The sequence below is a fragment of the Camelina sativa genome, chromosome 15 (genome assembly GCF_030686135.1).
Source record: "Camelina sativa cultivar CO46 ecotype springtype chromosome 15, ASM3068613v1".
Classification (NCBI taxonomy): Eukaryota; Viridiplantae; Streptophyta; class Magnoliopsida; order Brassicales; family Brassicaceae; genus Camelina; species Camelina sativa.
The window spans coordinates 18,946,974-19,074,262 of NC_141894.1; the positions used below are offsets into that span (position 1 = coordinate 18,946,974).

The 127,289-nt window shown below is 37.3% G+C and overlaps 8 protein-coding genes, 4 long non-coding RNA genes, 4 other non-coding genes and 1 pseudogene across 17 annotated transcripts; 10 read left to right on the forward strand and 7 right to left on the reverse strand.

Annotated features, from left to right (window-relative positions):
• The first annotated feature begins 13,471 nt into the window (after positions 1-13,471).
• On the forward strand, positions 13,472-21,767 carry LOC147926846 (uncharacterized). The gene is made up of 5 exons (XM_087486976.1): positions 13,472-13,653; positions 13,757-13,888; positions 13,989-14,062; positions 14,296-14,359; positions 19,255-21,767. Exon 5 carries the CDS (start codon positions 19,510-19,512, stop codon positions 20,887-20,889), a length of 1,380 nt encoding a protein of 459 aa, XP_087343102.1. The 5' UTR covers positions 13,472-13,653; positions 13,757-13,888; positions 13,989-14,062; positions 14,296-14,359; positions 19,255-19,509; the 3' UTR covers positions 20,890-21,767.
• Positions 21,768-26,129: 4,362 nt separating this feature from the next.
• On the forward strand, positions 26,130-26,236 carry LOC147926847 (small nucleolar RNA R71). The gene has a single exon (XR_015583150.1). It is a non-coding gene; the product is annotated as a small nucleolar RNA R71 (small nucleolar RNA).
• Positions 26,237-40,165: 13,929 nt separating this feature from the next.
• LOC147926848 (small nucleolar RNA R71) lies at positions 40,166-40,272 on the forward strand. The gene has a single exon (XR_015583166.1). It is a non-coding gene; the product is annotated as a small nucleolar RNA R71 (small nucleolar RNA).
• A 783-nt stretch (positions 40,273-41,055) lies between these two features.
• LOC104699368 (phospholipase A2-alpha) lies at positions 41,056-42,298 on the reverse strand. Its single transcript, XM_010468827.3, has 4 exons — positions 41,906-42,298; positions 41,741-41,783; positions 41,529-41,654; positions 41,056-41,408 (listed from the first exon to the last, which is right to left on the reverse strand). Exons 1-4 carry the CDS (start codon positions 42,137-42,139, stop codon positions 41,233-41,235), a joined length of 579 nt encoding a protein of 192 aa, XP_010467129.1. The 5' UTR covers positions 42,140-42,298; the 3' UTR covers positions 41,056-41,232.
• Positions 42,299-46,227: 3,929 nt separating this feature from the next.
• On the reverse strand, positions 46,228-48,359 carry LOC104747228 (xyloglucan endotransglucosylase/hydrolase protein 4-like). Its single transcript, XM_010468826.3, has 4 exons — positions 47,971-48,359; positions 47,572-47,672; positions 47,297-47,490; positions 46,228-46,861 (listed from the first exon to the last, which is right to left on the reverse strand). Exons 1-4 carry the CDS (start codon positions 48,164-48,166, stop codon positions 46,462-46,464), a joined length of 891 nt encoding a protein of 296 aa, XP_010467128.1. The 5' UTR covers positions 48,167-48,359; the 3' UTR covers positions 46,228-46,461.
• Positions 48,360-59,509: 11,150 nt separating this feature from the next.
• On the forward strand, positions 59,510-59,616 carry LOC147926849 (small nucleolar RNA R71). Its single transcript, XR_015583059.1, has one exon. It is a non-coding gene; the product is annotated as a small nucleolar RNA R71 (small nucleolar RNA).
• Positions 59,617-61,049: 1,433 nt separating this feature from the next.
• Positions 61,050-61,156, reverse strand: LOC147926850 (small nucleolar RNA R71). The gene has a single exon (XR_015583057.1). It is a non-coding gene; the product is annotated as a small nucleolar RNA R71 (small nucleolar RNA).
• A 7,156-nt stretch (positions 61,157-68,312) lies between these two features.
• Positions 68,313-71,653, reverse strand: LOC147926851 (uncharacterized). Its single transcript, XR_015582717.1, has 6 exons — positions 69,555-71,653; positions 69,390-69,477; positions 69,124-69,229; positions 68,831-68,975; positions 68,586-68,754; positions 68,313-68,487 (listed from the first exon to the last, which is right to left on the reverse strand). It is a non-coding gene; the product is annotated as an uncharacterized LOC147926851 (long non-coding RNA).
• A 4,547-nt stretch (positions 71,654-76,200) lies between these two features.
• LOC147926852 (uncharacterized) lies at positions 76,201-77,608 on the forward strand. The gene is made up of 3 exons (XR_015582664.1): positions 76,201-76,387; positions 76,841-77,187; positions 77,283-77,608. It is a non-coding gene; the product is annotated as an uncharacterized LOC147926852 (long non-coding RNA).
• A 915-nt stretch (positions 77,609-78,523) lies between these two features.
• On the forward strand, positions 78,524-80,707 carry LOC104747227 (vacuolar protein sorting-associated protein 2 homolog 1). Its single transcript, XM_087489315.1, has 5 exons — positions 78,524-78,968; positions 79,413-79,543; positions 79,680-79,784; positions 79,921-80,181; positions 80,390-80,707. Exons 1-5 carry the CDS (start codon positions 78,929-78,931, stop codon positions 80,528-80,530), a joined length of 678 nt encoding a protein of 225 aa, XP_087345441.1. The 5' UTR covers positions 78,524-78,928; the 3' UTR covers positions 80,531-80,707.
• A 350-nt stretch (positions 80,708-81,057) lies between these two features.
• LOC104747225 (uncharacterized) lies at positions 81,058-81,591 on the forward strand. The gene has a single exon (XM_010468824.3). The coding sequence runs from the start codon at positions 81,144-81,146 to the stop codon at positions 81,492-81,494; it is 351 nt and encodes a 116-aa protein (XP_010467126.1). The 5' UTR covers positions 81,058-81,143; the 3' UTR covers positions 81,495-81,591.
• Positions 81,077-84,771, reverse strand: LOC104747224 (replication protein A 70 kDa DNA-binding subunit A). Its single transcript, XM_010468823.3, has 3 exons — positions 84,577-84,771; positions 84,167-84,474; positions 81,077-83,413 (listed from the first exon to the last, which is right to left on the reverse strand). The coding sequence occupies exons 2-3, from the start codon at positions 84,436-84,438 to the stop codon at positions 81,763-81,765; spliced, it is 1,923 nt and encodes a 640-aa protein (XP_010467125.2). The 5' UTR covers positions 84,439-84,474; positions 84,577-84,771; the 3' UTR covers positions 81,077-81,762.
• Positions 84,772-88,599: 3,828 nt separating this feature from the next.
• LOC104747223 (protein ELF4-LIKE 3 pseudogene) lies at positions 88,600-90,971 on the reverse strand (annotated as a pseudogene). The gene is made up of 2 exons (XR_015582665.1): positions 90,835-90,971; positions 88,600-89,139 (listed from the first exon to the last, which is right to left on the reverse strand). The product of XR_015582665.1 is annotated as a protein ELF4-LIKE 3 pseudogene (transcript).
• Positions 90,972-103,131: 12,160 nt separating this feature from the next.
• On the forward strand, positions 103,132-111,848 carry LOC104747220 (protein CTR9 homolog). The gene is made up of 24 exons (XM_010468819.3): positions 103,132-103,732; positions 103,873-103,939; positions 104,017-104,211; positions 104,439-104,539; positions 104,933-104,986; positions 105,139-105,255; positions 105,354-105,417; positions 105,523-105,737; positions 106,018-106,105; positions 106,279-106,379; positions 106,489-106,581; positions 106,940-107,008; positions 107,133-107,225; positions 107,299-107,559; positions 108,070-108,150; positions 108,240-108,398; positions 108,845-108,940; positions 109,462-109,563; positions 109,642-109,749; positions 109,846-110,070; positions 110,419-110,685; positions 110,805-110,876; positions 111,074-111,397; positions 111,478-111,848. The coding sequence occupies exons 1-24, from the start codon at positions 103,592-103,594 to the stop codon at positions 111,634-111,636; spliced, it is 3,252 nt and encodes a 1,083-aa protein (XP_010467121.1). The 5' UTR covers positions 103,132-103,591; the 3' UTR covers positions 111,637-111,848.
• Positions 111,849-112,963: 1,115 nt separating this feature from the next.
• Positions 112,964-114,400, forward strand: LOC147926853 (uncharacterized). Its single transcript, XR_015581899.1, has 2 exons — positions 112,964-113,324; positions 113,406-114,400. It is a non-coding gene; the product is annotated as an uncharacterized LOC147926853 (long non-coding RNA).
• LOC104747219 (growth-regulating factor 6) lies at positions 112,997-114,037 on the reverse strand. The gene is made up of 3 exons (XM_010468817.3): positions 113,818-114,037; positions 113,471-113,699; positions 112,997-113,377 (listed from the first exon to the last, which is right to left on the reverse strand). Exons 1-3 carry the CDS (start codon positions 114,035-114,037, stop codon positions 113,065-113,067), a joined length of 762 nt encoding a protein of 253 aa, XP_010467119.1. The 3' UTR covers positions 112,997-113,064.
• Positions 114,401-121,918: 7,518 nt separating the features above from the next.
• Positions 121,919-122,436, forward strand: LOC147926854 (uncharacterized). Its single transcript, XR_015581961.1, has 3 exons — positions 121,919-122,081; positions 122,165-122,305; positions 122,388-122,436. It is a non-coding gene; the product is annotated as an uncharacterized LOC147926854 (long non-coding RNA).
• Positions 122,437-127,289: the final 4,853 nt, after the last annotated feature.

Here is a 127,289-nt window from a genome sequence, read left to right on the forward strand (position 1 = left end):
GAAGTAAGTACAAAGGGTTTGATTCGAGATTTCATAAGAATTGGCTTAGTGAAATCCCATATTTCATATATAAGAAAAAGGAATAATTCGCCAGATTCGGGATTGATCTCTGCAGATCAGATGAATCCGTTTTATCCGATTTCTCCCAAGGCTGGCATTCTTCAACAATCACTTAGACAAAATCACGGAACTATTCATATGTTCTTAAATCGAAATAAGGAATCCCAATCTTTGTTAATTTTATCATCATCTAATTGTTTTAGAATGGGTCCATTTAATCATGTAAAATATCACAATGTGATAAACCAATCAATAAAAAAAAATACGCTAATTACAATTAAAAATTCGTCAGGCCCCTTAGAAACAGCCACCCAAATTTCAAATTTTTATTTGTTTTTGCCTTTACTCACGTATAATCAGATTTCTTTAATTAAATATTTGCAACTTGATAACTTAAAACATATTTTTCAAGTAATTAACTCGTATTTAATCGATGAAAACGGAATAATTTTTAATCTCGACCCAAACAGTAACGTTGTTTTGAATCCATTCAAATTGAATTGGTATTTTCTTCATCAAAATTATCATCATAATTATTATGAGGAAACGTCCACAATAATTAGTCTTGGACAATTTTTTTGTGAAAATGTATGTATAGCCAAAAAAGAACCGCACCTAAAATCGGGTCAAGTTTTAATTGTTCAAAGGGATTCTGTAGTAATAAGATCCGCTAAGCCCTATTTGGCTACTCCGGGAGCAAAAGTTCATGGGCATTACAGAGAAATTCTTTCCGAAGGGGATACATTAGTTACATTTATATATGAAAAATCGAGATCCGGTGATATAACACAAGGTCTTCCAAAAGTAGAACAAGTGTTAGAAGTCCGCTCGATTGATTCAATATCGCTGAACTTAGAAAAGCGGATTAAGGGTTGGAACAAGTGTATAACAAGAATTCTTGGAATTCCTTGGGGATTCTTGATTGGTGCTGAGCTAACTATAGTGCAAAGTCGTATTTCTTTGGTTAATAAGATTCAAAAGGTTTATCGATCCCAGGGGGTGCAGATTCATAATAGGCATATCGAAATTATTGTACGTCAAATAACATCAAAAGTTTTGGTTTCCGAAGAGGGAATGTCTAATGTTTTTTTACCTGGAGAACTTATTGGATTGTTACGAGCAGAACGAACGGGGCGTGCTTTAGAAGAAGCAATCTGTTATCGAGCCGTTTTATTAGGAATAACTCGAGCATCTTTGAATACTCAAAGTTTTATATCCGAAGCAAGTTTTCAAGAAACTGCTCGGGTTTTAGCAAAAGCAGCTCTTCGGGGTCGTATCGATTGGTTAAAAGGCCTGAAAGAAAATGTTGTTCTAGGGGGGGTGATCCCTGCCGGGACCGGATTCAACAAAGGATTGGTGCATTGTTCACGGCAACACACCACCATTCTTTTGGAAAAAAAAAACAAAGAATTTAGCTTTATTCGAGGGAGATATGAGGGATATTTTATTCTACCATAGGGAATTTTGTCACTCTTCTATTTCAAAATCTGACTTTTCTAGGATTTAATGATTTCTAATAGCGGACTATTTTGAATTTTATTTTTTGTTGTTTGCTGTAGTCATTTGCTTTGGTAATTTGTTAACACTAATAAAGATAATAATGAATACAAAATAATGGCTTGGTTCATGCATAAATGGCCATCCCCGGTACAAGAGAAGGTTCCATCGGAACAAAAATTTATTTTAGTTTGGGGTGCCCCCCTTTTTAAGTGTGAAAAGAAATGACAAAAAGATATTGGAACATCGATTTGGAAGAGATGATGAGAGCAGGAGTTCATTTTGGACATGGTACGAGGAAATGGAATCCTAGAATGGCACCTTATATTTCTGCAAAGCGTAAAGGTATTCATATTATAAATCTGACTAGAACTGCTCGTTTTTTATCAGAAGCTTGTGATTTAGTTTTTGATGCAGCAAGTAGGGGAAAACAATTCTTAATTGTTGGGACAAAAAATAAAGCAGCTGATTTAGTGTCGCGGGCTGCAATACGGGCTCGGTGTCATTATGTTAATAAAAAGTGGCTCGGCGGCATGTTAACAAATTGGTCCACTACAGAAAAAAGACTTCATAAGTTTAGGGACTTGAGAACTGAACAAAAGACAGAGGGATTCAACCGTCTTCCGAAAAGGGATGCAGCTGTGTTGAAGAGACAATTATCTCGCTTGGAAACATATCTAGGCGGGATTAAATATATGACGGGATTGCCTGATATTGTAATCATCCTCGATCAGCAAGAAGAATATACGGCTCTTAGAGAATGTATCACTTTGGGAATTCCAACCATTTCTTTAATCGATACAAATTGTAATCCCGATCTCGCGGATATTTCGATTCCAGCAAATGATGACGCTATAGCTTCAATTCGATTCATTCTTAACAAATTAGTATTCGCAATTTGTGAGGGTCGTTCTAGCTATATACAAAATTCTTGATTAATAATAAGATAAATAAATCAATTTTTTTTGAGGGAGGGGCTCCCTGTATTTCGATTAAAAAAATCGGTTACTACTCCTTAATTGTACAAAAGAAAAAGAGAGAAAAACTAGGGATATTGTGTGATTTGTTTAGTTGGGATCCAAAACTAAAATATAAAATTAACGTAAATAAGTAAAAAAAGGGGGGGATCTTGAATCAAAATAATTTAAAGTTCTTATTTCTGTCAGAGGGCAATATGAATGTTTTATCATGTTCCATCAACACACTAATAAAAGAAGGGTTATATGAGATATCTGGTGTAGAAGTAGGCCAACATTTCTATTGGCAAATAGGGGGTTTCCAGATCCATGCCCAAGTCCTTATTACTTCTTGGGTTGTAATTGCTATCTTATTAGGTTCTGCAGTTCTAGCGATTCGCAATCCACAAACCATTCCAACTGACGGCCAAAATTTCTTTGAATTTGTCCTTGAATTCATTCGAGACGTGAGTAAAACCCAGATTGGAGAAGAATATGGTCCATGGGTTCCCTTTATTGGAACCCTGTTTTTATTTATTTTTGTTTCTAACTGGTCAGGAGCCCTTTTACCGTGGAAAATTATCCAGTTACCTCAAGGGGAATTAGCAGCACCAACGAATGATATAAATACGACGGTTGCTTTAGCTTTACTCACATCAGTAGCCTATTTTTATGCGAGGCTTAGCAAAAAAGGATTAGGGTATTTCAGTAAATACATTCAACCAACCCCAATTCTTTTACCCATTAACATCTTAGAAGATTTTACAAAACCCCTATCACTTAGTTTTCGACTTTTCGGAAATATATTAGCCGATGAATTAGTCGTTGTTGTTCTTGTTTCTTTAGTACCTTTAGTGGTTCCTATACCTGTCATGTTCCTTGGATTATTTACAAGCGGGATTCAAGCTCTCATTTTTGCCACTTTAGCTGCGGCTTATATAGGTGAATCTATGGAAGGTCATCATTAACGATTTTTTTTTCAAATATTCTTTTTTAGGTTAGCCCAATTAATTATAGAATAGTTGGTTTACGTTATGTAAGAAACACCTGTATATGTGATATTTGATATTGCCTAGGTATATATGAGTTAAAGATCTATATAATTTGAATCTGCTCTACATGCTTTTGTGAATTTCTATTTAGATAGGGATTCGATTATAAATTCTTCCTTTTTATCTGTGAATTGGCTGAAAAAACGATAAAAAAAGAATGAAGAATTCAAAGAATGGTTCACAAAAAATAAATGGCATAAAAAAGTCGTATATCTATATTATGGATTTTTAAAAATCCCGTGAATAGGAACTACTATTAAAGTAATTCTTATGATTCACTCATTTTATTATATTATTTCAATTCTAGTTTTTGGTTATTTTGGCTTGATGAATCTTAGCGATTACTTAATTAGAATTACGTCCTAAGTCATTTGATGATTGTATCATTAACTATTTCTTTATTTTGGTGTGAGGAACTTATCATGAATCCACTGGTTTCTGCTGCTTCGGTTATTGCTGCTGGGTTGGCTGTTGGGCTTGCTTCTATTGGACCTGGAGTTGGTCAAGGTACAGCTGCGGGTCAAGCTGTCGAAGGTATCGCGAGACAACCTGAGGCAGAAGGAAAAATCCGAGGTACTTTATTGCTTAGTTTGGCTTTTATGGAAGCTTTAACAATTTATGGCCTGGTTGTAGCATTAGCGCTTTTATTTGCGAATCCTTTTGTTTAATCCCAGAAATCATAAAATTCGGGATTTTTTTTTGTAGTTTTTTAATTCTATCAAGATTTAACTCCTACAATTATTCATTGAGACAACAATCCTTGGGAAGGACTAATTTGAGGATGGGGAATTAGCACATCGATTCGCTTTCTTCCTTCCCCTTATTCTTTTAGTTTAATAGAAACTTTTTTTAAGGAGTGTTGCGAAAAAAAGGAAGTTTAGGTTTTTTGAACTTGACATAAAACTTGGTCTCAAATTCTAGCTTAATTCTAATAAGTCTCATTATTATTATTGAAAATTAAAAATTTTGGAAAATACGTTTGTAAATAGAATAGGTTTTTGATTCTGTTTACAAATATCCAAAGAGGTAAATTAAATTATTAAATTAAAATTTCTTTTTACTGAAAATAAAAAGAATAAAAAAAAAGGACAGAGTTCTTTTTTTTATAGTTTAGCTAGAAGAGGAGATTATATGAAAAATTTAACCGATTCTTTCGTTTACTTGGGTCACTGGCCATCCGCCGGGAGTTTCGGATTTAATACCGATATTTTAGCAACAAATCCAATAAATCTAAGTGTAGTTTTCGGTGTATTGATCTTTTTTGGAAAGGGAGTGTGTGTGAGTTGTTCATTTCAAGAATAGGCTGGATTCACCCAGTGGCACTATAACTAGGAAAAAGTGCATAATCCCGCGAATTACTTCTGAATAAAAAAAATCATATTTTAGAACCATAGCATTTCGTTATTCTTTGGTAAGTCCGCTTTACTTTGATTCTCTATCAACCAAAAATTGGGACAATTAATTAACATGGTTAAAGCTAAACTGTTTGAAGTTCAGATGCAACATGGTACTCTTTCTACTATTAAAAAATTAAAAAATGTAGTCTAATAAAAAACTGAATAAAAATTTCAAAAAGAATTGGTAGACTTTTTTCGATATAAAACACTCATGTCGATAAAATTTTTTGAGTCTTTTTTTATAATGCAGAATTGATAACCTACGTATAAAGTAATAAGAATTCTTTGGATTTCAAGAAAAAAAAAAACAACTTTGCTGACAATTATTGATTTTTCATTGGTCAGAAGAATCCTCCGAATATTTTTATCTTGGATTGGTGATCTTTTTCGATATAAATATATATTGAATATGAATTGAATAAAAAAACTCGGGAGAGGGTAGGCTCATTGCATGAAAAAGATGGGAATGGAAGTCTCATAAATAATTGATAAATGATTGGAATAAATGAGCATGAGAGCCAAATGAATCGAAAGATTCATATTTGGTTCGGGAAGGGATCATAGAACTTTTTTTTTTTTTTTAATGAATGGAAAGATAATCTACTTTCATTAAATGATTTATTAGATAATCGAAAGCAGAGGATATTAAATACTATTAGAAATTCAGAAGAACTGCGTGAAGGAGCTATTCAACAATTAGAAAATGCCCGGGCTCGCTTGCGTAAAGTAGAAACGGAAGCGGATCAGTTTCGCGTGAATGGATACTCTGAAATCGAACGAGAAAAATTAAATTTGATTAATTCAACTTATAAGACTTTGAAACAATTAGAAAATTACAAAAATGAAACCATTCTTTTTGAGCAACAAAGAACAATTAATCAAGTCCGCGAACGGGTTTTCCAACAAGCTTTACAAGGAGCTATAGGAACCCTTAATAGTTGTTTGAGTAACGAGTTACATTTACGTACTATTAATGCAAATATTGGGATGTTTGGTACGATGAAAGAAATAACTGATTAGTCCTTTCCTTACGATTATGATAGGCATTATTTTTTTTCTTTCAAAAAAGAATCAGGACAATACTCATGGTAACCATTAGAGCCGACGAAATTAGTAATATTATCCGTGAACGTATTGAGCAATATAATAGAGAAGTAACGATTGTAAATACCGGTACCGTACTTCAAGTGGGCGATGGCATCGCTCGTGTTTATGGTCTTGATGAAGTAATGGCAGGTGAATTAGTAGAATTCGATGAGGGTACTACAAAGTTGCAGCTCAATTGGTGACAACTTGTCCTGTGGGAAGGTTGTTAAAGGGTGGGGACCAGGGTTCGAGGAACGCCTGGCGCACCAATAACCTACTGGTGGATGTGGATTTCCACAGTGAATTGGTTAGGATCGATGCCCTGCAGGGCCAGCTTGGGGTCTGTTGGGCCGGCTAGCAGTGGGCTAGCAGGGTCCACAGACAGTCCGTTGGGGCAGCTAGCGGTGGGCTAGTGGGGTCCGCGGGACGGGTTGTCACATAAAAATACTCAGTGGGCAGCTAGCTGCAGCTCAATTGGTGGCAACTTGTCTGTGGGAAGGTTGTTAAAGGGTGAGGGACCAGGGTTCGAGGAACGCCTGATGCACCAATAACCTACTGGTGGATTATGTGAGTTAATCCACAGTGATGGGTTAGGATCGATGCCCTGCAGGGCCAGCCTATGGGGGCAACTAGCAGTGAGGCTAGTGGGGCCTACGGACGGGTTGTCACAAATCCTGAGAGGCAAATTTTCCAGGATACCAATCGGATGTCTGATTGTTCTATCAGCTAGAACCAAATACAGACTACTCGGTTTAAAACTGCTGAAACCCATCTTGTTGGCAACTGACAGTGGCATGATGCTGACTGAAACTCCCAGATCGCACAGCAATTGTTGAAAATCCTAAGACCTATTGAACACGGCAGAGTAAAAGAGCCGGGATCCTCCAATTTCTCCTCGATTCGCAGCTCCCAGGACCTAAGCACACTCCACTCCTCAATATTGCATTCCCAATTTCTTTGACAGCTTCCTTAACCTCAATCTCCAGCTGGGCTGCCTCCTTGGTGATTTCCTCTTTAAGTTCGTGTGGTGGCAAGAGCTTAGGAGGTGGAGCTTTACGCTTGGACATACGCTCTGCAAGCGCCTCTAATTGGATGTCAAGAGCAGCATTAAACCTTTCCTCTAGTTCCCCTTCTGCTGCTACAGGCAGGTGAGGGTCATCTGTCATCTGAACATCTACTCGATGTATCATCCGATCACCATCATCGGGTGATTCATCGGATTCTGCCTCGGGTGGTTCTCCGATTTGTGATTCTCGAACCAGTGCTCGATTATCAACTCAATCAGTCTCCTCGGGTGAAGACTCGGGTTAATACTCGGATATGTAGTACTGAGACTCATTCATCCCATAATGATCCATATCCTCCCCATCTTGAACATCACTGTCCTCGGTGAGGTAGTCCTCATAATCATCATCAAGGAAAATGGCTTGGGCAGTGGCATAATCCTTTGGGTTCTGAATAGATTTTCCTGGAAGATGGTTGATCTATAGAGGTGGTTGGTTGTTGTGGTGGCCCTATAGATACCTCAGCTTAGTGTTGAGGGAATCATACTTGGCAGTAAAGTCATTGTATCCAGAATCGATCTTGTTGCTTATCTCTGCAAACCGTTTTGCGTTGTCCATAGTAGTCGATGCCTGATTTTGAATCATCTGCTGAATTAAGCCGCGTAGGTCAGCGTCTTGGGATTGGTTCTGATGGCCTTGTTGTTGTTGGAATCCAGGTGGTGCAATGGGTTGGTGGTAATTGCCAGAGTACTGTTGCTTAGGAGCATAGGCTTGATTGTATTAGACAAAAGACTTTTGCTGGACCTGGTTCCCTGGAACTGCTGATGGGTAGAGTTAGTCTTGAGGATTGGCAACATTTGGGTTACGGTAAGACAGATTCGGATTTGGCTTGTAGTTGTTGTACCCTTTGTTGTAACCTCCTTGGTTGTTGATGTATTTAACATCCTCTATCTGAACATTCTCCCCATCTTGTTGTACCCTTTGTTGTAACCTCCTTGGTTGTTGATGTAGTTTGAATCGCTCAGTCTCTCGCTCAGAAGCTCTCGCTCTCTGTTCTGAGTGTCTGCGGCGTGCTAGGGCGAGAGGAAAAAGAGGGGGGGTTATATATGGAAACCCTGTTAACCTAGCTTCCCAGTCCTGCCCGAGGGTCTGCTCGATGCGGTGCACGAGGATAAGGTCGGGTTGTTCCTTGGGTAGGTCTTCGGGTTGTTCTTCCTGCTCTTGTATCTCCTTCATTAGGTTGAGGTTCAGACTGTTCTTCCTGCTCAATAGCTCCTCCGGGTACATGCTCGGATTTGACCTTGTTTTTCCCTATTTTAGGCTCTAAAGTACCCGTTTTCATCCAAAATACACAAATGCAAGAATGCAACACCCTAAATGGCCTAAATACGAATTCCTGCAGTTAATGACCTAAAAATGCTAAGGTTAGAGTATAAATAATGCAAAATATGGACAAAAAGGGTGTCTAAAATATGTAAATTAGAGAGTTATTACACCCCAAACTTAAATCTTGCTAGTCCTCTAGCAAGGAAGTAGGAGGATGAGGGTTAAAAATGGGGACTCATAACCCTTTTGTGCTAAGCGAAGGATTCAAGCTATAATCCTTAAAGATAGTTTAATGGTGCTAAGATCAATCATTTTACTTACAAATATTTTTATATCCTTATCACTATGCATCGATCTAGTTCAACCTCCAACTAAAAGTAAAAACTTGCAATTTCAAAGAACATCTCTTTCACATTCATTAAAGTGTTTGGCGAAATCTTGCAAATGGGAGGTGAATCAAGCTCAATCGGTTTCAAGGGTAAGGCTTTTTTAATAGGGTGGTTTCAAACAATATCTTTGGATGGTTTTCTCTCAAAAGATGGAATGCTAGACAGTTGTGAAAACTATCTAAGATTGAGAACATTTAGGGCATACAAAGCTTAACTCTTGATATTTTACCCTTTTGTCATTCACTCTCTTTATTTATATAAAACCTCCTAGAGTAGAACTACCCATAACCTTGATTTTAACTCTTTTTTTTTTAACAATCCCTAAGGTTTACACTTTATACCTCTAGCTCTTTGTTTTTCTTTTCTTTTTTTGCTAAACTCCTAATAATATTCCTATATTATTTTTTTTTTCTTTTTCTTTTTCTAGGAGACTATAGCAAGATCTTTTTTTTTTTTTACTTGGAGACTTAGAGCTAATTGAACCAAACCTTAGGACTTTCTTCTTTAATTACTCTTTTATTCCTCAACCCAACCCCAAATAATCATGCTAACCACCTATCTTTCAAAACCGATTCTATTAGCTAGTCCAAATTATTCTAAACTTAGCTAAAACAAGAGCCAGTTATTTGTTGTTCTCAATACTCTCAAGGTTTCACAACCTATAGCACAATGAAAAGGCTTCACTCAACAATTCACAACAAGGTTTGAAAGAAAGGTTTGGGTTCAAGGGTAGGGAAAAACAAATCGGATTTAACAAAAAGATTGACAAAAATAGAGTGTTAACCCGAGTTTAGAGTTACCATGAGCAAGAATTCAAATTCCATAAGCAAGATAATTTAAGTTCAGGTTAAGTCCAATAATATAGAGATGATGCAATGTTCAAGCAAGTGGAGAAAGCTTTCAAAAGACACAAGGTCTTAAACAAAGATTTTTCATTTTTTTCAAAAGATTGATCTAACAACAATGAACTGTGATTAAGGGCTATAACTTCAATCCTAAGGTTTGACTTTAAACAAGGTGGTTTTAATCATTGTCCCCTAAAATGCATATGCAACAATCCTATATGAAGCAAACTAGACTCAATCCTAATAATGTAAATGCAACTACATGAACACTCTTTTTTATTTTTATTTTTTAAATTTTTCAAATTTTTTTCTGGGTTTTTAATGTAAATAGATGCAGACTCAAATGAATAAAACTAGCATGCAAAAATATGAAATAAGAAAATAATAAAATAAAACACAATGTTATATACATTCTCAGACCTTCCCCCAAACTTAAATTACACAATCCTCTGTGTAAATAAAAGTCTGAAAAAGAAGGCTGAGAATCACACAAAATGAAACAAAATAAAATGCAATGGTATAGACAATGGTTTGGATGAAAGTGGTACCTCATGGGTTGGTGAAGAAGGAGGTTGTGGCAGCCTCCATGCTCGCTAACGTGTACCCAGGATCGTCACCGGCTTCAGCAGGCGCCAGGATTCGCTCATCAGAGAGCTCGGTTATGTGCACGGACGACTTGCTCAGACCAGCATCCGAGGGGTTGATCGGGTAAGACATCGCGTAGCTCATCGGATAGGGCATCGGGTAGTACAACGAGTATAGTGGGAGATGTCCGGAATGGTCACCGTATAGTTGCTCACAGGGTGCTTCGAGTACGGCATCGGATATTGCATCTGATAGGTCGGAGGGAAAGTACCCGAGTGGTCACCCGAATGTGTGCTCGATGGAGGCATCGGGTAAGACATCGTGTACCCCGTCGGGTTAGGCGTCGGATAGGCATCTAAGTGGATTCTCCGTGATCTGTCGGATCTCGTGACACCCTCCTCTGCTTGGGGCTTGTAGGATGACGCTCTGTGAGGCTCTAGAGGTGCCAATCCTCGGATTCCTCCTAGTGGTCCGCTCCTCCCCATCCATGTGGGTGCATAAGCTGAAGTGGGAGCTGAGGCACAGCTTGCCTTTTCTTGCAACTACCTGATCTGACCTCCCATTACCTTTACTGTGCCGGTAAGGTCCCTCACTTTCCTAGCTAGGAACTTGTTCATCTTCTTCAACCATCTGATTCTCTTGTGAGCTTCTCTCACCCCAACTGGTTGCTTTTGAGAGCAAACATACTCCTCAAGATCATAGTCCTCTGAGTTGTCGCCCTGTTCTTGCTCTGTTGGCTCTCTCTCTTCACCATCGGACTCCCCCTTAGGGTTATACAGCTCCTCCAAAGGTGGCATGAAGTCTATGTTCTCCCCTAACCGGATTTTGGTGCACACGATGTTGGGTAGAATCATTTGAGTAGCTCCGACTGCTGGATGAACAAACTTGAAGAGAAACCTATCATTCGGCCTCTCATAGGCCAAGAATCTCGCCAATGTGAGGTAGTCGATGTCTAGCCATCTTGGCTCATGTACCACTCCCTTCAGAGGCACATCGCAAGCCACCAAAATCGGTGTGACCAATCCTCCTATGGAGATCTATCCAGCTCCCTCTCTCCTCTCGGTTTTCATTGCCCAAGATTTCAGATACAAGAACTGATCAAGCAAGACAAAGACCAAACTTGTATCCGCAACATCTCCTACTAGCGGTCTACCATCCCTAGCATTATCTAATACTCCACACAAGGCAATATCTAGCAGTTGGAGCTCAAATCATTCACATTCCCAGTTTCCTTCCTAGCAAATAAAGTGCATGCTAGGGACTTGTGAAAATACCTCAAAACAGGGCTTCTTATTTGAGCAGATTTGGAGCTTGTAGACTTGTAGGGGAGCTTATCTCCTATTGTCAGCCATAGGGACTTCATCTCCTCCTTGCTTACTTCCATGTTCTCTCCACTACCAGCCTTAAAACCATTCAGCTCCTCCATCTCCTTGAAGGTAAGTCGGTATTCCTTGTTGTGCACAGAGAAGGTGATGAACCCGATCCCCCATTGGGTAGTAGGGTTGGGTGGTCTTCAAATTAGTGTAACCGCAGCGTGGAAATGAAGTGAACCGTCTCCTCCTCATAGGCTTCGAGGTTAGCTCGCATCATCTGGCCCAGGTGGCATATATCAAAGAGAAACTCGACATCTCTTGCGATTCCCAACTGCTTCATCGTTTTGTGGTGGGGGTAGCAGGTCCCAACGAAGCTCATCTTGCGGAGGACCTTGAAAAGCTTGTCCGGAGTCTCCACCTCTTGTTTCTTCAGCCTCCTCGATGCCAAACGGTTGCATTCTCTCTGCTCCTCTTCGTGGTCATTACTCTCACCTCCGTGTCGTGATCTTCTTCTTCCACCGCCCTCTCAGCCACTTCTTCAGCCTTTTCAGAGGCCGGTCTCTTCCCTCTTAAAACCGCGGCTCTGCTCCTCAACCGTGAGGTTTGGATCTCCTCCGGTTCTCCTCCATCGGCATCTGAATCAACCTCCATTGGGTCGGTGACGGTTCATTCGGACGTAGGCAGGTCCCTACGTCGAGTAGATATCTGCGGACAGCACTCGCCACCGGGCTTGGTGAGCAAACTCGGGGGTCTGCACGATCTGTTTTGCTCGAGCACCAGCTCGGGTGACGGATTGGGTTGAACATCGGGTTGGGGATGCGAAACGTCCAGCCAACGGTTGGGAATGCGGAACGTCTCCTCCTCCTCTGGAATCACGAGCATCGACGCCTTCATCTCTGGTTCTAGCAGCGGCGGCGGTTGATCTTGTCTCCTTCTTCTGGTAAGTATTCATCTTGGGAGCCATTGTTCAATAGCCGAGATTAATAGGGTTAGTCAACCAAGATTGAAAAACTCGATTTCTAGGGAGAGAGAAGAAGTTTGGAAGACAAAGAGTTTTAGGGTTTAGGGAAAACTTATTGAGTTGTGGAGTTGGGGGCTCCTTAAATAGAGAGGGTTGGTTACTTGGGCTTCACCGAGAGTGGGATAGGGTTGTAACATCCGTGTTCCAGGATTGCATTTTGGGCTGTGTTGATTAAACCAAATGAGTGAATTTTAATTAATTTTGGTTTAATTATTGGTTTAATTATCAGTTTAATTAAATCCTGATTTAACCTAATTAAACCAAAGACCCCTAATTTTCTCCTCTTATTGTCGACGCCTACTCTCCTTTTGTGCTACTGTCGGTATGTCTCAAAGGTGTTTACCTGAGAGTAGATGAGTTAGGAGCAAATGATGTCTACGGCGTGTGATTAAGTACAATGATTGAATGTGGATTTCAGGGTTGATGGTGGTTCAATCTCGGGTTTAGTGTTGACCAGTGGGGTCAAGAATTTGTTTGACCGGTGGGGTCAGAATTGTGTGGATCAGTGGGTTCCAGATTATGTAGACCAGCATGGTCGGGATGGTGTTGACCAGTGGGGTCGGGATGGTGTTGGCTGGTGGGGTCGGAATTGAATGACCAGTGGGTTCAGGGTGGTTTAGACCAGTGGTGTCTTTGTTACGGCAGAACAAATGGTTGGATGGTACGAACCGTTGCGATGGTGATTTGGTGAGTTTGCGGATGAGTGGCGATGTGTTCAGATTCGAGGACGAATCTTCTATTAGAGGGGGAGAATTGTAACATCCGTGTTCCGGGATTGCATTTTGGGCTGTGTTGATTAAACCAAATGAGCGAATTTTAATTAATTTTGGTTTAATTATTGGTTTAATTATCGGTTTAATTAAATCCTGGTTTAACCTAATTAAACCAAAGATCCCTAATTTTCTCCTCTTATTGTCGACGCCTACTCTCCTTTTGTGCTACTGTCGACATTGTAATCAGAAAAAGAGAGAGAGAGAGCCTTGGTAGAGTTGGTTTGAAAGAGAAAGAGAAAGAGATCAACAAAGCTTTGTCTTAGTAAGAAGGAGAAGGGAGCAAAATCGTTAGGGTTTGGGAGGAAACAGTTTCGATATATCAAATCATTCTCAAAGGTAATGAAATTTGGTAGGTTTATTCCCAAGTCTTTCATCGGCATTCGCCTTTTTACAGAAGTAGATTTGGATTTAAACTCGATGAGTTATTGGCAGTTTCGTGAGTGTTTTCTCAGATGCGAGTTGGAACCATCAGGGATTGTAAATAAGATCGTGGTCTCGTCTGGTTCCCGATCGGCACGAGATTTTGTGGGAAGCTTCGTGACGTCTAGGGCTAGCTGTTCACCGGAGGGATTTAATAGTTAACGGTTGGTTTTTATTTTAGGGTTTCGTCTTTGAGACTGTTATTTTCTGATGTTTCTGTCCAGTTTTGCTATAAGTCGTTTTTGGTTGTGTGGCTTGTTGTAGGGAATTGCTGGGCTGTTTCAGACGTTAGGAGAGTCTCAACTGGTTGTATTCATTGTTATAATCAGTTTGATAAGGTGAGTGCGTGACCATGAGCTTATCTAAGCGATTGGGTTGTATAACTTGTTTTGTGTGAAGTTGTGTAGGTGTGATGAATGTGTTATTGGATGTTCTGTTCAATGGCTGGTTTGTTATGTTTTATTTGTGGTTGTACTCTTGATTTTCTTGTGTGTATAGCTCGTAGATGGGAGGATCGTCTCACTGGGTATTTCTGGTAATACTCACGCATCTCATTGTGTTTGTGGTGCAGGTAATGTGTAGCGTGGAATCATGGCGATGAGGAGGAGGATGATCAAGGGTCTCGTTTGTGTGATGTTGGTTATATCTTCCTGTGCATGTTGATTTGTTATTGGTTTATTGTTTGAGTTGTATAATTAAGTAGTATGGGATGCTTAATTATGTATTGTACTTATTTTTTAAAAAAAAACGGGTCAGGTCGTTTCATTTTGGTATCAGAGCCTTTACGGTTCTAGGATGGTTTAGAGTGGTTTAGGGAAATTTGATTGGTTGAATCATTTTCCTATTGTTGGATGCATGATGTTGTGTGATCGAATTGATTATGAGTAGTTAGTCAATTTGCATGTGGTATGGAGTCCTAGTATCGTCCTCTTCGAGCCTTCAATGAGATTCCACGGTAAGTTGTGAGTTTGTGTGCGGTTTTGAATTGTTTGCTTAGTCTTTTGTTCATGGTATTGCAGATGGTTAGAGAGGGTGCTGTTGCTGGTCGTGGTCGTGGACGCGGACGTGGTCGTGGTCGCGGACGTGGTCGTGGTAGGGGCAGAGTCCCAGAGGTTAGTGAGACCGAGGACCAGAGTGTGACAGTTGAGGGTGCGGGCAAGTTGCAGGGTGTTCCGGGGGATTCTGTGAGTGTGGCCAGAGGGGGCGGTGTTGATGCTCCAGTTGCCGGTGGTGATAGGGTCCCGGGTGTGGGAGTCCCAGTGGGTGGAGTCCCTGGTGCAGACTTTGCGGCTATGCTAGCACAGTTGTTGGAGCAGTTGCCACCAGTGGTACCGGCTCAGGCTCAGGTAGTGCCACCAGCGGTGGCGGAGGAGCGGCAGCCAGTGGCTGCGGATGTGGGAGCACATGGACGTTATTTGTCTATGCTCAAGGAGATGAAGGATCTGTTCACTGAGAGGTTTTCGGGTGGTACAGATCCTACTGTAGCGGATGCGTGGAGGACGAGTGTGGAACGTAACTTCCATATTATGAGATCTCCTGAGGAGTTTTGGGTGGACATAGGGGTCTACTATTTGAGTGGGGATGCTGAGTTGTGGTGGAGATCAGTGGCTGCTGGGAGAGTGCAGCGGGAGATGACTTGGGCTGACTTCGTCTTGGAGTTCAACCGCAAGTATTTTCCTAGAGAGGCATTGGATCGGTTGGAGGTGCAGTTCCTCCAGTTGTCTCAGGAGACACGGTCAGTGCGGGAGCTGGATTTAGAGTTCAGTAGACTTCTTTGTTATGGGGGTCGGGATTTGGAGTCTGAGGAGGCTCAGATCATGAGGTTTTTGAGGGCTCTTCGTGATGATTTGAGGGTCCATTGTAGAGGACGTAGTTATGCTATGCGTGCAGAGCTGGTTGAGACTGCAGCAGAGATTGAGCAGGATATCCGGGCACAGGCAGTGGCGGTTAGCCCAGCAGTTCAGACGAGTGAGACTCAACCGAAGCAGGGACAAAAGAGGAAATTGGAGGGCACGTCAGGGGCGAGCCAGGGCGGTCGAGGATGCTTTGGATGTGGAAGTAGGGATCACAAACTGGCAACTTGTCCCAAGAGGTACGGTCCGCAGAGGGATCTTCGGGTGTGCTTTCACTGTGGGGAGGTGGGGCATGTAAAGCCTCGCTGTCCTAAGTTGCAGGCGTTGGCGGTGGCTGTAGCTCAACCAGGGGTACAGCCGGGAGCGCAGACGGGAGGAGCACCGTGAGTTTATACGACTAGGATGACTGGAAGACCGAGTAGCAGAACTGGAGCTTATTTTTTATTTTTGTTGGTTGTTTCATTTTTCATTATTTTGGATACCACGAACAATTGTTGCACTTTGAGGTTTTATTAAGATGAGTTTCTTTTATGGAATTTTTGACTCGTGTGTCGTGTGGTAAGGAAATAGCTCGGGAATTCTATAAATGGAAAGTTTCAATAAATAGATGATTGCTATAAATGGAAAGTTTTCATAAATAGAAGGTTACTATAAATGGAAGGTTTCTAAAAATGGAAAGTTTTTATGGGAGTTAGAACTTTGCTATTTTGGAAAAGTGTATGGGAACTACCTTGAGTGTAGGGTGTTCCAGTGTGACCGGATGGTGGTCATGGTGGTATTTGGAAAGAAGTAGATGAAGGTTAGTAAGACATTGCGTTGTTTTACGTGGACCGTGGAAGTGTCAGGAAGTGCTTAGAGACGTCAAGGCTTGTTTGCTCTAGGAACGGTGGGTTCTGAACAACTCATAAGGAGATGGTGGTTCTCCTGAAGGGATGGTGGTTCCCCTGTATATCGATAGCTTGAGGGGTGGTGGGCCCTGAGAGCGGCAGAGGAGATGGTGGTTCTCCTTGGAGATGGTGGTTCTCCTGAGGGGATGGTGGTTCCCCTGGTATCGAGATCTCGAGGGTGACGACCTAAGAGTGAGACGGTATGGCTCGAGGACGGTTGTCCGAGAGTGAGATTGGTATGGCTCAAAGGTGTTTACCTGAGAGTAGATGAGTTAGGAGCAAATGATGTCTACGGCGTGTGATTAAGTACAATGATTGAATGTGGATTTCAGGGTTGATGGTGGTTCAATCTCGGGTTTAGTGTTGACCAGTGGGGTCAGGAATTTGTTTGACCGGTGGTGATGTGATCACGGGTTCGACCCCCTGACCAAGACGCCCGAGACGTCCCGGACGGCTCCAAGACGCATGACCGAGAAGCATCGGACATGGACAGAACGCCTATCTCGAACGCGGCCAGGGCACCGGCAACCCTCCCAGGAGCCTCAACGCGACCAAGGGAGCTCCAACAAGGCGACCAAAGAAGAATCAACTTGGAGGAACAAGACAAAGTCACCTCTTGAGTATTTCAAGGCCGAGCTTCAACCTACGCACAAAGGACCCAAGTTTAGCATCACCACTTAGGCACTTTGAGCCGCGACCAGCTTTGGGAAGCTTGAATTGAGTGTCTTCACCATCACGCCAGTGTGAAGACATCCCTAAGCCATTAGAAGGAGCTGTACTCTTTTTCCTACTTTGGGTTTGTCCCAATGGGTTTACCAAAGAGGTTTTAACGAGGCAGCAAACTCTAGTGCATCTCCACTTTGATCCCACTTGGCTCATGACTTGGAAACACTTATTGACATGCTTAGGAGCCAAGGAAGTGAAGATCCTATCCACGTTCAGCCAATGACGTGGCCACCCTACCCCTTCCCTTCTTTTCTTTTGAATTTCTTCTTGAATCTTCTTTGACCGTTGGATTGGTCTTTGTTTTACTTTAATTTTGCTTTTGCTTTTGGGCCATGTGTATGGTTTAGATCATGGCCACGTCCCTAGGGTTTTTAGAGTCTCCTTATGTAAGCCTCACTATATAAAGGCATCAACCCTCATTGTAAAAATCAGACTTGAAAGAAATAGAAATTTTCACAAAGAGAGATTCTTTGTTCTTGTCTCACCTCTCTCCTTAGCCTAAGTCCGGGACTTGGCTCTTGAGAAACCCTAAGAGGTTCACAAACCGGGTTTGTAATCTCTTAGTTGACCGTATCAAGAGGAGAGCCAACCCTCTTGTGTCGTCGCATCAAACCACCTCTATTCCATCGCCCATCTCTTTCGTCCCACCGTCCCAACCTCGAGTTCTCTTCCGCCAGCTCTCGAGTCTATCATCGATTCCACTTCGTCAGCCTCGAGTTCTTTACCATCAGTCCTCGAGACTTCCCAGTACCATCTCGCATCGTTTCCACCTCCGTTTCCCACCGAGTCCTGCCATTAGCCGTATCCGTTCCGCCGCGTCCGTACGTCCGAGAAGGCTTCACGACCGTTTTCACGAACCGTTCGTTGGAACCTCCTCAACTCTCGTTTCTGTCGTTTGAATCCTCTCTGGATTCGAACCCTTGAAGCTTGGTCGAGGAAAGTCCCACCGATTCTGACTTGACCGAAGACACACTCCTCCATCGATCCATAGCCGCGTCCGCGGGTCACATCAGTTGGTATCAGAGCTCTAAAAGCTCCTGACTTCAAAGGTTGTGTCTTTCTGACCCACAAACTCATCTCTTTGGTCAAAGTTTGGATCTTGAGCTTTTGTGTTAGCCTTGTTAGCTTTTTATTGTCTCGCTTGTGTAGTTTGTTCTTTTGGTTTAAATTGGTGTTGAGTCGTGTTGTTAGTTTCGTTTTTGTCTTTGTTTTAGGTTGTTAGTTTTGTTTTGTGTTCTTGCTGTTCTTGTTTTTGTTCTTGAGTGCTCTTAGTTGTTTTGTCTAGATCTTTTAAAGGCTGTATTGCTTTTTTGTTTTGTTGTTATAGGCTGTTAGATTCGTGTGCTTTGTTTCTTTTGTTGCTTTTGGTGTTTTCCTTTGTCGTTTGGTAAATTTGAAGGGTGAAAGTCATTTGGTCCATGCCACTTGCTTTTTACTTTTTAAACCTCAACCAAGCGTTTTGAAATTCAAACTGGTCAAAGCCGTGTTGAATTTTTGTGTGGTCTAGGAATAGTTTTTGTTTGTGTGGTGAGAGCTTAGCCACCTCTAAAGTGCTTTTGGTCAAGGCCACAAAAATATGGACGTGGATAGCTCCCTATGCACCTTGTGGTCCATGGGTGAGTTGTCACCTTGGCTTTTAGTAACTTGCTTTTACTTTTGCTTTTGGCTTTAGTAGATAGAGTTGCATCATTTTGTTTAGTTGTTTCGTTGCATCATTTTGGTTTAATTTGTTGCATGTGTGGCATTGTTCATCTTTTATCTAGGTTGTTTAGTTTGCTTGTTCATCATTGTTTGCATCATTGTTCACCTTTGTTGCATCATTGTTCTTCTTGTTTGCATATAGAACAAAATTTGTTAGAGTTTGTTTAGGATTTGTGTTTTCCTTTAGTCTTAAAGCAGTTTTTGTCTTTTAGTGTTTTGCTTTTGCTTTTACTTTTTGCTTTTGTTTAGTCTTAGGTTTGAATTTTCGTGAGCTGTCCTCAATCATTGCTTGGTGAGATAAATATCTCCTTGTGGTCCATTTGAACTTAAAGATGCTCACGAATATTCTTTTGTTTTGACGAGGTACACCACTTGCTCAGCCAGCACATCAACATCGCGTACGGACCAAGACGCGTCAACAATCAAGGAACAACTTGGGCCGTGTAGCCGCTTCAGCGACTCAACCTCCAGCCACCGTGCCACCGTCAACCGTCCGACCAAGCCTACTGTACCGCCGACGACTTCCGGCAGCCGTCCGTACTATCAAACGCACTTCGTTCCAAAGCCGTTTCCAAAACCGCGAACAATATGCCACACTTGATCGTACACTGATCAAGCATGGAGTTTGATGGAGACGAATCCGATATGGAATCGTGGTGTGATGAAGAACTTGGCCTGGAACCGGAGCAAGAGGCCACCGGCGAAGAATATTGGTCCGAAGAGGACTATGGCGAGGAGTTAGATCAAGGAGAGCTCGAACATGGACCGCCAGCCTGTTATTGGCCGTCCTTATCACGAGCTACCCGTGTTGAAGAACCAAGGACGAGTCTATATGAAGACTCCGATAGTGATGACTGGGTCGCGTACACCAAGAAGCCAAGGCACCGATCCGTAAGAAGAAAGGAGCCTATTCCCAAGCCACCCAGCACAGCAGACGCACTGATCTCACTCCAACACACGCTTCGAGACCTCAACGATAGACTCGACCGGATTGAATCAACGACAATTGGTCAACGGGTCGAGAGAAGTTCGAGTGATCACCGAGGTCGTAACCGAGGCATCCCTACCTGGTCTCCAAGTGCTCCCCCGCGAAAACAGACTGCACGGCGCCAGCACTATGAACCACTTCCTACACCGGCTCCGCGATCAAGGCATCATTCGGCCCATGTTGAGCAGCCAAGCAGGACGTATGCGCGTTCCGCTCAATACCGTGCACCAGTTCCAATGCCGGCCCCGCGAACAAGCCGTAACTCGGCCCCTGCCGAGAGTGCAAGGACTTATGCGCTCCTAGTGCCGTTCCGCGAGCCGCTAGCACGATACAAGGAACCATTCCAGGAAGTAGTCGGTGCCGCAACAATACCAAGTCCAAGGAGCTATGTGCCGCCAGTTAAGCACAGTGAGCTGCCCACAATGTGCAAGGGACCGGCCAAAGGAGGAGTTCGGGCCGAGGATAAGCCAAAACCGGAAGCGCCAAGAACGAGCATCGAACATCACACAGACCAAGGCCGACTTGACGCTCAACCACCACCTTCGGAGCAAGGCGTGGAGCAAGAGTCCTCTTTCGGGAAGTCTGACAAGTCTCTGGGCGAGGCCAAAGAGGAGTCAGGCCGTGTGTGTAACGCCATAACCGACGGTTGCTTGATAATGGAGAGTTTCAAGCAAGCTGAGCCACCGAAGATGGCCACTGAAAGGTCTGTCCATCCAGTGATATTATTGACTACTACAAGTAGTACGCTCCAGCTGGGAGTCGCCAAGACCGAGCCATCTCTCTCCATTTTTAGCGCCAAGACCTTTACCGCACAAGGTCATATGGCGATGCATTTGATCAACTTTGGTGCGGACCAAAACTATGTGTGGCATCCTGGAGAGCGTCTACAACCTACCGCGGCCTACGAAGGGATCAAAACACCATTCACCGCTAGCCTTATTAGGGGAGTCCTATCCTTTACCCTTAAGGCTCTACTATTTCCTTTGATCCCGGTAATAAGCCGCGAATGAACTTGTGATGCTACTGATTTGGGTCTTCTTATGTTGAATCAGGTGAAAAGCAAAGTTTTGAGGTCAAAACTTCTAGAAGAGGGAGGGAATGATGTGATCACGGGTTCGACCCCCTGACCAAGACGCCCGAGACGTCCCGGACGGCTCCAAGACGCATGACCGAGAAGCATCGGACATGGACAGAACGCCTATCTCGAACGCGGCCAGGGCACCGGCAACCCTCCCAGGAGCCTCAACGCGACCAAGGGAGCTCCAACAAGGCGACCAAAGAAGAATCAACTTGGAGGAACAAGACAAAGTCACCTCTTGAGTATTTCAAGGCCGAGCTTCAACCTACGCACAAAGGACCCAAGTTTAGCATCACCACTTAGGCACTTTGAGCCGCGACCAGCTTTGGGAAGCTTGAATTGAGTGTCTTCACCATCACGCCAGTGTGAAGACATCCCTAAGCCATTAGAAGGAGCTGTACTCTTTTTCCTACTTTGGGTTTGTCCCAATGGGTTTACCAAAGAGGTTTTAACGAGGCAGCAAACTCTAGTGCATCTCCACTTTGATCCCACTTGGCTCATGACTTGGAAACACTTATTGACATGCTTAGGAGCCAAGGAAGTGAAGATCCTATCCACGTTCAGCCAATGACGTGGCCACCCTACCCCTTCCCTTCTTTTCTTTTGAATTTCTTCTTGAACCTTCTTTGACCGTTGGATTGGTCTTTGTTTTACTTTAATTTTGCTTTTGCTTTTGGGCCATGTGTATGGTTTAGATCATGGCCATGTCCCTAGGGTTTTTAGAGTCTCCTTATGTAAGCCTCACTATATAAAGGCATCAACCCTCATTGTAAAAATCAGACTTGAAAGAAATAGAAATTTTCACAAAGAGAGATTCTTTGTTCTTGTCTCACCTCTCTCCTTAGCCTAAGTCCGGGACTTGGCTCTTGAGAAACCCTAAGAGGTTCACAAACCGGGTTTGTAATCTCTTAGTTGACCGTATCAAGAGGAGAGCCAACCCTCTTGTGTCGTCGCATCAAACCACCTCTATTCCATCGCCCATCTCTTTCGTCCCACCGTCCCAACCTCGAGTTCTCTTCCGCCAGCTCTCGAGTCTATCATCGATTCCACTTCGTCAGCCTCGAGTTCTTTACCATCAGTCCTCGAGACTTCCCAGTACCATCTCGCATCGTTTCCACCTCCGTTTCCCACCGAGTCCTGCCATTAGCCGTATCCGTTCCGCCGCGTCCGTACGTCCGAGAAGGCTTCACGACCGTTTTCACGAACCGTTCGTTGGAACCTCCTCAACTCTCGTTTCTGTCGTTTGAATCCTCTCTGGATTCGAACCCTTGAAGCTTGGTCGAGGAAAGTCCCACCGATTCTGACTTGACCGAAGACACACTCCTCCATCGATCCATAGCCGCGTCCGTGGGTCACATCAGGTGGGGTCAGAATTGTGTGGATCAGTGGGTTCCAGATTATGTAGACCAGCATGGTCGGGATGGTGTTGACCAGTGGGGTCGGGATGGTGTTGGCTGGTGGGGTTGGAATTGAATGACCTGTGGGTTCAGGGTGGTTTAGACCAGTGGTGTCTTTGTTATGGCAGACCAAATGGTTGGATGGTACGAATCGTTGCGATGGTGATTTGGTGAGTTTGCGGATGAGTGGCGGTGTGTTCAGATTCGAGGACGAATCTTCTGTTAGAGGGGGAGAATTGTAACATCCGTGTTCCGGGATTGCATTTTGGGCTGTGTTGATTAAACCAAATGAGTGGATTTTAATTAATTTTGGTTTAATTATTGGTTTAATTATCGGTTTAATTAAATTCTGGTTTAACCTAATTAAACCAAAGACCCCTAATTTTCTCCTCTTATTGTCGACGCCTACTCTCCTTTTGTGCTACTGTCGACATTGTAATCAGAAAAAGAGAGAGAGAGAGCCTTGGTAGAGTTGGTTTGAAAGAGAAAGAGAAAGAGATCAACAAAGCTTTGTCTTAGTAAGAAGGAGAAGGGAGCAAAATCGTTAGGGTTTGGGAGGAAACAGTTTCTACATATCAAATCATTCTCAAAGGTAATGAAATTTGGTAGGTTTATTCCCAAGTCTTTCATCGGCATTCGCCTTTTTACAGAAGTAGATTTGGATTTAAACTCGATGAGTTATTGGCAGTTTCGTGAGTGTTTTCTCAGACGCGAGTTGGAACCATCGGGGATTGTAACTGAGATCGTGGTCTCGTCTGGTTCCCGATTGGCACGAAATTTTGTGGGAAGCTTCGTGACGTCTAGGGCTAGCTGTTCACCGGAGGGATTTAATAGTTAACGGTTGGTTTTTATTTTAGGGTTTCTTCTTTGAGACTGTTATTTTCTGATGTTTCTGTCCAGTTTTGCTATAAGTCGTTTTTGGTTGTGTGGTTTGTTGTAGGGAATTGCTGGGCTGTTTCAGACGTTAGGAGAGTCTCAACTGGTTGTATTCGTTGTTATAATCAGTTTGATAAGGTGAGTGCGTGACCATGAGCTTATCTAAGCGATTGGGTTGTATAACTTGTTTTGTGTGAAGTTGTGTAGGTGTGATGAATGTGTTATTGGCTGGTTTTTTATGTTTTTTATGTTTTATGTTTTATTTGTGGTTGTACTCTTGTGTGTATAGCTCGTAGATGGAAGGATCGTCTCACTGGGTATTTCTGGTAATACTCACGCATCTCATTGTGTTTGTGGTGCAGGTAATGTGTAGCGTGGAATCATGGCGATGAGGAGGAGGATGATCTAGGGTCTCGTTTGTGTGATGTTGGTTATATTATTTATGTTGGAACCTTGGTTAGAGTTATGTTAGGTTGCTGGTTTATATTGGTTATGATTGGTATTGTATTTAAACTGAATTGGAGTTGGGTTGGTTTGTCTTCCGTTGTGCATGTTGATTTGTTATTGGTTTATTGTTTGAGTTGTATAATTAAGTAGTATGGGATGCTTAATTATGTATTGTACTTATTTAAAAAAAAAAAACGGGTCAGGGCGTTTCAAGAGTTTTGTGGAATTCAGACTCTACTCGTCAACCGAGTAGAAACACGATCAGACGCGTCGGGTACAGAGTCGGGTAGAGCCTCGGGTTCCCAAAATTTCCTTTTTCCTTTTCTTCTCTTTATATATATATATATATATATATATTTATAAATATGTAAAACCCTAAAATAAGACAAAATAAATAAAATTAAATTAAAAGAAAATAAAGGATACCTTTGGGACTTCCTCATAAGTGAGCTTGTTTTAAGTCACTAAGCTTGACTCTTCATGCTCTTCAAGCATGGGTTTTAGGAGGGAGAAGTTTTTGAATCCTCTCCACTGTAGCACACTGATTTAATGGATATTCCATGTCTTGTCTAGGTTCTACAGCAAATGTAGTATGGACTTCTTTGTGATGCTTGACTCTTCTTTGTTTTGTCTGTGTGGAAAAAGCTTGACCATCTATGGTTGGCTCCTTAATTCCCTTCCTTATGCCAAATTCCATTTTGAAATGCTCTCCATGCTCAATTCTGATCTTCCCTTGCTTCACATCAATCACTGTTCCTACTGTTGCCAAGAATGGTCTTCCTAGGATCAGTGGATCGTCTGGTTCCTTATCTATATCAAGGATCATGAAGTCAGTAGGAATTTCCACTCTTCCAATCCTGAGAGGCAAGTTTTCCAGGATACCAATGGGGTGTCTAATTGTTCTATCAGCTAGAACCAAATACAGACTACTCGGTTTAAAACTGTTGAAACCCATCTTGTTGGCAACTGAAAGTGGCATGATGCTGACTGAAGCGCCCAGATCGCACAAGCAGTTGTTGAAAATCCTAAGGCCTATTGAACATGGCAAGGTGAAAGAGCCAGGATCCTCCAATTTCTCCTCAATTTGCAGTTCAGAATCTAGACACACTCCACTTCTCAGAATTGCATCTCCAATCTCCTTGACAGCTTCCTTCACCTCGATCTCCAGCTGAGCTGTCTCCTTGATGAGTTCCTCTCGAAGTTCGTGTGGTGGCAAGAGCTTAGGAGGTGGGGCTTTTTGTTTAGACATACGCTCTGCAAGCGCCTCTAATTGGATGTCAAGAGCAGCTCTGAACCTTTCCTCTAATTCCCCTTCCTCAGCTGCAGGCAGTTGAGGTTGATTTTTCATCTGAACGTCTACCTGATGTATCATCCGATCACCATCATCAGGTATGTCATCGGGTTCAGCCTCGGGTGGTGCATCGGTTTGTGATTCTCGAACCAGTGCTCGATTATCAACTCGATCAGTATCCTCGGGTGAAGACTCGGGTTCATACTAGAATATGTAGTATTGGTACTCATTCATCCCATAGTGATCCATATCCTCCCCATCTTGAACATCGCTGTCCTCAGTGAGGTAGTCCTCAAAATCATCATCAAGAAAGATGGCTTGGGCTGTGGCATAATCTTTTGGGTTCTGAACAGCTTTACCTGGAAGCTGATTGAGCTTTGGAGGTGGTTGGGTGTTGTGATGGCCTTCTAGGTATCTCAACTTAGTGTTGAGAGAATCATACTTGGCATTCAGGTCATTATACCCATAACCGATCTTGTTGCTCCTCTCCGCAAAATATTTTGCATTGTCCATTGCAGCCGATGCTTGACTTTGTATCATCTCCTGAATGAGGCTGCATAGGTCAGCTTCTTGAGATTGGTTATGCGGGCCTTGTTGTGGTAGGAATCCAGGTGGTGCAATGGGTTGGTGGTAATTGTTAGAATACTGCTGCTTAGGAGCATAGCCTTGATTGTATTGAATAAAGGGCTTTTGCTGGCTTTGGTTCCCTTGGACTGCCTATGGGTAGATTTGGTCTTGAGGATTTGCAACATTCTGATTACGGTATGACAGATTTGGGTTTTGTTGTACCCTTTATTGTAACCTCCTTGGTTGTTGATGTAGTTCACATCCTCTAGCTGAACATTCTCCCCATCTTGTTGCTGAAACTGGTCTTCTTCTGAGATGGCATGGACATGCTGCTGTTGGCTGAGGAGCTTATCCAATTTGTCATTGAGAGCTTTCATGTCCCGTTTGTACTTCGCATTATTGTCTCCAGAAGAGCGTATTGTGCGATCATACTCCTCATTGTAATGCCCATCAAATTGAGCTAAGTTCTCCACTAGATCCCAGCCCTCGTCGACATCCTTGTTGAGGAAGTTACCATTACTAGCGGTGTCCAGCAACATCCGTATCTTAGGGACCACTCCGCGGTATAGTGTACTTAGCAACAAAGCATTGCTGAATCCATGATGCGGGCATCTGCTTGTGTATCCCTTGAAACGTTCCCAAGCTTCACTGAACGTCTCATTGCTTTTCTGAACAAAGCTGGAGATGTCATTTCGCAGCCTTGCGGTTCTTGAGTTGGAGAAGAATTTGGCTAGAAACGCCTTTTTGCATGCTTCCCAAGTGGTGATAAACAAATCCTAACAAAATGAAAAAAAAAAGAGTTTGAATCGCTCAGTCTCTCGCTCAGAATCTCTCGCTTTCTGTTCTGAGTGTCTGTGGCATGCTAGGGCGAGAGGAAAAAGAGGGGGTTTTTATATGGAAACACTTTTAACCTAGCTGTCCAGTCCTGCCCGAGGGTCTGCTCGATGCGGTGCACGAGGATAAGGTCGGGTTGTTCCTCGTGTAGGTCTTTGGGTTGTTCTTCCTGCTCTTGGATCTCCTTCGATCCGGTTGAGGTTTGGACTGTTCTTTCTGCTCAATAGCTCCTTCAGGTACATGCTCGGATTTGACCTTGTTTCCCCCCATTTTAGACTCTAAAGTACATGTTTCATCCAAAATGCATAAGTGCAAGAATGCAACACCCTAAATGGCCTAAATGCGAATTCCTCCAGTTAATGACCTAAAAATGCTAAGGTTAGGGTATAAATAATGCATAATATGGACAAAAAAGGGTGTCTAAAACATGTAAATTAGAGTGTTATATTGCTTGCAGAGATGAAGTACGTTCATTTGACTACGATTTGTGGATGTCGAGTATGGGTTAGTTGGACCTGGCTTATATTTGTAGAAGTTTTTGTAAGGAGTGATTTTTACGCCGGTTTTCTCGTCGGAATTATGGGGTTCCAATGAGATCGTTTCCCGTGTGTCATGTGCGAGGGTTGGAAATCCTGGTGCAGTCGTTTCAGTTTGGCATTAGAGCATATATGGTTCTAGGATAGGTTGATGGATAGAAATAGACTTTGTCTAGGTTGTTTAGACGCGATAAGTTCTACGGAAAAGCACATAAGTGTTGAGATATTTGATCGAGAAGAGAACATGTTGGAAAAAATTGCTTGGATGCTGTGATCCTAGAATGGAGTTCCGAAAAGCTAAGTGATAACAAGATTTTCACCCAGGGTATCAATTCCCTATGCAGTTGTAGTACAAAGGGTTATCAATCCAAATGGTCGTTATGCTAGCAGATAAGATATGTTCAGAAGCAAGCAAGTCAAGCCAAGCAAAATTGGGGTTTGATCTAACAATCCTAAAATAAATAAAAGAAAATAAATAAACAAGAACCACACGACCTAAGCACTCGATGCAAGCATTCGAGTACATGATCGGGTGGAGAGATCGGGTCACGAAGCAAAGGATAAACAGCTCGAAGGTATACACAAAGCTGGTGATCGAGTACCAGTTCGGGTAAGGGATCGAGTTATCAAATAAAGTGAAACAATAAAGATAAGAAAGCTCCTAAGGATGGGGTAATTGACTCCTAAGTGTTCCTGACCAGTATGGGATGTCCTACATGCCTCAAGCAAATATTCCCTAGACAATGAATCTCTAAAATCTTGTTAAAACACTCTCGTGATAGAAACAATCAACCTTGATCACTCCCTTACCCAACTCTCATTGGAGAAACATGACCAAGCAGACAATACAAACCGATTCATTATTGTCAATAAACTCCTTACACATCTAATCTCTTAGGCTAAGTGAGTAAATCTCTAGCATTGATTGATTCAAGTATTTTAACTACATCTCTCGATGGCAAAACACCCTAGATCTAATCTCAACCTCTCGGTCTGAAAATAGCTTTAAGAACACCAATCTAGAAAAGAATTTATTTAACATAAACAATCAAGCTAAGACATCCTAACCGGTCAAGAAAACATATTTGTCTATCCCATCCCTAGAAACTTTGTTTCACTACTCAGATCTCATTGCAGAAAACATAAAAAACTCAAATAAACAAAAATTGCATTGTATTGAAAATAAGATAGAAGTAAAAGAGTTACAGAGTCGAAATCTTAAAGAATAGCAAAAGAAATGTAAAACAAATCCTAATAAAGTGGAAAAATCTTTGAGTCGCTCAAGATCTCTCTCAGAAGCTCTCGCTCTCTGTTCTGAGTGTCTGCGGCGTGCTAGGGCGAGAGGAAGAAGAGGGGGGTTTATATATAGAAACCCTTTTAACCTAGCTGCCCAGTCCTGCCCGAGGGCCTACTCGATGCGGTGCACGAGGATAAGGTCGGGTTATTCCTCAGGTAGATCTTTGGGTTGTTCTTCCTGCTCTTGGATCTCCTTCGATCGGGTTGAGGTTCAAACTGTTCTTCCTGCTCAATAGCTCTTTCGGGTACATGCTCGGATTTGACCTTGTTTTCCCCCATTTTAGGCTCTAAAGTACCTGTTTTCATCCAAAATGCACAAATGCAAGAATGCAACCCCCTAAGTGGCCTAAATGCGAATTTCTGCAGTTAATGACCTAAAAATGTTAAGGTTAGGGTATAAATAATGCAAAATATAGACAAAAAAAGGTGTCTAAAACATGTAAATTAGAGAGTTATCACACCCCCAAACTTAAATCTTCCTAGTCCTCTAGCAAGGAAGTAGGAGGATGAGTTTTAAAAATGGGGACTCATAACCTTTTTGTGCTAAGCAAATGATTCAAGCGATAGTCCTTAAAGATAGTTTAATAGTACTAAGATCAATCAACATACTTACAAATATTTTTCTATGCTTATCACAATGCATCGATCTAGTTCAACCTCCAACTAAAAGTAAAGACTTGCAATTCCAAAGAACATCTCTTTCACATTCATTAAAGTGTTTGGCGAATTCTTGCAAATGGGAAGTGAATCAAGCTCAATCGGATTCAAGGGTAAGGCTTTTTGGTAGGGTGTTTTCAAACAATATCTTTGGGTGGTTTTCTCTCAAAAGTTGGAATGTTAGACAGTTGTAAAAACTATCTAAGATTGAGAACAATTAGGGCATACAAAGCTTAACTCTTGATAATCTACTATTTTCTCATTCACTTTCTTTATGTCCAACACCCTAGAGTAAAACTACCCATAACCTTGATTTTAACTCTTTTTTTTTTTTTTTTTACAATCCCTAAGATTTAAGCTTTAAACATCTAGCTCTTTTTTTTTTCTTTGCTAAACTCCTAATAATATTCCTAAATTATATTTTTTTTTTCTAGGAGACTATAGCAAGATCTTTCTCTTTTTTTTTTTACTTAGACTCTTAGAGCTAATTAAACCGAAGCTTAGGGACTTTTCTTCTTTAATTTATTTTTATTTATTTCTCAACCCAACCCCAGATAATCATGCTAACCACCTATCTTTCAACGAATTCTATTAACTAGTCCAAATGATTCTAACTTAGCTAAAACAAGAGCCAGTTCTTTGTCGTTCTCAATACTCTCAAGGTTTCACAACCTATAGCACAATGAAAAGACCTCACTCAACAATTCACAACAAGGTTTGAAAGAAAGGTTTGGGTTCAAGGGTAGGGAAAAAAAATCGGGTTAAACGAAAAGATTGGAAAAAAATGGAGTGTTAACCCGAGTTTAGAGTTACCATGAGCAAGTATTCAAATTCCATAAGCAAGATAATTTAAGTTCAGGTTAATTCCAGTAATATAGAGATGAAGCAATGTTCAAGCAAGTGGAGGAAGCTTTCAAAAGACACAAGGTTTTAAACAAAGATTTTTCATTTTTTTCTAAAGATTGATCTAGCAACAATGAACTGTGATTAAGGGCTATAACTTCAATCCTAAGGTTTGACTTTAAACAAGGGGGTTTTAATCATTGTTCCCTAAAATGCATATGCAACAATCCTGTATGAAGCAATCTAGACTCAATCCTAATAATGTAAATGCAACTACATGAACACTCTCTCTTTTTAAACAAAAAAAATCAAATTTTTTTGGGTTTTTTATGCAAATAGATGTAGACTCAAATGAATAAAACTAGCATGCAAAAATTTGAAATAAGAAAATAAGAAAATAAAACACAATGTTATATACATTCTCAGACCCTCCCCCAAACTTAAATTACATAGTCCACTGTGTAAATAAAAGTATGAAAAAGAAGTCTGAGAATCACAAAAAAATGAAACAAAATATAATGCAATGGTATAGACAATGGTTTGGATGAAAGTGGTACCTCATGGGTTGGTGAAGAAGGAGGTTGTGGCAGCCTCCATGCTCGCAACCATGTACCCAGTATCGTCACCGGCTTCAGCAGGTGCCGAGATTCACTCATCAGAAAGCTCGATTATGTGCACGGACGACTTGCTCGAACCAGCATCCGAGGGGTTGATCGGGTAAGGCATCGCGTAGCTCATCGGGTAGGGCATCGGGTAATACGACGGGTATGGTGGGAGAGGTCCGGAATGGTCACCCGTGTAGCTGTTCGGAGGGTGCATTGAGTATGCAATCGCGTAGCTCGAAAACACTGAGGAGAGAAAAGACTTAAAAATGTAAGTTATATTTACAACTCTGCCGTTTGGATTCCCTCCCAAATGAGCTTGTTTATAGTCGCTAAGCTTGACTTTCGACTCTTGTCAGATTGGTGCGAGATCGGTGAGATACAGAGATGACCCCGCCTTTGTGCTCTCATTTTCCATGTATTTCTTCACTTTCTGCCCGTTTACAGTAAACTCAGTCCCATCCTTCCCGAGCAAAGTCACTGCTCCATAGGGCATAACTTCTTTAATTCGAAGGGTCCTGACCATCTCAACTTGAGCTTCCCGGGGAACAGTCGAAGCTTCGAGTTGCATAAAAGGACTTTGTCTCCAGCTCTTAAATCCTTGTGTTGGATCTTTTTGTCATGAAAGGCTTTGGTTCTTTCTTGTAGATCCTCGAATTATCATAAGCCTCTAACCATATTTCATCAAGCTCGTGGAGATCCATTGCTTTCCTTTCTTGAGCAGTTTTTATGTTCAAATTCAGGAGTTTGGTCACCCAGATCGCTTTATACTCTACTTCAACCAGAAGGTGACAGTTTTTCCATAAAGAAGCTGGAAAGGCGTTCGCCCAATCGGTGTTTTGTAATCTATCCTGTAAGCCCATAACGCATCATTTAGCTTGAATGCCTAATCCTTTTTCGTGATTCCCACGATTCTGGCTAATATCGCCTTAATCTGTTTATTACTTACTTCCACTTGTCCGCTGATTTGTGGGTGGTAAGATGTTGCGACTTTATGCTTGACTCCGTGCTTTCTTAACAAGCCATCGAAAACTTTGTTAATGAAGTGGGTTCCTCCATCACTGATCACTACTCTAGGGATTCCAAATCTTGGGAAAATGATGTTTTTGAACATCTTCATTACGACCTTGTGATCATTCGTTGGGCTGGCGATTGCTTCGACCCATTTTGAGACATAGTCGATGGCAACCAGGATGTACATGTTTCAATTCGAGGGTGGGTTGAAAGGTCCCATGAAATCTATTCCCCAAACATCGAAAACTTCGACTTCTAAGATCGGCTGTTGAGGCATTTTGTTTCTCCTACCGATGTTACCCATTTTCTGGCATGGGTCACATTTTGTTATGAAGAGTTGTGCGTCTTTGAACATGGTTGGCCACCAAAGACCAGCTTGAAGTATCTTTTGGACGGTTTTGAAAGTAGCAAAATGACCCCCATAGGCGGACCCATGACAGTGCTCGAGTACTCCTCGAACTTCTTCCTCTGCTATACATCGTCTGAACAAGCCATATGTCCCTTTTTGTATAAATAAGGTTCATCCCAGTAATAAATATTGACGTCCCTGAAGAACTTATTCTTTCTGTGGGCATCATAGTCCTTAGGAATTTCCCCGCACACCATGTCGTTCACGAAATCTGAGTACAAGGATAGCTTAGCCGACCCGATTGCCATGAACTCGATCGACCCGGTTGACTCGGGGATCGAGTGAGCTATTGTGTGTCCGATCGTGTTTAGGGTTGTAAATTGGTCTGACCATAACCAAATGGGCATGTCCATTTGGACACATACCATTTATGGTTATTTACGGTCAATGCCCAAATACACCCACACCCAAATCTGTCCAAACCAAATTGGACCATGACCAATTGGTTTGTCCATTGGTTAAAATACACCCATATTCATAATTTACTAAAGGTTCATAAACTCATAATTATAAAGGTTCATAAATTCATAATTATAAAGGTTCATAAACTCATAATTATAAAGGTTCATAATACACCCATATTCATAATTTACTAAAAGTTCATAAACTCATAATTATAAAGGTTCATAAATTCATAATTATAAAGGTTCATAAACTCATAATTATAAAGGTTCATAAACTCATAATTGGTCTGACCGATCAAGACTCATAATTTACTAAAAGTTCATAAAACAAAGAGATTCGCTGAAGCTCCATAGTTATAGTCTTATAGACTTATAGACTTATAGGCTGAGGAGCCAAAGAAGAGCAATCACTGGCTTTTTCTTCCCTCCATCTGATCTCCCCCTCATCTCCAATCACTAATACCAAGAGAGTCTACGAAAACAAACATAAGATCCTGATCAATGACATTAAGTACTAAGTACATATCTAGAGCCGATTTTCCTGTTCCAGCTTTTTGAGAAACAAATGCATAAAAGTCCTACATAATATGACAAAGAACAGAATAAGAATAAAGATAACTGATAACATAATATATTAATATGACAAAGAACTACACTTATAAATCGATATAACTACACTTACACCATATCCAGATGGTAGGCGATCCTCCATAACTTGTGAAGTTGCAGCGGTGTTCACAGGATTCTTCTTATAGACTCCATACAACTTTTCTATCTTCTTGCGGATGTGATCCAACTTAGACTTGCTAGTTGATGGATCTAAAGTGCTAAAGCAGTATTTTAAACAAGTGAACTTCAACCTTGGATCCAAAACAGCAGCAATCGCAAGTATATCACTGTAGTCTTTCCAATATTTGTCAAACTTCAGCTTCATAGTGTCCACCATTTCACAAATGGTCTCATCCTCAGAACTCGCATGAACTCTAAGCCAACATTCAATTTTCCAAACTTGCATAAAGTACAGATTCGCAGTAGGATATTTAGAGCCTGAAATAAGTTTAGTTATTTCATCAAATGGCCTCAATAACTCGCATATAAGCTCTGCTCTAGACCACTCTAATTCAGAAGGAAAACACTTATAACTCGGCTCCACTTCAGCAAGATTACGCAGCACATCTTTAAATTGGATCGCTCTAGACAACATTAGATGGGTTGAGTTCCAACGTGTTCTCACGTCCATAACAAGACCAGCTTTAGAATGAATCCCAACAGTTTCAAGACAGCCTTGGAACATCTGCTCTCTAGACTCTGAAATATTCACAAACTTAACACTTTCCCTAATTTTCTCTAAAGCTTCTTGTATCACCTCTAATCCATCTTGAACTATAAAATTCAGAATATGGGCTGCACACCTTACATGAAAAAACTCTCCACCACAGACCAAATCCTTTCTAAGTTGCCTTCTGATAACTCCTTGCATGTTATCATTCGATGATGCATTGTCGACAGTGATAGTAAATACTTTCTTCTCTAACCCCCATGCTCTCAATAACTCCATCAATTTCATAGCTATCGCAACACCAGAATGCGGTGGAGGAAATGCACAAAAAGATATTATTTTGGCTTGCAAGTTCCAATTTGCATCAATGTAATGTGCAGTTAAACACATATAACCTTCCACGGTTATTGCTCTCCACAAATCAGTTGTAAAACAAACTCTACCCAGAATTTCACTCAAAATCTGCTTAAGTTTGTTTTTCTCCTTCTCAAAAATTTTCAGAACATCAGCAACTGCAGTATTCCTACTCCAAAACTCAATACTCGGATTGACATATGCAAAAGCTTCCCTAATCCTTCTATATTCAACAAATGAGTAAGGAAGATCATGCTCTATAATCGCAACAGCAATCAACTCACGGAACACCATCATATCAATCTTTCGACTATGAGTACTAGGAGTACTACCAGGAGTTTTGGAACAAGTTTTCATATGCCTAAGCAGAGTAGTTGTTCCATTCTTATCTAGATTCAAGTGATAATTATACTTGCAGTGGTTGCATATAATATGATATTTATGATCTTTATCTTTCTCTCCAATAATAGTGAAATTTTTCCAACACCTTGAATGTCTACGTTTACCTCTTTTCACTTGAGCATGAGATGATTCACCCATGAGAGATTCATCGTCCACCGGAGTGTTTTCATCTTCCATAGGATTGGTTTCATCTTCCACCCGATTGTTTTCTTCTTGCATCATATGTCGCTCCCATTCATTATCACTCACGATGTAGTTATCATCACACAAGCTCAGTGTTTTGTCCATCTGTTCAAAAGTATACAAACAATGAACATAAAAAAACGTGAGACAATGAACAAAAACACATAACAAGCTCTCGCTTGGCTATTGAACTATACAAATACATGCGTGGAATTAACTATACAAATACAAGCTCATCAATCATCATTATCTACTACAACAATCAAAAACTTGTAAGTAAAAACAAAACAATCAAAAACCCAGAAACAAATCAAATCTGTACGTTTGTGTTAGAGTAAACCCAGAAACTGAAAAATCAAAATCAAACCCAGTATCAAAACCCAAAAACCCAAAAACCCACAAACCCACAAACCCACTCGAGGAATCAAAATCAAATCTGTACGTTTACAACCCTAGATGACGAGATCGAGATGACGATTTGTTTACCTTATACAAATCGAGATGAGGAGATCACGAGAAGCAGAGCCGCAGAGGAGAAAGTGAGATGGAGGAGTTGAAAAGCCAGAGATGGAATCGAGATGAACAAATCGAAATCGCCTGAGAGGCTGAGAAAGTGAGAGAGAAAGACGAGAAAGAGAGAAGCTGCGAAATGAAAAAAAAAAGTTTCCCCCAAATTGAAAAAACCTTAATTTTTTAGGGTTATTGGACAGCCCACGTCCGAATTAGTTTGGACCATATATCAATGGGCTAAATTGGTTTTAGGCCCATTTGACCGTTTTAAATTTGGTAATGACCAAAACCAGTCCAAATTAATTTGTTCTGGACAGCCCATGGTTTTAGAGACCAATTGACATCTCTAATCGTGTTGCTCATTTCTTCCAAGAAGTCGATGTGCATCAGTCTCTCTTCGGGCATTGAGTCATCTATTGGAAGTGGATCCTCAATTCTCATTCTAGACAAATGGTCTGCCACCCCGTTTTCAATTCCCTTCTTATCGAGAATCTCTATGTCGAACTCTTGCAGAAGGAGGATCCATCTGAGGAGCCTGGGTTTGGTGTCCTTTTTTGAGTGCATGTACCTTAGGGTGGCATGATACGTGTAAACAATCACTTTAGATCCGACCAAGTAACTCCGGAATTTCTCAAACGCAAAGACCACAGCAAGGAGCTCCTTTTCAGTTGTCGCATACCTCGTCTGGGCATCGTCCATGGTTCTGCTGGCGTGGTAGATCACATGGAGCTTTTTATCTATCCTTTGGGCTAGTACTGCCCCCACAGCGTAATCTGATGCGTCACACATAATCTCATAAGGATGATCCCAATTAGGTGCTTGAACTATCGGTGCACTCACCAAAGCTTCCTTTATTTTGTTGAAAGCAACTAAATAATCCTTGTCGACAATAAACTATGCTGCCTTGCAAAGGAGCCGCGTTAACGGTCGCGCAATCTTAGAGAAGTCTTTAATAAATCGCCCGTAGAACCCCGTGTGACCCAGGAAGCTTCTGACATCTTTAACGGATTTAGGAGGTTGCAGTTAAAACATCACTTCTATCTTAGCTTTGTTAACCTCTATCCCATTTTATGAGATCTTGTGGCCTAGGACTATTGTCACGTCCGCGTCCCGCGATCCTAAAGAGGGGCAACTTGTTTTGAGGGAATTGATAGCTAAATGAGCTTGAGTAGCTAAGCTACTAGCTCAACTAGCTGGAATATGAGCTTAAAGAGCTCCGCGAGCTCGATGAACAAGTTCAGTCAGCTGCGGACAGCTCTCGGACAGCTAGAGTCAGCTCGACCAGCTGCCAGGAAGCTCGACCGAGCTCGGCCAGCTGGACTGTAGTGGACAGTGAACGAGTCTGCTGGGAGCTCGGATCTCGGTCATGGGACACGGTGACGAACAGGCATGGACGAACAGTCGTGACCGAACAGGCACGACCAGACAGGGGTGACCGAACAGGCATCATGACCGAACAGGCATGACCGAACCGACACGAACGATCGGTCATGGCCGAACAGGCACAGCCGGACAGGCACGGCCGAACGTACACGATCGAAGAATCTCGTCGGACAGGTACCTTTTGGGACCTAGACTTCGGCCAGGGCCCTATAAATAGAGGGCGTTGCTTTCATTTCTAGAGGACCACCATCGTCCATTCATTCGTCCATCAACGCCTAAGAAGAAAAGGGGGTGCGGCTCGGCGAATACTACGGTACATCGTCCGAACTGATGCGCACGCTACCTCTCTATCGACGGTACGATGAGACGAGCGATGGTTCGACAATTGGGTCGAGCCGATCGAAGGATTAGCGGCAGTTCAGACATGGAGTCAGACTGATCGCAGGACAATCGACGGTTCGATCGTAGCATCGGACCGATCAAAAGGGGCATCGACGATCCGCGTCCAATGGACGGATCGATCGAGGATTGACGGGTGATTCGATCGCTAGTCGGATCGGGCGATCAAAAGATCAACAATACGAGCTGTAGGTTGGATCAATCGGTCGGGTGGTCGGCAAGTCCGTCGGAAGTATCGGCCTGGTCGGAGGTCTATCAACGATTCGATTATGGGTTCGGATCGTTCGATCGGACCTGGCTCTGATACCAAGACCGACGAGTTGACCGAGGAATCAAGGTATGACCGATAGGTCAACGAACGGTATGTCCGGTAACAAGCTTTGGACACGAGTGGAACGGGAAGCCGACAGCGCAACCGATTGCCGTGAACCGAAGGGACTATAAGTCCCTATCCCTAATCTGTGCAGGCCTGTGGGGTTGGTTGGTTGTATGGTTAAGCACAAAGGGATGGGTTAAGGTTAAAATGATATTCAGCTGCGTATAAAGGTCTACAAAGCAAGGCCGTGAGCCAAAGCTAAGTGGACGAGTTAGAGGATATTCGGCCAGGAATAGGGCCGAACGGAAGCCGTGACCGCAGACGCTGGGACGTCCGAGTCGGGGTCTTTCAACTATCTCCTCCTGAACCATAAAGTGGCACTTTTCCCAATTTAACACTAGGTTGGTCTCTTCACACCTTTTGAGTACCTTGCAGAGGATTGGAAGACAGGATGAGAAAGAGGCTCCATAAACCGAGAAGTCATCCATGAAAATCTCCACCATCTCTTCTATTAAATCCGAGAAGATAGACGTCATGCATCTTTGAAAAGTTGCGGGAGCGTTGCACAAACCAAAGGGCATCCTCTTATAGGCAAAAGTACCATAAGGGTAGGTGAATGTCGTTTTCTCCTGGTCGGCAGGGTGTATAGGGATTTAAAAAAATCCACTGTACCCGTCAAGGGAACAGTAGTAGGGATGGTAAGCGAGCCTTTCCAGCATCTGGTCGATGAAAGGCAGGGGAAAGTGATCTTTCCTAGAGGCCGCATTAAGCTTCCTATAGTCAATACACATTCGATGACCGGTTATTGTCCTTGTGAGAATTAGCTCATCTTTCTCGTTTTTGACAACGGTGATTCCACCTTTCTTCGGAACGCAGTGCACCAGGGATACCCAAGTACTATCAGAGATGGGGTAGATAACTCTAGCATCGAGCAACTTCAGGATTTCCTTTTTCACCACTTCTTTCAGGTTCGGATTCAGCCGACGCTGAGGTTCTACACTAGAATACGATTCGTCCTCTAGGTTTATCCTATGGGTGCAGAGATCAGGGGACATACCCTTGATGTCTTCTAGAGTGTAGCCTATTGCTCCTCTATAATTTCTTAACTGAGTGCAAAGCAATTTCAGCTCTTTTTCGGACAAGCTAGAATTGACGATAACTGGATAGGTTGAATTAGGTCCCAAGAAGGTGTACTTTATCCCGGACGGAAGAGGTTTGAGTTCTACTTTAGGTGCCTTTAACTGGGACCAATCATCAGTGGTTTGGAGTTGCGACTCGGAGTGGTGCTCAATCATCCTGCTCGGTGGGATGGTCGTGTTAGTTATCGGGCTGGTGATCGGGTGGTCTGGTGTTGAGCAGCTACATGACATGACGCAGGAGGTGACAATTGATTTGTTCAAGCTTCGGTTGTCGAGCATCATTGTCTCCTTCTCAGCCTCCCTCATGTCCTCACTTAACTCCGGCTTGATGATTGCTCGATAAGTGTCAAGCAATTCTTTATAGAGCTCTGTTTCTTGGTGTACGAATCCCTCCTCACCATCTTTTGTTAGAGCTGTCTGTAGGCTATCCCCGAGTGTTATCTCCTCAAACGCCTCCTCACGTAATTTTTCCAACTCCTCTATCCAGAAAGTTTGCCCCGCGATTTTGGGCTTTTTCATAGTTTCCCGAATGTCAAACTGCATGGTAAGGTCTTCCCCCAGCTTCAGATCGATCTTCCCGTTCCTCACATTTATCATTGCTCCTGCGGTGGCTAAAAATGGTCGTCCTAAGATTAGCGGATCCCTTGGTTCTACATCCATCTCCAAGACCATGAAGTCGGTTGGTACGTCTACTTACCCTACCTTGACCGGCAAGTCTTCCAATACTCCCCTCGGCAACCTTGTAGTTTGATCCGCCATAACTAGTTGGATGTCGGTGGGCTTGAATTTCTCAAATCCAAGACGTTTGGCTACAGTTATAGGCATTAAGATGATTGATGCCCCCAAGTCACAGAGACATCTTCCAAACGTCAAAGGTCCGATCGAGCAAGGTAACGTGAACAATCCCGGGTCGCTCAGTTTCTTAGATGCAATAGTTCTCTGGATGATAACACTACATTCGTGATTGAGTATGACCATTCCTTGAACTTGTTTGATCCGCTCTATCAGCGCATCTTTCAGGAATTTCTGGTAAGGGGGTATGAGGGTGAAGGCATCCATTAGAGGCATGCGAAGCTCGAGCACCTTCATCTGTTTTTCGAACAATGCCTTGTATTTCTCAAGAAGTTCTTTGCGAAACCGTCCAGGAAATGGCAACGGTGGCTTGTAAGGTGGAGGGATGAATCGCCTCTCTTTCCATTTCTCTCTTCCTGGTTTGTCTGTATGTAGTGGACTGACTGGAATGTCTACCCGATCATCTATCTGGGTGGTGTGATCGGGTACAGGGTCGGGTTGCTCTGTGGAATGGTTTGGTGGATGAGCAGGAGTGGGTGGCTCACGGAGATCCTCCCCATCTAAGTCATTGCTGTCCGCAGTGATGTTTGGTGGTGCCTCACAGGTGGTAAGTGGCGTCTACTCCGTAGGGCTATGGCGAGCGCAGACTCCTGACTTTTTAAAGTTGAAGCCAATTTATCTGTAAGCATCTGAATTCGAGAGCTCAAAGCATCAAACTTGATGTATAGTTTCTGATAATTGGCAGATAAGCGGTTGGCGAGATCATCGAATCTTGTATTTATCTGTACGGCATCGGTCTTCTGAGATGACAGGACTTGGTGCATCATTGAGAGCAAATCGAGGGATGAGGAAATGTGTGAGGTTATTGGGCGGTTACTCTGGTGATTTGGGATGTAGTTGTTGTACCCTTTATTGTAACCGCCTTGGTCGTTGATGTAGTTCACATCCTCTAGCTGAGCACTCTCCCCATCTTGTTGCTGAAACTGGTCTTCTTCTGAGATGGCATGGACATGCTGCTGCTGGCTGAGGAGCTTATCCAATTTGTCATTGAGGGCTTTCATGTCTCTCTTGTACTTGGCATCATCCTCTCCAGAAGAGCGTATTGTGCGATCATACTCTTCATTGTAATGCCCATCAGATTGGGCTAAGTTCTCCACTAGATCCCAACCTTCATCAACATCCTTTTTGTGGAAATTACCATTACTAGCGGTGTCCAGCAACATCCTTATCTTAGGGACTACTCCTCGGTAGAGTGTACTTAGCAATGATGCATTACTGAATCCATGGTGAGGGTATCTGCTTGTGTATCCCTTGAAACGTTCCCAAGCTTCACTGAACGTCTCATTGCTTTTCTGAACAAAGCTGGAGATGTCATTTCGCAGCCTTGCGGTTCTGGAGTTGGAGTAAAATTTGGCTAGAAATGCCTTTTGCATACTTCCCAAGTGGTGATGGACTCCTTGGGGAGTGATTTGTCCCAGATGTGTGCTTTGTCTCCCAAAGAAAATGGGAAAAGTCGGAGTTTGAATCCATCTTCACTAACTCCATTTATCTTTCTTAGGTTACAGAGCCTATCGAACTCATCCAGATGATCCAATGGGTCCTCCATTGGCAGACCATGAAATTTTTTGCTTTGTATCATCTGGATGAGACTACTCTTGATCTCAAAGTTGTTGTTTTCAACAGCAGGTGGCACAATGTCATGTCTTTGAGTGTGAGTAGATGGAGCATCTCCTGCTCCTATGTTGGTCCTCTCTTGAGGAGCTGGTGGACCATTCTGATTATCCATGACCTCCTCAATCGTAGTTTGTTGTGGTTGCTGGACTTGTTGTTGATGGAGTAACCTTGGTATGTCGATGTTGTCGATGAAAGGACTCAAGTGTTGGCTACCCTTGGATCGTGTTTGCATGCAAAATCAGTTAACCGAGTGAGTACACAAAGGTCTACCCGATCTAGGTGATCAAAGGCTTTGGCTCATAACACAATGGTTCGTATATAACCATTTTGCAATTGCGTAGATAGCTTTAATGTAACAATCCCACCATGCAAGTAATGTAAGTAAATCTGTTTGGAGACCCAAAAAACCATTTGTTCACCTTGCCCGCTTATTCCTCCCGACCCTACTTCTGATCACGGACAGCTACACTATTCTTCTAACAAGGCCTTAGCCGTTTTACAAAAAGCACTATAGTATATTTTATCAGACACAAGAAAGAAAGAAAAAGTACTACAGTATAGTATTATACTTGAGATTAGATTTTTTTTTCTTCGTAAAATGGATAAACTAGGACAAATATCTTGAGTGAAAGAAAACAAGAGAAACAATTAACTAGAAAAATATTATATAGTTAGGGTTTTTTGAAGACTCTGCCGGCGATAAGAGCAGCTTCCATGACAATGGAGATGACATCAATCACTTCATCAGCATCGCATTTGTTACCTTTGAACGTCGGTTGCTTCTTCTGGCTGAAATTGTTCATGCAGTTAATGAACTTCTGACTACACTCCTGGCTTAGATAGTCATCTACACATTAATAATAACATATTATATAAGTAAAAACAAATGTAACACTTTATAGTTATAACTTATAACTTATAAGTGGGAGTAGAATTAGAAATAGAGAGAGTCGTTGTGGTTCGTTACTATTCTTGGATTGGACACAAGCATCATGGTTCATGCAACAAGAATCAAGACCATCACAAGGTCTCTCACCAGGACATCCACTGTAAAGTAGTCCACAATACTTCCCATACCTCAGAAATGGAGGCACTGTCCAATTTTACAAATTATAATCATGTCTCATGCATACATAAGCGAATTTTTATTACAAAGAAGCAGCTTTGAGATTATGTTACCTGAACAGAACTCTGATTCACATTTCCGGCTACATTCTTTACTCTGCCAAAACAAATCAAGATCATTATAAACCGGACTAAACCAAAGGACATAGCAAGTACCAAAATTCCCGGTTTATACTAGAATATGAAAGCATCATATATGATCGGTTAAGTTTGACTGACCAAGGAAATGGAGGGATGTGTGAGCTGAACACCGACGTTAAGCGCAGAGACGGAGACAGCGAAGAAGAAAAGGAAAGAGAAAAGTATGATCGGAGCCGCCATAGTTGAACTGGAAAGCTCGGAAAGTGAGAAGAATATAACTTTGGTTTTGGTGAAAATGAAATGAGTAAGGAAGAAGGTAGAAGACGAAGAGCCTGTGACTCTGTCTTTGGCTTCTTCTATCTCGTGACTCATATGTTTGGTAATGGCACAATAATGAATGTGATTCTACATATTTTACCCCTATCTAATCTAGTGACCCTTTCGTCGTCACATTTATTTAGTTTTCCTCACACGTAAATTATTAAATCTTGACTCTCGAGCATTCTTAACTGGAGTATACAGCTCACCATTAAATATGATTATTGGTGGTATCATTGTACAAAATCGCTTAACTGGAGTAAAACCGGTTGGTGAAAGCTAATCATTATTGGTGGTTTTCTTCTATTCCAACTTTCTTTATTTCTTTCTATTATTTTTTTGTTTTATTTTTTCCTATTGGAAAATGAGATACGTATCCAGATTTTCTATGCATCCACATGTACGTATATCTATTTTACCTAACGTCCTTGTATAATCATGCCATAAATAAATAAACATCTATAATCTCGGTGTTGGTATGTAATCAAGTAAGTTTTTATATGCCACAAAAAAAGCAATAGAACCAAAAAATGTAATAGTCTAGCGTAGTTTGATTTCGTTTCTTTTTGCAGGTTTCTTTAAATTTGAACGGTTTATCCTGATTATATGAGTTTCACGTGTGTATTTGTCAATGAAACGATACCTTCTTTATCGTCTCATTGTGGTCTTTATAAAGAAGACTTAAGACAGAAAAAAATGAGAAGAAAAACTATATAATATCAGAACAGAGATCTCAAACAAAGAGACTTTCTCTCCTCTTATATATGTTGTTGATTGATTTGATGATATTATGTTCAAGTATGTTATATGTTGTTTAGTTAAAAAATGGAAGAATGTAAAATCATAGATGATATATCAAAACATTTGCAAACTGATGATTTATTTGATAATTTAAAGAAACAGAATTGTTTCTTTTGTAACCGAGGATTAATGGGTTGTTGTTCCAACACATCATCCTACATCCTACTATATTAATTGAGAAGTACAAATATGAAACTAACCTTAAAATGTGTAAAAAATTACATTAAATTGCCATTAGAAAAAATTAATTAAGATTAGTTAATTAAATAAATGAATATAATTAATTAAAATAAAAAACGCTAACAGAACAAATATAAAAAAATTTAGAAAATTAAAAAGAATCTATTCAAATCAAAACTAATTTGAACTTGAAAAACAAAATAATAAAAAAAAAATTAACAGCTAAAATTTTTTAAAATAAAGATAATTATTAATTAAAAAAATTTCTCTCTCTAATAAAATTATGGACGAAAATTACTAAATTTTTTTTTGAGAAATATAAACCAATCAGAATTTCAAAAACTAAGATTTAATATTCAAGTAGACAATAAAATTATTTTTAATAACTAGATTTCGAAGATTTTATTAAGATTTCAAATTGTTATTCTCCTATCATCTTTATTTTATTTTATTTACAAATTGTTTGAAATTTTCATATAATACTTATGATTAATAAATATGCAAAAAATTTCTGCATATGTTGTGATTTGAATTTTTTAAAATGAAGATATATTACTCTTTTTTATTGTAAAAGATATATTACTCAATCTATGAAAAAAAAATGTTTATTATTAATTTTCACATTGGCGGGTTGATAAAACTAAATTTATATAGTTGATAAATTAATAAATTTTATTTTCTCACAATTATAATATTAAAATTACTACTTCATATTTCATAATTTATTTGATAAAATTTGTGGTTATATAGATTTTATTCGATTAGATTTTAAAAATCTTAGATGTTAACTTTTTAAGTACGAATTAGTTCTGATTCTAATAGATTTTTTTTCCTTTTCTACAATTTATTTTATTTTATGTGTCCTCTATTTTCGTTTTTAATTAAAATCTATTTAATTAATCTTAATTAAGTTTTTATAATGGCAATTGAATGTAATTTTTTACACATTTTAAGGTTAGTTTCATATTTGTACTTCCCAATTAATATAATACTAGGTACAATCCCGCGGAAAACCGCGGGCTGAACTTTTTTTAGATGAAAATTTGTAATGATTTATTTTGTTATTATGTTATTTATAATGATATTTGATTAAAAATTTGTTTCTTATATTATAATTTTTGTATTTTAAAAATGTTTATTGATAACCTGTCAATAAAACATTTACATTTAATGAATAAAATTTTTTAAACTTTTGTCAATTAAATGAATACCTTATTATAGTTGTGAAGTAACTAAAAATAACTAACATGTAAAAAAGAGCAACTAAATCTTATATGTTAATTTTTTTTTAGTACGATTTAGTTTTGATTCTAATAGATTTTTTTTTTATTTTACTTTTCTACAATTTATTTTATTTGATTGTGTCTCCTATTTTTGTTTTTAATTATAATACGATTTTAGAATATTATAATATTTTATTTTTTGATGTATATTACAGTTTTATATTGTTTGTTTGTTGTATTTGCATCAATATTTTGTGAAATATGAAGCAGTAATTTTAATATTATAATTGTGAGAAAATAAAATTTATTAATTTATCAACTATATAAATTTAGTTTTACCAACTCGCCAATGTGAAAATTAAAATAAACATTTTTTCATAAATTGAGTAATATATCTTTTACATTAAAAAAAGTAATATATCTTCATTTTAAAAAATTCAAATCACAACATATGCAGAATTTTTTTGCCCATTTATTAACTCATAAGTATTATATGAAAATTCCAAACAATTTGTAAATAAAATAAAATAAAGATGATAGGAGAATAATAATTTGAAATCTAAATAAAATCTTTGAAATCTAGTTATTAAAAATAATTTTATTGTCTACTTGAATATAAAATCTTAGTTTTTGAAATTCTGATTGGTTTATATTTCTTTAAAAAAAAATTAGTAATTTTCGTCCATAATTTTATTAGAGAGAGAAAATGTTTTTTTTTAATTAATAGTTATCTGTATTTTTAAAAATCTTAGTTTTTAATTTTTATTTTTTTCAAGTACAAATTAGTTTTGATTTGAATAGATTCTTTTTAATTTTCTAAATTTTTTTATTTTTGTTCTGTTAGCGTTTTTATTCTTAATTAATTATATTTATTTATTTAATTAACTAATCTTAATTTATTTTTTCTAATGGCAATTTAATGTAATTTTTTACACATTTTAAAGTCAGTTTCATATTTGTACTTCTCAATAAATATAATACTAATTCGTACTATATTAATAAGAACTAATTCGTACTTAAAAAAAGTTAACATCTAAGATTTTTAAAATCTAATCGAATAAAATCTATATAACCACAAATTTTATCAAAAAACATTTCCAGCACGGGGTTAAAATTTTTATCAAAAATCTAATCGAATAAAATATATAATAGTTTCGTTTAACGGCTTAGATTTTAAACATTAATAAATAAAAAATAAAAGATATAGATATAGTATCTTATCTATTTAAAAAAGTTATAATTTTTTTAAACCACACCGTTCTTTAGGAAAATAAAATTAAGTTGAGATTTAAATATATTCAATACTTGAAAGTGTTTATTCAAAGAGGTTTTTCAGAACCTTCACTAGCTATATTTAGTTGCTCTTTTTACATGTTAGTTATATCTTTTTACTTACTTCACAACGATAGCATGAATTGGGTTTAATTGACAAATGTTTAAACAATTTCATTCATTACATCCAAATGTTTTATTGACAGGTTTTCAATAAAAAAAATTAAAATACAAAAATTTTAATTTAAGCGAACCAAATTTTTAATCACAAACTATTATAAATAACATAATAATAAAATAAATTATTACAAATTTTCATCAAAAAAAATTCAGTTCGCAGTTTTCCGCGGATTAGTACCTAGTTGTAGTTAAATCATGTGTCGTCATTGAATTATTTATGATTTTATCGTTTTCACGTAATAAAATATTAATAAAATCTAAATATTATAATTATGATTTATTGTTTAAAAATATACGTAAATTTCAAATAAATTAGAGTAATTTGAAGTTTAGAAAACCACCCACATGTAGAGAAGGTAGGGACAAGACTCTGTTTATGCTTTAACAAAAGTTTCTATTCATATATTTAGAGAATAAGGTGGCCTGTCACGTTGTAATGGCTAATAAAAAACAGGATCATGTTATACCAAATGCACTTTTACCACGTTAAAGAATAAGACTTTCGAAGTCTAATAGATCATATATAATCATAACTCATGAGAAACGTAGCTAAACAATAGATATATATGGATAATTATAAGTAATAACATATAATTTAAGCCCAAACATAGCATAAACATCACGGGCCAACAAACAAGACATCAATCACTTGAACAGAAGCATAATAATTTATATAATAATGATAGTAATGCCCCGATCCATTGAAGCCCTCGAGAATACTTATGCGTCTCTGTCCCTTTTACATTCCACTGGCATGACCGGGAACCTAGTCCGGTCGGTACAATAGTTGTAGATGGTCCACTTCGAGCGGACCCATTTGAGACGACGCCATTGGTAAGCGTCAAGGTCACGAAATTCCTTTTGGTCCCACCACATGCGGCCTTGGGTGGCACAGTACTTAGCCTCCACAGAAGCTTGGCAACCATCAATGTGGAATCCTTTGTAGGATGCAATGAAAGGTGCATTGGCCCAATTGGTTTTTTCTAAACCGCCTCTCGTGGCCCAATCATCTGCGTTCCAAAGGCTCGAGTAAAGCTTCATCGGTTGGTTGAATGGGAAACGCACTCCTAGATCCTTGGAGTTCTTGAACGTTCGGATTGGTATGTTGTCAACAAAGAATCTGATAAAGAAAAATCGGTTTTAGTAAACCACACCGGTTTAAAGTAAACACATGACTCTCATAGTCTATTAACTTGAAAACCCCACAACAGAGACTAGTGAGTGAGTCACGTAGGCTAGGCTCATTTCAACATTAGAAAGAAACAAAAAATGAGAAAGCTGAAATGTGTTGAACTTTTTGACTCAAAAGTCTCTCTGTCTAAGATAATCTTACAAGACCCCACTACTTTTGATAAGATCAAGATTGGGCCACGCCCAAGGTTAAGAAAAATAATACCAATAATTTGAAAATGCACCGAACAATGAAAAAAAGTAAAAAAATAATAATAAACAGTAGTAGGACCATTTTAATACTGACAACTTTTCACCATATAATAATATATACGAATAAAATGTGTGCAATGTAAGTAATGAGAGGATAGAGGTCAATTCATACACGATCTGGTACATGTTCCAGAGGATGGAGTAAGTGTGGTAAGCCTTAGATGGATCGAACCAGAGATAGATGCGTTGTTCTCTGTTTCCTTTTCCTCCTGTGAACACATTCGTCTGCAATATTGCTGGTTGTCCTGTCCTGTTCCCAAGAAACTCGAAGTCTATCTCGTCATGCTCGTTGTTGGTCGATGACAGCTTCACACACATTCATACAAATTAATTATTTTGAAGGTTGAGATCTGTGTATTAATTAGATTAGTAGGGAAAGAGACTCACATAGAATGCTGTGACGACTCCAGCTGTGTCACCAGCCGGAAGCTTTATGTGCATACTGAAATGTCCAAACAAATATGACCCTTTTGATTGAAACCCTGTCCCTGTTTTTTTCATACACAAGTAACAAAGTGAGTGAGTGGTGTACCAAAGATCTTGGGGCCTAAGGTGAATGACAAAAACAAAATAGATGTTTTATACATTCTACAAAATAAAATTTAAATACTGTTTTGTAGAATATTAGAAATTATTAATGATTAATCTAATGAAATGAAAATGTAGTTTTAAAAGCAAAAAAAAGTAGCACTTAAATATAAAGCTTTTGTTTATGTACCAAATAAAGTTTTAAAAGAACATCAAAACATAGTTTGCTCACTAGAGTTTCGGTAATAGTAAATGTACCAGTGTATTTATCGAGGATGAGCTGAAGTTCGGAACCACCTCTGAACTGTTTCTGGTGGTCAAAAGCCCAAGTTGGGACGTAGTTACGGCCAAAGGGTACATCAATGGCCTTGCGTGGAGGAATAGCCATCACCATTGTTGAAGTAGCCATTAGAAACAGAGCCATTAGAGCCCATGGAGATGAAGAAACTCCCATGGGTGTGTTTAGAAAGAGATAGAGAGAAAGATGATGATGATGGTGAGAGAAGTTAAAGGGGGTGTGGGTGGCTTTATATAATAACGACTTGTTTCTTAGGAGGCTCTCTTCTTTTTTACGATAATTATTATTTTTTTATTATAATTTTCTTATTCAAGTTTCTCGGACCTTTCTATTTCATTTTTTTTTATTAAATTTTTTAACAATGGCTTACAACTGTAATATAGACATCATACGTACAGCTATACAGCTTTCACAATCAATTACTTATTTGAACTGTGAAATACATCTTTATGCATTGTTGGGTGAATAATGAATGTTGATGATTCAATTTTGTGGTGAGATTTTTCATTTTTGTTGCACAAAACTAAACAACTCTTCAGTTTTATTTATGATAACTAAACAACTCTTTATAAATTGTCCCACTCTTTATATAAACATTTTACTTAATGGTATTTGGTATCTAAATCAGACGAATGTTAGATTTTCAATAAACTTGTCCTTCTATATAAGTTTAATACTCTTGTTTTGAGAAGATATCTTGGTCAAATCAAGTAATCATAATAGATAGGTAATGAACTTTTTTTTTAATAAACTTTATCGGTTGATCCAGTCAAATTTTCTTGCCCAAAAGAAAAAAAAATCCAGTCAAATTCTAGGAACACACCAAAGTATTACAAAATGGTTTTTTTAAATGATAATTGATAAGTATGAACTTAAATACAATGAAATTAATTTTATTAGTAACAAATGTATAGATACTTATCGTGTCAGATAAATACTCATCCTGTCAGGTAATCTCTATTGGGAACCAACCAAAAAAATCTACTAGCTAAATAGTTAAAAAAAAATATTTTGGCTAATATAAAAGTTAAAATTTTCCAACATATTAAGGTGTTCTAAGCTGTTGTTACTATTACAATGGCTTTGCATCATGTGGAACTGTTTCTATCCGGAACCAAAAAAGAACTACTATAGTTAGCTTAACAATTTTGAACATTTTTTACCTATATCATGGTGTGAAATAAATTTTCAACATCTTATGATATTCCAACACTACTATCAAAATATTAGAAGATTACAAAGCAATAATGTAAAACATTGTCATACATAGAAGAAAAATAGTGAATATTTGTGGAACATATCTAAGCATAATAATAGAATCCATTGTTAAAAAGTACATTAAAAAAAAGATTATTAAAATGTAACTGTCGGACACCATAAGGGTGGCTCCATGTGTCCTCCCTACACTATGCGTTAACGGTTATACCACCACTTCTCTCCCTTATCTCTCTCACTTCATTTATATATTTTTTAGTTTAAGGTAATTTAATAATAATAATAATACATTATGATTTCATTAGTTAAACTTTAATGTCGGAGTAAATTGCCACTTTTTGTGTGTCCCCAAGTTCTCTCTCCGCCAATTTTGGTCCAAGACTTTTTGACAAGTATATTTTTATATAGTTATTATTCATAATATTTAAACCCAAAACATATTGGAATTTAAGGGTCTGACCGGTGCAGGTTCTATCCTCACTAGTACAGTGTTTTCGTTGGGAAAACGGCTTATTCTTCCATGAACTTTGTTACTTTATCGTATTCATACACAGAATTTTGAGTTGTGCTTATAACCACATAAACTTAACTTAAATTTTAATTTCCTATCTGAACTATCCAAAATCGGTCAAAACCAACAAATCAACAAACAATGTTACTGTTCCATTAACATATGCTAACTAGGATGTCGTGTTTGCAGTTTAAAATGCCACGTAATATCATGAAACGACGTCGTTTCAACTATTTAAATATAAAATGAGACAAAAATATTCATGTATCTAGAGTCGAACACTCAACCTCTAGTTCACAAAATCACCACAGGGCCAACTGAACCAAAGCAATTTTATTAGTGTATTATTCGGTGATAGATATTTATATGTTGCTTGCAATAGATGAAAAATAACAAAACCTAAAAAAAAAGAATTTTCTCTTTTGTTTCTCATCTCCCGTCTATACGACGAGCCGCCATCAATTACAATACCCAAAAATTACGCTGAAATCATATCAATCTATTAATTGCAAAATATTTTTTTCTTCCACAACCCATCTTCTACAAGACTGTGAATCTACCAGTAAAACCTAAGAAATCGATCCAAAAGAGAAGTTATTGATTCAGATCAAATTGTAAAAGGGAAAAAAATTTAAAGGCCATAGATTAAAGCTGGAACAAGGATTCATATATTCATAATGAGAGCCATTCAAGTACAAAAAAAAATTGCAGGAAATCGGAAAAGAGAAAGTAGAGAGAGAAAAAGTGTTTTTGTTAGTTTATATATATAAATCTCGTAATTCGTTTGTAATGAAAGTTTCCTTGGCTCAGGAAGTTCTGATTTTAATTAAGAGACTATGAAATTGTGGGTTCGAATCTAAGTGAGGTAGATTTTGTCTCTATTTTTGTTTAAATAGCTGACACGACATCGTTTCATAGTATTATGTGGTATGTTACACTGCAAACACGACATCCTAGTCAGCATATGTTAACGGAACAGTAATACCGTTTGTCGATTTGTTGGTTTTGACCGGTTTTGAATAGTTCATGTAGGAAATTCAAATTTAAATTAAGTTTATGTGGTTACAAGCACGACTCAAAGTTCTGTGAATGAATACGATAAAGTAACAAAATTCATGGGGGAATAGGCCGTTTTCCCTCTTTTCGTTTCTTTTTACATTAACAGAACTATTATTAAACCACATGAACAAATCCGTTGAATCGGATAAAGCAATAAACTAGAGACATCACATAAACAAACTACTGCATTCCAACAAAAAAAAAAAAAAAAAGAGAGGTTTGCAAAATTACTTTCCTCTCTCTATTACATTACCATAAATAGCTGGCTAGACATCGTAAAAAAATGATTAACATCGAACAGAGCCTACCCAACTATCATCACTTAGTTTAGTTGCATCTTAGACATTGCAAGAGGAGACTTCAAATGTGGCTATTGAACCCGTTTAATTTGCCAGACTGTTAGAGGTCGAAATTCTTGATTTTGGTTCGAGTATATGAGACTTGAAAAGTCGCCCAAACAAAAATACCAAACTAGATTTCTTACTTTTTATTTTATATTTAGTACTTTATCTTAGAATGATTGGTTGTGATACACTGGTATAAATACTTGTAAGTTTTAGTGATATCAAATGTTGGCTATATATAGATTTGTTAGTTCTTATTGTAAAAATTTGAGCCGTTGGTACATTAAACAAACTTGTGAATTCTATAAAATTTCTAAGAAATAGTGAATCTATGTATAAAATAAATCAATAAACCACTAGTATTCATTAATCTATGTATGATATAAATCAGTAAATCTATGAGTGAAATGTGGCATTAAGCATATGAAGATCCATAGCCTCCCGATTAAAATACATAATTTTGGATCTAGAAAATTATTTTGTCAAAAAAATATATATCTAGAAAATTAGAAACGGTCATTTACAACAAAACAAAACACACACATATATATATATATATATATATATATATATATCTATTTATATGTTATATGAAATATCACGACTCAAAATTATTAAAATTCTAATATACTAAACATTAAAGATAGATTTAACCTTTTACCTTACACAAAATATTTCAAAAAATACAAAATCAAATAGTATCATAAATCACGATAATTAGGAAAAAAACATCAATTTTCAAAAAAGTAGATAGGATACATCGAGATAGGATCCATGAGAGCAGTGAACCAGTCACTAGGTAGCGGCATGGGACATGAGATATCACGGTAGCTCAAAAGATCACCCTCGAGAAAATTGATGAGTGACAGGATAGTCACGGTCGAACGATCTTGTGACGTTAGAAGTAGAGCCATAGCCAAGAAAACCACCAGATTGAGGGGCATTAACATGAGCAAAGCATTGGAAAAGATTCTGTAGAGCACATCTAATCTAGAAGAGATATATAAACAATCAAGCTTGATCAAAAGAGACAACCATAACCTTTATCCAGCTTAATTCATCCCTAAGATCTCTACACACTATTCAGATCTACTAAACATGATAAACAAAATCATAAACCCAGAAATCAATGAAACTTGCATGATTAGATAGATGAGATGAAGATCTACAATATTGAAGAAGAAATCAAACTCAAATTCTCAATACTTAGAAAGTTATGGAACCAACAAGTATCAAAGATTTATGAGAAAATACAAAAGGTGGCTAATGATCTAAGCAAAAAAATAGATAATTCCCAAAAGGGTAAAAACTAGGTTTCTTAGATATTTTCTCTCTAAAGTGGCCTATTTGCGGCCATAGAGTACAAGGGTTTATATAGGAGAGAGGGGAGGCCCTAAAATGGATAGAAGACAAAATAGGAAGGCGGCTCGGTCAACTCGACCAGGTGCTCGGTCGAGTGCTTGGTCGAGTGACCTCTTCTTCTGCTTCTTCCAGCCGGTCGTGTCCCTCTCTCCACACGGTCGAGTGTCTGGTCGAGTGTGGTGGTCGAGTGGACTTCCGGACCTTGATTCTTCTACTCTAGCTCCCTTGTCTTCATCACTTGATAGCTCTAATCCTCCTTAGCATCCTTCCATGCTCCTTAGGATCCAAAATCACCTGCTTATGCTAAAAACCATGCAAATGCAATGCAATTCTACTCTAATGCATAAACAGTTCTAAAGCTACTCAATAATGGCCAAACATGCTAGAAAATCATGCAAAAGATGTGAATATACTAAGGTAAAACAAGGTGAAATATATGAACATCAACACCCCCAAAGTTAGTCTTTGCTTGCCCTCAAGCAAATAAACAAGACATAAATAGGAGAGTGAGGTTTGAAAGTGGGATCTCAGCTCCTAAAGCTTGCTAATAAACTAGCTAGAATCAATGTCCAAGTTACTAGTACTATGACGCAAGTTGAATGAGTTGTACTTAAAGATTTTAGACAAACCTATCACAACCTTAACTGATTCAAGCCTTAGACATCCACATGCATTCAAATCAACTATTTCCTTTAACATTCATTAATCAAGAACATGAATCAACTTATGCAATGCTTAAACTCATTTGGCTTGGTAATAAAAGGTTTAGAGACAATGATGGTCTCTCTTTAGAGTGGGGCTTATCAATATCAAGGTTCTCTCATAAAAATGGATTGAGATTTAGGAGAAGGCTAAAGGTAAGAACACTTAGACACATACAAGAACAAAACTTTGTCTACCCAAAGGTACCCAAAGTGTTTATCCTGTCATTCTAATCCCAAATGGTCCTAGTTCTACCCTTATCTTCATCTCTTCTCAAGTACCCTTTTCTCTTTTGTTTTTAAGCCTTAGGAGAGGTTTCTTATTTGAATCATCTAGTGGAATGGGGTTTCTTTATTATTTGCTATAGTTCCCTTTTCTTCTTAATCTTTAAGACATAAAAGCTTTTTGCTAGACTCTTCTTTTCTTTCTTTCTTTTCTTTGACCAAAACCATCTTTTATCAATCTTATACTTCCCCATTCTTTCACTAGAGCTTAGATTTACTTAAACACATTCTCCTCCTAAAGACTCTAACTTTTTCTTTCTCTTTTTTCTCTTTTCTTTTCTTTTCTTTTTCTTTTTCAAAACAACCAAGTCCCAAATCCAACAATTAAACCACCTAGTCCTATCTAGTTTGAAAATTTGCAAACTAGAACTACACAAGGCTTTACTCTTGTCAGCTCAAACCTAACACTTTCTACCAAGCTCAATCCCAAAAAGGCCTTACACACACAAGAATAAACATGGCTTGAAAGAAGGGTTGGTTAAGGGTAGGAGAAACTGATTTTAATGATTAAATCAGCTACTTGGATCAACAAGAGTGGTAAAAAGGAGAAAGATGATCCAAATATGTATATGGTATCCATGAGTTTAAAGCAATGCACAAATTGATAATTAAAAATCAATATTAGGTTCTTATAAGTAGGAAATAGCATCAAATCACAACATGCTTCAATTTAGACCATAATGCAATTTAGGAATTCAAAACTTGGTTCAATCTTATGTTTCTAACCACTCAACTAGCATCAAAGTACTATTAACTTGGGCATTGATCGTAGTTTATTGAATTGAAACAAGCTAACAAGGCAAAATTCATCATAGATCCCTAATGCAAAAATATGAAATAGTCATATATGAAACATGCTAAACAAGATCCTAATATGCAATGCAAACTACATGAACACTCTTTTTTTTAATAAAGATTTTTGCAAAAAATTTCAATTTTTTTTGTTTTTTTCTATGCCTTAGATGAAATGCAAATATAAACATGATTATACTAAAAATTTGAAATAAGAAAACAAAACACAACATCAAATACTATCTCAAACCCTCCCCCAAACTTAAATTACACAGTCCACTGTGTAAGAGAAATTTGAAAGAGGATTCAAGACTTAAAACAAAATAAAACAAGAGATGCAATGGTATTTACAAAGGAGAGGTGATGTTGGTACCTTATGGGTTGTGGAAGAAGTTTTCTACAACATCACTCATGCTGTCATAGGCGTAGTTGGGGTCTTGATGCTGGTTAGGAGATGGTGAAGCAGGGAGCTCGACTATGGCCATCGATTGGCACTCGGTCGAGTGCTCGGTCGAGTGGGTCGGTCGAGTGAGGGGTGGTGGGAAAAATTGTTGACCTTATTGCCTATAGTATTGCTGCATGATGGATGGGTCCATGAAGGACTGAGGTGGGAAGGGAGGGTAAACTTGGCCATAGGGATAGCCTGGATAGCTTGCTGGAGATGGAAAACCATAAGAAGGTCTGGGCAGGTATTCGACCGAGTGCATTGGAGGTGCTCGGTCGAGTTGGTGCTCGAGTGAACCGGTCGAGTGGGTGCTCGAGTGAACCGGTTGAGTGGGTGCTCGAGTGAACCGGTCGAGTGCCTTGGAAACTGCTGTTCTGGGCGACCTGAACCTCTCCTCCTCTGAATTGGCTCATGCAGTGAGGCTCTTGCTGGTACCACCGGATTTTCAGCTCTAGTCAATGCTCTAGTTGAGCTACTCCTCCTCAACGAGTTAGATGGTGTTGGTGATGAATTTCCACTCTTCAATTCAGTAATCTCCTTCTTTAAACCCTTGATGGACTTACTCATCTTTCCCATCTTCTTCTCAACTTGTCAAAATTCTTGCCATGCCACTTGTTCCACTTTTGTAGAAGTGTCAACCTCTTGCTAGTCTCTCTCACTCCTCTACTATCTCTTGGACTTGGCTCATAATCTTCAAAATAAAATTGTTCTTCCCCATCAGCCATCTCCACATCTCCAGTTTGATCTTCTCTTACTTGGGCTGTACCATCAAACAAAAGCTCAGCAGCTGGCCAAAAGTCAATGGTTAGCCCTTCTCTTATGGTGGTGAGTGCTTGATTAGGTAGAACAAGCTGAGTCTTCCCTAGTGTTGGATGCTCAAAGTTGAAAAAGTGCTTCCCATGGTGCATCTCCTTGGCTAGAATGAGAGTGGAGGTGAGGTATTGAGTGTCAATCCATCTAGGTTTAGCCTTCTCTCCTTGAAGTGGTACATTTTCAGCTACTAGCATTGGAGTTATGATGCCTCCAATGGTTAGAACTCCAGTTGAGCCCCTCTTGTATAACTTGCTTACCCAGCTTCTATAATAGGTCAATTGGTCAATGAGGAACATAGCAAAATATGTCTCCACACTACTCCCAAAGATAATGGTCCATCTCTTGCTTGAAGGATGATGCCATTGAGTGCTACATCAATCATCTTAAGCTCTCCCTCATTCAAGTTTTCAGTCTCCTTCCTAGCACATAATGTGTTTGTTAAGGCCTTGTGGAAGTACCTTAGGACTGGACTCCTTATCTTTGAGCTCTTGGTCTTGAAGGATGAGTAAAGCTTGTTATCTCCAATGGTTTCCCAAACAGCAAAGAGTTCCTCCCTTGGTATGACCATGTTCTCCTCACTTCCAACTTCAAACCCATAGAGAGTGGCTAGGTCCTTGAGTGAAAGCTCATACTTCTTGCCTTTGATGGTGAAATCAATGTAACCAGCTCCCATGTCTTTATCCATCCTTGTGAAGAAATGCAGCTTGATGGTGGCTAAAAGCTCACAGCTTTCTTCTCTATACCCCTCCATGCACAACCCCATGAATTTGCTTAGTTTGCACTTCTCAAAGAGAAACTCAACTTCTTCAGCAATACCCAGCTTCTCCATGGTCTCCTTGTGTGGATTTCTTGTTCCTTGGAAGCTCATCTTCATGAAGGCTTCATAAAGTTGGCTTGGAGTTAAACCTCTTCTTCTTCTTCTTCTTTTTCTTCTTCTTCTTCTTTTTCTTCTTCTTCTTCTTCTTCTTCTTCTTCTTCTTCTTCTTCTTCTTCTTCTTCTTCTTCTTCTTCTTCTTCACTTTGTTAGCCTCTTCCCGTTAGCCTCTTCCCTTTTTCTTTGTTCCTTCTTATTTGTTCTTGAAGAATGAATTCCATCTCCTATTCACTCTCAGTTATCTCTGGATCCTCCTCAGCTGGCTGGTGTTTCTTCTTCGTCACGCCACTCGACCGCCTACTCGAACCAGCACTCGGTCGTTTGCCTGCTTGAGTGGGTGATCGAGTGCTTCCACCAGCTTCTCTTCTTGATGCAAGTTGTGCATCACGTCGATCTAAGAAGCGATCAACAGCTTTCTTGCCTTCAGCTTCACGGATAGCAGCTTGTTCAGATGTTTCTCTAGACCTTGAAGACATTTTGAAAGAAAACTGAAAGGAATAGACTCAAAGCTCAAAGTTAATAGGTTAGTAACCCAAAAACCAAAACAACTAAGCTTGAGCAAGAAGATGAAACTTGAGAGAGATTTAAGCTAGATTTTGATTGTTTTAAGCAAATGAGAGAGTGTGAGAAGCCTAGAATTGAGTTTAGCTCTTTATAAAGAGGCTAAGGGGACAAGGAGACAAGGATGGAGCGTCAATACCATTCAAATTTGAATTGAGAATCTTTGACTCACTTTTACTGCCACTCAACCCCACGTGGTCGAGTGCTTGACCAAAATTTGAAATTTGAACTCTCTTCTCCCTCCACTCGATCGTGCAAGAGAAATTGGAACCGAGTGGGCTTGGGCTTTGGTGCTGCTCGATCGAGTACCTCTCGTGGGCTGGTCGAGTGGCCTCACAAATCCATTTTTACAAGTCCAATTCTTCTCAAACCCATCTATACTCTTATAAAATGGTCTGCCTAACACAAACATAAAATAAAAAGATCAAAACTACAAGGAAAATTAAACTTATGTACAATGATACATTAGGGACTTCCTCCCTAGTGAGCTTGTATAAAGTCTCTAAGCTTGACTTTTGATGCCTTTTCAGGCTTGGTTTAGAGACCAAGGAGGTGATGAGATCCCCCTTGGTACAACTTGATCACTGTGAAGCTGATTCTTGATCACTTCACCTATCAAACTTGAACCATGTTTCTTCTTAAGCTTGAATCTTGGTCTTGCCTTCTTCAAAGACCTCTTGTTGAGTTGCACTTGAAGATCCTTCACTAGATCAGTCAACTCTTGAACTGAACCCTTGAGCTTTTCAACTGATTCCTCATGAGATGAGTCCTTAGCTTTTGAAGTTTCTACTTCACTTGAGACCTCATAATCACTCTTGTCCTTGATAACAAAAGGTTGACCACCAATGGAGGGCAAGTTGGTTGGGTTATTGATATCAAATTTCATGGTTAAACCCTCAACTATGTTCAAGCTTATCAGTCCTTCCTTAACATCAATAACAGCTCCAGCAGTGGCTAGGAATGGTTTTCCTAGGATGATAGGATCTTCTAGCTCCTTATTCATCTCTATAACCACAAAATCAATAGGAATTCTGGCTTTGCCTATCTTGATTGGAAGGCTTTCCAATTTACCAACCATATCCTTATTTGATCCATCAGCTAGACTTATGTGAAGGTTGGTGGACTTAAATTCAGTGTGCCCAAGCTTTTGTGCTATAGAGTAAGGCATTACACTGATAGATGCTCCCAGATCACACAAGCATTTGTTGAAGTGTAGATAGCTAAAGGAGCAAGGCAGATTGAATGGACCTGGGTCTTCAAGTTTAGTTGGAATGATAACTCCCTCAATCTCCTCAAGATCCCTCTTGTCCTGATTCTGAGCTTTCTGCTTTGATATCTCAAGTAGCATATCTTGGTAGAGAGGATATGGAGCATACTGTTCCAAAGCAGCTCCTCTCTCTTCTTCTTTGAATTCAATGACAACCTCTTCTTTCAAAGCCATCACTTCCCTCTTTTCAATTATCTCCCTGAGTTCCTTCAGCTTTTGTTCCTTGAAACGTCCTGGGAATGGCAGAGGTGGTTTGTAAGCAGGAGGAATGTATTTGACAGGCTTAACAGCTTCTGCGGTAACAACTCGATCAGGTACTCGATCGTGTGTGTGGTCGAGCACCTGGTCGAGTGATTTCTCTGCTTCAGTCTGCTGTGAAAAACCTTTACTCTAGGCTTCAATTAGTGACGAATCCTCCCCATCCTGAATCTCACTGTCCTCAGTGATAGCTTCCTCATAGAGATGAATAGCTTTAGCAGTAAACTCCCTTGGATTTTGAATAGCTTTTCCAGGAAGTTGGTTTGGCTTAGGAGCTGAAGTAGAAGCAATGATGCTCTCCATGTACTTCACTTTAGAGTTCAGACTTTCAAACTTGATGTTGAGATAATTATAAGAATGGTCCATCTTCTGTTGAATCTCAACAAACTTCTTTGCATTCTCAAGCTGCCCATTTGCTTGCCCAAGTAACAATTGTTGCATCATAGCTCTCAAATCTGGTTCTTGGCCTTGGTTGGTCTGAAACCCTGGAGAGAGACACAATTGAGGCTGGAAACCTTGGTGTTGTTGCTTGGGTGCGTAGTTGTTGTGTTGTTGGGGCTGTTGAGGTAGATAAACTTGATCTTGAGGATTGGCTACATTGGTGCTTCTATAGGAGAGGTTGTTGTTCTTGAATTGATTGTAACCCTTGAAACCTCCTTGATTCTGCATATAGCAAATCTCAGCAAATTCCTTCTCCCCATCTTGAGCTGGAACCTCTTCTTCTCCAAGAAAATGAATGTTCTTTTGTTGGATGAGTAGAATCTTGTCCAACTTCTCATGAACAACCTTCAAATCCTTCTTATACTTCTCATCTTGATCAGGGGCAACAAATCTCACAGTCCTATCATAATCCTCATTGTAGTTCCCATCAGATTGTGCTAGATTCTCCACTAGCTCCCATCCTTCTTCTACATTCTTGTTGAGAAAATTTCCATTAGAGTTTGTATCCAATAGCATCCTTATCTTTGGCAACACTCCTCTATATAGTGTGCTAAGTAGAGACTCATTGCTAAACCCATGATGTGGACATTGTGTTTGGAAGCCCTTGAATCTCTCCCATGCCTCACAAAAGGTTTCATTATTCTTTTGTGCAAAACCAGAAATCTCATTCTTCAACCTTGCAGTTCTAGCATTAGAGAAGAATTTAGCTAGAAAGGCCTTCTTACAAGCATCCCATGTAGTGATAGCACCAGTTGGAAGTGTCTTCTCCCATAGATGAGCTTTGTCTCCAAGTGAGAAAGGAAACAACCTAAGCTTGAAGCCATCTTCACTAACACCATTGATCTTGATGAGTCCACAAATCCTATCAAACTCTTTGAGGACTTGTAGAACAATCCTATCAAACTCTTTGAGGACTTGTAGAACATTGTGCAATGAGGAAGCCGTCCCATCTATGAAAATAAGCAGATCATCAGCAAAACAAAGGTGAGTTAGTTTCATCTCTCTGCATTTATGGTTGATACTTGCTTTTTTGTGTGATTGATGAATGATGAATGATGGTAGAGATGATGAATGATGAATAGGTGGAATGCAAGGAGTTCAATTACCCTTATGTAGTTGTAGCATAAAGGATGTCAAACCATAATGAGTGTGATGCAAGCAATCAGGATGTGAACACTTATCTAAGTTAAGCCAAATATGATGATGATTTTTAACTAGCAACCTAATGACAATAATGAAATGCAGAATGTGAAACTACTAAGGCAAGATACTAAATGCAAAGTAAACAGTGTGATCAAAGCAGTAATGAAACTAACAAGAACAAGTATTAAACTAATGCAAGACAAGTAATGAAACAGGATTGAACATAAATGAAATGAATGCAACAGGGATGAAACTAGAATGAAACAGGAAATGAAACAGGACAGATGCAAAACATAAACAACAAACTCTGGGACGAGCTCGAGCCAGTGCTTCCCATCATTCATCATTCACTCTCGGATTCAATTAGACTTCTCATCTCAGTCGGCTTAATCTTCAACTCGAGCCAGTGCTCGACCGAGTGCCTGTCCGAGTCAGTGATCGAGTCAGTTGATGCAAACAAGATCCAAGGGTAATCCGATCTTCATAGGCTTCTTGATCACATCAATCGCCTACCAAGAGATTTGAGACAGCAGAGAACAAGAATCCTCCAAGAACAAGAACATCAGTTGCTAATGGAGCAACAAGAGAATCAAGAGCAAAGGCCAAGGAACATTGGTGCTGGAGATGCACCAAATACACATAACCAAAGAGCTGGAATAGTTCCTCCTGCAGTTGCCAACAACAACTATGAGATCAAGAGTGGTCTGATTTCTATGATTCAAGCAAATAAGTTCCATGGTTTGCCAATGGAAGATCCCTTAGACCATCTTGATGAGTTTGATAGGATATGTGGACTCACCAAGATTAATGGTGTTAGTGAAGATGGCTTCAAGCTTAGGCTGTTTCCTTTCTCACTTGGAGACAAAGCTCATCTATGGGAGAAGACACTTCCAACTGGTGCTATCACTACATGGGATGCTTGTAAGAAGGCCTTTCTAGCTAAGTTCTTCTCCAATGCTAGAACTGCAAGGTTGAGAAATGAGATTTCTAGTTTTGCACAAATGAATAATGAAAGCTTTTGTGAAGCATGGGAGAGATTCAAGGGCTTCCAAACTCAATGTCCACACCATGGATTCAGCAATGAGTCTTTGCTCAGCACCTTGTATAGAGGAGTCCTACCTAAGATAAGGATGCTTTTGGACACAGCTTCCAATGGCAACTTTCTCAACAAAAATGTAGAAGAAGGCTGGGAGTTGGTAGAGAATCTAGCCAAATCAGATGGCAATTATAATGAAGACTATGACAGAACAGTAAGGTCTGTCTCCAATGATCAAGAGGAGAAGTACAAGAAGAACTTGAAATTAGTCATAGAGAAGCTCGATAGAATTCTACTCAGCCAGCAAAAGACCATTCATTTCATTGGTGAAGAAAACTCTCAAGTTCAAGATGGGGAGAGAGAGTTTGCTGAGCTCTGCTACATGCAAAACCAAGGAGGATTCAAGGGTTACAATCAAGGAGGAGGATTCAAGAACAACAACCTCTCCTATAGAAGCACCAATGTAGCCAATCCTCAAGATCAAGTCTATCCACCTCAACAGCCTCAACAGCAAAACAACTATGCACCCAAGCAACAACACCAAGGGTTCAAGCCTCAGTTGTGTCCCCCTCCAGGGTTTCAGACCTTCCAAGGCCAAGAACTAGATTTGAGAGTTATGATGCAACAAATATTGCTTGGGCAAGCAAATGGGCAGATTGAGGATGCAAAGAAGTTTTCTGAGCTGAACCAAAAGCTGACTTCTCAATATAATGATCTCAACATCAAGTTTGAAAGTCTGAACTCTAGAATGAAGTACATGGAGAGCAACATTGCTTCTACTTCAGCTCCAAAGCCTAATCAACTTCCTGGAAAAGAAATTCAAAACCCAAGGGAGTTTACTGCTAAAGCTATCCATCTCCATGAGGAAGCTGTCATTGAGGACAGTGAAGTTCAAGCTGGGGAGGATTCATCACTTATTGAAGCCCAGAGTAAAGGTTCTTCAAAGCAGACTGAAGCCGGCAAAGCACTCGACCAGGTGCTCGACCACACACACGATCGAGAGACCGATCGAGTCAATGCCACAGAAGCTGTTAAGCCTGTTAGATACATTCCTCTACCATTCCCAGGACGTTTCAAGGCACAAAAGCTGAAGGAACTAAGGGAAATTATTGAGAAAAGAGAAATGATGGCTTTACAACAAGAGGAAGTCATTGAAAAGAAGGAAGTGATGGCTTTGAAGGAAGAGGTTTTCATTGCATTTAAAGAAGAAGAGAGAAGACCTGCTTTGGAACAGTATGCTCCATACCCTCTCTACCAAGATATGCTACTTGAGATGTCAAAGCAGAAAGCTCAGAATCAAGACAAGAAGGATCTTGAGGAGATTGAGGGAGTCATTATCCCAACTAAACTTGAAGACCCAGGTCCATTCAATCTGTCTTGCTCATTTAGCTATCTTCACTTCAACAAGTGCTTGTGTGACTTGGGAGCATCTATCAGTGTAATGCCTTACTCTATAGCACAAAAGCTTGGGCATACTGAAATCAAGTCCACCAACCTCCACATAAATCTAGCTGATGGATCAAACAAGGATGTTGTTGGTAAGTTGGAAAGCCTTCCAGTCAAGATAGGCAAGGCCAGAATCCCTACTGACTTTGTGGTTATAAAGATGGATAAGGAGCTTGAAGACCCTATCATACTAGGAAGACCATTCCTAGCTACTGCTGGAGCTGTTATTGATGTTAAGGAAGGGCTGATAACCTTGAACATAGCTGAGGGGTTAAGCATGAAATTTGACATCAATAACCCAACCAACTTGCCTTCCATTGGTGGTCAACCTTTTACTATCAAGGACAAAGGTGAATATGAGGTCTCAAGTGAAGTGGAAACTTCAAAGGCTAAACTCTCATCTCATGAGGAATCAGTTGAAAAGGTCAAGGGTTCAGTTCAAGAGTTGACTGATCTAGTGAAAGATCTTCAAGTGCAACTCAACAAGAGGTCTTTGAAGAAAGCAAGACCAAGGCTCAAGATTAAGAAGAAACAAGGTTCATGTGTTTAGGAGGTAGTGATCAAGAAGGAACACCAAAGTGATCAAGTTGTACTAGGGAGGATCTCATCACCTCCTTGGCCTCTAAACCAAGCCTGAAAAGGCATCAAAAGTCAAGCTTAGTGACTTTAAACAAACTCACTAGGAAGGAAGTCCCTAAGGTATCATTGTACATATGTTTAATTTTTCTTGTAGTTTTGATTTCTTTTCTTTTATGTTTGTGTTGGGCAGGCTATTTTATGAGAGTGTAGATGGGTTTGGAGAGAATTGGACTTGTAGGAGTGGATTCGTGAGCCCACTCGACCACCCCACAAGAGGTACTCGATCGAGTGGCGTAGAAGCCCAAGCCCACTCGGTTCCCATTTCTCTTGCACGATCGAGTGGAGGGAGAAAGGAGATTCAAATTTTGGTCAAGCACTCGACCACGTGGGGTCGAGTGGTGGGGTCGAGTAGCAGCAAAAGTGAGTCAAAGATTCCCATTTCAAATTTGAATGCCAAAAACGCTCCACCCTTGTCTCTTTGTCCCCTTAGTCTCTTTATAAGGAGGTAAACTCGATCCTATGCTTCTCACACTCTCTCATTTGCTTAAAACAATCAAAATCTAGCTTAAAATCTCTCTTAAGTTCATCTCTTTGCTCAAGCTTAGTTCTCTTGGTTTTTTGGTCACTAACCTATTAACTTTGAGCTTTGAGTCTATTCCTTTCAGTTCTCTTTCAAAATGTCTTCAAGGTCTACAAGAGCATCTCAACAAGCTGATGATCGCTTCTTGGATCGATGTGATGCACAGCTTGCATCAAGAATAGAAGCTGGTGGAAGTACTCGACCACCTACTCGAGCAGCCAAACGACTGAGTGCTGGTTCGAGTAGGCGGTCGAGTGCCGTGACGAGTAAGAAACATCAGCCAGTTGAAGAGGATCCTGAGCGAACTGAAAGTGAAGAGGAGATGGAGTTCACTCTTCAAGAACACATGAGGAGGAACAAAGCAAGAGGAAAGAGGCCAGCACCTGAAGTTCAACAAGAAGAGATTGAAAGTGAGAGTAAAGAGAGGAAGAAGAGGAAGAAGAGGAAGAAGCTGAAGAAGAATCTGGTGGGTTAACTCCAAGAAAACTCTATGAAGCTTTCATGAGGATGAGCTTTCAAGGGACAAGATACCCTCACAAAGAGACCATGGAGAAGCTGGGGATTGCTGAGGATGTAGAGTTTCTCTTTGAGAAGTGCAATCTAAGCAAGTTCATGGGATTTAGCATGGAAGGGTATAGGGAAGAGAGCTGTGAGTTCTTAGCCACTATCAAGCTTCACTTCTTCCTAAAGATGGATAAAGAGTTGGGAGCTGGTTGTTGTGACTTCACCATCAAGGGGAAGAAATATGAGCTTTCACTCAAGAAGATAGCCAATATCTTTGGATTTGAAGTTGGTAGTGAAAGGAGTATGGTTATACCAAGAGAAGAGCTCTTTGTTGTTTGGGAAACCATTGGAGATAGCAACATCTACTCATCCTCCAAGTCCAAGAGCTCAAAGATAAGGAGTCCAGTCCTAAGGTACTTCCACAAGGCCTTAGCAAACACTTTCTTTGCTAGAAAGGAGACTGGTAATTTGAATGAGGGTGAGCTCAAGATGATTGATGTAGCACTCAATGGCATCATCCTTCAAGCAAGAGATGGGACCATTATCCTTGGGAGCAGTGTGGAGACTGATCTTGCTATGGTCCTCATTGACCAATTGATCTATTATAGAAGCTGGGTGAGCAAGCTACACAAGAGAGACTCAATGGGAGTTCTAACCATTGGAGGCATCATCACTCCAATGCTAGTAGCTGCCAAGGTACCACTTAAAGGAGAGAAGGCCATGCCAAGATGGATTGACACCAACTACCTCACCTCCACTCTCATTCTAGCCAAGGAGATGCACCATGGGAAGCACCTCTTCAACTTTGAGCATCCAACACTAGGGAAAGCTCAACTTGTTCTACCCAACAAGGCACTTACCACCATAAGTGAAGGGCTAAACATTGATTTTTGGCCAGCTGCTGGATTTTTGTTTGATGGGACAGCTCAAGTGAGAGTAGACCAAGCTGGAGATTTGGAGATGGCTGCTGGGGAAGAGAAATTTTATTTTGAAGATTATGAGCCATGCCCAAGAGATAGTAGAGGAGTGAGGGAGACTAACAAGAGGTTAACACTTCTACAAAAGTGGAACAAGTGGCATGGGAAGAACTTTGACAAGCTGAAGAAGAAGATGGGAAGGATAACTAAGTCCATCAAGGGCTTAAAAAACGAGATTGCTGAATTGAAGAGTGGGAACTCATCACCAGCACCATCTAGACCTTTGAGGAGGAGTAGCTCAACTAGAGCACTGTCTAGAGCTGAAAACCCAGTGGTACCAGCTAGACCTTCGCTGCATGAGCCAATTCAGAGGAGGAGAGGTTCAAGTTGCCTAGAACAACAGTTTCTGAGGCACTCGACCGGTTCACTCGAGCAACCACTCAACCGAACACCTCCAATGCACTCGGCCGAGTATCTGCCCAGACCTCCTTATGGTTTTCAAGCTACAGCAGGCTATCCAGGCTATCCCTATAGCCAAGCTTACCCTCCCATACCTCTCCAATATTTCACTTTTAAATCAGTTTCCCCTACCCTTAATCAACCCTTCCTTCAAGCCATGTTTATTCTTGTGTGTGTGAGGCCTATTTTGGGATTGAGATTGGTAGAAAGTGTTAGGTTTGAGCTGATAAGAGTAAAGCCTTGTGTAGTTCTAGTTTGCAATTTTCAAACTAGATAGGACTAGGTGGTTTACTTGTTGGGTTTGGGACTTGGTTGTTTTGAAAAAGGAGAAAAGAAAAGAGAAAAAGAGAAAGAAAAGGTTAGAGTCTTTAGGAGGGGAATGTGTTTAAGAGAATTTAAGCTCTAGTGAAAGAATGGGAAGTGTGAAATTGTTAAAGATGGTTCTAATCGAAGAAAAGAAATAAAGAAAAGAAAAGTCTAGCAAAAAGCTTTTATGTCTTAAAGATTAAGAAGAAAAGGGAACCATAGCAAATAAGAAAGAAACCCCATTCCACTAGATGATTCAAATAAGAAACATCTCCTAAAGCTTAAAAACAAAAGAGAAAAGAGTATTTGAGAAGAGATGAAGATAAAGGATAGAACTAGGACAATTTGGGATTAGAATGTTAGAATAAACACTTTGGGTACCTTTGGGTAGACAAGGTTTTGTTCTTGTATGTGTCTAAGTGTTCTTACCTTTAGCCTTCTTCTAAAGCTCAATTCATTTTTATGAGAGAACCTTGTTATTGATAAGCCCCACTCTCAAGAGAGACCATCATTGTCTCTAAACCTTTATCTCCAAGCCAAATGAGTTTAAGCATTGCATAAATTGATACATGTTCTTGATTAATGAATGTTAAAGGAAATGGTTGATTTGAATGCATGTGGATACGGCTTGAATCAGTTAAGGTTGTGATAGGCTTATCTAAAATATTTAAGTACAACTCATTCAACTTGCATCATAGTACTAGTTCTTGGACATTGATTCTAGCTAGTTTATTAGCAAGCTTTAGGAGCTGAGATCTCATTTTCAAACCTCACCTACCTTCTTATGTCTTGTTAATTTGTTTGAGGACAAGCAAAGACTAAGTTTGGGGGTGTTGATGTTCATATATTTTACCTTGTTTTCCCTTAGTTTATTTACATCTTTTGCATGATTTACTATCTAGTTTGGCCATTATTGTATAGCTTTAGGACTGTTTATGCATTAGAGTAGATTTGCATTGCATTTGCATAGTTTCTTGCATAAACAGGTGATTTTGGATCCTAAGGAGCATCGAAGGAATGCTGAAGAGGATTGAAGCTATCAAGTGAAGAAAACAAGGGAGCTAGAGCTAAAGAATCAAGGTCTGTAAGTCCACTCGACCGCCCACTCGACCAGACACTCGACCGTGTGCGGAGAAGGACTCGACCGGATGGAAGAAGCAGAAGAAGAGGTCACTCGACCAAGCACTCGACCGAGCACCTGGTCGAGTTGACCGAGCCGCCTCTCTACTTTGTCTTCTAGCTATTTTAGAGCTTCCCCACTTTTCTATATAAATCTCTTGTACCCTATGGCCGTCCACAAGTCAGAAGAAAGCCACTTTTAGAGAAACAATATCTAGACCTAGTATGTACCCTTTGGGGGATTATCTACTTTTTGATTTCTTTTGCTTAGATCATTAGCCACTTCTGTATTTGTCTCAAGAAATCTTTGATACTTGTTGGTTCCATAACTTTCTAAGTATTGAGAATTTGAGTTTGATTTCTTCTTCAATATTATAGATCTCTATCTCATCTATCTAATCATGCAAGTTTCATTGATTTCTGGGTTTATGATTTTGTTCATCATGTTTAGTGATTGTGAGTAGTGTGCTAGGATCTTAAGGATGGATTAGGCTGCATAAAAGTTATGGTTGTTTAGATTGGTCAAGCTTGCTTGTTTATAGATCTCTTCTAGATTAGATGTGATCTATGTTGTTCTTATACTGAGAGGGTAAGGATAGATCTTAAGCTTCTTAGCATCACACCAATTCACACCAATGTCTAAGTTGCTAGATAAGGCTAATGCTAGAGATTATCATGAAGCATGCTAAGAGATTAGATGTTTAAGTTGATTTTTGACATTAATGATCTGGTTGTTTATTGCCTGCTTTTATATGTTCTTAGCTACTGAGAGCTAGGTCTAGGAGTATCTAAGCTTGATTGTTATTGCCATGAGAGTGGATTAGCAAGTATTAGAAGATCATTGTCTAGAGATAGCTCATGTTTGATTGAGGTTTGTTGACCAGTTTAGATAACCATAATCCAAGTCCAGCCAATGAATCCATCCTTAGGACCTTCTTTGTCTATTGATTTCTCTGTCTAATTATTGTCATTTGCTTGCTATTTGATTTACTTGTGTTTTGCTCTGTTTTGATTGTTGCCTCTGTTTCTGTTCTGAATATTCAACCCACTCAACCTTGTACTTGATCGAGCATCCGATCGAGTGCTTGCTCGAGCTCTTCCCAGAGTTTGTTTTTTATGTTTTGCATATGTCCTGTTTCATTCTAGTTTCATCCCTGTTGCATTCATTTCATTTCTGTTTAATCTTGTTTCATTACTTGTCTTGCATTAGTTTAGTACTTGTTCTTGTTAGTTTCATTACTGCTTTGATCATACTGTTTACTTTGCATTTAGTATCTTGCCTTAGTAGTTTCACATTCTGCATTTCATTATTGTCATTAGATTGCTAGTTAAAAATCATCATCATATTTGGCTTAACTTAGATAAGTGTTCACATCCTGATTGCTTGCATCACACTCATTATGGTTTGACATCCTTTATGCTACAACTACATAAGGGTAATAGAACTCCTTGCATTCCACCTGTTCATCATTCATCATCTCTACCATCATTCATCATTCATCAATCACACAAAAAAACAAGTATCAACCATAAATGCAGAGAGATGAAACTAACTCACCTTTGTTTTGCTGATGATCTGCTTATTTTCATAGATGGGACGGCTTCCTCATTGCACAATGTTCTACAAGTCCTCAAAGACTTTGAAGCTGTGTTGGGTCTAGCCATTAGTATTCCTAAGACCAGCTTTTTCACCTCTAGATTATCTCAACCTGAAATAGACCAAATCACTGCTTCCTCTGGGATTAGTCATGGCCAGTTGCCTATAAGATATTTAGGCCTATCATTGTGTACAAAGAAGCTCACCTTGTTGGACTGTGCGCCATTGATTCAGAAGGTAAAGGGTCGGTTCAATGCTTGGTCTACTAAGACTATATCTTTCGCAGGCAGGATCCAACTCTTAAACTCGGTCATAGCAGGGATCTCCAACTTCTGTTGCTCCGGTTTTGTCCTGCCAAAAAAGTGTGTTAAAATTATAAACTCTCTTTCCAGTGCTTTTCTATGGAAGGGCACAACAGAGGGGCATCATTCAGCAAGAGTTTCTTGGGAGGTTGTCACTTTAGAAAAGAAGGAAGGGGGGTTAGGGATTCTCAACTTACAGGCTTGGAACACAGCTTGTATTATTTGGTTAATTTTCTTTCGATCCGGATCAGTTTGGGTAGTGTGGTTCAGGCGAGTAGTCATCTCTAGTAACCTTAGCAGCTTCTGGACAAGGAAAACAAGCAATAAACACTCTTGGTTAACTAACAAGCTGCTGAAGATTAGAGAAATGGTTTACCCTTGGATTAAGTTGAAGTTTGGAAATGGGGAATCGTGTCTGTTTTGGACAGATCACTGGAGTAGACTGGGGAAAATGACAACTTACCTCCAAGGAGATGGGATCTATCAAGTTGGCATTCATCGAGGAACTCGTCTATTGGATTTCTGGAGACATGGTGCTTGGAATCTTCCACCTGTAAGATCGGAATCACAGGTCAACCTCCACATAGACCTTTCTACTATATGTTTGACAGAAGATCCATATACTTACTTATGGTGGATTGATGATTTGCACAAGGACCGTAATACTATGGGCACCATTTGCTCAGCGATAAAGGAGAATTAACCCACTGTTCCTTGGCATAGTATTGTTTGGTTTTCTGGAGGTATCTCAAAGCATAAGTTTCTAACCTGGCTGTTCATGTTGAATAGATCACCAACTAGAGATCGGTTACTCAACTGGGGTCTCCAAGTTGATCCTAGGTGCTTACTTTATGGAATCCAACCTGAGACTTGTGACCATCTACTATTTGACTGCTCCTTTAGCTGGTCGATCTGGTCAGCTACTGCCACACGCTGCAGCCTCCACCCATCCCGATCCTGGAACATGACCATTCAACGACTATTGCGCTTCAGAGGCTCTCATGACTCTAGGAAGCTTGCACTACTAGCTTGGCAAGCCACGATCTACATAATCTGGTCGGAAATAAATCACCGGCTTCACCGTAATAGCTTCAAGTATGTTGATCTCCTCCTTCGTCAAATAGACACCCTCGTCCGGAACAAAGCTTCTAGTCTGCGAGACACCAACCCTGAACTGTCCCTATCACTTCTACACCTCTGGTTCTCTGGAGAAGAAGCGCCGATGATAACAACACTTCATCGTGACTGCTTTTGGACGCTTTAGGTGCAATAATAGAGTTTGGTTTGAGGTGGTTAATTCCCAACCGTAAATCTGGTTCAATTCTAACTTCGGGTTCAACTATTGGTTCCTTCCTAACTATGCGTTTGGTTTTTCATTTGGTATTGTAATTTTCTTAACGGGCTTTCGGATTGGGCTCTGGCCCTGTAAAACTTTGTATTTCCTGCAAATTTAAATTGAATGCCTTTTAAAAAAAAAAAAGGTTTGATGGTCCAGGGTAGGCTGCTTTAACAAAGTGGAGGGTCAGGATCAGATTGGTTGCGCCATAAATAACTTCGATCACGATCATTACGGGTGATTTAGATGGTGCTGAAGAAAGCTTGCTTGAAGTCATAAGATGTAAGTGCTAAGTTCCAGGGCATAAGGCCATTCTGCTTTAAGACTCTAACAACAGAGCATACTAGTGAAACAAGAGATAAAAGGTGCCAAAGAATATAGCAAAATCGTAACAATACTGGTGGGTTCTATCTCACTTTGTATCCTCAGCCAAGGAGATTAAGAACACCACACAAAGCATGTTGCCGGTATGACAAAGAGGGATCGGAAAAAGTATAGGCTTAGTCTATTTAGTTTCTAGTATCACATACAAGGTGAAGATGATAGTATAAGGGTAACATCTGAAGGCGCTAGATGGGGTTCGATTTAGAACACAATGAAACTTCAAGGTGATATAACCAATTCACACAGCCAAACGAAGATAAGAAACCAGGGTTCTTACATAATACTCTTGACACCAAAGCAGTCTAGATACTTGAAGTCCAAGATGGAGTCTTCGGCCAACGAGATCAAACAAAGCAGCTAGACAAAAGCTATGGATTGACAGAGAGATAGATATTGGACCTGGACTTTTGGAAGTTTGGCTTGACCACTTGGCTGAAGAGTAGCAACGCCATTTATTTATAACAATGTATATAAAGTCATAACTTATCAGTTTAAATTTAGTTAACATTGAAAATGTACACCAAAACAACGTTGTTTTAGATTTTTTTAGAAATGATTCTGACCACATAAAATTAAGACTTTCAAATCCAGCTCCGTTTAATAACAAACAAAAAAAAGACTAACTCCAACACGTAAAAAAAGATTTCAAGATTTTATTTATCGTTTAGGCGATCTTGCTATAAAATTAGTATTACATTACATATATATGTCTATCGTAATTTATTATCTCATGACATAGAAGAAAATAAAATTTAAAAGTATTTTTGGTTGATTTGACCAAAAACAGAAGAAGCCATTGATCGACCTATAAAACTTCAATGAGTGAGGGCATGTTTATCGGTGATACAAATAGAAGGGTATAAATCAGACTCAAAAGTTAAATTAAAAATTATAATATAATTGAAACCAATAGGAAAGTGATAGCTAAGATTGAAAGGTCTAAAATGGTTGTAGAATGGATTAAACCGCTTTTTCTATGTGGAGCATTAACAAATCATGTGCTAATTAGTTAATCTCATAGATCTACACAAACACTTAATACATGGCTAAACGATACATGTCGGTGACAAAGATGAAGGCAAAAGCTCGTGAAGTTGCTGTTGCCACTAACGAGATCTAGACGAAGACCTAACACCCAATGATAATGACATGATGAATCTCTCGCTATCCAAATTTGCTATTGGTGTCTCATCATACCATCCACATGTAGAGCCTTCTGATGATTGACTCCATTTTTAATTATTCCCCCTGAGAAAAGACCATACACGATGAACTCATAAAACTCACGAGCCAAGTGGATTATTATTAAATATGGGTGGTCACCTGTATAAATATGTCATTAATCTGGTAGATATAATGCTTCCTTTTTTATTTTAAAATTATATAGTTTGTATCTTCTCACACAAAATTATTGTACTCAATGCGATGCATAAAACTTGATATTTTATATTCAATTTCTGTCTTTTATGTTAAATGCTTGTGCTAAACTTTCAACTACAGAAGTGGGACATTTAAAATAGAAGAAGTCCAAAAAGAAACAAAGAAAATGTAATGACCTTATCTTTAATTTATATGAAAAAATTGACTTTGTTTCTTAAGTTTTATTGCTTAGGTGCACGTTCGGTTTCACATTTAAATCATACAAAAACATTTTGTGACAATCAAATGATAGCGAGACGCCGAGACACCCTCATATGCACCTGTATTTATTGTCATATGGCTTACCAATTTCTGTTATGAAGTAGTATTATTATGTATGTAGACATGTATTTATTATATACTTCTCTCATCAAACTCATTATATATGCTTTTAAGCTTTCTCACTCGTGGTTAGTGATTTGTAGGTGTGAATTTTTTTAAAAGATAATTACATTTTTTTTTAACATCTATAATTAATATTTTTTCCTATAAAATGATATCCGAGAAGAATATTATTTGTAACTATATAATTGTGGACATTAAGATATATGATTTACCTCGTTAGCCACAAAAGACCATGCATGGTACACACAAGACAACATAAAAAAAAAAAAAAAAAAAAAAAAAAAAAAAAAAAAAACAGATCATAAATTGATGTGTGTTAAGATTGACTTCCAAACGTATTCGTATCGTGTATAAATTATGGGTCTGATTGGTAACGTAGCCAAAGCTGTACATCTGTAAGCTAAAGCTGTAAGCTTTTAATGAATAGTGCAAAGCTGTAAGAAAAAACTTTAAATAAAAGCTGTACAAAAAAGCTGAGAGTAAAATTTTTAATAAAGTTTTTGGTAAAGTTTTTGGTAAAGTTTTTGTGATTGGTAAACTTTAAAGCTGTATATTTGTACAGCTTTGTACCACTTTGTAAAGTGGTTACCAATCACTACCTATAAGATTTTGAAAGAATTTATATATATGTTATTTACCATATTTGCCACACAAAAATGTTTGATGTATTTTAATATTTAAGAATGAATATGTAAAAGTTATGCTTCAAAACATATAAGCCTTGTTTATTGTCTATTGTGGGTAATAAAAGACTAATAAATTTTAAATATCACTTAAAAAAATTAAAAATCAAAACTAATAAATTGTTTAAAACCATTTAAATTGATAAGTACGGTTCAGAAAAGAAAGAAAAAAAATCAGTAAAGCTATATTTTACTTATAAAAGAGATTTAACAAATTCATAGTATAATATTTCTTTTATAATCTTTGTTATTGGGGATCTAGATTGGATCATGCTCATATTCAATTGGAAGCTAAAACTAAAAAGCTCTACTGGCGAATATGCAAAAGCTTGGAAAAGAGGTTATAAGTCAGTTTGCTTTCATGGGGATTGTGAGGTTGTATTCACATCGACAAGGATTCTCACTTTTCTTTTACTTTAACTATTTTCTAATGCAATGGCCAATGGCTTGTCGTTGTTGAGTCTGTCCATCCAATCTCTATGCTTAACACGATTCTCCAATTGATTTACATCTTTAACATCTCTCTTAGCCGTCTATAAAGAGATTTTAACTAAAGATGAATTAGTACTTACTTACTGCTACTGATTAAAATGAGAAAGAGCCAACGAAGGTAAGTCAAGTGGGGGTGTTGCAAGCAACATATAGATTGGCTCCAGTTGTTTCTTATATCAGTTCTCTAACATTAAATTTCGTTTTTAGCTAAAACCACATATTGTTTATTTTTTATTCAGTTAGCTTTCTGTATATATGTTGTCTTCTTCTGGATGTCTCTATATCCGCGAATATCATGTCTAATATATTTACGAGAAAAAAATGTATAATTAGATCAGGATATGTAACGTAGTTGGTTCTGGTAGTACAGTTAACGTAGTGGGTTATGGTATATGATGTGTGCACATATCTTTGAAAGCAAAATATATAACTCATTGGGATGTTAAACTTTAAAGAGACCTAAAGAAAGAACAAAAACAGAAATATACTTTGCGATTTGTTTTTTCTCCGCAAATTTCAAAACTTTACGTGGTCTAGAGCCTTCTTTTGCCGATAGCCGTTAAGTTCGTTGCTTTGCCATCACTGATCATCCTCTCTAGCTGTACATGTCCATCAGGAATGTATTCATTTTTAGCAGCAGAAAGTATAAATGTTTAAAATATTTTATAGATTCCCATACATGAATGTGTATTGGGATTCGAAAATGGGAGATGCGTGTTTGTAACTGTTTCACAAATATATTATGAAACTAAAATAAAATAAAACTCTAGCTAGGTTCATAAAAGTCAACTATATCGCACACACTCATCATTTCTACCATTTTGAGAGTGTCTTGACTTAACACGACTACTAGATCGTCTTTTTAAGTAAGAAGATACAATACTTAATTAACTTCAGCTTAATGTCAGGAAGATTAGAATATAAACTAAAAGAAGTAAAGAACAATGGACCGACCATTAAAACCGACACATGGGTGCCACTCATGTTAATTTGGCTGTTCCTGCTTTTAACTTATGCATGGAGACAAGACGTTGGTTCGTTATTTAATTAAGTAAAAGACGGATTTATAAGTTAGGGAGAAAAAGAATAGGAACGTTGGAGGTTTGTGTTTCAAGTAAATTAGCTGTCTCTGATACATAAATAGCAATGGGTCGAAGAGAGTGTTATCTTCGAAGCCAGATCCTTCACAGCTGTCTTTAGGTCTCTATCGTTTCTCGATAATAATTTGTCGTTTCAAAGTACATAGACTTGGTATTTGATCGGCACAGACTATTTGTTCTTATCATGAAGTGTTTTAGGAACAGTTTTATTTGCTTGTAACATGCACATGAGGTCATGACCTAGGTTTGGTTTTCTTCATGCTTAATTTATTTTAGCCGCCATTTGTAAGGTTGGTTTCATAGTGACATCAAATTGTTATTAAATTCAAGTGATCTAGTTTAGATGAGCAAAGTATCTTTAGCCAACAACAATTGATGATGTTAGCAATGTAGAAAGAGATGTTCAATTTTCAAGTAATTGAAAGAGATGTTCAATTTTCTTTTTGAAGACAAACCAAATAGGAGCTAATGTCAGCGGAGAAGGTGCAAACGTGTATTAATGTATATAATGGTGTTTGGCATGAAAGACCTGAGGAGATAAGCTATATTTAAAATCAAAGGAATTACCAAAACCGAGGTTTCAATCAAAACTACACGGATCATCGCCTACATATGTACCTATAGAGGCACATATACATGTTGAGAACCCCCGAAGACCAAGCTTATCCACAAAAGTCTTTAAAACCACAATATAATTAACAACTACTCTATGACGTTTTGGATTTTTTTTTGTCTCTAGAAGATTGATTTTGTAAATATTTTTAAAACTAAAAGTCTAGAAAAATGGAAAAGTGGAAAAGTGAAAAAAGTGTTAGAAAAAAATAATCATCACATGAGATGATCATAAAAAAAAAATCATCAAAAAAAGTAAATAATAAATTAATTATATAATTTTTGTCTTAATATGTGTGAAAATCCTAAACATCAAATTATTAAGGCATCTCTATCTCACATTTTTATAGGGTCTTTAATTAAAAATAATAAAATAAGCACAACAGTGTAAATACGTGTCTTTGCAGAAATTTTAATGAACCTGAGAGACACTTGACCTAGCAACATGTTATTGGTCTTCAATTTTTATTTTGTCTTTTTTTTTTTAATCTACTAGTCTATCTCTCTCATTCTCTCTTAATTCTTCACGTGGCAACAAAGTTAACGAGATCAAATTAAATATTAAGTTTACTATCATTTTTATAGTTAAGACACCAATGTAAATGCTCTTAGAGCAAGTCCATTGGGAGGATTTAGCAAGAACTCTTATTTTTTTGGGATAAAAAATAAATTAAAACTTATAAAAAAACATAAGAGTTGTCTCTTAATTAGTAAGTTTTGAGATCAACTCTTATTGTTACCTTATTGTTACGTGTAGACATATGATTGGTTTTATTTTTGAAATAAAAAAATAATCTTTTTCTTTTTTCCCTTCTTTCTCTTTCTTCTCCCCATCTCTTTCGCGACACCGTTCTTTCACTTCCCCATATTCTCATATTTGCGATTAACCAATCTCTATTCTTTGCTCTTTTTGATTAAACAATCTTCAGTCGGAGGTGATGATTGAGCAATCAGAACAACACATCAGAGGTTCTAATCTATCGACGAGTTTGGATACGGAACCGTTGACTCGTTGAGAGTTTTTTCCACCAAATCAAAGCGTTTCCTTCACTGTTTTTCGAGAATTTGATGAACCAATCTCCATATGATGGTAATTTCATGTTTCTATTTGTTTGAATTCTTGTTTTATAACGATTTCGAGATTAGGTTTTTGGATTTTCGAAAATTAGGGTTCTTCAATATCTCTTTTGTTTTGTGTTCGTAGGCATGATTTTTATTAGGATTAACGAAATTAGCCATGAATGAAGATGAATTTAGGCATAAATTATATGTTTCCATCGATCTTGTCCATTGCTTGATTCATACTTTGTGTTGAGTGTCGCTATTAGATAGGATGGTGTATTGTCTGAGTTTAACCTTGAATTGATGAACCTAGTCTTGAAAACATTTCAATTTTTTCTTCCATCAGATGATCTGTTTGGCAACATATCAAGTATGTAAAATTTGACTTATTTAACTTCTCGTTTGGTCTTCAATGTGGTTAGGATAATGATAATTATCACACTTTAACCTTACTTGTTGCATCTGGTTCGGTTTTGCAAAGTTATGGTTATATGGCACGCCCACTACCACAAGTATTACCAATGGCTACAGCCATCAGTAGCGGTGGAAGTGGCGGTCGATGATGTAAACGACAAAGTGGTTAGCATGGGGTTCCCAAGGGACCAAGTGAGATATCTTTCAATGTATGATAATCGGATCCTTGGCTACTTTAAAGGGCATAAAGACAGGTCTGATATCACCTCTGGAATTGGGAATTGGATATAACCAAAAAGGCTTGGTGTATGGTGTATCACCTTTGGAATTGCGTATGACCAACAAGGCCTGGTGTTTTCTATTGCAATGGAAGTAGGTGCTGTTAAGTTGTTTGATTCCCGGTGTTATGACAAGGTTAGCTACTTAGTATGATTCACACAGCCTTACACATGACTGCTCTTGTAACTAAGTTATGACTAGTCAACCCAATTTCAATCTCTTTTGTACAGTCTGTTTGACACATTTCTGGTGGGTGGGGATACTGCTAAGGTTAACGATATGAAATTCATCAACGATTGAAAATCCATGCTCTTAACAACTACGAATAACAATATCTACGTTCTTCCTGGAGAGAAGGTAATCACATTATGTATCTTTCGCTTGGAGAAGGCATAAGTTTAGGTTTAAATTGGTAAAGCCGGTATGTTGTTTTGCAGAAATGTGGTTTTAGTTTGGAGCCTTCACAAGGTTTAATTGTTTCCTTTCAGCTTATTCCACTTCTACTATGTTTGTATTTGATGAATTTGTTCTACTTAAATTAATTATATTTTTAACATATTTTTTTTTCAAAAATAAGAACCCTAATAAGAGTCTACCAATGGAGAATAATTTTATTCAACAACAAAAACTTCTTATTTTGTAAAAGTACACTTTTTAATCAAAAAAAAAAAGAGCTTCAAAATAAGAGTCTCCCAATGAAGATGCCCTAAGGGACAGAGAGAGAATATCAAAGAGGGATTCCAAGCACCGTTGAATCCACCAATGGTTTCTCAAAGAAACAAACTTGAGAAAATGATGTAACAACTCATGGGAAACTACAAGAAGATTGCTCAAGAGATGGATACTAAAGTGGACAACATGTACAATAATATCTGAAGAAAAATTTGGAAACGTGGAAAGAGTTTATTAAAAAAAAAAAATAGATATGTTTAGAATTATGTTGTTTAGGTAAAAAAAAAAAATATATATATATATATATATATAACTTATTTGTTGTATTAGCTGCAGATCAATTGGTGACAGTTTGTCTTGTGAGAAGGTTGTTAAAGGGTGGGGACCAGTATTCGAGGAACGCCTGGCACACCAATAACCTACTGGTGGATTTAGATGATTAGTTTCACTTCCGTGGTGATTAGTTTTGGGCCTATGGGAGCAAGCTAGCAGTGGGCTAATGGGGTCAACGGGACGGTAACTAGATTATTTGAAGGTACAATAGTAAATACCATTGACATGAATCATATATGTTTTTAAATTGTTTATTGATAACATTTTCAAGTTAAAATCCGTCGCATTTTCAGATATAAATTTCTAAAGACCGTACTTTCGTAAAATTTCCATGTTAATTTTCAAGAGTGAGTCTTGTTCTCGAAATGTTACGAAAATGAGAAATGGACTTTTTTTTTTTATATATTAATAATGCAACCTCTACATCTTAAAAGGCTTGAAGATCAATCTCTCTACATCTTATTTCAGGCCAAGAATATGAGCCCAAGACAACCCATCAGCCTAGTCCCTCTTTAAAAATTATGTGTACTGTTTTTACATTTGAGGGGGGGTTTTTGTTCCAAACAAAGAGATAGGGAGTCAGATATTAATATTAAGAAAGATTTGTACTAAATTTGAGAAATATAAGAAACTTGAGGTTCCTCCTACCTTCTTTACGACGAAGAAAAAGAAGAATCTATCTCTCTCTCTCTTTTAACGCGTTTCGTCGTTCCGATCGAAAGATTTTTTTTTTTTTTTTTTTGCAGAAATTTTCAATAAATTTCGTTGAAGCTTTCTTCTTCTTCTTCAACGGTTCGAGATTTGGTGTTTTTTTTTTTTTTTTTTTTTTTTTTAATAATAATAATAATTTGGTTCATCGTATCGAATCATTATGATGAATTCAATCTTCGGAAAGCGTAAAACTCCCGCAGGTTCTTCTTAATCCTTGTCGTCTCTCTCTCTCTCTTTTTCGTCTGGTGTTGTTGCTACTCGATTTCATTTTATTTTTTACTTAGTGAAGTTTTAGGATTGGATTTGAAATCGGATCCAATTAGGTTGTAATGTGTTTGATCGTTTTGATTCTGAGGGTTATGAAGTGTGTGATATTATATAGCATTTGATTGGTTTGATGATTTGCTAATTTTGTGAGGATGACTTGTCTGACTCTTTTGCTTTACTTGTTCTCTGTTTCCCAATCAAAAGGGCTAATGAATAATTTATATTGATTTTGATTAGTTGCTTTAGTTGTTCTCTGTTTCCCAATCATATATGTTTTTGTGTAGCTTAAAAAAAAAAAAAAAAAAAAAAGAGTGGATATTTTTTTTTTTTAATAATGAAAATGAAATCATGTATTATTATTTTTTTTTTTTGGGCAGAGCTACTGCGGGAGAACAAGCGGATGCTGGATAAGTCTATCAGAGAGATAGAGAGGGAGAGGCAAGGCCTTCAAACTCAAGAAAAGAAACTCATCGCCGAGATTAAAAAGACCGCTAAGCAAGGCCAGATGGTTTGTTTTTTTCTTCTTCTTCTAACTATACAGCTCGAATTAGTTGACAAAAACTCTGTGTTCTATCAAAGTTACGATTTACTTGTGTAAATTGACCTTTATCATTTTGTTGGATAACTACTTTACTTTCTCACAGGGAGCTGTTAAAGTGATGGCAAAGGATCTTATCAGAACGCGGCACCAGATTGAAAAGTTCTACAAGCTTAAATCCCAACTCCAAGGTGTATCTCTCAGGATCCAGGTATGCTTTTTTTTTTTTTTTTTTTTCATTTACACCAAATAGTCTCTTAATGAATATGAAAACGCATTAATCACTACTTATTTCCTGCAAAGGCAGGCAATTATAAAACTTTTTATGTATGTTTCGTGTTCTTCAGACTCTGAAATCAACACAAGCGATGGGTGAGGCGATGAAAGGTGTGACTAAAGCAATGGGGCAGATGAACAGGCAGATGAACCTGCCTTCTCTCCAGAAAATCATGCAAGAATTTGAGCGGCAGAACGAGAAGATGGAGATGGTCTCTGAGGTCATGGGAGATGCTATTGATGATGCTTTGGAAGGAGATGAGGAAGAAGAAGAGACTGAAGATCTTGTTAGTCAAGTCCTTGACGAGATCGGAATCGACATCAACCAAGAGGTAAACACAAAACATCTGCTACCCATTTACTATATACTATTCCACTTATGGATGTTTAATCTACTGAAACATCTTTTAAAAAAAAAAAACTAACTCGGATCTTGAAACTGTTTACTTGTTATAGACCGAGGAGCCCTTTAGGTTTTACATTTGGTTACCATACTTAAAACAAAAAACTGATTGGACTTGTATATCTGTTGTGTTTCAGCTGGTGAATGCTCCATCTGGTGCGGTCGCTGTACCAGCAGCAAAGAACAAAGTGGTACAAGCTGAGGCAACCGGAGCTGAGGATGGCGGAGGAATAGATAGTGACCTGCAGGCCAGGTTGGACAACCTTCGAAAAATGTGAAAAGCCTTTTGGGTTTTTTTTTGTATCATATTATTTACTGAGGGTTGATTACTTTTCAACTTCAAAGGCAAATGTTGCCAACAATATTAATATCTTCACGTTTTGGGGGTGGGTTTGTAATAATTTCATAATTTGTGATCCCTGAGAATATTTTTATAAACTGATTATTTCTTCAAACACTTTGTATATATACTCTACAATATAAGTGTGTGAGAACTGAGAACCAACATTTGTTGTAACTGTATTTTTATGTTCTTAATTCATAAAATTTTCCAAAATCTTAATCGAACCGAAAACTATGCACCTCTCAATTCGGTTTTACCTTAACCAATTTGTCAATTATGGAATCGGAGACTCGATGTACAGTACGATATTTTTTTTATCACGCCCAATAGCAACCACAGTAATCTCAAATGAAGATAACGTTATCTATCCAATAAGCCATTTGGAAGCTTAGAAGCTGCCACGTAAGACTCATATCTCACACCTCCAATCTCCGAATCAAAGCTCCCTTGTCAAATACCATTCTCCTCAGCAACTTCTCACATTTCGAAAGAGAATCTAGAGACAGAGAGAAAGAGAGAGAGAGAGAGTTCAAAAGAGATCGGAAGATATGGCTTCTACCTCCGCGATGTCATTGGTCACGCCACTTAACCAGACCCGTTCATCTCCTCTCCTCAAACCATTGACTCTGAAACCATCCAAGGCCTTGGTTGCACCTGGAGGCAGAGCACAGAGGATCCAAGTTAAGGCGCTCAAGATGGACAAAGCTTTGGCCGGGATCTCTGCGGCTGCTCTCACTGCTTCCATGGTTATCCCGGATGTCGCTGAAGCTGCTGGTTCTGGAATCTCTCCTTCCCTCAAGAATTTCTTGCTCAGTATTGCTTCTGGTGGCCTCGTCCTCACCGTCATCATTGGTGTCGTCCTCGGCGTCTCCAACTTCGACCCTGTCAAGAGAACCTAAGCTTAACCTATATATCTTTCTTACACCATTGTAATCTGTTCTCTTTCTCTGTGTATTCGTTTGATGTTGCAGCAATGAACTTTTATCAAAAGTAAAATTTGTTGTTTCTTGAATCCGAAAAAACAAATGAGATTTGAGACCATAACGCTTAAGCTTCATTGAATCACAAAGATTCCACAGAATTCATCATATAGTAGGGTACTAAACTCAAGTTTGCATATTCTGAGTTGTTACATGAAATCTCTCAATGTTTAACCTATAAAAGACCTTACCTTACGAGCAAACCAAGCAAGAATTTACTTTCGGATGTATAATTCACCATATCTACCTTCACCACTGTCATCTTAACTCTTTGTTCATCCCCATACGATTCCTCTTTGATCTTCAGCTTTAACATATACTGATGAAACAGTCTGTCTCTAACAATCTCTGCAAATTCTTCCTCCTTCTCTAGTTCGTATTTCAATGCGTAAAGCTTCTTAGCCGGACATCCCATGATTTCTTCTCCCGTTTCTTGAAACGCAGTTACCCAAGTCAACCCAGTGTGGTCTTGTATCTGCACCTGAAGCAGGTATCTGTAGTCGCATTCATCAGACTCTTGGTTGCACCGGTCACAGAGCCACCTGTTTGTTCCAGACCGTGTCACCTTTTTGTTGCATTGTTTATCTCCAATCATCAAAGGGCAAGCTGTGTAACAGAAGCTATCTGTTTTGATGAATGATACAGTTGCTTTCACAGTGATCCAGTCAGGCTTCTCTGATCTTCCAAGGCCTTCCTCTTTGATCTGAGAAACACTTTTTCTTATCTCATTCCTTGAACTTCCTCCAGGCATGGTATCTCTAGAAATGGAGAAGGATGCAGTATCTTTTCCTCCGTGATCGAACCAGTTCCTCAGTTTATGGGCTTCAGGGAAATCTGGATTTATGAAGAGCTGTGTTGAAGAGATTGTCCCCACAGACTTCCCACTGAAGTCGCTTACTTTTCCAGCTTTGATAGCTAAAACCGGGTGAGAGGCTGAATCAACCATCTCTTCAAGTTGCCGACCATCTCGGTTACAGAATTCTCCCCATAATGTTACCTCTACAGCTTTTCCCGATTCATCCTTCAGATTCAGGATTCTCCTATGGGTTTCCATCCCATTCTTTCTCAAGATTGGCACTGAGGGGTTCACAGAAGTCACAACCCCAATCACATCGAGTATGGTATTATTCTCAGCGTTCTCAATGTCACCTATAGGACGGAAGGAGAACTGTTGCCTTGGTATGGAGCCATCTTCATCAGGGCAAAGCTCCACAGTCGATGTTGACTCCAAGAAAATTTCCCATTCATTCTTTAAGTGGTTGAAATTTTTCTGTGCAGGCTTCAAACTTCCCTTTGAAATCAAATATACCTTCCCAACCTCAGTGACATCATAGAATCGGTCAACAACAGCATTAAAGCAGGTAACCCGAATCTCCCCTCCATCAGAGTCAAGCAGATCAAATGAGAAAACTTTTCCATCTCCTTTTGCATTGTTATATCGTCGGATATCTCCTTTCGCAGTTACTCTAGCCTTTATAGCCCACCGACCTTGGTATGGATTGAGAGCAGCAATAGGGATGACTCGAGCTGGAGCCTCGTTCTTCATTATGGGCCCATGATTTCTGTAGCTTGCAGGCGGTTGATATGAAGGTTGAACAGATGGCCTGAAACTTGAAGTACTGTTGGCTGGATTATGAAAGTTTATGCCTCTGGGAGGTGCTTTATTAACTGAATGCTGAACCGTTGGTTCATTAAAACCAACCCTATTCGGAGGTTGTATATTGCCTGCAGCTGAAAGCGTCTTTTGGGTTTCTGTATCTGTTTCTCCAAATATTGTGGGGTTCCCGACTGTCTCAGAATGTGGTACTATTGTCTCCATGTTCAGCACCACAATAACCCTGTACACAGATGCAAAAAGGCATACGAAAATTACCATCAAAGAGAGTAAAACTCCTTCAAATATATAATGCTCAACAAATCAAATCTGAAACTATATTTTCCACTAACACAATCAACAAAATAGTCTCCATTTACATCACTGAAAGATATGCAGAACATCTGCCAACCAACCATTAAATACCATGAACTACAAACAAAAAAAACACCACAAATCTTTGGCATTAGTAAATTTTATAACTAAAATCATTCATCAATACCAGATAAAATAGAAACAGTAAAAGCAACTGACTACAACAGTCCTCAGTGAAAGGTGTCTATCAAAATCGAAGCTATCATTGCTTTTGCAAACTCATTGTCAGTTTGTCACAAATACCACACTAGGAATGCTGAAATCATTACAGGCTATTCACTCTCCGTATCAAGGCACAGAATAAGAAACTTCGTACATCACAGAATAAGAAACATAGTACATCATAGAATTAAAGAGCTGTATCCAAAGCCAAAACTAGTGTACAGATTTCGTTCTCACGCCAAAACTATAGATGCGATGCGAGTACAAAACACACACGTCCAACAAAACCACATAGATTAACATTTTCTCCCTTCATACGAAATCAGTGACAACACTTATCAAACCTCCAATTCACACTTACTGGTTTAAAACTCCAAACACTACTACGGCAAACAACAAATCAGAGATCACTTTCAACACAATGGTGGTCTAGATCTAGCCAGAGAGGAGAAAAAATTACTTGCGGCCTTTGACATCGCTGCAAATGTAATCAATAAGCTGAACGATAGATCCTTTATCAACATGTCCAGACTTGACCCGATCATTAAGCTGAACCGCGACCATAGCATGTTGAGCTGAAACACCATCTGAAATGAGGAAACGATACCTCTCCTGGCTTCTCTCTTGGCTTCTCCCTATCATTTTGATATCTAAAACCTGCAACAACGGCTTCAAATTGACGTCGCCGGCGTTTATCGCCTTGATTGCGTTCGGAGTCAAACTCACCGGCATAATGAAATGTTGATTTTCAGATCCCGGCGCGAAACCCTAGAAAAATGGAGAAAACCAAATCGATGAATGAACCGAGAAAAGGAATGAGGAAATAAACTTACGGCGAAAAAGAGCGTGAGGAAGACGGAGATTTTGAACCTAGACGGTGGTGGTGAGGTGGTGTTGAGAGATGATTCCTCTGAAAGCTTCGCTGAACTTTGCGGGAGAAGCTTAAAAGATGTTGTTGTTGCGGTTGCGGGTCGGGCAAAACATTTCATGAGCATTTTTTTTTTCAATTTTGAAAATTTTGCTATCCAGTTCAAAATGACTACTTTGCCCTCGACTCGTAACTGTGAACGACTTTAACAAAAAAAACAAAAAAAAATATACATTCTCAAGTGTTCAACGAATAGCGATGACGGAATAATTTTTTTGACAACAAAAACTTTTTTGACTCAAACAAGCCAATTGGAATTGAACAGCTAACTAATGTAACCACATGCGGTTTAGTATGAATTTGTCGTGCTAGTCGATCCGCAAGTACATTTGCATTCCTAGAAATCAAGGTTAACGAGAAACTTGAGAATTCCTCCAATATCCACCTTGATGTCGTCGAGATAGGCAGAGAAAGCCGGCCACTCAGTTGGTGAGGACACCATCTTCACCAAATCTGAGCAGTCTGTGAGAAAAGTTAACTCTCTGAAATCATGTGCGATCATACAACGTAAAGCCCACACAAATGCTTCAACCTCAGCATGAAGTGGCGAGAGACTCCGCCGAAAGTTTGAGGCACCCATGAGCGAAGGAGCATCTTGGGACGACATACACACCCAGCCTGCACCAGCAAACTTGTATGTGTCCTTCCAAGAACCATCAACAAAACAACGGAAACCAGTGTACACAGTAGGAAGAGAAACGCATTCCCGCACCAATCGAGGTTCGGGCCATGTTGGAACCATAATTCCCTCTCGGTGACGTCATAATTATATTATTATTTTTACAGTAAAGGAATATAGGATTTTTAATTTTATACCTCAAATATGTCACAACAACTTATATTTATTTTGTTGACAAAAGTTTTGGAGAACAACATTATGAATAGAATAAAATGAACTTTTTTTTTACTCAAACAAACCCCATTTCATTAAGTTAGTGACAAGAACTTTCCTCTAGGGTGAGTTATAAAATGAATTTCTGTTGTTTATTAAGTACAAAACATGGTCTTGCTTATAGTACCTTTTCTCCTTTTAAGTAAATTTAATGTTAAACAATACTCCCTCTGTATCATAAAGGATGATTTTTTATGATTTTTTCTTGTATCATAAAGATTGATTTTCTATATACTTTAATCAATTAATGATAAAAATTGTGAATTTCAAGAATCAATAAATGAATTTTAAAAGTTTGATGCATTACTATTAGTTAATAATTATAAAAATATGTTATTATAAATAAAGAATGTATTTATTAAAAAAAATCTTAATTTATGTGAAAATCCTAAAACATCATCTATTTTGATACAGAGAGAGTATTGTTTTTAGTTAATACTCCTATAAAATGGTCTCATCCTCAATTTATGTTCCTGTAAAAACTGTTCCTTCAAACCACCAGAGCTATAGCCTATACTAATGAAACAATAAACCTAGATCTCTTATTAGAACACTGTCTCTAATCTCTAATTCTGGTCTCCTATAACAATTTATCTCTAATATCTAATTCTTCTTTTCTATAACAATTTATCTCTAGTATCTAATTCTTGTTTATATAACAATCACTCCAGAAAAAAGGGGTCGTTGTGACGTTAGTTTGAGACAAAAAAAAAATTGTCACAAATTTGTGACCTTTTAGATACTATGTTGTGACTAAATGGTGTCGATATTATTGATTGTAACAAGTGTGACTGTTTTATTACAATTATGTAGTCACAAATAGTGACGTTTATTTGAGACAAAATTATTTATCACACATTTGTAACTTTTTAGATACTTTATTGGGGAAAAAATTATAACAAGTTCGTAATTGTTTAGTCATAATACTACGGTTACAGATTAATTTATGACAAAAAGTTTTCACAAAAGGTGACAAAATTGTTATGATAATTTAAGTCATAAGTAATGGTATTATGACATATTTTGTTAAACATACATTGATTAACCAGTTAAATATATGTTTACATAGAGAATGATCATTGTATTTTATTAAGGAAAATACAAAGTAATAATTAAAAACTTTCTTTTATAAATTAAATCAATTACATCTTGAACATTTCATAGTTATCCTTAAAAACTGAAAATGATTATATTGTTTATAAAGTAGATAACTATTTTAACTTATAATTAATTATCCATCTTAAGTATACTTCATATCTATCCATCTCATGTCCACCACTTAGACCATTTCCAATGGTTTTCCCTATTTTTTCCTCTATAATAGGGATGAGTTTTGCTCTAATGGTTTTCTCTATTTTTTCTTCTAAAAAAGAATATTCCAAATAGATACTATTTTTATTTTGCAATTAACACATTTTATTTATAAGAATTGCAAACTAACCTAGTTTACTTTAAATTGTGTAACACTTTTATAAAATTATTATTTTTTATTTAAATTGAACATTTTATAAAGAGCATCACATCATACAAAAATTATCAAATATACTAGATTTTTAACCATCAGCATGACTGTATTTTTCCCACAAATGATCAACTAATGCATTTCGAAGTGAAAAATGAGCTTCTTTATCTTTTGTTTTTCTAAATCGACCTAGAAACTCCTGGAAACGAATGTTATCATCTTCTGTTATTTATTTTGATCATAAATAAAAGGACTTAAAAATTAAAAGGACTACTTTGCAAATAAAATAGTTCACCTCTATTTATAGAGGAAAAAATAGAGTTCCCCTAAAAATAGAGAAAAAAAATAGCAATCTCTATTATAGGGGTAGAAATAGAGATGCATTGGAGCAAAAATTACTCTATAATAGAGTTTAGGGAAAGAAATAGAGGATCATTGGAGATGCTCTTAATCCCTGAAACAACATGAATATAAACAAAAAGATTGTTATAACATTTAATGATTGTTAAACTGTGAAGAAATGTTGTTAAAATAGTGTTATACTAGATTGGGACCCACGGTACACCGTGGGGCAAAATTATTTGTAACTAAAATATTTAAATTATAAGTTGTATTTGTTGGTTAAATATGTTATAGTTATATAATAATTATTAAATAAACTATATAATATCGTAATATAATTTATTTTTTACATAATAATTATTTAATCAATTTAATTAGATATGTCTATTCTTGGATACTGATAGTGTTAACAAAATAATGAAATGATGTTTTATCCCTGTAACACCGAATTAATGATATCTTTTAATTTATATAAATATCGATAAAACTCGTCCCGCTATATAACCCCGTCCCGTGATATTTTAACTCATACTATATCATCTTAATTTTTAATATTTATTGTGTATCTACGGTATAATATTTCTCATATTTAAATTTTTAAAAGTTTTAAATATTTTTCATATTTAACCTTTTAAAAATATTTAAAATAAAGAACCGGAGTAAACCAAATAAAAGTTTTTAAAGTTTGAATATCTGATAAATCAAGCTTTCTACTCATTTGTATTCAGAATCATTTTGGTCTCTTTTGTAGTATGACTCTGAACCATTGCCCAATTTTTTTTAGACAATGTGGGTATTGTACCCGTATTTTTGTATTCATCTATTGAGTAATATATGTCCGTTTTTATAAATTTTATATTACATCATATTCAGGAAAAAATCACAATTTTTATTAACTAAATGTATTATAGAATAATTCAAGATAATTTAAACATAAATTCAAATAAAAATGAAAAGGAATCATATATTTATGTTTGAATGATGTAGAAAGATTTCTTTATTTTTTTAATTCTTACCTTTAATTAATTTTGAAGTTTTGGTAACTAATATTAAAGTCAATGCATTAAATGTAAAAACTTTCCAAAAAGTATTTTTGAGCAAAAACTGCTGCAAAAATACTAGTATAGATTTTTATTAATTAATAGCTAAACATACAAAATAGTGTTATGTTTCTTAATAATTAATTTTTTATGTAGGTTGTTCGATGAAATCATGGTGCTGCTAATCTTGGCATAAGTGGAGATAATCTAACCTTGCTTAGAGGAAAAGGAGATAAAAAGGAGATAAGGAATAAACTGTTGACAGTTGACAACAAAAGTAAACGAAAGAAAAATTCAGATAGTACATAAAATACTTAAGAGATAGTAGCAAAATATGCTCTCTACTAGTCTATGATCCCCCAGACTATGACTTTTTTTTGTTTACGATAACTTTTCTTTTTATTTAAAGCCACATCAAACTAAACTCATTCAACTTCAAGCAGGCCTGATTCTCCTCAGGCCACCTGCTGAGTCTCCTTCGGAAGAAGCTTCCATGGATTTGGAGAAGTTGTTGGAAAGATCAACATAAAGATGTGCAACCTTTCTCACGTTATTGTTCAATTCTCGGATCAGACTGACGTTTCGTCCTAGGTTGCCTGGGATTTTGGACTCATGGTTTTGGTTTATCTCGTTTATAAGCAATCGGTTGTGGTCCAATATGTTTTGCACTTGAACAAAACTTTTCTGAAACGTTTGAAGAATCTTCCCATCCATCTCAGCTCCATTTCCCATCATCCCAGAGATTGTGTCTCCCTCCATTATTAGATACCTATCAAACAAATTTATCAATTTGACATTAACTCAAGAGTTGTGTAAGATATATATATATATATATATATATATATATATATTACTTATTTACATGTTGTATTAATATTATTGTCATGTGCAGACAAAAATAACGGTATTAAACTATTTCTACAAAGAGCAACTTTTCTTGGGTTTAGTAACATAATAAAAAAAGCTTAAACCAAACAATTAAAAAAAAAAAAAATCTCTTTGTAAAAAACCCATAAGAACACAAAATGGTGTGTGTGTGTTTTTATTGACAAATAAAATGGTTTTTTTTACTATTTACTATTTACTCGACTGTTATCCACAAAACCAAGACAGAAACTAGAATAATATCCATTCCTATATATATATAGATATAAATATATATATATTTTTAAAATGGTGGACCATTTTGGACAATAATAATAATAAAAAGAATAGCAAAAAGGGTCTGTAATTTTATACTTGGGACCAAAAGAAGAATCTGATGATCCAAAGTTAGCAGTCAATGTTTAGCAGGGAGGATGAGACATTTGTGGGTTCTGCTACTTGCTTCAGACAGACCTCATTACTATTCACAACCCATCAAACCATGAAAACAGAACTACCATTTAATTAATACATTTTCATTTTCAGAACCACCATTCAATTAAAAAAAAAATATTACTTACATATAGACATATTCAAATTATTATTTTATTGACGACAAAAATAAATTAATTTTATCACGGCCATTTTTTTAATGGTTGATGTTAGTTTTCAAGCTTGAAACTATATTAAGAATTACTGAATAAAATAAAATAAAATAATTAAATATGTATGTAGTAGTTTTCTTTATAATTATAGTGTTATTAATTAGACATATAAAGTAATTATGTAAATCAGATGTATGATGTTGGATCAAGGGTTAATTCTTTTTTATTTGTTTTTTTTGGTCACCAGATATGTTATTGGATCAAGAAAAATTAATCATTCTTTCAAAATACTTTACATTCTAGAGTTTAATTGATTTTTATTAGTAAACATTAGTGTAATTTAATCATAAAATTAATTTATGGTAAAATTATTTGAAGTATATAGAAATTTCAGCGCAAACATGACAGAAATATGTAAGATTTTAAATTATTTATTTGAAATGGAATTATATAGAAATGTCAAAAGGGATTAACCCACACTTCCATTCCTTTTTTTTTTTTTTTGTTAAATCCATTCTTTTTTTTTTTTAAGGTTATCTTTTGAAGGTTTTTTTTTATAGCTCAAAGCCTCAAACTAAAACTTTTGCATCTGAAACTGTAAACAAATATACTATTATTCTACAAATATCCATATACATATATATTCATAACTCTTAAGAATGACCAACTTCAGAAAAAAAAAAAAAAAACACCAATTTAAGTGAAAAAAGGAAAAAGAAATCAAACAAAAGGCTAAGAACAAATCAACAAATACCGACCGATTCAACTTAAGAAAAAAAAAAAAAAAAAAGAAGACTCAAAACAAACAACAATACTACAATAGATAAAAACATTAACAAACTCGTATAATAATCTTTGTGTTAAGTTTCAACACTGAGTAATTTATTAGAAGAAAAAAGCTATAAAAAAATACTCATAAATCACAATAGAAGAAACAATGAAGAATAGTGTGTAATGATGATATGAAAGACAAAAGAAGAGAAAAATTACGATACCTGCAGCAACAAGAACAGTCTTATTAGTCTTTAGTATATGATGATATATATATATAGAGAAAGAGAAGAATTTTCTCGAGAAAATAGACAGACAAAGATCACCGATCGGAATCTTTGAGATTTTTTCTTTTTTAATTTTTCTCGGAAACTCAGATTTTCTTTCTCTTTCTTTCTCAGAGGAGAGGAGAGATGATGAGAGGAAAGAGAAGAGAATGAGATTTGACAGTCACGCAAAAGAGGACCCTCACTGTCTTAAAGATGGAATATATATCCAACCTCTTCTATAGTTCTTCTATCTATACTTGTTTATTTCATATTCTTAAATACTTCTTACTTCTTCTTTTTTTTTTTCTTTTTTTTTTTTTTTTAATTCTAATTCTATCCCATTTTATATAAATCATTGTTCTTTTCTTTCTAGCCGACTTCTTATAAAACAATAATATTATTATATCAGATATTCCTACAATGACAAAAAACGTTTTGGCTCATTTAAAATATTTGGTTCCGAACAGTGACGCAAAACATTACATTTTTAAAGCAAATATTTAAAATAGTGCATATCGATTTTGCTATCGTTTTTGTAAACCTTATATCATAGCAACATGGGATTACCAATCACAACTATTGATTTTTTTTTTTTGGAATTATCTACTGTAAAAATTAAACATTAATAGTGGGGGAAAATATGTAGTTTTTATTATCAGCCACACATGAAATATACGTGACTTATTTCCTAACCATACGTAACATAAGTTGTGTTTACATTGAGATACTATATGATGAGAAACGTGAATTATATGTTTTTTGTTTTTTTCTTTCTTTCTCTAAGATAGTGCGACAAAATATGTCTCATTCTCAACGTTAGGTCATATAAACAAGCATTATCTTCTTTTGGTTTTGTCATTAACTAGCATGTTCTCTACAAGGATTCGTTAATATTTAGCTAGCTATGCAAGTTGAGTGTGTATATAGTTTAATTTCTCCCCGCATATTTGTAGATAAAAAAAAAAAAGCAATATTAAGTAATAATTACTGAAACAACCGCATCCGGATTCCCAATCCTTACATCGGACACACAGGAAACATTCTCATCGGAACTCCATAATTCTAACAAGACAACCAGCGTTAACTGCTTCTTACAAAAAGTTCCATAAATACTAGCTAAAGCAAATTATTTCATACTCTCCAGCTACTAATATTAATCATACAAACGTACTTCAGCTCCACAAGTATTTTACATTTATAAACTCTGATTACTCCTCCAACTGGCCACTTCGTGATCCACCCAAACAAGCCACTTAAGCATGTATCCCAAACACCACCTCATCTAGTTACTGAGTCGCACAACCAACCATCCCTAGCGATCGAGTAATAAGAGAGGTGGGCTGGAATACTTTATTCCGTCCAGCCACGGAAACCCTTTTCCGATGAACCCTTCGATTCACCATCTTAGCTTGAACCCCGTACTGCTGAGCTATAACTTGGTTCTCCAACCACCATGACCTAATACCATAAGCCATAAAAGTTCCTGCAAGGTTCCAACTCATAACGAGCTTGTTGGCTCACCCAACAATACAATTTACAACAATATAAACCATACAAAACCTTCATATTGTCGTTCGAATAAAACACAAACTAACCGTTCAAGCAGTCCCACCGTTGGATATGGAGCCAGTACTGTCAAGAGTTTCTCCACCAGATTTCGTCCCTATCAGGCTAGTTTTTGACCTCCAAACGTCGACTAGAAATAGTCATCTCGGAATAGTTTCTAGGGTTTATACTTAACCCAGATTTCACAGTTTCCAGCAATTACTTGACCAGGAAGCTTGACCAGGAAGAAACGCACATAACTCCTTCACTTTAACTCCGAATAACAATCTTCCAATTTCCAATTTCTATGCAATCTTGGCTTGTTGGAGATCACGACAGTGTCATTACCTTTCCGAGCTAATGTCAAATCCGGCGCCGGAGAGCCTCCAAAGTCGGCTCCTCCACACTGTTTTATCTCCAACCTTCTCTCATTTTCTTTCTCCTCTTCACCTATGTTCACTACGGCTTTGTTCTCCCAGCACTAATGAAGCTTCCCACATCCATGAGGTGACTAACTAGGCCCACAAGAGGCCTCCCCACCTCCGCCACGTCTCTCTCTCATCTCCGTCACGACTCCAACTCTCTCCAACTCTCTCCTCTCGTCACGATTCCATCGTCATTCTCTTCATCACGTCTCCCTCCCATTTCTGATAACAACATCTACCCACAGCACAACAACCCTTGTGTTACTTATCCTCCTCCTAAGTCGGAAGACGACACGAACACAACAACAACTCCATGGAGAAGGAGATGCTTACACGTATATATATACAAGGCTCACTCCTCACCTCCTTACACCGTCACCAAACCAGGTTCTCTGCCTTTTATCTCTTTACCCAAACATTGTATAGATCTAACGTGGTGATGAACGACAACAACGGCAACGATAGCTAAAACCCACGACAACACTACCACTTACGACGGCTCGCCTTCTCTTCTCCTCTCACGCTACACCAACAACACTAACCCTCGGCTCTCACGTCATTACCAACAGCTCCGCTCTCCTCCTCCTCCGTGACGGCCAACCCCAGCTCGTCCTTTTATCTTTAAAGAGCAAATTAGGGCTCTTGGTTAGCTTCTTGGTTTAAGCTGGTTTAATTTGGTTCCATAAACAAAACTCAATTAAACCATATGAGCACATAAATAATTGAACTTGGTTTAATAAAACACTTTCAAAACCAACCGGACTAATCGCTAAACCATGATTTAGCTAAACCAACTGGAATTAAACCGATTCCACTCCAATTCCCTAACATAAACTCAAATAATTTATTTACTCGAGACACGGGCGTTACAATTACCAAAAGATAAATTAATGAAATATGATTAGCTGTTAAGAAAATAGTTAGGGGATGTTATTGGATGATGGTTTTTAAAGGAATTTGATGTATTTAGAAATAAGTATTGTGCATTTTTAAAAATCTATTAAAATCTAGTGTTATTCAATATTTACCGAATTTTGAGTGATTTTGGATTTCAACGTACTTTGCTTCTAAAATATGAACAAATACAATACCACACTTTTTTCAAGCATTTCATTTTTCTCTCCTCTCTCTAGATGGATCTCTAGCCTTTAACATATTATTATTTAATTTTTTCTTAATTCTTTTATATAATCATACTTATTCATTAGATCTCTATTATTTTTGAGTTTTTTTTGTGTTTTTTTAACTTTTTTTTTCTGGGTTCATTGTCTGTTCTTCCTCCATAAAGCATATGTCTATGATCACACTTATTCATTAGATCTGTGTTATTTTTGAGATTTTTTTTTTGTTCTTTTACTTTTTTTCTGGGTTCATGATCTGTAATAATCACACCATTTTTTTTCCTGGATTCAATGTAAAAGTCTGGGTGTTGTTAATTTAATATGGTTTTGTTGTATAATACAGTTTAAGGATAATTTTTATTTTTTTTCTTCTATAAATTACTTTTAAAAAATCCATAACAATCACTAAGAATACATTATCAATGACTTTTAAATCCATCTTACATGTATTATAAAATCTACACAAATACATTAGACTTTTAAATCCACTAATATCCTGCGTCAATTAAAATCCATTAAAATCTTTAATCTAATAACACCTCCTTAGGTGTTGACTGATTCTCCCGCTATCTCCCGCAAACGCTGCGTTTGCGGGTGGTAGCGGTTGCTAGCGATTGGTGCTAATCACACAAACCGCTTCCAATCGCTCCCAGCCGCTCCCAATCGCTCCGAACCACTGAATTCTAAAAGCTGCTTCCCGCAAGCGTTTAAGGTTGCGGGCGTTTGCGTTTGGATTTTTTTTTTTTTTTTTTGAAAAAACTTGAAATAAAGCAATGATAATGAAATATTTTTATATATATCTTTTACCTAACTATTTTATTCATTAATGATGGAAGAAATTGAACTACGGATACGATTGAGAATATTAAAAATAAACAATTAGAAGAAAATAAGATTTCAATTAACAATAACCCGGAAAACTTGAAGTAAATTTGCACATAAGTTCAAAAAAATCTAAATAAATATAACATTTCATCAGAAATTTAAGAAAATAAGATTATTTGTGAAAAATATAAAAACAAATCACGAGTGACTCTTTTCAACTCTCGCTTGATCATTACTACTGATGCAAATACTGCTCCATAGAACTTATTGAGTGTGTGAGATTTAAGAAAGAAGATATACGATCTAAAACATATGTTTAGTCATTTATCAAATTACTTGATTAAAGTTTTGGTAAAAAGTCAAATGCATAAAGTAATAATTATTTTACTATGAAATTTATTTGTTTTTTAAATAATTATTTTAGTATTTTTAATGAATTTTAATTATAAATTAAGTTTAATAAAGTTTTTGATATTTTAAAACATTTATATAATTATATATCACATTTATTTATATTCCAACCGCTATTGCACCCGCTGGTCAACCAGTCGTAAACCTCCCGCAAACGCATCAATTTTAAACCGCTAAACCAGTCGTTCAAAACGCTTAATAACGCTTGAAACCGCAATCGCCCGCTTCCGCAATCTTCCGCAACCATAACAGCAACCGCAGCGTTTGAACCAGTCAAGCCCTTAGTCACTTGCTGGTTCTTTTTTGAGAATATTTAACAAAGAAACCCCTCAACATTGGCCGGATCCATTAAACACCCAAATATTTTGTTGGTAAATTAAACCCATAATTAAAAGTTGTTAATAAATCGAAAACAAAACCGTTAATAAATTTAGCCCCTTTATCTATAAAACTATTTATACTTAAGTTTAGTCTGCAGTACCAAAATTTGAATTAACTAAAGAAAAAATGACTGAGTGTTAGTTATTAAACAAAAAACAATAAAACCTTGTAAAAAAATAATATTAAATCGGGAAATCTTAAAACCTCAAAAATTACAAAATGTAGTTTGGTTAGTGAAAAGGAAACTTAAGTAGGCTTGATATGCGATAGAAACATAGTTAATCGAGGATGAGGAGCGGAATTATATTTGAAAAACGATTACATTTACTCATCGAGTCGCCATTATCCAGTGAGGGATTGAGAGAGCAAATGTCTACTTCATATGGTTTGATTTTTCTAAAATGTTGATTTATGTCAAAAAAAAATTGTTTCGTTGTTGTAAATACTAGGTAATTTAATTAACTGGTTTTGCTTTAATAATAAAAAAAAAAAGTAAGAAACATTGAACTATTTTGGAAATTTACGTACGTCATCAACATTTTGCACCAGTTGATTACCACTCCCTTTATGTCGTCGATCTAATTAATTTTTTATAAGAGGGAAGTTTTGTTATACCACTTATGAAAAGGTTCTTTTCGATTTTTAGTCAACATAATAAATAACATTAATATAATTTACCATTAATAATTAATTTGTATATTAACATTAACTGGTTTTGTTTATTATTAATTTGTATTAACATTAATATTTTATTTAATTAAATAATTATTTTACTATATATGTATATATTATATATTGATCAGGTCGATGTCGGTTAAAATAATTCGTATATCTCGTCTCGTCTAGCCAAAGTCGAGGGTGAGATCCGTGCGCATTACTTTTTACAGCTCTGCCTTTCATATATGTTGTGTGAGCACAGCTAGCGTTCGTATACATAAATAATTCGTCGTATTAAACAAAAAATAACATTATTCAGATAATTGATATACATCCATAGTTAAGATCCATATCCGTTAGCAAAATAAAAATCTATAATATATAAGAAGTGTGCGTGGGTCATTGCTAATTTTATAAACAGTGTTTTTTTTCTTGTAAGTGTCATTGTAGCATAATGTGTTGACAAAACAAAGAGGAGGATAGTGTAAGAAATGTGGGTCATTGTTATGTAATTAAACCATAAACATTCTCATTTTCCTCCGATGTCATTCTCTCTCTGCCTTTCTGAATGAATTATTATTTCACAATCTTATTTACATGTTGTTTTCGAACTTTCCCATACACAGTGTATATTTCTAGACATTGAATAATATCGTAAATTAGAAGCCAACATTTGTATTTCCTTAGTGTGTTATATGTTATACAAACCAAATAAAACAATAAATAGAAATCACAAGAGAAAACATTTATATTTGATTTAAATAATTATTTTACTATATATGTATATAAAACTAATATTAATGTATGAACTTAATAGTGTCGACTAACAGTAATAATAATCTAACCGAGAAACACTACAGGTCATTCGCAGCAAAAATATTAAATTACCTTGAATTAGAGATTGATGCTTGAAAGTTAAGAAACACTTCAATAATACAATTCTTTAGTACTCAAAAAACAATTTTCCGAAACTTGTTTATGTAGCCAAGAAAAGTTTATATATAATAAACAAAGAGGTGTAAGACATAGAGGTGTGAAATGTAAAGGTGTAAACATTAATAGATGTGAAACATGGAGGTAAAACAAAGAGATGTAACACATAGAAGTGTGAAATTAAAAGGTGTAAAAATCAATGGATGTGATTTTTGAAACAGGAGGTACAACAAAGAGATGCAAAGACTAAGAGGTGTGATTTAAAATGTGTAAAAATTAATAGATGTGATTTTTGAAAGATGGGGGTGCGACGAAAAGACACAATTAATAATTTTAAACCGTTGGATTAAAACTGGAACTAATCTCATCTGTTGGATTAAAAGTTGACACAAAAAAGTGGGTTTGCTATTATATATAGATGGTTCATAACGAGGGTTTTGTATAAAATATAAGTAAATTTCTACAAAACCAGAATAAAAAAGAATCGTGTGATTGTGATGTGTTTAAAAACAAATGCTTAGCAGTATAACCAATTTTTTTTTTTTTGTCAACCAGTATAGCCGATCCTTGTAATATTTTTTTTTTTGAATGAATGTAAAATTTTATTCATCAAAAAAAAATCTGTTCTTTACATCAAGTGTAACTTGTCCGAGTTTTTAAGTGTTAATACATGGAAGACAAATTTAAGTTCTGGTAGAGAACCAGCAGATCTTGTAATATTAAAACTAATTGTTTGGTTAGAATTTTTAAAATTTATTTATGAATCTTTTTCTTGTTAATGTTTCTCTTTCAACTTAACTACCAATAATGAACTATTTTCCTAATTAATATTTGGTTGAAATAAAAAAATTTAAGTAATAGAATACATGTTGGATTCAATTTCGTTGATTGATACAATACTTTATACTGCATAAATTTATAAATGTTGTTTTTGGAACGCCAAATCTGTAGCTCTATGTATATATCAGCCTAACTACACTTATAACACTTATATTATACGAAAACCTAGTATATATATAGTTATAACTTATATATATATATATATATATATAAATATCAGCCTGTTTGGTTCAAACACAGCGTTTGCGGTTGTGGTTGCGGGAGATTGCGAAAGCAGATGACTGCGGTTTCAAGCGTTATTAAGCGTTTTGAATGACTGATTTAGCGTTTTAAAATGGGTGCGTTTGCGGGAGTTTTACGACTGGTTGACCAGCGGCTGCAATAGCAATTAAAACATAATAAATGTAATATATAATTATAGAAATGTTTAAAAACACCAAAAACTTATCAAACTTGATTTATAATTCAAAAACAAATAAATTTCATATTGAAACACTTATTATTTTATGCATTTAGCTGTTCACTCAACATTTAATCAAGTAATGTGATAAAAAGACAAAACATATGTTTTAGATTATAGAGTTTCTCTGCTAAAAATCTACACTCAATAAGTTCCTAACAATGAATTACAAGACCAAGGTAAATTAATTATAAAAGAGTTGAGAAGAGTCATTGGTGATTTGTTTTAATATTTTCACAAATAATCTTATTTTCTTAAACTTTTGATGAAATGTTATATTTATTAAAAAAAATTTGAACATATGTGTGATGTGCCAATAGTTTTACCTCATGTTTTCCGAGTTTTTGTTAATTGGAATCTTATTTTCTTTTAGGTGTTGACTGGTTCTCTTGCTATCTCCCTCAAACGCTGCGTTTGCGGGTGGTAGCGGTTGCTAGCGATTGGAACCAATCACACAAACCGCTCCCAATCGCTTCAAACCACTGAATTCCAAAAGCTGCTTCCCGCAAGCGTTTGCGGTTGCGGTTGAATTTTTTTTTTTTTTTTTGGTAAAAAAACTTAAAAGAAATCAATGATAATAAAATTTTTTAGCGGTTTAAAATTGGTGCGTTTACGGGAGGTTTACGACTGGTTAACCAGCGGGTGCAATAGCGGTTGAAACATAATAAATGTGATATATAATATATAAATGTTTAAAAACACCAAATTTTTTATTAAACTTTATTTATAATTAAACTTTATTAAAAAATACTAAAATAATTATTCAAAAAACAAATAAATTTCATATTGAAATACTTATTCCTTTATGCATTTGGCCTTTCACGAAACATTTAATCAAGTAATTTAATAAATGACAAAACATATGCTTTAGATCGTAGATCTTTTCTCTTTTCTCTTAGATCGTGGGTCAGTAGTTGCATCGATAGGAATGGTCAAATGAGAGTTGAGAAGAGTCACTGGTGATTTGTTTTAATATTTTTCACAAATAATCTTATTTTCTTAAATTTCTGATGAAATATTATATTTATTTAGATTTTTTGAACTTATGTGCGATGTGCCTTTAAATTTACATCAAGTTTTCCGGGTTATTATTAATTGGAATATTATTTTCTTATCAATACAATAAAACTTGTTGGTTTCTCACAAGGTGTTGACAGCTCAGCTTCTGTATTGAAGCAGAGACTGACACATCAGAAAAAATCTGTAACCAATTAAATTATAACAATAATACAACTCATCTTTTTTTTTTGCCAAGAGGGACACATTGATTTATTTCTACCGATCGAGAAAACCAAAATTTAAGAATATCCGCCGCCGATTCTTCTATCCGCTTCAAATCCAAAACCTTCTCCGCCGAGTTCTTTTCCCTGCAAACTAGGAGTGTGTCGGTACCCGTTTTGTTTTCCGATCAACGGCGCCAACGAAGCATGGAACCCTCCAACGTCTATGTTAGTGAATTCTTCTTCCTTTTCTTCCTTTTTGATGTTCAATTATCTTTTGGATTATGTTCCGGAGAAGACTTTTGATGTTCAGATTTTGTTCTTCTCTGAGTTTGAAACTATAGATATAGAACTGAAAAGACGAAGCTTTATCTAGATTTTATTCATTCTTCTTCCAATTTTGTTATGTGTGAAGACTAACTCATGATTCTGGCTGATGGTTTAACTTGCTGGAGATGAGTAGTTATTTGGCAGTTAACACTAGCACATCTATAATAGTTGATAAAAACTCTGATGGGGACTTCTTATATATTGACATCCACGGAGTTCTGAAAAAAACTTAGGTATGTACTAAGAAAAAAACTGAGAAAGACATCACATTTTGGACTAAGTTGTGATGTACGTTTGTGTATGGTGGGAAGGAGCTCCAAGCATGCTAACACATGTATGTTTGTTTTTTTACAGTTCTTTTTGCAGTGTGTGACTGTGTGGAGTTTAAACCTTTTGTATAATTGTGCAGTAACTCCTACAACTTCACATGCTAATGGTAGAAAGGTAAGATTTTGACTGTTGCTTAGAAACTGTTTAAACTTTAATTTCGTTGTTGTGCTTTTGTTGGATCACAATTCATACTTATTTGGTGTTTGCATTGCAGCAAGCAGACCATGGAGATGCACAACAACAATGGAGGTTGTTGGCATGAAGAGAGAGACAGACACACGTTCTCTGTTTGTGTGCTTGTGTGGTTAGTGTTTCTATACATGAATCTATTTTTGTTTTCTTTCTGTAGGTTATAACTTACAAAGGTTTTGGTGTAGCTACTCAATATTGTTATAATAGACCAGCAAGAGCAGAGATTGTGAGAGGATAAGTGGTGGAGCACATTGAGTGATACGTCAGCGTAAGATTTAGTAACTTGGCTAAGGCATTTGAAGACAACAAGAAGAGACTCTAGGTTCATGTTTTTGTTGATTGTGGCAGTTGTAATGTTAGGTTAAGACTTTGGTTTGAGACTTGTAATGCATGTAGTGTATTGTAGTTGGAAATGCTCAACTACAATATGTAGTGCATTATTTGAATTCATATAATAATGGATAGCGATTTAAATTTTCTATCAAGACTGAACTATGAGCTTGAATGTATTCTGAGTATTGTCTTATAAGGGCATTAGCAGGTTTGAGTTATTTTAACCGTGATTTGTACTCCTTAGTTTTATGAAGAGGGATTGCTTAAATGTCTTAGCTTTATGAGGAGGAGTTGCTTAAATGTCTGCCTATACATGTTGGTCTATTTAGATTTTTTTAGGATTTATAATGACTGTCCATAGGTTGCATGAGTTGTTATGAGAAAGCTAACAAAACTAAAATTACAAACAACATTACAAAAATATACAAAAAACAATCCCGCGGCGTAGCGCGGGTACTATCCTAGTAATTGTTTAATTTATAATCTCTGCAATCGTATCCGTACTACATTTTCTCCCATCTTTAATGAGTAAAATGGTTAGATAGAAGATATAACAAAAAAAATTTCATTATCATTGATATCTTTTAAGTTTTTTTACCAAAAAAAAAAAAAAAATTCAACTGCAATCGCCCGCAACCGCAAACGCTTGCGGGAAGCAGCTTTTGGAATTCAGTGGTTTGGAGCGGTTGGGAGCGATTAGGAGCGATTAGGAGCAATTGGGAGCGGTTTGTGTGATTGGTTCCAATCGCTAGCAACCGCTACCACCCGCAAACGCAACACCTAAGTAGTATATTTTTGTTTTCCACAACACCTAAGTAGTATATAACCATAATTTTTTTTTTTTTTTTGGCTCAACTTCAACTTTCATTCACCTAAATCATGTTACATTAGGTTTATCCTCTCTTACAACACTTTTAATCCAACTAGGCTCCAATGAGTATAACTTGGGATCATAATTCTCAAAAGAAAGAGATTCCCTTGCTACCCTATCAGCCACTTTATTACAATCCCTTGATGAGAAAACAAGTTTTAATTCCCTAAAGTTGAGGAGCAGGTCTTGGATATCTTGAAGCATGGAAGCAAACACTGGCCAGATTTCTGCATTGTTAATCATATTGACTGCACCCAATGAGTCAGATTCGAGAACTACACAGTCATAGTTAAGTCGGGAGAGTGACATTAGTGCCCTTCGGATTGCCTCCAGTTCAACCTCCAAGACTGATCTAGCCATTTTAATGGCCTGTGCTCCCAACCATAGTACCACTCCATCTACATCTCGAAGCACCCACCCCGTTCCACTGCACTCATCGACCCCACTCCAAGCACCATCAGTATTACATTTAACCCAACCACTTGGAGGGGGATTCCATTTTGAATGTCGCTCCGACCTCGCTTCAGGCTGTCTTCCTTCCATTTCCTCCTGACCTTTTCTTTGCTTCCATTCATTTGTGTCCTCTAAAGCTTTCATCATCGTATCCTGAGGATTAAAGTCCCTTCCTTTGAATATAAAGTCATTCCTGGCTTTCCAAAGTCTCCACAACAACCAAGTTATAGTTTTATCTAGTCCGTCAGCATGAGGAACGTGGGACTTAATATTCAGGACATGGTCCATATTAGCGTAGAAAGAATTAGACTAAATACCACCTGGAGGAGCCGGGATAGGTGACAGAGCCCAAACCTGACAAGCATAAGTACAATGGAAAAGTAGGTGGTTAATGGATTCTTCCTCGTGTGGACATCTTGAGCATCCTTTCTCTCTAGTCAAATGCCGATAGGACAAGTTACTTGCTATGGAAATACAATTAGTCAGGCATTTCCACATGAAGTGTTGGACTTTTGGACTGGTATCCGTGTGCCAAACTTGACTAATAAGAGGATGTAGGCTAGGCTGATCCACTTCTTGTATACAGGATCGGGTCCCGATGATATGAGTTTGAACCCAGTAGCCAGATTTCACTGAATAGTGACCAGTTCATGCATAATCCCACACATAGCCATCTCTCTTGTTAGGTCCTCTTGGTCGCAGGTTCTCAATTAACCTCCTGTCTTCCTCAGTGAAAACCGTTTCCAAGATGTCACTTCTCCACTCACGTCTGTTGGTGCTTAGTAGATCACTTACTTTGGCCAATGAGGATACTGTTGAATGAAGATGAGAAGGGACATATTTAGTCTGTTGCAACCCTCTAGCTGGTTTAGAGTCGATCCATGGACATTGCCAGATATTAGTCGTATCTCCATCTCCTATCACCATTCGCGCACCCTGTTTAATCAGTTCCTGAGCTGCAAATATACTTCGCCACGCGTATGAGGGTCTAGATCCTAGCTTTGCTTGGAGAAGGTTGGACTTATATATAACCAAAATTTTTGTGAAAGAAAATTTAACAACATTCGTTTAAAAAGATTTTATCTAATCTCCCATATTGCGGCGGCGGAGTTTTAAAAATGTAATCCTAATTAAAACCGAAAAAAAAAGGAAGAAATTAGAAAAGTAAAGAAATTTGAGAATCGTCTTTGGGTTTTTTTGCGAAGAAGATTTTACTTAGCAGAAGTTCATCGTCGAGACGTCCGTCGGCTTTGTCTCTCTCTCTCTCTCTCGCTCGCGCACACAGACACACATCTAGGATACTTTTAATTCGACAAAATTGCCACTGCAAAAAGAGAGCTCTCCTCAGCTTACAAATCTAGGGTTTCTTCGCTAGCCAGCCAGCAATGGCGAGTGTGTACATACCTGTTCAGAATTCGGAAGAGGAAGTTAGGGTTGTTCTTGATCAGCTCCCTCGAGACGCTTCTGATATCCTGGATATCCTCAAAGCCGAACAAGCTCCTCTCGATCTCTGGCTCATCATCGCGGTTCGTTCTTCTCTTTTTTTTTTTTTTTTTTTTTTTTTTTTTTTTTTTAAAAAAAAAAATTCTTCCAGCTTCTCTATTTAGAGCGAGCTTGACTGTTCAATGTCTTTCAACTATTTCTTCTGATTTCGGTTGGTTTCCAGAGGGAGTACTTCAAGCAAGGAAAAATTGAACAGTTCCGCCAAATACTAGAGGAAGGGTCAAGTTCTGGTACGCACAATTTGTCTAGATTATCCCGGTTTTTTGGAATTGAGTAAGAAACTCATTATTGTTTTCTTCTTGGCTAGAAATTGACGAGTACTATGCTGATGTTAAGTACGAGAGAATAGCAATCTTGAACGCTCTAGGTGCGTATTACAGCTACCTTGGTAAAACTGAGACCAAACACAGAGAAAAAGAGGAGCAATTTATCTTGGCAACACAATATTATAACAAAGCATCCAGAATCGATATGCATGAACCTTCCACTTGGGTTGGCAAAGGTACTTCCAGATTCCTTCTTGGTTTTATTATAATGCTCGTTTGTATTCGTTTTTTACTGATTGCAAGACCTACTAATAGACTTATGATCTTCACATTCTTTTCAAGGAAAAAACCTTTACATTTCTCCCTTTCGTTTCCATTTCTCCCTTCGCATTAAGTATTTTAAGGTGGTGGTCCTCTATGTTTACTGGATACATAATCCTCACAAGTATTTGTCTGCTTACAGGTCAGCTCTTACTCGCTAAGGGTGAAATAGATAATGCACTTCAGGCTTTCAAGATTGTGTTAGACACTGCCCCTGATAATGTTCCTGCTCTTCTGGGTCAGGTATAATGATTTGTGATCTCATTTTCTGCCACTTAGCTAAATATTTATAGCTAGTTCGATTCTATCTACAGCATCTCAATTCTTAGCCATAGGACATATTCATCAATTTTTTTTTATGTCTTCAAGTATAATTATGGTTGCTAAGTTTCTTGGAGCGTAATTGTGGTTGAGAAAGTAAAATTTGGGAACTTTTTTTTGGGTACAGTTATGCATTATAACTTTCTTACTTCTTGAAGCTCAATTTAGTATGTCTTGGAAACAAATTTTGGGTTAGCGTTATCAAATTTTCTTGTAATAAGAATTTTGTACGCTTACCAACCACTTAGCCTGAGACAGTATTGGCCTGTCATTTACTTCTCTGCAAATTAATTATTTGCTCTGTCACTTATACAGGCTTCTGTAGAATTTAACCGCGGACGTTTTTCCGAGTCATTACAACTATACAAGGTGTGCTTTTCCCTATAACCTTCTATATTTCTGTCACTTCTTCACTTGGGCTGTAAACCTCATATTCTTTGATTTTTAAGGTGATACAGTCTAGTCTATTTGTGGAACAAATTGATAATATTTTAATTATTCTATGTATCGACTGTCTTAAGAGGGCCTTGCAAGTATTTCCCGGGTGTCCTGCAGCTGTGAGATTGGGAATTGGTCTTTGTCGTTATAAGTTGGGGCAACTAGATAAAGCACGGCAAGCTTTTGATCGTGTTCTGCAGGCAAGTGGGACTGGGATGTTTATCTCATCTTTCTTATGATACAGCAGACTGAGTGATTCTACAAATAGTGTGCTATTTACCATATTCTGTATCTGCAGCTAGATCCTGATAATGTTGAGGCTCTTGTGGCACTTGGCATCATGGATTTGCAAGCAAATGATTGTAAGTGTAACTCAGTTCTAAATCTTCTGGTGATGCTTGTGATGAAGAGATTCTATAAACTAAACTTCTTTTTGGCCTTTGCTGATGATGTTACATTATGCATAGCTTTAGGAATGAGGAAAGGAATGGAGAGAATGCAGCAAGCATTTGAGATTTATCCCTATTGCGCATCAGCCCTAAATTATTTGGCCAATCACTTTTTTTTCACCGGCCAGCATTTTCTTGTTGAGCAGCTGACTGAAACGGCATTAGCCGTCACAACTCATGGGCCAACAAAGTCACATTCTTTTTACAATTTAGCACGGTCATATCATAGCAAGGTTTGACATTTTTATCCTCTCTTGTATATTCCATTCGTACGTTGTCTTGAAGATAAGTATGGCGAAGAACTTTGTGGTCTGCCCTAGTACACGTTAGGGTGAAAAACCTATGAGCTTGCCGTTGTTAAGGAAGTGGAGGGAAAAATTGAGTGAAGTCTGCGGAAATAATTTTATTTGAGTAGAGATATATCTGATGGTTTCTTTCTTCTATGGGATCGCATCTTTTTCTGTTTCCTTTGTGTAACCTCCCTGTCGATGTCTGATGATGGTCTTGTTGTAGGGAGACTATGAAAAAGCTGGGATGTACTATATGGCAGCCATCAAGGAAACTAATAATAAGCCACAGGAATTTGTATTTCCTTACTTTGGTAACTTTTCCTTCACTGTTCTACTGAATTTCTCTTAATTCTTCGTATGTTACCATCTGTCATTAGCAATGAAAAAGCCTCGGTTTCCAGTATAGCTCAGTTTGGATTGATGATCTTATATGTGCAGAGTTATCCTGTATGGTCATTTAATTTGCTTTTTGTTGATGTTGCAGGTTTGGGTCAAGTACAACTAAAGTTGGGGGAGCTTAAAGGATCTGTATTTAACTTTGAGAAAGTATTAGAAGTCTATCCTGATAACTGCGAGACGCTGAAGGTTAAATGACTACATGCTTTTTCATTATTGATCTTTCATTTTGTATTTTGTCGTATTTTTTTAAAAAATTGAAAAACGCTTCATGTGCATGTTTCTTTTCCTTCTTTAGGCTCTAGGACACTTATACACCCAGCTTGGACAAACTGAGAAGGCCCTTGAGTACATGCGGAAGGCCACAAAACTTGATCCACGTGATGCCCAGGTTAGTTTGGTTTACATATTCTTAAGCCTGATCTTTCGAAAGGTGTTGATACTTACCTGACGACTTAAGTAGTAATCATGATCTCCGTTGCCTTACTGTGGATCACTGTCGAGTGACACTTCGACTTTTGTCGCCTGTAACACGAGCACGTTTAGCCTTAGTAAGGAAGATTTAAAACATTTTAGTAAACATTTCTGCCAAATATCATTAAAACACCTTGTGTGTTTATTTCATTCACAGCTCATATAAGTGTGGTTGAAGATTTAATAGGGCTATGGATCATCTGCTGACTACTGCAATTCATTCTTCCTTGAGTTATTGTTTTGTCTTATTTTTAAATGCTACGTTGGTCTTGTAGGCATTTGTTGGCCTTGGTGAGCTGCTGATACCATCTGACACAGGGGCTGCACTTGACGCCTTCAAAATGGTAAGTCTACTTAAAGTGTGATATTATTAATTGTATTTTATGTTCTAGTGCATAGTATAGCCTATTCTACATTATTAAAGAAAGACGTTACTTTTTTCTGAGAACCATATATGAAAATTCTCAGGCACGAACCCTCATGAAAAAGGGAGGCCAAGATGTGCCTATAGAAGTCCTAAATGATATTGGTGCTTTACATTTTGAGAGAGAAGAATTTGAGGTTTGTAATGAGGTTCTTCCTGCTTGTTTGCTTTGAGTTTTGTCTCTTGGCTACAATACCCTTTTTCTTGCAGTCTGCGCTTGATAATTTTAAGGAGGCTCTGGGTGATGGAATATGGATTAGCTTCCTTGATCAAAAAGAAAATTTAGAACAGATGGGTGTATCTGTTCTAGGATACAAGGATACTGGCATTTTCCATAGGCTGATTGAAAGTGGTCACTCTGTCGATGTACCTTGGAATAAAGTTACAACTTTGTTTAACCTGGCTAGATTACTTGAGCAGCTACACAAAACAGAAGCAGCGACTTTTCTGTATCGGTTGATACTTTTCAAGGTTTATTTCCTACAACTCTATTTCGATATTATTTTCGGTTTCAGTTTATGATGAATTTTCTAGAGTTAGACATGAGGAGAAAAGAGGAAAAAATGTGAGGTGCCGTTTTTCTGATATTTTGTATTCAACAGACAATTTTGAGTTTTCTCAAATATTGTTTGTTTCTGTTAAACCCTTCTTTCCCGGGGTTTGTTGTTATTTCTTGTACTAAAAAATACAAAAATGAGAACATTGAGTCGGCAGCATGACTTCCGTGGTTTTAGTGTACTGGTTTCTGCTCGTTTGGGTTCAAAGCATCGTTTGGTACATGTGCCATATAATTTTCAGCTTTATGTTTCTTCTATTTCTATTTTCTTATATTTCTATAGTTTTTGGATACATTTACCATGTCTTACATGATATGCTTCAATGCTCACTCTGATGTATGCTTGATCTTTTGTTTTTTCTTACGAACATCTGATGCTGACTCTTGATTTCTGTCGACTTAATCTTACTGCCTATCCGGTGCAGTATCCTGGCTACATAGATGCTTATTTGAGGCTTGCTGCGAGTGCAAAAGCTCAGAACAATCTTCCTCTGGCCATTGAACTGGTGTTCTACCATCTTCAGCATTAATTTTATTCTATCTGTATCAGCTTGCTTTCTCCTTTCTGACCGCGTTTTCCTACTTTCTCCTATAGGTGAATGAAGCTCTGAAAGTGGACGATAAGAATCCAAATGCGTTGTCTCTGCTTGGTGAATTGGAGCTTAAGAATGATGACTGGGTTAAGGCAAAGGAAACCTTTCGAGCTGCTAGTGATGCAACTGATGGGAAGGACTCATATGCTATTCTTTCACTGGTACATACTTATAGTTCCACTTTTCTTTAGCGTTTCAGAATAAATAAGAATCAAATTAAGTTCCTTTTGGGTTGTTCAAAAGACATCATATTGACAAATCGATTTATATGAGCACATCACACCCAATAAATGGTTGTCCCATGCCTGTATGGGTCCAATCTAATCAGCTGTTACTGTGATCTGGGATCTCTTGTACAACACTTCAGTCAAGATAACAATAGGGTTCTTTTTAATATATGTATGGAAGATCAGCCTTTCATTCTGTATGTTTCCTTTACCAGCAGCCTGGTGAGAGCTGGTTTTCTAGCAGATAGATATCAAACTACCTTGGAGTGGATTCTGTCTTGATAACTTAGTGTGGTGTGGCCTTAGATGATTGGAACTATTATTCTTCAAGTTCTATATATGTTTCTGTATGTGTAATATTTCATCCTGGACTGGTTTAGGGGAACTGGAATTATTTCGCGGCAATGCGCAATGAGAAAAGAAATCCAAAATTAGAAGCTACACATCTGGAGAAGGCCAAGGAACTCTATACAAAAGTATGATATATTAATTCTTTCCTTTCTCTCTTCTCATTAGTAGTAATTTGAAAATATTTCCTGATAGATGTGCGTATGGGTGTCTTGAGTGGATGGTGGACATTTTAATATAATTTTCATAGAGTAATTATGAAGTTCCAGCAGTCTGATATTTTTAAGCATAGCTGTACACTAGGTGTCTTCTCTGTTACTATCTAAATTTCGTCAAGTGTGGGTTGTAGAAATTAATTACATGTGTGTTTTAGTTAATTCTCACGGACAGGGAGTTTTGGGCTAGCACAGTGCATTAATAAATAGAGTGAGATAATGGAACGACCTTTGAATGAAAGTCAGCTGACCATATGAGTCAAGTGATTGCTGTAGGTTCCTATTAATTCAGTTATATTCTTGATAAAATGCCTGGAGAAACCTGAACGTTATTGTTGGAATTTTCTATGCTAGTAGCACTGCATTCTCAAACAGGTGATGTTATCTTTCCATCAATGATCTTCTTAGTCATTGTTGATCGTTGGAATTTACAGGTCCTGACTCAACATAATTCCAACATGTATGCTGCCAACGGTTCTGGCATTGTATTGGCAGAGAAAGGTCAATTTGATATTGCCAAGGATGTTTTTACTCAGGTCAGCTTTTATCATTTACTGTTCATGGTTTAGGTTAGCTACATTCTTCCATTCATTGAAACGTTGTGAATGTTTTAGGTTCAAGAAGCTGCAAGCGGAAGTGTATTTCTTCAGATGCCTGATGTATGGGTGAATCTGGCTCATGTCTACTTTGCTCAAGGGAATTTTGCCTTAACCGTGAAAATGGTTTGTCATTTATACATATATCTATATACATATTTTTTGGGGTTGATTTCTAGGTTTTGCTAATGTATTCTGTTCATTAACTACGTTGTTTGGCAGTATCAAAACTGCTTGCGGAAGTTCTTTTACAACACAGACTCTCAAATTCTTCTTTACTTAGCCCGTACCCATTATGAGGCTGAGCAGTGGCAAGAGTGCAAAAAGACACTATTAAGGGCCATTCACTTGACTCCTTCAAATTACACATTCAGATTTGATTTGGGTGCTGTAATGCAGAAATCATCATCTTCCACACTGCAAAAGAAAAAAAGAACAGCTGATGAGGTTAACCAAAGATCATCTTTTTCCAAGCGACTGATACTTTCCCTGGCTTCTTTCTGACTCTAGCCTTTTGTATCCCATGCTTAGAAGATAGGCAGATATCAGCATTCATTGATTGAGAATTAATCGGATTACGAGCTTGCTTCTACAGCTTGTGTATCTAGAACTTTTCACGATAACGCTAGTAGCATAGTATGCTGGTCATCCTTGCTAAGTTATGGCTAACCTTTGAAACCTTAGTATGCACTAGAACTGATACTAGGATTTGTTTATGAGGAGATGCTTAGAGTATTAATTTGTTTTATGCTTTGATTTCCACCTGACAAGGGAATCTGCTTGATGACTCCGCAGGTGCGCTCAACAGTTGCAGAAGCAGAGAATGCTGTACGTGTATTCACTCAATTGTCTGCTGCTTCAGACCTCCATGTTCATGGGTTTGATAGCAAAAAAATACAAACTCACGTTCAGTATTGCTCGCACCTGCTGGAAGCAGCGAAAGTTCACCGTGAAGCAGCTGAGCGTGAGGAGCTGCAGAACCGACAGAGACTAGAAGTTGCTCGTCAGGCTGCTTTGGCAGAAGAAGCACGCCGTAAAGCTGAAGAACAGAGGAAATACCAGGTAATTATAGACTTGCAAGTTAACCATTTGCAGCAACAAAAATATTATGGTGATGATGATTTGTATGGAAGGTTTTCAAATCATTGATGTGTTTTTATGGGGTTTTTTCTCTTGGGCAGTTGGAGAAACGAAAACAGGAGGATGAGCTGAGACGCCTAAAGCAAGAAGAAGAAAAATTTCAACGTATAAAGGTGGGAGGTCTCTTGCTTTTCAGTACAATGTATATACATTATCAGATTTCTCAATGTTGCTGTGTAGTGTCAAGGAAAAAATACTCTTTGATCCATTGAATTTGATTATTTTTAAGGGTGTGTGCTTGTCAAGATGGTGTCTTGAGAGATGTTTAGGATGACATGCTGATTTTGTTCTGTAATAATTAATGCGCTAGGAACAATGGAAGACCTCCACTCCTGGATCTCATAAGCGGAAGGATAGGGTGGAAGATGATGATGGGGAAGGTAAGCCCAGTGAGCGGAGAAGAAAGAAAGGCGGAAAGAGAAGAAAGAAGGACAAAGGCTCAAGGGCTCGACACTACGAGGATGATGAAGAAGAAGTTGTTACTATGGATGATCACAATGAAGTGGAAGATGAAGATGGTAACACAAATTATAACAGGGAAGATGAGATGGCGAATCAAGAAACTGAGGAACCTGTGGATGATGATGCTCTAGCAGCTGCTGGTCTCGAAGATCCTGATGTTGATGATGATGAGGTAATACATAATCTGTGATCCAACTCAAGGAACAAACGTAAAAGAAAATGTCTTCAAACTGTCTGTTTTGGTGGGTACAGGTGCCTGCTTCGGTTGTGAGACGAAGAAGGGCGCTATCATCATCAGATGAAGAAGGTGAATTGATGGAGGATCAGCCAAATTCAAGCCCACAGAGAGAGAGAGAAGAGAGCATTAGGGAAGAAGAAGGTGCTAACATAGAGGATGAAGAGGCCAGTTGAGATCTTTCAATACATGACAACAGATATCCCTTGTGTGTTGTGTAACTTTAGTGACAAAGATTCCATTGATTCAATTTTTGCTAGAAGTCAGAGTGCGAGGACAAATTACATTCACAGGCCAAGGATATGATCAGTATGAATTTTGGGCTTTCTGGATATTGAGCCTTGTTTTTTATTGTTATTGTTAATGGAAAAGTAATATTGTTTGTTTTGGTTGTAAGTTGTAACATAGAGATACAAACAACTTGACACATAGTGAATGGTTAGAATGGAAAGTTGTAGTATGTGAAGAAGAGAAATCAAATAGAAAAAGCAAAATAGTAGTAACTTAAAATAAATAAGTATAAAGAAATAAAAAATACAGAAGAGTGTTGTCAGAAGGAAGTGGAAGAGTCAGAAACGTGGGTGTGTGGTCTTGAAGGATTTGATACTGTTTCTGCAGTTTCTTCTGTTCCCTTTTACTTTAATTTTTGTGTTTTTAGGTTTCATGTTGCTCTCTATCTGTAGACTGTAAGGATCTCTTTCAACTTTTCAGAACATATTGACTGTAAGTGTTTTTATAAACAAAATTACAAACACACAAAGTATATACATAATTTTGCTTTGTGGTGAGTGTAAGAGATTGCAAATCTAAAGCAGTAATAATAATTCAGTTTGATGAGAATGAGAAGTCGTCTTTCTCTCTCACTGAGTCAGAGCAGAAAGCTTTTGATTGGGTGTGTGGCTTTTTCAGACCTGACCAAAGTCAGTCAGGGAACAGAACTCAACTCAACTCGAATGCAAAACCTGTCTTTTCTCATCACTCTTCTCTCATCATTTTTACTCATTTTTTTTTTCATTTATCTTTTGTTACATAAACATTAAGAAAATATATTTACTGTTTAACCAACACAAAATTACTTATTTACTATCTACAGTGCTGTATATATATTTTTAAAAGTTAAAAGATTAGGTTTTAAAGAACAAGTTTTTGACAAATCTACAAAAAATAATATATGATAGAAACTTGAATCCATTTGTTGCTAATCCTTGACTTAGTTACTTATTCGGTTTAAAACAAGCAAATAAAAACATCTCACATCACTAATCCATCTGTATATTGTTTTAGTTACCAACAAAAAGTTTCTATCTCTATTGACATGTGTTGACAATTTCTTTAGATAAGCATTAGTGTTTTTTTTTTTTTTTTTTTTTTTTTTTTTTTTTTTTTTGACAAGAGACGAGTGTAAACAATATACACATTGAAATCATACTAATTTAACTACTTTACACAAGTTAAAAAATTTTATGCTAATATAATGCATGGGTGGGGGGGGGGGGGATCTATGAATGGAACACATAAAAAACTCCTAATTACTTAGAAAAAAAAGAAAGAGAGAGATTTGCATTACCAACTTAACAAGAAACAGAGAACACAATAGATGATCATCAAATGAAGAGCGAAGTAGAAACAGAAGATTTAGAAGAAGGCCATTCATCAAGAAACCTATAAAGCCTCTTGCTCCTTTGCTCTTCTTCGTCTTCATCATCTCTTTGTTTCAACTTCTCCTCATCAAGCATCAATGGTCTCTCACGCGTCCCCAAGTCAGTACCAAGGATGAAGCAATGTCGATCCGGCTGCTTCTCCCTACATGAGCCTTCATCATCTTCCATTGCTAAGCCAGAGCAGCTTTTGATTGATCCGGAAGGTTCTATAGAGAAGAAATCATCCATGTATCCACTTCTTCTTCTTCTACTTACCCTTAAAACATTGTTTTTTTTTTTTTCAGAGGAAAAGGGTCAATTTTTGTGTTGCCATTAAGAGTAAAACAGAGGAGGAAGGTGAGTTTGAAACCTGGAAGAAGAGAGAGAAGACTCGAGAAAGAGATTTGGCGTGAATTGAGGAGGAGGAGGCTTTCTTGAGGAAGAACGGTTCTTGCCTCTGTGCATATGCCTCTCACAGTACTTGGAGTCAGGATAAGCTTCTTTGGAGCATCTCCATTTCTTGCCATCAGTTCTTCTACATCTTCCTGGCTCTGCATCTATCTTTCTTCCCATTCCCATCTCGTACACATTCCACCCAACTAGCAAAGTCAAACTCTTTACATCAGCACCAAACCGTAAAGATACTAGAATTGATAACTCATATAACAAGAAACCATCATACAATTCAAAACAAAGAAGATACAAAAGTTTGCTTACAGTGTGGAGAAAGAGTGGGAGAGAAGAAGCTTGACGGTGAAGGGGAAGAAGGAGAAGAAGAAGAAGAAGAAGAAGAAGAAGAGGAGAAGAGAAAAGGTCTTTTGATGAGGAAGAGAAGATGAGGTGGAACTGGAACATTTGCAGCTAAGTACTTGAACACAAGAGCTTGGTTTTCAAGCTCTTCCCACTGTGACTCTGTGAATGGAATCCTAGTTGCCATGAAGAGAGAGAGAGATATGAAGAAGAAGAAGAAGAAGAAGAAGAAGCTAAGAGAGATTAAACATTGGGGTTGTATTGGAAAATTGAAAGTGTAAGAGAGTAGTAGGTATGTTTTTATTGATAAAGTTGTCCATTGGTCACCTGCAGTCTGCAGAATCTCTGTGCTTCATGTCCTCTTCTTGTTTATTATTCCTTTTCATTTTTTTTCTTTTAATTTTCTTTTCACCTTAGTTTTGGTTCCATCTTAAGCACCATTTCAGGTTTTTTTTTTCTCTCTTTCTTAAAGCTAGATTTTGTGACAAGGGGCATGTGTATGTAACTTAAGTTTATCTCTTCCCATGAATTATATTCAGATGTTTTGTAACTTTGGATTTTGTTAAGAGAAACTTTTTATTGAAACACGAGAAAATTGGTAACCGAAACGAGAATCTAACAAGTTATGAGTAGAGATGTTAAAATGGGACTACCCTGCCCATTTAGACCCTGCTCATTTAAGCCCTGCCCATTTAGGACCCATTTATATCTGCCCGTTTATACCCTGCCCGTTTAGACCCTGTACCCGTTTAGACCCTGCCCATTTATTTGGCCCGTTTAGACCCGTTTAGATAGATTTTTTTTTTTTTTTTTTTTTTTTTTTTTTTTTTTTTTTTTTTTTTTTTAACTAAAGATTGTATAACTTGTATATTTAACATTAATGATATATGAATAAAAATATAATAGAGATTAGAAATGATCAAAATATTTTAGAATAACATAAGTTCACTAAACAAACTTAACATGATAATCTCATAATTTCCAATTTCAAAATGCAAAAGTAATACCAATTTCAAAATGCAAAAGTAATAAAAGTACTACTACATAGATAAATCTCAATGCATGATAGAATCTCCTGATCTTGAACATTCTGCTCCCGAAGTACTCACTATCTTTGTAGCATCTTCTGTTGTGCCAATGTCATAGTTGTTCTCTATGTTACCTGTTAAAGATGTGAATTAATTAAAATGTCACTTATTAAGGAAAATAATTTTATGTAAAAGTTAAGAGTTTAGTTACCTTCATAATCTGCAAAACCACGTAACCAATTACGGGTACAGAGCAAAGCTTGGACGTTCTTTGGAAGCAAACGGTTTCTGTAAGGAGTTATGACCCGAGATCCAATACTAAAGGCTGATTCAGATGCTACTGTAGTGATGGGAATGCTTAGTATTTCACAAGCCAAAGAGGCTAATTCCCCAAGTCGATGCTGGTTGTCCTTCCAAAAGGACAAAACATCCAATTTTGGAAAAGACTTTCTCTCCAATCTTGGCTCTTCTAAATAGATGTCCAGATGTGTCTTTGTCTTGCCTACTCCAACTCCGATGCTTTTTTCAAGCTCAATAAGATCCTACAGAAAAGAAGCAACACAAGCAACATAAACAACTAAAGCAACACAAGCAACACAAGCAACATAAACAACAAAAGCAACATTCTTACATTGTCATAATCATCATCAAGTGGAGATTCATTGACCCAATCATGCGGATTTGGAGTTGCAGAAACACTTGAAGAACAAGTCCTAGACTTAGCCTTATAATCTTCATAGAGATTCTCCAAATTGTCTTTAAGCTTTTTGATTTTCGATGCAGAAGTAGTTGGATCAATTCTTTCATAAGCTACTTCAAGCATTTGCAGTTTCATTCTTGGGTCTAAAACAGCTCCCATTGCCAAAATAAGACTATAATCCTCCCAATACTTGGTAAACATAATCTGCATATCCTGAGCCAGTTTTGCCACATCTTCATCATCACAAAGTGCAAATTTCCTCAGCAACAGTTCAATTCTCCACACTTGTGTAAAGTAGACATTAGAAGTAGGATACTTAGAACCTGAAAAGTGTGTAGTGATATCACTAAACGGCTTCAACAACTCACAGATTTTCTCTCCACGCTTCCATTCATCATCAGAAGGCAAAGTCTTGTAGTTGCTGTCAAACCACTTCAAGCTGACAAATGCTTCTTTAAACTTTAAAGCTCTTACAAGCATCTCATATGTGGAGTTCCATCTGGTAGAAACATCCTGTGATAACCCTGCTCCACTCTTAATCTTTACTCTCTCAACACATGCAGCAAAAGCGTCTCTTCTCTTTGAAGATGCTTTAACATATATCACACTCTCTCTGATTTTGTGCAGAACATCTTTTGCTAGATCTAAACCTTTCTTCACTATCAGATTCAGAATATGGGCACAGCATCTAACATGCATAAATTTCCCATCACATAATAAACCACTACCACTAATCATCTGAAGTTGACCCTTGAGGATGTTCAGCATACTATTGTTGTTTGTTGCATTATCTAAGGTAATAGAAAATACCTTTTTCTCCAATCCCCATTCTTTCATACATTCCAGAATCTTGTTAGAGATTTCTTCACCAGTGTGAGGAGATTTAAGTTCACAGAAAGCCAAAATCTTGCTATTCAAGTGCCAGTTTTCATCAATGTAGTGCGCAGTCAAGCAAATATAACTCATAACTGTACCTTTTGCTGTCCATAAGTCTGAAGTGAAACAGACACGCCCATGTTGGTTTGCAAGTACTTCTTTCAGCTTGACCTTTTCCATCTCATACTTCCTATACACATCCGCTGCAGCAGTCTGTCTACAAATTGGTTGACACTCGGGATTGAGATACAAGTCTCTTGCTCTAACTTTCTCATACTCAGGATAGCGAAATGGCAAATCATGGTAAATGATGATCTCACTTGTCATCTCACGGTTAATCTGATGATCATATGGAGGCCTATCTTCATTCCTTGGTTTCTTTGGACACTTCTCCAAATGACGAATCAAGCTCTTAGTCCCATGTGTTTTAGTATTGATCACCAACTTGGCTCCACAGTGGATGCACTTGCCTCTTTCTTTGCCATCTTCTTCAACCCCAACTGACACAATATCTTTCCACACCTTTGAAGTTAACTTTCTCTTCCGTGGAGCATTTGGAGCTGCTTGAGTTGCTTGAGTTGCTTGAGTTGTTGATTGAGTTTCACTTTGATCTGTTCCATGCATTTCTGTCTCTCCCTCCTCATTCCCATCAATTTCTACATCTATACCACAATCTTCCTCATTCATATCCATATATTCACTTTGAGCATTAAGCCTTGCTATCAAATGTTCAGTTTCTAAGTCCATTCTGCAAAATTAATAAAACAGATTTGTAAGTGTTTATGAGTCATCAAACAGTGAAGAAACAAGCTTTAATAAACATACTACTCCCATCGATAGATTAGCAGATGTGCTAAAACTCAAAACCTACTCAAGAAGAATACAAAGGAATCTAAAGTAAGCAACCAAGATCATCAAAACAGAAACAAACACGACCAAGTGGAGAAACTAACACGCTTAATAAGAAGTAACACCAAGGATGAAACACAAATAAAAACTGATGGGAATAAGAGAACCGCACCACACTTGTATACTGGAACAACGTTCTTATAAGAAGAGAGGTTTTACAATGTTCTTTGGGAATCAGCCTCAGCGTCTTTCACTCCAGTCCCGTTCTCAATCTGAATCGTAAACTGCCCAGGACAAACACACAATCAAAGTCATAAAAACTCAGAAAAGTAAACCTAGAAACGATCATATAATAGAAATCTACCAAATCGATAATTTCAATTGAAAAAAAAAAACTAACTGAGCAAAGATTTTGAACACGACCCACGAAAAAAAAAAACTAACTTCAGTGGTTTTAGCATCGATCAATTCGAAATTTTGAACACGACCCACGAATTTAAGAATCGAACTGAGCAAAGATTTTGAAGACAATTGAACTAACCTTTCCGACTTCATACAACGACGGAGCCTTAAAACTGAACCCTAATCTAAAGTGACGAAGTTTCGGAGAAAAGAAGAAGATGAGAATGGAGAGACGACATTAATATCGGGTGGTGTCCGGAGAAACCAAGGAATATTCTTGTGTTGAAGAAGAATATTTATTTGTTTGGAAAAATAAATCAGGAGAAAAAATATTAAACGGGCTACCCGTTTAATATTCACCTGACCCGTTACGCCCGCGGATTTAAACGGGTTAACCCGTTAAATACCCTTTTATTTTACAGTATTATTAAACGGGTCACGGGCCTAAATTTCTATAACAGGCCCGTTTATGCCCGCGGGCTTTGAGCCCATTTTAACATCTCTAGTTATGAGCCTAAGCGGCAAAAAGTGTAACAAGATATAAAATCAGAAATAATTAGGAAATCTTCTTCTTTTTTTTTATGGCATTTGTAGATTTTATCATTTTGTGTGTTTTAAAGATTTGTTTTAAAAAAAAATTTACATATATTGTTTTGGATTTTCTTGGTTCCATTCTTTAGGGTATAGTATTTGTTATTAAATAAGTATTTTATCAAAAAAAAAATCACAAAATATAGTTTTTTCAAGTAGGCAAAATTGACAATTTTAACAAAGGCATTAAGCAAATGACAAATCTAAAAGTTTGTGGGACAAAATGGCAATTTCAGCAGTAATCCCATAAAATTAAGTAGAAATAAAAGCTCTAATATTGGATTGTATTGATTTCGTTTTTGTTTCTTAACTTATATACTTCAAAACTTTATAAAATAGGTGAAAAGAAAACAAACTAAAAGAAATTACTTATTTGTAAGTTTATAAATTAATTAATATTGTCTTAAGTTCATGTATATCGTGTAATGGAACTAGACATCCTTTGGTTAGAAAGAGGACTCGTGGTACTTGTAAACACATCGACAGTTATAAAATTAAGTGTACACGGTCCACTTGTGTTAAATATTTATGAGAAATTTTTAAGAAAAAAGTATGTGAGAGTAAGAGAGAGAGAGAGGTGGATGAGTCAGAGAGCAAATAATGAGTGAGTCTGCAAACTCTGATAACTTCTGCACCCTCTGCGACTCTTCCCTTTCACAGCTCTCACTCACTCCCATACACACCCATCACTACACTCATGCCACATCTCTTTCTCCAATTTTTGTTTAGTTTTGGGTTTTTCTATAGGGAGAAAGCAAAAATACCCCTTTTTTCCTTCAACTTTTAAAAATGCCATTAGGAAGAGTCCATTTTTAAGGGTACCTTTTTTTTTGGTGAAAAAGACTTTTTTACCCTTAATAAAAGAAACCTAATTTTCTCTCCACTTTGCCGTGCTTCTCTCCTTCCTCAACCGACGATTCTCTCTCCTTCGTTCATCGGCGATTCTTCGCGGTAATTCTCGATTCTTCTTCACAGCGATTCTCGATCCTTCTTCGCGGCGATTCTGCGCTTTCGTCTCTCGTACACGTAATTCCCGACATTGATTCTGGTTCTATCGCAGGCAGGTTCATTCTTTCTTTGTTTCTTTCTGAGTTTATCAATTTGGACTATCGCTTTTTTAAATTTAGGGCTTTTAGATTTCTTTGATATCGATTTGGAATATGTAAACTCTTTTAAATTTGGATTTATGTTCTTTTAAAACAGTTTTTAAAAGTCCCTTCAGTTTCTTTGATATCGATCCAGATTCAGATCTGATGCATTCAGATCGATAATTGTGTTTGATATGGATTTGAAATTAGTAAAGTCTTGTAAATTTGGATTTTTGTTATCTCTTGTAAAACACTTTTTAGAAAGTCCCTGTTAAACCATTTGATATCAATTTTTAGATCGGTCGTAGTTGAATTATGTTGATAAAGTGTGTTGATAAGATGACTTCAGATCGATAACGTGTGATGTTGATTTTTAAAAACCCTTTTAAAACTCTTGTTAATCCGTTGAAAAGTCTAATTAAGTGTGTTTCTTTAACAGATGGCATCAAGTGATTTTGAACCCCTTGCACTACCAGAACCAACATATGGTATGGGTTTAGAACCAATTGTTGGAGCAAACATATGTCAACATTCGGACTTAAGCTTAGTTGCCAAAGTTAAACATACATTAGGAAAAGCATCTTTCACGAAGCTTCAATCTTCCTTCCTTGGGCACATCATCGAACTTTCGGCCAGAGACATCAGATTTTCTGGGAAAATATTCCACTACTTGATGCTGAGAAGGCTGAAGACAAGAGGGAGAAACTTATGGTTTACAGTCGACATGCAACCTCTTCGGTTCTCCTTGAGAGAGTTCTTCCTTACAACATGTAATTATAAAGTGTTTGCAATGGTTTTAAAACCCTTTTAAAAACCCTTTTAAAACCCTTTTAAAACCCCTTTAAACTTTAAAATTGTTAAAAGCCCGTTAAAACCCTTTTAAAACTCTTTTAAAACTCTTTTAAACTCTTTTAAAACACTTTTAAAACTCTATTGTAAAAGGGTTCTTCCCGTTTTAAAAGTTTTAAAAGTTTTAAAACCCTTTTAGAACCCTTTTAAAACCCTTTTAAAACCTTTTTAAAACCTTTTAAAACTATTGTAAAAGGGTTTTAAAAGGGTTTTAAAACCTTTTTAAAACCTTTTAAAACTATTGTAAAAGGGTTTTTCCCGTTTTAGAAGTTTTAAAACCCTTTTAAAACTCTTTTAAAAGGGATTTAAAAGGGTTTTAGAACAGTTTATATTAGGCAAGTTTGAACAAACTAACATCATTGTTTTATTAAACATAGGGATTCAATGCGAACCTATTCATAGAGAACCAAGGAATAACGGCAAAGATCCAATTAGTGAACCATATTCTTGGGCGGTGAGAGGAGATTACACTTTAACTCAACTTCAATATCGACTATTTAATGAACCAGAAGAGGGTGAAGAACCTTTGGATGACAAGGAAAAGGAATGTCTCGCTGCAGTGGTATTAACAGAAGCTATTTTGATGACACCAAATTCAACAGAGAAGATACCTCTGTCTAGGCTTAAGCATGCATCGGATTTCGAGATGTATACAGCCCAACCATGGGGCAAGGAAGCGTATAACATTCTCGCCACATGCATTCAGAAATTCGATAAAAATACTTGGTCAAAAGGTCAGTATAGTGTCAAGGGATTTTCCATGGCGTTATATATATGGGCCTTGAGTGCTGTTCCAATTTTTGGTGATACATTTGCGAGAAGATGTAATTTTTCCAGAACATTCTATCCACTGATTCTCAACTGGCAATCAAGTCGTTTTGCAAGGTTTGATGATATTGTTGAAGCTATTAAGACAGCAACTTGTGTAAGTTTTGAATTCTATTAAAAGTGTAGTTTTGATTATTCATTGGTTATCTATATTTGATGAGTTTTGTTTTGATGGATTTTGATTATTTTTGTAGGTTGAAGTCAAAACAATAATTGGAGATCCACAAAAATATAAGCATTTGGTTGATAAAGATGACAATGATTTTGAAGAAGTTATTGGCTTGGTTATGAAAGGCTATAGGTTGAAGAAAGAAGAATGGTCTTCTAGATTAGTTGATATTTACTATGCTTTGGGAGAGTTGGGTGACAAAATGGGGGAAAAATTGCCAGTCTTTGAGAAACAAGAGAAAATGGAGAAAAATTTGTCAGATTCAGAAAAACTTGACATAATCCTCTTTATGTTAGATGACTTCGACAAAAGACTAGAAGCCATTGAAGAAGCTGTCAAAACCACATCAGGGAAAGATAAGGATAAAGGAGTAAGATTACAAGATCGCACCTTTTCGCATATATTGGACACTAAACTCTTTAAACTGAGGTCCTTTTTTTTCTTTTCCCTTTGCAGTCTCACGAAGATGAAGATGGACAGAATAGAAATGAAGAGGTTATAAATGAAGAGGTCAGTATCTATTTTAAAAGTTTTTCTGTTTAAAAAGTGTTTTTAACGGATTTACAGCATAACACTGATTAAAGGGCAACCATAGTGACTTAAACCTTTTAAAACCCTTTTGAAACAGAATGTAAAACCTTAAAAATGATGTTGTTATATGTTCTTTTGTTTTGTGGCAGGCTGGCAAACAAAATGTTGATGGAGATATTGCTAGAGAAGATTTCGTAGAAAGCCAGTCTGCAGATTCTGTCCGTCCGTCAAACACACAAGATGGGAGCTACGCTGCAGATGATGAAAACACTCAAAAAACTGGTGGTGATGATGGTAATTACTTTGAAGAAACACCAAAGGTACATATATCTAGTATTTTTATAAGTTCTCAAATATCCTTTTAAAAGCCTGTTGTAAACCACAATTGTTATCATCTTTGAAGGATAAATCTCCTTCTCCACGCCCTTCTACACCAAAATTTGATCTTCTTTCTGAAGAAGATGAGGTTAGTGAAAAAGATAAAAGCATGGATAAAGAGAAGGGAGCAAGCAGTAAGAAGAGAGTTTTGAGAGAGAGAAAACAGGTAAATCATTAATTTTTTATATAGTTGTTATGAGTATTTTAAAAGATTTCATCAAGTAAACCAAGAAAATGATGAACTGCAGAGAAAGTGTAAGCAAAGCAATGATGGTGATGATGATGTTATGAACAGAAAAGAGGTTAGTAACTAGTTGTAGAAATTGTTATACATTTTATTAAATGTTTTACAAAAAATTGTGATTATCTTGAGGCACTACAGAGGAAGAAGCGTAAATCAAGTGACAATCCAGATGCTGATATTCAAGCTAGAGAAGGGGTATGTATCTAACTTAATTATTTCTATGAGATATTTAAAATGTTTTCCAGTGTATCGATATAAAGTGCGAAATTTTTTAGTTTTGTAAAGCCACATAAAAAGAAGAGTAAATCTGATGATGTTGGTGGTGTGCAAAGAAAAAGTGAATGAAATACAATTCCTTCTATTCACACTCAGCCGCCTTACACGGCCGAGAAGAAGAAGGACCCAATACTTTATCCTTTTTCCAAAGTTGATAAGACCCGGTTAGAAGTATTTAGTGACTGGAAGAATTCAAGGAAAACAATGTAAGTTTTAGTTTCTAGCAACAAAAGTAAAAGTTCAAATTAGTCTTTTAACAGATGTATTCATGGTTTTGTAAGTATTCATGGTTATTCTGTTTATTTTTTGATGTAGGCAACTAACAATTCTGGGTAAAAAAGTTGATGTTAAATGGTTCACAACACTAGAGACGCCAGGAAAGTCGTTAACAACAATGGTATGATTACAAAGCTTAAGGTTTTACAATGTGTTGTTAACGTTTCATGGGGTTTTAAAACACTTTAAAAGTTTTTAAAGAGTTTTAAAAGGGTTTTTAAAAGTGTTTACAAGAGGTTTAAAAGGTTTTAAAAGGAATTAAAATATGTCTTCTAAGCGGTTTCAAAGATTTACAATGTGTTTAAATTGGTTTACAAGATGATGTGTGACCGGGTCTTAATTTATTTATATGAATTATTTGACAACAAGACTTGTTTTAATCTGTTTTTTGTTGTTGTTTAGCATGTTGATACAGTTGTGAAGTTGTTAAGCAGAAGAGAAGAAAGTCATCCGCACTTCTTTAAAAGCAAAGCATTGACATTGGCTGAAACTTCTTTTTTGAGAGAGATTGATGAATATTACTCAATATTCGTTGACAACAAAGATGAATATGAGTTCCCTGAAGAAGGATTCAATCAACTCTTCAAGGAAGCACCTACAAACAAAATACTGGCGCCAATGTCGGTTAAGGAAAGACTTTGGATGCCATTGATGATCAATTTGGAGAAGAAGGAGTTGATTATCTACGACTTAGGCAAGCATTTCTACACCAACAAAATTAAAGACAAACAGGTGCATATGCTGTTGCAATGCCTTATATTGCCCAGAAGAAGTTTGGGATGAAAAATGATACAGAGAAATCTCCGTTCAGAATCAGTATTATAAATTGCATACCTCAGGTAAATACTGTTGAGCTTGTTTTCTAGTTTTTTGATATGGTCTCTGTAAATACTTTGGACTCTTCACTTTGTTTTTTCTTGATAGGTTGATAAGATTGAAGATAGTGGTGTCTTCATGCTGAAGACAATCGAATGTTTGGCTATGAGCATAACAACACATGGCAATCTTAAAAATGAGTCAATTGGTGATTTACGGAAGAAAATGGCGGTTGATATCTTTGCAAGTCAGTGTAGGTTTTTACATGGTTATTTAAACTGGTTTTAGATGGGTTAACAACTTTTGTATTGCAACGTATTTTAAATGGTTCTAACATCAATTATATTATATTTGCAGAATTACAAAATGACTAGGATAATGGAAGTTTGCATCTTGCTGGTATATGAACGTGATCGCAGGAATGGTGCTTTAGCTTATTGCATCAAGAACAATATTTTAGTTGTTTTACTGTGACACTATTCTAAAAATATGTTAAGTTACTCCTTTTATATATATACTTCGTTTAAGTTTTAGGTATTTACAATGAAGTTTAAAACGTTGTTTATCATTTCCGAATCCTTTTAAAAACATTTTAAAACTCTTGTAAAATCCTATAAAATTTATTGAAATACCCAAAAAAAACTCTTTTAATCCTTTTAAAATACGTTTTAAAACACTTGTAAATCTTTTAAATTCATTGAAATACCCAAAACAAACCCTTTTAACCTTTTAAAATCCGTTTTAAAACGCTTGTAAAAACTTTTAAATGGTTTTAATACTATATTTTAAATGATTTTACAATGTTTTTGTATAATAAGGGTGAAAGCCCTAGGCCTAGGCCCAATAGTAAAATATAACCTTCACTCCCCCCTGTATCAATTGTCCCTAAAAGCAAGGGTTTCTCTTTCAAAAAGTACAGTTTTCCGTCTGGGAGGTTGAAAGTCGCAAAATTCACTCAAATCTGTATTTGCTTAAATTGGGTTCTCGATTTCGTCGGATTGCAGACACGAAATCGTCGGATTGAAAGTAGGAGTCGGCTGATTGGGTACGCGAGGACTTCAAATTGCAATTTCTCTTTGTCGAATTACGGACTCTTCTTCTCCCTCGTTTTTCCTCTCAGTCCTCTATTCGAATTCGTCGTCTCTTCTTCTCCCATTTGTAAGTTTGGTTTGGAATTTAATTTTGACTTCAATTTCTATTTCAATATGAAATTTTATGATGTTTTGGTGAACTCGGAATACGAAGGTTGGATATTTATCAATGTCTTTAAAAAGTTTTAAATTGGTTTTAAAATAGGATTTATAAGGGATCTTGGGTGCATGTCTTGAATATGTCCTCTGTAAACAATGTTGACAGGTTTTGCGATATGTGTAATTTTGAAGATTCTGCGAAGAAAATGTGCTTTCCAAAAAGATTAATCACGCCAGGCACAGAGGGAGATACATTAGAAAGAGTTACTAAATATTCTTCAGAGCAAGCTGTTTTGGCGACTGTAAAGAATGCATTAAAAAGAAAAGAGTTCCAGCAGTTAGAGAAGTCTTTCTTGGGTCCAATTATAGAATTTGTTAATCGGGAAAATATCAACTTCTCGAGTCAACTGGTCCACCACTTACTGCAGAGGAGGATTTTGTCTGCGAAAAACGAGCTCTGGTTTGCATTTGATGATCAACCTATGCAATTTTCGCTAAGGGAATTCGTCATTACAACAGGCCTTCCCGTAGGCACTGTTCCATCAGGTACTGTTACATCGAAAAAAGATTTGTGGATGAATGATAAAATGACCTGCAAACGTCTTCTTGGTACTTTGAAAGTTAAAGGAAAAGACATGAAAGCTGAGAAAAGAATTAGATTAGGTGCTTTGATACTAGTGGAGGGGATATTGATAGCTCAAAATCCAGCAGTTCAAATTCCCTTAAAGAATTTGCTGAGAGCCAGTAGTTTTGAGAATTTCTGTAAGTATCCTTGGGGTGAAATTGCTTACGAATCATTAGTGAGAGATGTGAAACAAATGATTGTGGGAACGTTGGCAAAGAAACAGTATGGAATGGCTGGCTTTCCATTTGCAATCCAAATATGGTTGTTATCTTCAGTTCGACAGGTAGGAGAACATTTTGGTGTTAGGGAAAGCATTTCAAGCCAAAATCAACATCTCCCACTGATCTTGCAATGGCAAAAGACATCTTCCCCAAAATTCAATGAAATAAAATTTGTTCTCGAGTCTTGCAAGGTACCATTACTTCTCTAGAACTATTTTTTTTTTGTTTTCCAACAGTTTTAAAACACATTGTAAACCCTTTTAAAAAAATGTTAGTAATGTAATTTAGATTTACAATGTGTTTTAGGGGCTATTATTGGAGAGATGATTTCTAAATCCATATGGAATTGTAAATTTTAGAAATCAAAACAGATGGATTTTGAAATAACATGTTTTATCCTTGGATTTCAATCATTCTATTTTACACTATCAAATCCATTCAAATCCATATAAAACATAATGTGGATTTTGAAATCCAAAAACAAATCATTAAATGAATAACAGGGGATTTTAAAAAGTATTTATAAATCATAGAACCAATAACACATGATTTTGATAAGTATTTTAAAATCAATGATTGAATAACACATGATTTTTGTTTGGATTTCTAAATCCATCAAAATCATACATCCAATAACCCCCCCCTTAAACTGGTTTACAAGACTTTACAACAGATTTACAAGGGATTTCTAAAGTTATAAAAGAGTTTTAAAAGCTTTTACAATATCTATATAAGACTTTTGATATATAATATGAATCGATTTTTCTTTGCAGTTTGAAGTGAAAACAATTGTCGGTGATCCCGATGAATATAGCCATTTGGTTATGCCACCGAATGATGAAGACAAGGATTTTGACGAAGTTGTTAAACTTGTAATCCAAGGCTATAGGATGACTAAGGAGGAATAGATTCAAGGATTTATTCAAGTTGAAAAGGGAGAACAAAATCAAAAAAAGCGTGTGAGAGAAGCTGCAGGGTCATTCTTGAATCAAACTAACAAAAAAAAAAGAATATCTTTTAGTGAGAAAATTGACATGATTTTAAAAACATGTCAACTTACTCACAAAAGATTAGTGAGACTGGAGAATCATGTGGGGATCACTACTGCTGCTGCAACACCACAATGGGAATCAAGGGCATTTCAAGAAGAGGAAGTACCAGCCTCGGCAACTGCATTTCAAGAAGAGGAAGTACCAGCCTCGGCAACTGCATTTCAAGAAGAGGAAGTACCAGCCTCTGCAACTGCTTCCCAAAAAGAGGAAGTACAAGCCTCTGCAACTGCTTTCCAAGAAGAGGAAGTACAAGCCTCTGCCACTTCTTTTCAAGAAGAGGAAGTACGAGCCTCTGCCCCCGATTTTGAAGAAGAGGAAGTACCACCTTCTCCAAGTAAATTTGTAAGTGAAAAAAAAACTTAGTTCCTTTTAAAATCATTTTAAAAGTGTTTAAAAGAGTTTTTAACAAAATCATATAACCGTTTTCAAAGGTTTTGCTAGTGTTTTAAA

What these genes read in the sequence shown, in the direction of transcription:
- LOC104747224 (XM_010468823.3), bottom strand. Translation starts at nt 84,438, where the DNA reads ATGCCGGTGAGTTTGACTCCGAACGCAATCAAGGCGATAAACGCCGGC. An exon ending in AGCGATGTCAAAGGCCGCAA is followed by an intron (nt 83,414 to 84,166) that starts GTAATTTTTTCT and finishes ATCTGTGTACAG; the next exon opens with GGTTATTGTGGTGCTGAACA.
- LOC147926846 (XM_087486976.1), top strand. Translation starts at nt 19,510, where the DNA reads ATGGAGTTTGATGGAGACGAATCCGATATGGAATCGTGGTGTGATGAA.
- LOC104747227 (XM_087489315.1), top strand. Translation starts at nt 78,929, where the DNA reads ATGATGAATTCAATCTTCGGAAAGCGTAAAACTCCCGCAG. An exon ending in CCGCTAAGCAAGGCCAGATG is followed by an intron (nt 79,544 to 79,679) that starts GTTTGTTTTTTT and finishes ACTTTCTCACAG; the next exon opens with GGAGCTGTTAAAGTGATGGC. An exon ending in GAATCGACATCAACCAAGAG is followed by an intron (nt 80,182 to 80,389) that starts GTAAACACAAAA and finishes GTTGTGTTTCAG; the next exon opens with CTGGTGAATGCTCCATCTGG.
- LOC104747219 (XM_010468817.3), bottom strand. Translation starts at nt 114,037, where the DNA reads ATGGCAACTAGGATTCCATTCACAGAGTCACAGTGGGAAGAGCTTGAA. An exon ending in TCCCACTCTTTCTCCACACT is followed by an intron (nt 113,700 to 113,817) that starts GTAAGCAAACTT and finishes TGACTTTGCTAG; the next exon opens with TTGGGTGGAATGTGTACGAG. An exon ending in TCTTCTCTCTCTTCTTCCAG is followed by an intron (nt 113,378 to 113,470) that starts GTTTCAAACTCA and finishes CAATGTTTTAAG; the next exon opens with GGTAAGTAGAAGAAGAAGAA.
- LOC104747228 (XM_010468826.3), bottom strand. Translation starts at nt 48,166, where the DNA reads ATGGGAGTTTCTTCATCTCCATGGGCTCTAATGGCTCTGTTTCTAATG. An exon ending in CATCCTCGATAAATACACTG is followed by an intron (nt 47,673 to 47,970) that starts GTACATTTACTA and finishes TGAAAAAAACAG; the next exon opens with GGACAGGGTTTCAATCAAAA. An exon ending in TGGAACATGTACCAGATCGT is followed by an intron (nt 46,862 to 47,296) that starts GTATGAATTGAC and finishes TTTCTTTATCAG; the next exon opens with ATTCTTTGTTGACAACATAC.
- LOC104747220 (XM_010468819.3), top strand. Translation starts at nt 103,592, where the DNA reads ATGGCGAGTGTGTACATACCTGTTCAGAATTCGGAAGAGGAAGTTAGG. An exon ending in CTTTTGATCGTGTTCTGCAG is followed by an intron (nt 105,256 to 105,353) that starts GCAAGTGGGACT and finishes CTGTATCTGCAG; the next exon opens with CTAGATCCTGATAATGTTGA. An exon ending in CACTTGACGCCTTCAAAATG is followed by an intron (nt 107,009 to 107,132) that starts GTAAGTCTACTT and finishes GAAAATTCTCAG; the next exon opens with GCACGAACCCTCATGAAAAA.
- LOC104747225 (XM_010468824.3), top strand. Translation starts at nt 81,144, where the DNA reads ATGGCTTCTACCTCCGCGATGTCATTGGTCACGCCACTTAACCAGACC.
- LOC104699368 (XM_010468827.3), bottom strand. Translation starts at nt 42,139, where the DNA reads ATGAGTCACGAGATAGAAGAAGCCAAAGACAGAGTCACAGGCTCTTCG. An exon ending in CACATCCCTCCATTTCCTTG is followed by an intron (nt 41,784 to 41,905) that starts GTCAGTCAAACT and finishes TTGTTTTGGCAG; the next exon opens with AGTAAAGAATGTAGCCGGAA. An exon ending in TGAATCAGAGTTCTGTTCAG is followed by an intron (nt 41,655 to 41,740) that starts GTAACATAATCT and finishes AAAATTGGACAG; the next exon opens with TGCCTCCATTTCTGAGGTAT.